This window comes from Thunnus thynnus, chromosome 15 (genome assembly GCF_963924715.1).
Source record: "Thunnus thynnus chromosome 15, fThuThy2.1, whole genome shotgun sequence".
Taxonomy (NCBI): Eukaryota; Metazoa; Chordata; class Actinopteri; order Scombriformes; family Scombridae; genus Thunnus; species Thunnus thynnus.
The window spans coordinates 6,423,211-6,562,090 of NC_089531.1; the positions used below are offsets into that span (position 1 = coordinate 6,423,211).

General features: G+C 35.9%; 13 protein-coding genes across 15 annotated transcripts in view; all 13 read left to right on the plus strand.

Moving 5' to 3' along the window:
• The window catches only part of LOC137198329 (major histocompatibility complex class I-related gene protein-like), a 197,444-nt gene extending 164,673 nt beyond the window's left edge, over positions 1-32,771 (plus strand). The window contains exons 1-6 of one of the 3 annotated variants that reach the window (XM_067612080.1): positions 297-462; positions 26,857-27,123; positions 28,947-29,225; positions 29,436-29,732; positions 30,316-30,414; positions 31,336-32,771. In XM_067612080.1, the coding sequence (XP_067468181.1) occupies positions 408-462; positions 26,857-27,123; positions 28,947-29,225; positions 29,436-29,732; positions 30,316-30,414; positions 31,336-31,385 (1,047 nt within the window). In that variant the 5' untranslated portion in view covers positions 297-407 and the 3' untranslated portion in view covers positions 31,386-32,771. Of the gene's footprint in view, positions 1-296; positions 463-26,067; positions 26,147-26,856; positions 27,124-28,946; positions 29,226-29,435; positions 29,733-30,315; positions 30,415-31,335 lie in introns of those variants that run through there. The other 2 variants (XM_067612083.1, XM_067612082.1) reach the window with 2 other exon arrangements.
• On the plus strand, positions 11,737-13,843 carry LOC137198513 (major histocompatibility complex class I-related gene protein-like). The gene is made up of 4 exons (XM_067612397.1): positions 11,737-11,743; positions 12,103-12,369; positions 13,091-13,369; positions 13,473-13,843. Exons 1-4 carry the CDS (start codon positions 11,737-11,739, stop codon positions 13,841-13,843), a joined length of 924 nt encoding a protein of 307 aa, XP_067468498.1.
• Positions 32,772-36,953: 4,182 nt separating the features above from the next.
• Positions 36,954-43,522, plus strand: LOC137198335 (major histocompatibility complex class I-related gene protein-like). The gene is made up of 5 exons (XM_067612094.1): positions 36,954-37,036; positions 38,520-38,786; positions 40,073-40,351; positions 40,943-41,245; positions 41,416-43,522. Exons 1-5 carry the CDS (start codon positions 36,988-36,990, stop codon positions 41,592-41,594), a joined length of 1,077 nt encoding a protein of 358 aa, XP_067468195.1. The 5' UTR covers positions 36,954-36,987; the 3' UTR covers positions 41,595-43,522.
• A 2,840-nt stretch (positions 43,523-46,362) lies between these two features.
• Positions 46,363-52,121, plus strand: LOC137198606 (major histocompatibility complex class I-related gene protein-like). The gene is made up of 6 exons (XM_067612455.1): positions 46,363-46,420; positions 46,815-46,925; positions 50,247-50,513; positions 51,386-51,664; positions 51,768-52,070; positions 52,117-52,121. The coding sequence occupies exons 1-6, from the start codon at positions 46,363-46,365 to the stop codon at positions 52,119-52,121; spliced, it is 1,023 nt and encodes a 340-aa protein (XP_067468556.1).
• Positions 52,122-56,812: 4,691 nt separating this feature from the next.
• On the plus strand, positions 56,813-59,553 carry LOC137198334 (major histocompatibility complex class I-related gene protein-like). Its single transcript, XM_067612093.1, has 3 exons — positions 56,813-56,888; positions 58,158-58,424; positions 59,261-59,553. Exons 1-3 carry the CDS (start codon positions 56,840-56,842, stop codon positions 59,551-59,553), a joined length of 609 nt encoding a protein of 202 aa, XP_067468194.1. The 5' UTR covers positions 56,813-56,839.
• Positions 59,554-66,259: 6,706 nt separating this feature from the next.
• LOC137198607 (major histocompatibility complex class I-related gene protein-like) lies at positions 66,260-70,122 on the plus strand. Its single transcript, XM_067612457.1, has 5 exons — positions 66,260-66,497; positions 67,816-68,094; positions 68,198-68,527; positions 69,634-69,705; positions 70,067-70,122. Exons 1-5 carry the CDS (start codon positions 66,260-66,262, stop codon positions 70,120-70,122), a joined length of 975 nt encoding a protein of 324 aa, XP_067468558.1.
• A 4,233-nt stretch (positions 70,123-74,355) lies between these two features.
• LOC137198340 (major histocompatibility complex class I-related gene protein-like) lies at positions 74,356-79,568 on the plus strand. Its single transcript, XM_067612096.1, has 4 exons — positions 74,356-74,508; positions 78,001-78,267; positions 78,858-79,136; positions 79,240-79,568. Exons 1-4 carry the CDS (start codon positions 74,373-74,375, stop codon positions 79,566-79,568), a joined length of 1,011 nt encoding a protein of 336 aa, XP_067468197.1. The 5' UTR covers positions 74,356-74,372.
• Positions 79,569-88,136: 8,568 nt separating this feature from the next.
• LOC137198341 (major histocompatibility complex class I-related gene protein-like) lies at positions 88,137-88,858 on the plus strand. Its single transcript, XM_067612097.1, has 2 exons — positions 88,137-88,411; positions 88,515-88,858. The coding sequence occupies exons 1-2, from the start codon at positions 88,153-88,155 to the stop codon at positions 88,856-88,858; spliced, it is 603 nt and encodes a 200-aa protein (XP_067468198.1). The 5' UTR covers positions 88,137-88,152.
• Positions 88,859-89,523: 665 nt separating this feature from the next.
• LOC137198609 (major histocompatibility complex class I-related gene protein-like) lies at positions 89,524-109,777 on the plus strand. Its single transcript, XM_067612459.1, has 8 exons — positions 89,524-89,530; positions 89,844-89,954; positions 95,098-95,364; positions 95,901-96,179; positions 108,062-108,364; positions 109,182-109,292; positions 109,599-109,616; positions 109,722-109,777. The coding sequence occupies exons 1-8, from the start codon at positions 89,524-89,526 to the stop codon at positions 109,775-109,777; spliced, it is 1,152 nt and encodes a 383-aa protein (XP_067468560.1).
• On the plus strand, positions 102,673-107,988 carry LOC137198514 (major histocompatibility complex class I-related gene protein-like). Its single transcript, XM_067612398.1, has 3 exons — positions 102,673-102,805; positions 106,797-107,063; positions 107,696-107,988. Exons 1-3 carry the CDS (start codon positions 102,751-102,753, stop codon positions 107,986-107,988), a joined length of 615 nt encoding a protein of 204 aa, XP_067468499.1. The 5' UTR covers positions 102,673-102,750.
• A 4,479-nt stretch (positions 109,778-114,256) lies between the features above and the next one.
• On the plus strand, positions 114,257-121,359 carry LOC137198610 (major histocompatibility complex class I-related gene protein-like). The gene is made up of 7 exons (XM_067612460.1): positions 114,257-114,389; positions 118,381-118,647; positions 119,264-119,542; positions 119,644-119,946; positions 120,764-120,874; positions 121,181-121,198; positions 121,304-121,359. Exons 1-7 carry the CDS (start codon positions 114,335-114,337, stop codon positions 121,357-121,359), a joined length of 1,089 nt encoding a protein of 362 aa, XP_067468561.1. The 5' UTR covers positions 114,257-114,334.
• Positions 121,360-130,732: 9,373 nt separating this feature from the next.
• Positions 130,733-132,927, plus strand: LOC137198611 (major histocompatibility complex class I-related gene protein-like). The gene is made up of 6 exons (XM_067612461.1): positions 130,733-130,739; positions 130,846-131,124; positions 131,212-131,514; positions 132,332-132,442; positions 132,749-132,766; positions 132,872-132,927. Exons 1-6 carry the CDS (start codon positions 130,733-130,735, stop codon positions 132,925-132,927), a joined length of 774 nt encoding a protein of 257 aa, XP_067468562.1.
• Positions 132,928-137,402: 4,475 nt separating this feature from the next.
• LOC137198612 (major histocompatibility complex class I-related gene protein-like) overlaps positions 137,403-138,880 on the plus strand; it is a 15,596-nt gene continuing 14,118 nt past the window's right edge. The window contains exon 1 of the mRNA XM_067612462.1: positions 137,403-137,541. Within this exon, the coding sequence (XP_067468563.1) occupies positions 137,487-137,541 (55 nt within the window). The 5' untranslated portion in view covers positions 137,403-137,486. The remainder of the gene's footprint in view (positions 137,542-138,880) is intronic.

A 138,880-nucleotide genomic window follows, 5' to 3' on the forward strand; every position in this document is an offset into this window, starting at 1 on the left:
GGCCCTCTCAGGTCGTACTAATCAAAGTAAAATAACTGATGTCCCAAATCAGGCTATTCAGAACAGTTATCCACTATAAATCCAGACAATTGTAAAAATCGCCCCACTGTGCTTATTAAATCACCGAATGCACACTATTGTGAATCAGTGAACTTGTAGATCATTTTGTTTTGTACTTTCAGCTGTCAAATATGTGTAATTATTACATTTGCTTCAAGGGTCAAATGTGTGTCTGTATAGATTAGTGATAGTCGGTGGGCTGGACACCTTCACGCATCAGGTGCAATATGATACTGGTCTACTTTGGTTCCACCTTCCCACACAACACACGAAGACGCACAACAAAATTAAAACGGCGACTGGTTTGTCTACTGCAGCGATCACTAGACTTCCCAAAAAGTCATGCCATGAAGACAATGGAGCTTGTTTTTCTGCTCATTTTCTTTCCTGTCACACTTTCAGGTGAGATTAACTTTAAAAACGCATTTTTTTTAACATTTAGTTGTCGAAAATTACTCGTTTGTTTTTTAGTGAGAGGCCTAACGTGATACAATTCACTTTCATTTTCAAATTTACGCAGTTTAGATCAAGCTTTACCCGTGTCATTTTTGATAAATCGTTCATTATAAAGGGTTTAATCAATGGCTTTAGCGATGGTAAATAAATTATTTACAAATCCTTTATAGACAGGCGCGTATCACTGCGGGGGTATAACAAGACGCATACCTGCCATGGGTCTCTTATTATTCAAGACTATTATTCAAGCAGTGTTCAAGTCTCAACATGCCAAATCAAAATGAATGCCATGTATTTAAACATTTTTTCTACTACTGTAGTTGTAACCACTGCTTCAGCTTACCATAAAATAATTACTGCGACCATATGAGTGTAACAACTGAGCAGAATTTATTTAGGGTCTCATAGCAGTTTACTACTTACATCCAGTTATTTGTATGAATTGCTGTACTGGAGCATAGCTATGCTTATGATACTTAAGATAATCACAGAGTATCTTTATCCTACTTCCTCACATACCTTATAGACATGAAATTAAAGGAAACTTACACTTCCATTAAAATGAAATGGATGGTTATAGATGCATAACAAATTGAACGCTGGTAACAAATCAGTATCAGTAAAGAGTCATTTCTGAGTCCATGGACTAGCACAACCTAAACTGTCTTCAATTTTCTTTAAAAAAGTGTCTCTTTTAGTAGGAATCCAAAGGGGACCTTTAATTGTCTTTAATTGGGAAATTAAATATCTAAAGTTGTCCAGGGGGTTTTGTATCAGCAGGTGCAAATTCCTCTCCAACAGCCACAGGGAAGAAGTGGTCCCTCTTCATCTGAAGTCTTCCTCAAAGCTAACAGGAGAAAATCACATAAGCAGGTGATTTGAGGCTAGTGAGTGCAGAGAGTGAGAAACTAGCTCTCACAGGCCACAGCTACAACTATCTGAACCCTTTTTAAGCTCAATAATAAATAGTAATATTACTGTGGTCTAGCTTTAATACACAATACAAACTATAGCTCATTCTAACTTATATTAAATGCAAAACACACATTACTCCCTAACATAAGGAGTCAAACTATGACGTCTAAAGCAACATATTCCTTTGACATTTAGCTTAAAACAGCATGAACTATGTGAGTTTACATTCTGGACACAGAGGTAACTTGTACATATTCTTGCCAAAGTCCGTCCATCATTGTGGCTAATTAGCGATTAGTTTAACTCACGATTAGCGTTTAGCATGCTAATAAACATTAATTTGGTCGATAAGATTTTACCATAAGGCAGGCAACACATTGCTATAAGACAGACAGATGTTACACATCTTAAACATGAATGCTCACCTTTGTCTATGACTATTTAAAAACGACAATAGAAGTGACTTTAAAAACCAAATTTGCCACCTGGCTTACATTTAGGATAGTTTATTTCATTTATGTTCAGTGATGTTAGCTGAGTTGAGACGTCACATAACAAGACAAAGTTACAAAAGAAAATTCTACATTACTAACTAGTTAAATAGCTGTTTCATACCTCTGATCTATTATTCTCTAATCTGTTATCACAGCCAGCGGTGAGTAACAGAAGCATCGTTGCTGAATGCACAAACGTAACTTTTCTATACTTCAACTGTTTACTCTTCCCTGGCCTGGTGGATTGGTCAAACGGCTGTGATTGGCTGGATGACTGTTCAATTAATCTAACTCATACTGTAACCTCAGATTACAAATAATATAATACAGTATAATGTCATATAATCTAGGCGTAATATGATATAATATGTTAAAACAACATAATATTCACAGAACAAGAATTAAATTGAAATCTCAAAGCACAGACCTCAAGTATTACTTTAATAAAGGAGTCTTAACATTTTGTATCTGGATTTGTTTTAAATACACAGTGAATGACACCAATGTTGTGGAAACTTGACTTTGTGGTAGCTGAGTTATTTAAAGAGACTCTGCGTTGGCCCACCAGTTAAAGTATGAGGACCAGAGATGAGAGCCGTTCAACGGTTTATTGTCTTGTTCACAGGATTTCCACTTAAATAGTTGACTTTCACAGACGATTTAAAGGCTAAAAGGCAAATGAAAACAATAATCAGTAAGCAAAAGTACTATAATAAATCAAACACAAATCAAAGCACTTGTTTGGTTATTGAACACAGAAACAGCAATAACTACAATACACTTCCTTAACTTACTCAAATTATGCATCAGGTGCACAGTCAACTGGAGAAGGTAGCTAATATCACACAGAGGTCAGCATGCTGCAGCAGACAAAGGGAGAGACTGAGCCAGGCTTCTTATCAGTTCAGGTGTGGCCCGTTAGGTTGAGAATAAATCCCGCCCACCTAGGACTGGGCAGGAAGGAGGATTTTCTACAAATGATTTAATGTTTCATAAGAAGACCTTTATGACATTAACTGTGATTTCAAGGCAATATTCTTATTACATTTACACCTTCTGAGGGCCAGTGCTGTACTGTAGATTACCTGTGAGACTGACTCAGGTGTTGCAAGACAGGAATACAACATCAATTTATAACATAATAATGTGAAAACTATAAGCCAAGGCATAAATCATGGGCTACATCATGTCTCAGTATTTCAAAACCAGATATTCCAAAACTGCCTGCAACAAAAATGTATTAACACTTTGATAACTGCATGTGTGGAGTCTATGTGACATAAGAGGAGATACTTGAGTATGACCTTCTGCTTCAGACGATGTTGGTCTTTCATTAAGTGTAATGATTCTCACTTAGACTATTAACTGCAGCTTAATGTACCAGCATCATGTAGTAAAGCACAATTTCACAAATATTTATCATATTGCAGTATCTCTTTTAAATATAACTGTACATTAACTGCAGAGCTTAACATACCTCAGATTTTGACATGTCTGTTCACTGCTGATTAATTATTGATTAAAGTCAATAACTGATATTGATTGGTATGGAGGCACATTGCATTAAGAGCAGAAAAAACTGGAGCGATATTTTCTTCAAATAATTTGTTCTCATAATAATGTAGCATCTCCTATAGTAGGATTAAATGTATAACTAATAGCTATATTATGTTGAAGATATTTATCTCATCATCGAGAGGAAGTATCTGGTTAATATGAATTCATCAGAAAACTATTTTGTAATTATGAGTTCTTTATCTTGTAATCATCACTGACCTAGGCCTGATTTAGTTTGCTTTTGTTCCCTCTTGCTTTGAGGTTTTTTATACTGATGTTATTGAACATTATTCACCAAAGTCACATTTCTGAAATTATTTTATTAGTTTTGTACAATGTTGTTTTGTTTTTTCCACCAGACTGACTAAACACAGATCAGATTTTTTTTAATGTAATTAATCAAATTAAATAATATAATAAAATAACAAAATTTCTACAGATTAAGATATTTTTCATTATTCAAGCAAAATAAGGCAAATTAGAGAAAACACTGATAAATAGTTGTAATTCATATGCTTTGCTCACCATATGTTGTTCCACTTTCAGGAATCTCATATCAGTGTACAGATATTTATATGAAGATTTAACATTTTGATTAGATTTACACTTGAATGTATATGTAGTCATTATTAACCTTATATAAAATGATGATCAGTAAGGCTAATAAAGCTGTCTTAGTCATCTTGGCAAATGTGCCAACAAAAATTGCCTATTAACATATCCAGCATTCATTTGTGTTTTGAGTTGTGTTTTTGGCTGCCTGGCCAATGGAAGGTCAATATTCACTCTCCTTTTAGCTTTTGTTTAGTCTCAATCATTCCAAGTATAATATCTGGCTCTTAGGTTGGTAGATGTTCTACTTTCATCACCAGCTCATCACTAACTTTGTGTGTTTGAGGTTTCATGCTGGACAAAATATTTAATGTAATTAAATGTTATTATCACAAGTATAGATAAATGCATGATTATAAAAAAATGAACTTAAAAACCCTTAAAACTTCTTTCTCTTACAGTGAAACACTCGCTGAAGTTTTTTTTCACAACATCCTCTGGAGTCAAAAACTTCCCAGATTTTGTGGCTGTTGGGTTGGTTGATGAAGTTCTAATGGGTTACTGTGACAGCATCAGTAAGATACCAGAAGCCAAACAGGACTGGGCAAAAAAACTGGGGGACGATGATCCACAACATTTGGAGTGGTGCACGCAGCAGTGTTTATTAAACCAATATGAATACAAAGCTGACATTGACATTTTGAAGCAGCAACTGAACCAAACTGAAGGTAAGTAAAAATACTGTAAAAATATAAAGTTGTGTTTTTGTTGAATAGCAAACAGATGTATTTTTATTATTAACAGACATATTTCAGACGTTGAAACACATACACAGTTTACTAAATGTGCATATATTCTTCACTCATATCTCTCCCTCTATTACCAGCCATGTAATGTGAAGGACTCTTTCAAAATGGGTCATCAATATTAATATTATATATAGTTTCCCTGGTAGCTATGTGCTGGATTCACTGAAAAATTGAGCGAAAGGGTTCTACATTTGAATCTTGGCCTTGCTGTGTGTGTGTGTGTGTGTGTGTGTGTGTGTATGCGTGCGTGCGTGTGTGTGTGTGTGTGTGTGTGTGTGTGTGTGTGTGTGTGTGTGTGTGTGTGTGTGTGCGTGTGTGTGTGTGTGTGTTGCCCTTCATGTCATGTTTGGTTTGATCTGGATGCTTAAAAACTGCATGTCAAGTACGTTTTGGTTGGAAAGTTTGACCCCTTGATGTCAGTTTGTGTATTTCTGTGTGTTGGTCTTGCAATGAAGAGGTGACCCTTCCACATGTTCCTCAACCTCTAAAATGCAGCCTCACATAGGCTCCAGCCACCTGTAACCCTCTGTGGGATCTCACTCCGCACTCTGACTCTCTCTCAGGTGTCCACATCTTCCAGAAGATGGATGGCTGTGAATGGGATGATGAGACTGGAGAGGTTAATGGTTTTGCTCAGTTTGGTTATGATGGAGAAGACTTCATAGCATTTGACCTGAAGACACTGGCATGGATCGCTCCAAAACCACAAGCTGTCATCACCAAACACAAGTGGGACAGAGATAGAGCCAACAATGAATGGTATAACTACTACCTCACCCAGCATTGCACTGAGTTAGTGAAGAAATATTTGGACTATGGGAAGGGCTCTCTGCTGAGAACAGGTAGAATCACATGACCTGATGTAGTTTCATGGACACAACAATATTTAAATGCGTCTTCTGTTTCTAACCTCCCTCCCACACCCCTCACCATTTATCTCTCCAGAGCTTCCCTCAGTGTTTCTCCTCCAGAAGACTCCCTCCTCTCCAGTCAGCTGCCACGCTACAGGTTTCTACCCTCACAGAGCCGAGATGTTCTGGAGGAAAGATGGAGAGGAGCTTCATGAGGACGTGGAACACGGAGAGATCCTCCCCAACCATGATGGATCCTTCCAGATGAGTGTTGACCTGAACCTTTCATCAGTCACACCTGAAGACTGGAGGAGGTACGAATGTGTGTTTCATCTCTCTGGTGCAAAGAACGACATCGTCACCAAACTGGACAAAGCAGTGATCAGGACTAACTGGGGTAAGACTGGAATACTGACTTTACTATATTTTTTTATTAAACGTAGGTTTAGGCTGAAGGTTAGTTAATTACAGGGTTAACAAACAAAACTACTGTTCTGCTCATTCAAATAAATATTGTTTCTTACTTGTTACATTATGCACATGACCTACTAAAAATTACTTTAGTGAATGCAACAAAAAACAGTTCAAATCTAGTGGTGTGCCAGCAAATGATTAGGAGCACAGGTCTGTCACAAATCTAACCAAATTAAACATAAAACATAATTTCAGAAAAAAGAAACACAACATGCAAAATGCTAGACCACATTTTTACTTTACTTGTATTTTATTTATTACACTGTCATGGGATTACTCACAAGACAATCTACTGTTTGTATGTGAAAATAAGATTTATTAAACAGTAAGAACAAACTAGAACTGTTGCTGATCTGAGGAAACATGTGACCATGCAGGAGAGAGCAAGAGCTTTCAGGGAGGACAGGGTGATCAACTCAAAGATGACAGGATGAAAAACATAAAGAACAAAGCTTTAGTATTACAATAACATAAACACAAAAGGTGTAATACAACAAAGACAGTGAACAAGTACAACATAGACACAGGATGGACACACAGAGGTCTGAAGCACTAAGGTGGTTTTCACCTGCAGATGGTCATTGTATGAATTATTGTGATGCCAAATTAAACCATCACATCAACATGTCCAGTAACATTAATTTCACCTAGAAAGAGACATCATCTGCTTTTGACAGTATAATTGAGCTGCTGTACTCACATTAACAACTCTGCACATCCTGGACAATAATAAGTTTCCTCAGCAGAAAACTCTCACAGGATTCCCAAACTGTCTGTGTGTCACGACGGGGAAAGTCCTGTGTTTTAAGGGGATGAAAATAAGAAACATGATCGTCAATAATGATGTATGATTATCATACATTATTATAGGTGAAAATATTAAAAATGCATTGGCATGCCCTTGATGCACTGTGAATGTTTTGTTCTGGTTCCAGTTTCTCCCTCAGAGTTCCCTGCTGGTCCTGTTATTGGAGGTGTTGTAGGACTGCTGCTGCTCCTGGCAGTCTGCATCACTGGAGTCTTCATCTGGAGGAGGAGAGATAATGGTGAGAGACAAACATACTTTTACTCATCATCAAGCCATTTTAACTACAAATAACAGTGTAACCTGGCTGATGTTCAGTAACGTGACCTCCAGCTAAAGAGTTACTCTCTTACCTTTCAAAATAAAACAAGGAATCAGTGGAATTAATACAATGTTTCTATAAAACATTTATTAGTGTTTTCTTTGTTTGCTTTCATAAATTCTGACATTTTACATTTTGAAATATTGTAATCTCTCATCTGTATTTCAGGATTCAGGCCTGCAAACTGTGAGTATTCTGTCAGTTTCTCTCTCTCTCTCTCTCTCTCTCTCTCTCTCTCTCTCTCTCTCTCTCTTTCTCTCTCTATGCAGTTTATAGTTTAAATTAAACACTTTGTTTTTCTTTTATAGCTTCAGACTCGTCATCTTCTGATCCATCTTCAGTCAAAGATGCAGCTCTTAACTGATCACAGTGAGTATTTCATCATGTCATCAACACTGTGCAGATACTGTATGAAGAATCTCTCTGTTGTTCCTCCTGAAACTAGCTACAGTATACTGATATAATACTCTCATAAATATACTGAAAGTCTGTCTTTGTTAAAAAACTGTTTGTCTGATTTGGCAGAATTTCTCAGTCAAGTGATCCAGTATAGTTACAGGAAACAGCTGACACTGAGGTTTTATTGTAATAATGATTGAATGTTTTACATTCTGGACCAAAATCAAACATATTGCATATAATATGAAATCAAATACTGTATAATATGACCACTAATAATTCCAGGTCCTTTTCTATTTGTTACTCTGTCTTTGCAGCTTTCCAGTAAAGATTTAGAGGAGAATAGTGAACTCAAATAAAGATGCTGTGGCTTCAATATTTTATTCTATTTTGCACCATAAATGTTCATTAACAAAACTTGTTTTAATGAATATTGAGATGTGACATGTTCATGTCAGTGAGTCATGTGATGTACTGTCTTTGATGATGATTGGAGACATGCAGCACTTTATTCTCTGCTTCTAACGCTGGAGTCAAACCTAAAACTTTAAATGCTCAACTACTCATGCTTTCACTAACAATTAGTTTGACAGTTTGCATTTTAGAATCACTGATGAAGATTCTGCACTAGGCCACGATTGAATAAAAACAGTTTTTGTTTCTCTCTTTGTTTCATTGTGATTACAGTTTGAACACTGCATCCCAACTTCTCCCACTTTAACCAAAGTATAAATATCTGTTAGTTATGTCTTAGTCTTCCAACACACATTGCTCCTCCACTCCAAGTAACAGCTGTAACTCTTTTTAAACATAAACTTGTAAATGTTTCCATTATTTTACACAACATAAATACATTTTTGAATATTTAGATACTCCTCCTTTCATTGAAACTCACGTATTAAAGCAATAACACTTCTTAGAGCTTATATTTGTATCTTATACATTTGTCATATTCACATGTCATGTATTTGTCATGCAGATAATAAATGTTGATGTCATTGTAACATTATTGTTAATGCTCACATTATTGGTGTTAGAGGATTAATGAGGGTTTTATCTGTGGTACTGACTGATGCACTTTATTTCATATCGCAACAATGGAAACATTGATTTGTCTACATGACAGTATACATCTTCTCTAAGGTCATGTAATCTGTTTTTGGCTAAATGTTTTCATCTACAAGATAATAATAATTGATCATGAATTGTTAATCAATCATCTATTTATTGGTGAATTTCATTTTGTCTAGAGTAGCTGCAACATTTTTTAGTGTGATTTTTGTTCTTATTTGTTCTAATAGTGTTTAAATTTACCTTCAATTAATAAATAAAATTCTCCTGAAAACCTGCTTAAGAGTCCTGTTACATCATACCTGTGTTTACCTCAAATGTTCAAAGTTTTGGGAAAAACTCTAGTGAAGATTGTCCCTGATACCTGGAAAGCAGAAGCTTACTTTAAAAAAAAATGTCAGCTGTCAAAATATGTGAAGATAAAAGAAAAAGTTTACACTACTGCAGACACATACACACACATACCGCAAATTTTCATTTGTTAATGAAGGAGTACACTGAACCTTGTGACTCAGAGGGTGTTTTTTCCTATTTTACCACTAGAGGGCAACAAAACTCTGAAATGTCTTAGCTGTGAGGTCACCACAGAGAAACAGCTGCTAGAGCATTTCCACCATCACCACTTCCTCCCCCACAGTCGGGTTATAAAACACTTTAAACTGCCTCATTGAATAAATTGTCTTATATGACTTTAAACAGCTGCTCATGTCACTACATGTTATTAAACTTCTTGTAAATAACAAAACAAAAAAACACATTTCCTGCATTTTCCTGTTGAATCTGATCAGCCAGTCAGATATTGAATTTACTCCTCCTGGTAACACATGATGCACAGCTATTTATAATTTCTATTGGTCATTTCATTTGACTGTTCACACTGTTAACAGTCTTTCTTCCATCACAGTGTTTTTTTAATGTCTGTATCAAATCAAGATGAAGGATTTCATGTTGTTGCTTCTCTTTTGCCATGTTGCATCTCCAGGTAACTGAATAATCTTTTTTGAATAGTTATGTAACTTCTATTTCAGCAGTTATATTTATATTTTAAAATATAATTGCACCCTATTCATAAACTGCACATTTACTGCAGAGATCAACATACTTCAGATTTAAACATGTCTATTCACTGCTAGTTCATTTTTTTGTGCTTTTAACAAGTGAAACTTGTGAGAGGTCTTCCCATTCTCTTGAATGAGAAAGTGTGTCCAAACTTCTGACTAGTACTGTATTCTCTACTTTTACTTCTCTCTCATATCTGTTACATAAACTATTGAGATGTCCAATGAAATACAGCTATTAATGAGATTAATTCAGGTCTGAAACGTGTTAAATTAATCTATGAATCTAACCAATAATGCCGTTCAGGTGTCACTGAAGCTGAATATATTTGGGGTTTTGCAGAAATAACAGTTTCTGTACAGTACTGATGTTCTGTATATTGTTAACATCTGGCTGTGTGTCGGATTATTTCCTTTGACTTTATTGAACAGTGTCATTCATTGAAATGAATTTAAATATAAAAAATAAAACTGTAACAAATGTTTACTCATGCTGTAAACTCAGATTATAGATTCTGTACTGCAGTATAATATAATCTAGGCCTATTATGATATAATATGTTATAATAATATAATTATTCACAGAAAAAGAATTAAGTTGAAACCTCAAAGCACATACCTCAAGTATTACTTTAATAAATGAGTTTTTACATTTTGTATCTGAATTTGTTTTAAATACACAGTGAATGACACCAATGAATTAATGTTTCATAAGAGGACCTTTGTGACTGTAACTGTGATTTCAAAGTAATATTCTCATTACATTTACACCTTCTAATGGCCAGTGCTGTACTGTAGATTACAAGAGTGTTGCAAGACAGGAATACAACATTAACTTATAACATAATAATGTGAAAACTATAAGCCAAGGCATAAATCATGGGCTAGTCCATGTTTCAGTATATTTTAAAACTACAGATATTCCAAATATGTCTAAAAAAATGTATTAACACTTTAATAACTGCATGTGTGGAGTCTATGTGACACAAGAGGAGATACTTGAGTATGACCTTCTGCTTCAGATGATGTTGGTCTTTCATTAAGTGTAATGATTCTCACTTAGACTATTAACTGCAGCTTAATGTATCAGCATCATGTAGTAAAGCACAATTTCACAAATTTTTATCATATTGCAATATCTCTTTTAAATATAACTGTACATTTACTGCAGAGCTTAACATACCTCAGATTTTGACATGTCTGGTCACTGCTGATTAATTATTGATTCAAGTCAATAAATTATATTGATTGGTATGGAGGCACATTGCATTAAGAGCAGAAAAAACTGGAGAGATATTTTCTTCAAATAATTTGTTCTCATAATAATGTAGCATCTCCTATAGTAGGATTAAATGTATAACTAATAGCTATATTATGTTGAAGATATTTACCTCATCATTGAGAAGAAGTATCTGGTTAATATGAATTCATCAGAAAACTATTTTGCAATTATGAGTTCTTTATCTTGTAATCATCACTGACCTAGGCCTGATTTAGTTGGCTTTTGTTTCCTCTTGCTTTGAGGTTTTTTATACTGATGTCATTAAACATTATTCACCAAAGTCACATTTCTGAAATTATTTCATCAGTTTTGTACAGTGTTGTTTTGTTTTTTTCCACCAGACTGACTAAACACAGATCAGATTTTTTTTTAAATGTAATTAATCAAATTAAATAATATAATAAAATAACAAACTTTCTACAGATTAAGATATTTTTCATTATTCAAGCAAAATAAGGCAAATTAGAGAAAACACTGATAAATAGTTGTAATTCATATGCTTTGCTCACCATATGTTGTTCCACTTTCAGGAATCTCATAGCAGTGTACAGATATTTATATCAAGATTTAACATTTTGATTAGATTTACACTTGAATGTATATGTAGTCATTACTAACCTTACATAAAATGATGATCAGTAAGGTTAATAAAGCTGTCTTAGTCATTATGACAAATGTGCCAACAAAACATGGCCTATTAACATATCCAGCATTCATTTATGTTTTGAGTTGTGTTTTTAACTGCCTGGCCAATGGAAGGTCAATATTCACTCTCCTTTTAGCTTTTGTTTAGTCTCAATCATTCCAAGTATAATATCTGGCTCTTAGGTTGGTAGATGTTCTACTTTCATCACCAGCTCATCACTAACTTTGTGTGTCTGAGGTTTCATGCTGGGCAAAATATTGAATGTAATTAAATGTTATTATCACAAGTATACATAAATGCATGATTATAAAAAATGAACTTAAAAACCCTTAAAACTTCTTTCTCTTACAGTGAAACACTCGCTGAAGTTTTTCTTCACAACATCCTCTGCAGTCAAAAACTTCCCAGATTTTGTGGTTGTTGCGTTGGTTGATGAAGTTCAATGGGGTTACTGTGACAGCATCAGTAAGACACCAGAAGCCAAACAGGACTGGGCACAAAAAATGTTTGAAGATGATCCACAACACTTGGAGTGGTACACTCAGGAGTGTTTATTATACCAACATAAATACAAAGCTCACATTGACATTTTGAACCAGCAACTGAACCAAACTGAAGGTAAGTAAAATACTGTCAAAATGTAAAGTTGTGTTGTTTTGCATTATAAACATACATGTTCACATGTTCACATGTCCAAACACATACACAGTTCACTAAATGTGCATATATTCTTCACTCATATCCCTCCGTCTATTACCAGCCATGTAATGTGAGGGACTCTTTCAAATTGGGTCGTCAATATTAATATTATATATAGTTTCCCTGGTAGCTATGTGCTGAATTCACTGAAAAACTGAGCAAAAGGGTTCTACATTTGAATCATGGTGTGTGTGTGTGTGCGTGTGTGTGTGTGTGTGTATGCGTGCGTGTGTGTGTGTGCGTGTGTATGCATGCGCGTGTGCGTGAGCTTGTTTGCGTGTGTGCGTGTATGTGTGTGTGTGCGTGTGTGTGTGTGTCTGTGTGCATGTGTGTGTGTGCGCGTGTGTGTGTGTGTGTGCGTGTGCGTGCGTGTGTGTGTGTGTGTGCCTGTGTGTGTGTGTGTTGCCCTTCTTGTCATGTTTGGTTTGATCTGGATGCTTAAAAACTGCAGGTCAAGTACGTTTTGGTTGGAAAGTTTGACCCCTTGATGTCAGTTTGTGTATTTCTGTGTGTTGGTCTTGCAATGAAGAGGTGACTCTTCCACATGTTCCTTGACATTTTCTAAAATGCAGCCTCACATAGGCTCCAGCCACCTGTAACCCTCTGTGGGATCTCACTCTGCACTCTGTCTCTCTCTCAGGTGTCCACATCTTCCAGAGGATGTTTGGCTGTGAATGGGATGATGAGACTGGAGAGGTTAATGGTTTTGCTCAGTTTGGTTATGATGGAGAAGACTTCATAGCATTTGACCTGAAGACACTGACATGGATCGCTCCAAAACCACAAGCTGTCATCACCAAACACAAGTGGGACAGAGATAGAGCTCACAATGAATGGCGTAACTACTTCTTCACCCAGCAGTGCCCTGAGTTTGTGAAGAGATATTTGGACCTTGGGAAGAGCTCTCTGCTGAGAATAGGTAGAATCATATGACCTGATGTAGTTTCATGGACACAACAATATTTAAATGCATCTTCTGTTTCTAACCTCTCTCCCACACCCCTCACCATTTATCTCTCCAGAGCTTCCCTCAGTGTTTCTCCTCCAGAAGACTCCCTCCTCTCCAGTCAGCTGCCACGCTACAGGTTTCCACCCTTACAGAGCCATGATGTTCTGGAGGAAAGATGGAGAGGAGCTTCATGAGGATGTGGAACATGGAGAGATCCTCCCCAACCATGATGGATCCTTCCAGATGAGTGTTGACCTGAACCTTTCATCAGTCACACCTGAAGACTGGAGGAGGTACGAATGTGTGTTTCATCTCTCTGGTGCAAAGAACGACATCGTCACCAAACTGGACAAAAAAGTGATCAGAACCAACTGGGGTAAGACTGGAATACTGACTTTACAATGTTTATTTAATGTATACATGTACTTTGCCATGAACATTTAGAAGATGTTAAACCTGAGCTCTGATTTTACAATTTGAATGAGTTTGAAACAATCTTGACTTTCTGGAGCTGAAGGTTAGTTAATTACAGGGTTAACAAACAAAACTGCTGTTCTGCTCATTCAAATAAATATTGTTTCTTACTTGTTACATTATGCACATGACCTACTAAAAATTACTTTAGTGAATGCAACAAAAAACAGTTCAAATCTAGTGGTGTGCCAGCAAATGATTAGGAGCACAGGTCTGTCACAAATCTAACCAAATTAAACATAAAACATAATTTCAGAAAAAAGAAACACAACATGCAAAATGCTAGACCACATTTTTACTTTACTTGTATTTTATTTATTGCACTGTCATGGGATTACTCACAAGACAATCTACTGTTTGTATGTGAAAATAAGATTTATTAAACAGTAAGAACAAAATGGAACTGTTGTTCTGGTTCCTGTTTCTCCCTCAGAGTTCCCTGCTGGTCCTGTTATTGGAGGTGTTGTAGGACTGCTGCTGCTCCTGGCAGTCTGCATCACTGGAGTCTTCATCTGGAGAAGGAGAGATAATGGTGAGAGACAACCGTACTTTTACTCATCATCAAGTCATTTTAACAACAAATAACAGTGTAACCTGGCTGATGTTCAGTGGCTTGAAAAGCAGAAATCAGTGAAATTAATACAATATTTCTATAAAACATTTATTAGTGTTTTCTTTGTTTGCTTTCAAAATTCTGACATTTTACATTTTGAAGTATTGTAATCTCTCATCTGTATTTCAGGATTCAGTCCTGCAAACTGTGAGTATTATGTCAGTTTATCTCTCTCTCTCTGTACAAATAAATGCAGTTAATCGTTTGAATTGAATTACTGACACCTTGTTTTTCTTTTATAGCTTCAGACTCATCATCCTTTGAAATTTCTGAGGTCAAAGATGCAGCTCTTAACTGATCACAGTGAGTATTTCATCATGTCATCAACACTGTGCAGATACTGTATGAAGAATCTCTCTGTTGCTCCTCCTGAAACTAGCTACAGTATACTGATATAATACTCTCATAAATATACTGAAAGTCTGTCTTTGTTAAAAAACTGTTTGTCTGATTTGACAGAATTTCTCAGTCAAGTGATCCAGTATAGTTACAGGAAACAGCTGACACTGAGGTTTTATTGTAATAATGATTGAATGTTTTACATTCTGGACCAAAATCAAACATATTGCATATAGTATGAAATCAAATACTGTATAATATGACCACTAATAATTCCAGGTCCTTTTCTATTTGTTACTCTGTCTTTGCAGCTTTCCAGTAAAGATTTAGAGGAGAATAGTGAACTCAAATAAAGATGCTGTGGCTTCAATATTTTATTCTATTTTGCACCATAAATGTTCATTAACAAAACTTGTTTTAATGAATATTGAGATGTGACATCACAGGACTCGTCAGAAAGTCACAGGATACATCAAACTAAAGTGTGAATTCATAGATCAGATTTATGAGTTTCAGGTCGTCAGTGGATGCAGTGAAGAATGATATCTGTGAAGATTATCTGAGAGCTGATAGAAGCATTAATGTTGATGTGAATCCTCCACTGCAGGAGTAACAACATCTGGAGAGAACTGATGCTGCTGTCCAGCTGTTTCCTCAAACCTTTGGTGGAGATGAATCACTGCAGCAGCTACCAGACACCAAAGAGCCACAACGTTACTCCAGTGGGACATCTTTTGTCTTCAGATATCAATTTCATGTCAGTTAGTCATGTGATGTACTGTCTTTGATGATGATTAGCATTAAGTCAACTTATAGGAGACATGATGGTACTCAGCACTTTAACCTCTGCTCTTAACATGAGTCAAATTTAAAACTTTAAATGTTCAACTACTCATGCTTTCACTAACAATTAGTTTGACAGTTGCATTTCAGAAACACTAATGGAGATTCTGCACTAGGCCATGATTGAAAACAACATTTTTAATGTTTTTGTTTTTCTGTTTGTTTCATTGTTATTGCTCCCATAGTTTGAACACTGCATACCAACTTCTCCCACTTTAACCAAAGTGTAAATATCTGTGAGTTATGTTTTACTCTTCCAACACACATTGCTCCTCCACTCCAAGTAACAGCTGTAACTCTTTTTAAACATAAATTTGTAAATGTTTCCACAATTTTACACAACATAAATACATTTTTGAATATTTAGATACTAGATATTTAGATGATATTTAGATACTACCTTTCATTGGAACTCACATATTTAAGCAATAACACTTCTTAGAGCTTATATTTGTATCTTATAAATTTGCCATATTCAAATGTCCTGTATTAGACATACGGATGATAAATGTTAATTTGATTGTAAGGTATTTGTTAATTCTCGGCTTATTGGTGTTAGAAGATTAATGAGGGTTTTACCTGTGGTACTGATGGATGTGTTTCATTTCATATCGCAAAAATGGAAGAACTGATTTGTCTACATGGCAGTATACATCTTCTCTAAGGTTATATGATCTGTTTTTGGCTAAATGTGTTCACTTCAGTCAAAGTTTGTCTCCACATCATCTACAGGTTGATAATTAATTATGAATTGTTGATAGATCATCTTTTCACTGGTGATTTGTAAAACATGTTTTTTTGGAGGTCACAGCTCTCATATGTGTCACATACAGTAGGTGCAGAAAGGATCTCCTGTCTGTACATAAGGTCAAATATTTTTTTATTTATCTTTGTTCATTTGGTGAACTTCATTTTGTCCAGAGGGGCAACTATATTTTTTACTGTCATTTTTGTTCTCATTTGTTCTAATAGTATTTCTATTTACCTTCAATTAATAAATAAAATTCTCCTGAAAACCTGCTTAAGAGGTCTCCCTGTTACGTCATACCTGCATATACCTCAAATATTCAGATGTGTAGGCTTAAAGGTTTTGTCCCAAGTTTTGAGAAACACTCAAGTGAGGCTCGTCCCTGACACCTGGAAAGCATGAATTTACTTTTTTTATCAGTTGTCAAAATATGTGAGGATAAAAGAAAAAGTTTACACTGCTATTACAAAAAAAACAAAAAAAAAAAACAAAGGCATGTACCACAAATTTTGATTTGTTCATGAAGGCTTACATTGAGTCTGAGGTTTAGAGTGTGTCTTTCCCTATATCACCACTAGAGCGCAACATAACTCTGAAATGTCTCAGCTGTGAGGTCACCACAGAGAAACAGCTGCCAGAGCATTTCCACACCTCCAACATTACAAAGGGTTTCCTGACCCAGTACAGTTAAAGTGAAAATTAAAATTAAACTGTTGGTCTAAATAACTTTTACACAGTATTACCGAAGATTTGAGCACTTGCAAATTATAATCAGACACATTTTTAAAAAATCTTTATTTTCAATACAACAACAGATCAACAGTAGGAGACAGTTATAAATTTATGGGCAGGCTAACAAATAGATTTATATTGTATTATTTCTCTAATATCAGTGTCATTCATGTAATTCAGAAACTTTTAATGCATTTTTTTGCATCTATCAGAGGAAACAAACATCTCAGACAGTCATGGACTTCACCACTTCCTTTCCAAGTCCCCACAGTCAGGTTAATGATATAAAGTGTAACTCACCACCTATTTGATGTCAAATGGAAATGGGAAATCATTCATATTACAGAATGTGAAACACACATCAAATGTGCAAATGGATTTACATAAAATATTACATAAATTTGAACCTTAAAGACATTCACCACAAAAATGTCAAAATTACCTAATGTGAGATGGAGAACATGTCTCGACCAGACAAACTACTCCAAACACAGACAAACTGAAGGCTTTTCAATGGAGAAATAGAGGTGTCAAAACTTACTGACAGAGACAGACAGACATATAATTATATTACTGCAGAAAACTACAACCCCATAATAGTAATACATAAAGCATAGCTCCAACTTAAAGATGCTGAAATTTAAAGTAGTATTTTGCGCAGGCAAAGTAAGTATAATTAAAGCTGCAAACAGCGTTGAATGGGCCCTCGCACCTCTGCGAAGGTCGGGCCGCGGCACAGTCGAAGGGCTTCTGTCACGGGCATGTAGATGTCTTCAGACCTGGGCTGTTTTCAGACAGTGCAAGAAGGAGATAAATATCACTTTCTTTGTCCACTATTTTGCCTGCTGCTGGGGCTGCTTTGCCTAAATTTCGTAGGGGGCGCTATTCAGCCGGTTTGCATCACTGATGGAATATTGTCATGTAGACGTGTTCAGGCCAGGACTCTTATCTAACGCCTCTGTCATGGCGAAACATTAAATCTCAACGGCGTGAGGATGAGAATTTTCTGCAGGGTGAGACATGTCTGTCTTGCTCACCCCTGTGTCATCAAAATTATGCAAGTTTTGCGCCCATTCACTTTAATTTCAACAAATAAATTGAAAACTTTGGATGAGTTTCTGTATAAAAGAAATTAACTTCCTAATTTTCAGCAAGTCTATTTTTAGAAAAGTAAGGACTTTTAACCCACATCACCTGGTCAAAGTTTGATTGAAATGTGTACTGTCAGGTGTGTAGAGACAATAAGTAACTGCAGCTGGACACAGAAAAATACTCATATATTTGAAGGGAGAGTGTGAGCGAACTGCTAGGTGCTCGGGCCTTAATAAAGGAAAAACTGCAGTACAGAGCTACAAAATTTAGTTATGATTTTATTTTTCTACTGCACTTTATCACTTCACAGTCACCCTCACTCCATTTTTTACCTTCCTCTCATAGGTCATCCCCACTACTGATTATACATGTAAGACCTACAATTATTGTAAAATAAAATAAATGATAATAACCCCAAAGTTCATACAAAGTTTGTATATAATGTACTGTAAGTATATAGACCTTGCTGCTACATTCAACTGTCACACCCATCCCCTGCCTTTCTTCCCTCCTTCTCCCTGTCAGATTGAGAGCAGGATTTCAGAGCAGTCTTCTAGTGGAAATATCTTCATAAATCCCGTGACTTTGGCCAAATCTCACATTAAAACTCACAGTTTAGTAGGAATTTTCATCGTGACTCTATTGATACAGGTTTGAAAGTGGTCTGACTTATAGTTTAGATGTCAGGCGCCTCAGTTTGGCACAAAGTCCATGCCCAGAGATTGCCTCCCCATCCGTTTACATTGTAAGGTGCACTGAGGCACTTCAATTTTCGGGGCTTATAATATCTAAACCATTCGAGTTATTACAAAGTTTTTAATAGCTTCTGTTCAGCACAGTGTGATAAGTCATGTATTAAAGTTTGAAGCTGATACCATTAACGCCCTAGGAGGAGATAGCGTTTAGTCAAGGTCCAAAATTGGCACAAAGTCATACTTTCATGGGTGTATTGTGGACTTCCTATTGGATCTAGGTCAGGGGTGTCAGGATATGATTTGTAGATCTTGTTGAGACAAATAATTGAGTTTCGGTTTGATCTCTCTACAACATTCCTACAGGGCGTGGCAGCCATTTTAGAAACATAGGTGGCGCTATAGAGTATATTTTGGCACTTATATTTACATTTTATCAAATTTTTCACCAGACCTGATGTGCGTGCCAAATTTGGTGAGTTTTTGAACATGTTTAGGGGGTCAAATTAAGGGTTTAAGTGGTGGAATAATAAAGAAGAAAGAAACAAACAAACACACGAAATACAATAGGGTCTTTGCCCCTTTGGGGCTCAGGCCCTAATTAAAGCTGCAAGCAGTGTTGGTTGGGACCTTGCACTCTGGCCCATCAGGATCAGATCATTTTGCTTTTTAAAAATGAGGGATATTTCTTACAAGTGTGGTGTGCTTTTATTTTGAAAGTTTGATTGAAATGTGTACTGTCAGGTGTAAAGAGACAATAAGGAATTGCAGCTGGACACAGAAAAATACTCATATATTTGAAGAGAGAGTGCGAACTAACCCACTCTTTTTTGAACATTTACTGTTTCCACATAGTTTTAGATACAAACGTCATTTGAATTTTACATGAATCACGAGACTTTGACCTACAAATCTTGAATTTAAATGTGTTTTCTATCTTTTACTGTTTTTGAGATATTAGTGTGAGTTGTAAAGTCTTTTTTTGCTCCTCCTGTGATTTTATAATGAGTGTGTTATGCAGAATGTTTCACAGCATTGAGGGAGTGACATCACCAGCAGCAGTTGGAGAGCAGGATTTTAGAGAAAATCTTTTAGTGAAATATCTTCATAAATCCCATGACTTTGGCCAAATCTTACACTTAAAAATCATATTTTTGTAGGAAATTTTGTTGCAAATCCATTGATACAGGTTTGAAAGTGATCAGACTTATAGTTTAGACATCAGAAGCCTTTGTTTGACACAAAGTCTGTGCCCATAGATTGCCTCCTCATCGCTTTACATTGTAAGGGTGATGTGGCACTGCAACTTTCAGGGTTTATAAAATCCAAACCGTTCGAGTTATTACAAAGTTTTTAATGATTTTTTTCAGCACAGTATCATAAGTCACCTATTAAAGTTTGAAGCCGATACCATTAATGCCCTGGGAGGAGATAGCGTTTGTTTGAGGGCCAAAATTTGGGCAAAGTCTTATTTTGAAAGGCTAATTGCGGACTTCCTGTTGGATTTAGGTAGGTCTTGATGAGATGAATAATTAAGTTTTGATTTGATCTCTCTACGACATTCCTATGGGCTGTGGCAGCCATTTTAGTTACATAGGTGGCGCTAGTGAGCACATTTTGGCACTTTAGGGGTTAATTTTTACATTTTATCAAATGTTTCACCAGACCTAATGTGCGTGCCAAATTTGGTGAGTTTTTGAGCATGTTTAAGGGGTCAAATTTAGGATTTAAGTAACGTAATAAGAAAGAAAGAAACAAACAAACAAACACACGAAAAACAATAGGGTCCTCACCCTTAGACGAAAACTACTGTTTTACAGTAGTCCTCTGCGTTTTGGGTCCCTAATTACTCATGGTCAGTAGTCTAGAGTAGTAGTTCCCAACCTTTTTGGCTTGTGACCCCAAAAAAGCAGTGTGTAGTTGCTGTGTTTTCAAAAAAGAATTATTTGTCAGCACAATGATTTCCCTCCTAAATGGTTTCATATAAATTCATTTAAATGAGACACAAAGAGGTACAACAACTCATGAAAAAAGCAAAGATTATAGAAAAGTTAAAAAAAAAAAAGGCGTGTCAGAACTTTGTTTTTTCTTCTTTCCTCTCCCATTAATCATCTCATGACCCCTCAGATTTATCTTGTGACCCTTTTGAGGCACCTGACCCCTAGGTTGGGAACCACTGGGCTAGAGGGTAGAGCCCTGAAAGTACAGCATTAATGGTAAGCACTAAGCACTATTATGTAATATTATTTCACATTATCTAACATTAACTGAATGTAGAAGATTCTGAACTTCATTCATTAAAACTCTGGAGGAAGGATGACACCTGAACACCCTTTCTAATTACGTATTTTAGTTACTCTGTAATGTAAACTTATGCTATTTCTGCTCATTTTGGCATATTAGCAACCCAGAGAGATCTGTAGATGACCTATCAAACAGAAATCTAACCTATGGGGAAGAAGGAGAGAGTAAATTAAAAACAGATGCATGTTTAGCAGGTTGCTTGTTACCAACGAAAGAGATGTAACTGAGATGAAAAAAAAATAAAAAGGCCATGAAGTACAGTGAACAAAAGCTTTTGTTTGTTTTTGTGGATTCACAACATGTAAAATATAACAACACAAATACACAAAACAATACTAATGCAGTAGGGATGTGCAGAGGGCCCAGTATTTGTATTTGTATTTGTATTTGTATTCGAATAAAATTGGAAAGAGGCTTAAAAATCCTGTTTGTGTTTTTATTTTGCTTTTAATTTCAGAAAATTAAAGTATTACAATAAGTGTTCATGAATAAACTACCTTACAAAGGCGGTCCCCACACCAGGTCTCGAATTGCAGTCTCCCAGATCATAGACAACTGTTCTGACTACTGAGCTAAAACTTTACTCACCGCCTAATTTCAGACAGACCTCTACCTATTTATACACCCATAACACAGAGACAGCATTTCATGTAAGAAGTAAAAAAGAACTTCAAAGGCGATTATTGCTTTGCACTTTTCATTTATTGCCTATTTTTTACAGCCTAAGTTCGTGGAAAGGAGACAGGGAACAGCAGGTTATGGAGAGTCCTTTTTGAGCACTTCGCGTGTGTCAGTAGCTCAGCTTTATCTCTGGGGAACAACCTCAACTACAGGAGTGATGTCCAAATTGGGAAATGTGCGCCATGTAGCAGGTGGATGTGACTCCCCTTGTTGAAACCTACTGACAGACGTAACAGCAGAGCAGAGGAGAAAGACTGACATAATGATGTGACCAACCTGCACACTGATATTTGATATGTTTTTTTTTTCTTCCCAAATAGAAATAATTTTTAAAATAGCCTATTTGTATGAAACAAATACTCATAAAAAAAAACACTATTTGTGCTTTGCAGAATAATGTATTTGTATTCGGGCACACCCTTATAATGCAGTAGATTGAGGCCTCTCAACAGAAATTTGTGTTCAGGTTGAAAATCTAAATGGATCTTAAGTCATTGTTTGTGCGTCTATGTCACATCCTGATCACTATATATTGACCCTGTCTACTGTATTGCATGTACTGTATTACACTAACAAATTTCCCTGCAAAATTAAAATTAAAATATTGTAATAATCTACCTGCAGCTGTAGTCGCAAGCATTTTACCATTTTTTTAGTGTCACTGCTGTAATTTACTTTAACAGTTAATTGCTGTAAAAAATATTACAGTATTCTGCAGCAGAATGTGAGGTTTACAGTTTGATACTGTAGCTAGACCTGCAGTAATATACTGTATTTTTACAGTGTTTCTAGTGTAATCTACATGAACAGTTTCTTACTGTAAATGTTACAGTAAACAACTGAAAAGTTTTCTTCTTATTCATATTAATAAAAACAACTATAAATTGCAGACATATACTGTAAATAACAATGTGTCTTTAGTCTTAATGGTCCAGTAATGAGATCAGCTCAGTTTTACATTTAAAAATGCCCAACCCTTGAAATTTAGCACAGAAGAGGATAAGGCAAGTGACAGCTTTATGGAACTGAACATTTATTCAGAAGCTTTAACATATGCCAAGTATATTCAAGTATGTTTGAAAAAATCATTTTTATGGTTCATGCCCCTCCAAAGGGGGTCAATGTAAATCTGTTAACTATAATATCCTGAGCTGCCAGCAAAACTTCTAAAGTCTAAACAGCAACTGCTTTGCAAACTACTGTTTAAAAAATATAAAAGCAGGATAGCAGGATAACACAGTTTGTAATGTGTTCAAATGTCCTGTGTTATAATTGGCAGAGGGTCGACATCCAGGCTTCCAGGCTCACTGAGTGTGAAAGAAAAAAGAATGAAATCAAGCACAGAGTGAGAGAAAGAGAAGTGAAACAATTGCATGGCAGAGAGAAATATTTTACACAAGATGGAAACCTAACTTCCCTTTATGAAGTGACATCAAGTTCTTCAGAAGAGTGATGACAAGGATTCACTGTGAGCTTGTTTGTCCTCTTAGGAATTACTTTCCCCGGCTGGCCTCTGTTCCCCTCTCAGGATTAATCACATTGAACAACATATAACAAATCACCTATTATGTCCCGGGTTTTAGTACACCTTGGCAACAAACAACAGTATATTTGCAGCAACCTAGCTACAGCTTAGAAACACACTTCAGTTGAGCTAAGATAACCGATACAACCATACTGTAACAAATGTTCCTGTAAAATTACAAAAAAGTACTGGCAGCTGTAGTTGCCAGCATTTTACTGTTTTTTTTACAGTGTCACTACCATAATTTACTCAAACAGTTAATTGCTTTTAAAAGTTATTACAGTATTCTGCAGTAGAATGTGAGGTTTACAGTTTGATACTTTAGCTAGATCTGCAGTAATATACTGTATTTTTACAGTGTTGCTAGTGTAATCTACATGAACAGTTTCTTACTGTAAATGTAAACAACTGAAAAGTTTTCTTCTTATTCATATTAATAAAAACAGCTATAAATTGCAGACATATACTGTAAATAACAATGTGTCTTCAGTCTTAATGGTCCGGTAATGAGATCAGCTCAGTTTTACATTTAAAAATGCCCAACCCTTGAAGTTTAGCACAGAAGAGGATGAGGCAAGTGACAGCTTTATGGAACTGAACATTTATTCAGAAGCTTTAACATATGCCAAGTATATTCAAGTATGTTTGAAAAAATCATTTTTATGGTTCATGCCCCTCCAAAGGGGGTCAATGTAAATCTGTTAACTATAATATCCTGAGCTGCCAGCAAAACTTAGTCATGAGTTTAAACAGCAACTGCTTTGCAAACTACTATTTAAAAAATATAAAGGCACAAATAAACAGATTGCAGGATAACACAGTTTGTAATGTGTTCAAATGTCCTGTGTTATAATTGGCAGAAGGTTGACATCCAGGCTCTCAGGCTCACTGAGTGAGAAAGAAAAAAGAATGAAATCAAGCACAGAGTGAGAGAAAGAGAAGTGAAACAATTGCATGGCAGAGAGAAATATTTTATACAAATAATTTTTACTACACCTAACTTCCCTTTATGAAGTGACATCAAGTTCTTCAGAAGAGTGATGACAAGGATTCACTGTGAGCTTGTTTGTCCTCTTAGGAATTATTTTCCCCGGCTGGCATCTGTTCCCCTCTCAGGGTTAATCACATTGAACAACATGTAACAAATCACCTATTATGTCCCTGGTTTTAGTACACCTTGGCAACAAACAACAGTATATTTGCAGCAACCTAGCTACAGCTTAGAAACACACTTCAGTTGAGCTAAGATAACCGATACAACCGTACTGTAACAAATTTTCCTGTAAAATTACAATAAAGTCCTGGCAGCTGTAGTTGCCAGCATTTTACTGTTTTTTTACAGTGTCACTACCATAATTTACTTAAACAGTTAATTGCTTTTAAAAGTTATTACAGTGTTCTGCAGTAGAATGTGAGGTTTACCGTTTGATACTTTAGCTAGATCTGCAGTAATATACTGAGACGTCAAGTGCTTCAGAAGAGTGGTGACGAGGATTCACTGTGAGCTTGTTTCTTAGGAATTACTTTCCCCAGCTTGGCAACAAACAACAGTATATTTGCAGCAACCTAACTACAGCTTAGAAACACACTTGGGTTGAGCCAAGACAACCAATATGACCACTGTCTTTTGGGGCTCAGCTGCAAATATATCTTTATCAACTTTGCTACATATGTGCTTTAGATAGTAGGCTATTATTAATTATGAAATGTAAGTGGGATAAACAAGGTGTAGGTATAGACCAGGCCAGACTAATGTTCATTCACTGGATTCACTGATGTGTAGTTCAAGAGAAAACAATCATCCTAAAATAATCTTTAAACTAGACTTGCAAGCAGCAGTGAAAATAATGTTTAAATACTAGTAATTCAAACTTCCAACTGAAAAGCACCACCTGAAACAGTCCCACAGATTGTAAAGATAATATTAAAAATATGAATTTTCTGGCAAACTGCAGCTGGACACATTATTAGCTCTTCAGGTGAGGAATTGCATCATGTCCGATGTCTCAGATTCTGTATGTTATGACACAGTGTGTTTTGGACTTTAGCAGCAGACAAGCACAGACAAAGAGCTTTATTGGAAGCAAGCAGGAAAAGGTAACAGAGATTCAAATTATAAAGTTCACACAGAAGCACAAAATGTTTAAATTCTCTTTTAGTTTGAATTCTTAAACCCTTGTTAACAAGTGAGGAGTCATTCACAAGATTTTGTATATAATTCCTTCTCAATGAGTCACTTTGAAACTGCCTCATTGTATAAATTGTGCTATACTGGATATTGTAGATACACTTGTGTGTCTTGCTTTACCTGCTGGTGCATTTTCTTTGAGCTTGTTCTTCACTTTCTTAATTGTATCACTGTAATTAATGTTTACTGATTTTAGGATCAATTTTATTCTCAACATTAAACAGCTGCTCATGTTACTACATGCTATTAAACTTCTGGTAAAACACATACACACACGCACACACACACATTTACTGCATTTTCTTGTTGAATCTGATCAGCCAGTCAGATATTGAATTGACTCCTCCTGGTAACACATGATGCACAGCTGTTTATAATTTCTATTGGTTACTCCATTTGACTGTACACACTCTTGATAGTCTTTCCTCCATCCTCAAGTGTTTTTCTAACATCTGTATCAAAGCAAGATGAAGGATTTCGTGTTGTTGCCTCTCTTTTGCCATGTTGTATCTCCAGGTAACGGAATAATCTTTTTTAAACAGTTGTGTAACTTCTATTTCAACATTCATATTTCTGTATCTATTTCTAATAACATTTACTGCGCAGCTTCACATACCTCAGATTTTAACATGTCTATTCACTGCCAGTTCTTATTGGTTTTTATTGTCCTGTGCAACAGTGCTGTAATCAATAAATATTGCAATACTGTAGCAACAAGAGCTACATAAATAAACAATTATTATTATTATTATTATTATTATTATTATTATTATTATTATTATTATTATTATAACTTCAAACAAACAGTCTACTGTCAGAAACTGCATTTACCGACAAATAATTGTAAATAAAAGAATTACAAGCTTTAACAATTACATTGCCAGTCACTTGGAGTAATCTGCAACGCCACATAAAGATCAAAATACTTCAGAACCATCCACAAAATCCTTCCCATACCTGCTCTACCTAATCCTGATTCTGTTTGTTTTTCTGTTGTGTTTGTATGTGTCTTTCAAACAGAACATTGCTGTGAAAGAGCATTTATGCTAACTCAACCTACTCTAATTATGTATCTATTAATGTATAAATAGAGGTTTAAAAAATAAATACAATAATCTTCATTATTCTTTGGACTGAACAGAAATTTTAAGTCTGTTGTGCTCATAGAATCATATATGAAAAATATTCATGAAAAATTGTTATTTAAAACTTTTTTTGTCCTACAGTGAAACACTCCGTGCCACATTTGCTGACTGAATCATCTGGACTCCAAACCTTCCCAGAGTTTGTGGCTGTTGCTGTGGTTGATGAAGTTCAGGCGGGTTGCTATGACAGCAACAGCAAGAGAGCAGAACCCAAACAGGACTGGGCAAAAAAATTAATCAAAGATCATCCTCAGCAGTTGGAGTTTTACACTCAGATCTGTGTGTCTCTCCATGTGAGTCTAAAAACTGACCTTATCAATTTGGTGCAGTACTTAAACCAAACTGGAGGTATATTTCTTTCTTCTTAATGTTTTTTGTGTGTTTAATTAATGTTTCTTTATTGTTTTGTGCAGCTTGTTGAACAACAGCTCACTTGAATACACTAGTAGAATACATGTTAAGCAACTCTATACATCATAATGACAATATAGATCATTTCTCTCACCCCATCTGCAAAACCATCCCCACCACCCCAACTGAAGGGCAAGAAATACTATATTATACTATTAATATTATATGCATTTGACACATACAACATAACATAATATACAGATATCTAGAGGGGTATCTACACACAAATCTATCTATAAATAAATGCACAGACATTCAAAGTTACTTTTTGCATGTGCACATACACATCAGAAAACTCATATACAAGCTCAAGTCCACAATATCTATTGAAGCATGTGTGCTTTCCTACTAGAAGGTCTTGGAATGAGGTAACAACACTGATGTTTGTCTAAAAGTATGAAGTATCAGAACATAAGTGTATCTACATAAACACACACACACACACAAACACTCAAAGAGACCTCTCTCAAACACCCTCTTCATCTATCAACAGTGTTTTATTTACACACTGTTCACTGTTTGACTAAGTACTGCCGGTTAAGGCAGATGGCTTCCCACCTAGCATTCAGTTCTGCTTGAGGTTTCTTCCCGTTAAAGGGGAGTTTTTCCTTGCCGCTGTCGCCAAGTGTTTGCTCATGGGGGAATTGTTGGGTCTTTGTAAATTAAAGAGTACTTGACCTGCTCTATGGGAAAAGTGCCCTGAGATGACTTTTGTTGTGATGTGGCGATATATAAATAAAATTGAATTGAATTGCTGTTCTGCACTATTGGAATGTTTCCATCATGGTAAATAACAGATATTATATAAGTGATAATGCACAATGACAAAACAAGAAGATAAAAGTGGAAGTAAAAAAATGCCATGACCAGTGTTTTCTGTATCAGGAAACCATGGAGTATATTATGGCTCTTATACCTTTACCACCAAGTTAGTTTATGTGTTTAAATTGTCGCACAAAAGATCTGTTGTCAGTTTAACTCAAAATTAGGTTTGTTTCTCTGACTAACAGAACATACTGCACAATTCATGTTTGTACAAAGCCCCAATATCCCTTGACTTATGTTAAATATCCTTTAAAAACCATGGCTGCCTATTATTAAACTAAGGTTAGCAATTATAATATCCATGAGTGGTAACACATGCTATTGAGTAGTGACTAATCCTGAATAAAACCTCCTTCAGTGGAAGCTGCTGGAGCAGCTTCAGGACAGTCTAGTCTGTAGTTTCTCATAGAAAGAGGATATTGTTGGACTGATCCACTGGCTGCAGGTTTTTGGTGGATGTAATGTTCAGTCCAGGATCAGGTTTAATCTGGTGTTAGTCAGGACTCCACCTCAGTGTGTGTGTGTGTGTGTGTGTGTGTGTGTGTGTGTGTGTGTGTGTGTGTGTGTGTGTGTGTGTGTGCGTGCGTGTGTTTTCCTGCAGCTGACATGGAGCCACACCACCTTCAACAGTGTAGATAAACTGTGTTGGTCTCAGTGGAGGCAGTGTGTCTCTGTGGTAAAGACAGGAAATGGACTCTGTTTCCCAGCAGTCTCTGCCTCTCTGTCTCTCTCTGAGTCGTCCACACTGTCCAGATGATGATTGGCTGTGAGTTGTTTCCATCCAGCCAATAACAGCTGAAGGTGTAGATCTTCTGTTTTGGTGTGTGTGGATCAGTGTGTATCTGTGGTGAAGATGTGATATCAACTGATGATAACTGACTGTGCTGAGATCTCACTGTGGTTTACTGCAGTCTGTGTCTCTGTCTCTCTCTCAGGTGTCCACATTTTACAGGTTATGGCTGGCTGTGAATGGGATGATGAGACTGAAGAGGTTATTGGTTTCGCTCAGATTGGTTATGATGGAGAAGACTTCTTATCATTTGACCTCAAGACACTGACATGGAACGCTTCAAAACCACAAGCTGTCATCATCAAGCACAAGTGGGATCATGAAAAAGTTGAATTAAACTTCATTAAGGACATCCTCACCAATATTTGCCCTAAGTGGCTGAAGATGAGTCTGGACTATGGGAAGAGCTCTCTGCTGAGAACAGGTAGAATCACATCTGATGTAGTTTCATGGACACAATTATATTTATATGCTCTTCTGTTGATAATGTGCAGTAACATTGTAATCCAAATGAACCAATATGTAGAGAATTATTGCATATAATGAACTATAATGTTTCTATCTGTGATGTTCAGTTTATGTCTTTCTCTCTACCATTCTTTGTCTGTCGTGCTCTCTCTCTCTCACTCTCCAGACCTTCCCTCAGTGTCTCTCCTCCAGAAGACTCCCTCCTCTCCAGTCAGCTGCTTCGCTACAGGTTTCTACCCTCACAGAGCCGATATGTTCTGGAGGAAAGATGGAGAGGAGCTTCATGAGGAATGTGGAGAGATCCTCCCCAACCATGATGGATCCTTCCAGATGAGTGTTGACCTGAACGTTTCATCAGTGTCACCTGATGACTGGAAGAAGTATGAATGTGTGTTTCAGCTCTCTGGTCTAAAGGACGACATCATCACCAAACTGGACAAAGCTGTGATCAGGACCAATTGGGGTGAGACTGGAATAAAATGTTACACATGTGAGAAAAAAAAGACAAATTTAGTTTACTTTAGTATTCCTTCAGTTCATGCTTGTTTTTGTCTCCTTTTTGGTGCTGGATTGGACAAATAGCCAAAACTGCCAGTTAGCGAGTCAGCTAGATACTTCTGATGATAAATTAATTGCAACGTTTTGTACTGTAGACTCCTGTCTCACGACTGCAATCTGCCTTTTTTTAGCTTCCTCATTTTGGAAACTCCCACTCTCTGTTCTCTCAAAAGTCAGTGCTGTCAATTTGTCAGTGGTTCAAATTTGTGTTTCAAGTTGAAGTTGAAGTCTGCAAACTTGATTTTAGTTTAGTTTTAGTTTTCTGTCCTTACTTCTGGTTCTAGGTTGTTGATAGTTTGTTTGTTAACTTGTTTGTAGTTGCCCTTATCCTAAAGCATAGTTTCTTTGTCTATTTAATTGTCAATTGTGTTTCTTTGTCTGTTTTATTAATATAATTATGACACATATAGTCTTAATAAATAGATGGATAGATGTACAACAGTTTTAACCTGCTTCTAGTCATTTTTTCTTTGTTTTTTGCTTAACAGAGATACTTACAGATTTGACCATCCCCATCATTGCAGTGGTTGCTCTTGCTGTCATCCTCATAGCTGCTGCTGGATTCATGTTTTACAAAAAGAAGAAAGGTGAGAGACCTAAACTGAAAGAGCTCTTATTAAATGTTTTGTGTGCTTAGATTGACTTTGAGTTGGTGCTTTTAACCAGATTATAAAGAAAAAACAATAGTTAATAGTCTAAAGCTATCAACAGAGAGACTAGTTTAATGATGATAGAGAAATGTAATAGGCAAAGGGTAGAAGAGCAAAACATAATAGTAGCAAGTAACAATTTAAAGGAAAATTCTGGTATTTTCCAATCCGGCTCTTATTTTCATAATTCTGTCAATGGGTCAAGCTAAATTTACATAAATGATTTAAAACACCTGTCTCTGAGTTTGATGGAAACTGGTGAGGATGCTGTATTTATGTCAAGGAAATGTTGCTTTATACTCAGTCTTTTAGCATGAGATCATGTATGAAGCCATCAATTGTAAATATAAAGACCCTCTATCTCCAAAACCAAGTCAGTCTGAGATGGACTTTTCAACAAACTCATAAAATGAATTGGCTCACCAGCTATAGCTGATAAAATGTGTTAGCAACTTATCATTCCAGCCTGCAAAGTCAATGATCACCAGTTAAAAATGTTTTTTTCAACTTCTGTCTGAAATCAATCTGCCGCTGTTATCATTATAAACTGCCTATGTGCCATGCTAAAATTAAAAGCTTGACAGACATAGCAACAGTATCTAATGATGTAATGTTGGCATCAACCTCTTTGCAGAAATAAAAGACAGATAACGTTATTCTGCTGCTTTTTAGTCTGAAGCTCATGGGGTTGGATGCTGCAGGTTGCAAATGTCACATTCGAGTTCATGAGCCAGGTCATTGATTCTGACAGATGCAAATGTTTCACTTGGTTCTGGATGAGACGTCAGATATTGGGCAAAAATAAAAGGCAGTTCAGTGCAGGATAAATGAACTAACAGTGTGTTTCTGACCTTTCAGCTCCTGACAACAGCACTGAGCTCTCTGAGCAACTGAATCCAGAAGCCTGAGTACAGTGAGAGACTTCATGTGGGATGAAGAAAAATGAAAGACTATTATTCACACTTCCAGTTAACAAAAGCTGCCCACTTGTGTACACAAAATACAAATTGTTTCCTAATTCAGTGTTAAACTTCTGTGTCATATTCTAGCTGGAAAAAAAATCTTTAACTGATGATGATGATAGTACATTGAAAGCATAGTAGATAAATTAAGTCTGGTTACCAATATATTCCAAAATGTGATATTTTAGATCTAAATCAATCAATCAATCAAATGTGTGTTTTTGTGATTGTGTTTTATGCCTCATTATATCACGGAGACTGAAGTTTTCACATAGTATCTATGTCTGCCTGAATATATACATTTATATTTTACTAGTGCCCGTTCAAAACGTGCCTGTTCGGAACGGGCCAATTTCTCAATACCTAGAGAGAGTTGTGCCCCTCCCCTAAACGCCTCTCATGCAGACTATTGGTAGACACTACAATTTACCAATGCTCCCTAAACATCTCACAAGCAGAATATCTGGACACTACAATTTTGAGTTGAGCTGAAGTTGATCGGATGAACTGTAAAGCCCGATCAAAACCTGCCTGAGACTTGAAGTGTGTGTTTAAATTAATTCTCTATGGTAGTTCTCATCACTACGGATGTAATCCCATCTCGAACCACAATGTGGGTTGCAATGGCAGAGTGGCGCTGTCCGTATTTCTACATGTTGAATCCATGTGCAGAAGAATGAGCAGAAGCAACGTTGTTTATGAGGTATTTTTACATATTTCTGAATGTACCTGAGACATCCAACACTAAGTCTTGAATGTACATGCCAAGTTTCATTCACAATTATGTTACACAGTTCAATGGTAGAGTTTAAGTTTTTTAAACGTTTATCAAGTCATTATCACTACAGATGTAATCCCACCTCCGACTACAGTGTGGGTTGCAATGGCAGAGTCATGCTGTCCATATTTACTATTACTTTACTATTTCGTTGAGTTCACAGGCAGTTGAAGAAGCAAATCTTTGTAAAAACAACATTATTTATTAGGTATTTTTTATATATTTCTGAACGTGCCTTAGACATCGAGCACTAAGTCTTGCACGGTGGAACTGTTCTCGAGATATGTGAAGGACAAACTCACAAACATACATACATACATACATACAGACTGATTCCTTGCTTTATATAGAGAGATATTTGTACTTTTATACGTTTATAATGTAAGCTTGTAATCCATATTTTGAAATGGGTTTAATCATTTTGATCATTTTATCTTTCCAAATTTTCTCAATACTGTCTGTTATTTTATTGTTTTTTTTATTGGCACAATGTCTCTGTTTGGTTTCTCAACATGCAAACATTGTTGATTACATAAATGATTGTCAAAATCTGATACACTGCTGTTTCACTCCTTTTGTGCTGTTTTTTTTTTTCTGCTTTTGCTTTTCAATAATAGAGGCCTTGCCTGGCAGATTCACATGTCAGAGTTCACCTTTGTTAAACTTTACCAGGCAGATGTGCTCAGTTGGTCAAATGAAACACTGTTGCACTGTGTTTGGAAATACAAAAGTTATTATATTATTATTCTAGTGTGTTTCATCACCGTTTTTAGTACCAGACTATCACTAACAAACAGTAGCATTGCTCTCACCTGCTGTCTACAGTCTACAGATATGTATTACCTGCATCAGAAACATGACATCACATACTTTTTCAGGGCTGAATGCAGGAAAATGAAACGGAAACCTGACTGACAGACACACTTTGCATGTTGTGAATTACTTCAAATGGGTTGGCAAAACAGTAAATGCTGTGATGAACTATTCCTATCTTCAGTTATAACAACACTTTAAATTATAAAAAAAGAGACCCAGTTGTTTCCTGACTCACTTTTCAATGTTAAGCTTTAAATAAATCTTAGCTAAAAGTTGATATCCTACTAAAAAGTAGCTTTTTCACTTTCAGAAACTGTTACATCAAGGGATGATTAAGCATTTACTTTGTGATAAAACTGTGACACTTCTATAAAATAATGAAGACATATGATTAAAGAAATGATGGTACTTTAAAAGCATAGTAGATAAATGAAGTTCAAATCTTTCGAAATAATCAATATTTTAAAACTCAACAGAATATTTTCAGTATTTTGTTATCTGGTCATTTCATTTGCTGAGGTGAAACTACAATTTCCACCACTCCAGTAAATTGGGGCTTTAAAAAATCCTTTCTGGTGTTCAAATCATTAAAAAGATACATTTGATGGCAATGTTCTAGTTACACTGCATAATTGGTAGGTTTAAAAATGGTTTAAAAGAGTGTAAAAGGTGTATATTTCTGTGTATTTTGCTGGAATCACAAACAACACTCAGCATATTAAAACTTCTGTGTTTGGTAGCCTAATATTTTTTATTTCATTTTAGAATCATTGTTATAAAGTAAAACCACTCAAAAATGTGTGGGACATCTTTCTGCAATGTAGCAGTAGCAGTAGCAGACAGAGGAAAAGTTTTAAAGGTAGATAGCAACAAGACGATTGGAAGTCTGACAAAGTCTGAGTGGGTAAAGTGGAAAATCAGTCAGATGATTGATGTGGAAGCATGAAAGTAAAAAAATAAATAAATGAAGCGAGCATGAATAAAGTGTAATAAAGCTTCAGGAGTCAAATTTGGGAAAAAGTCAAATGATGTTTTTTGACCCATTTTCTAATCTTTTAACTGTCTGTTAGAGCCCTCTGTAGGGGAAATAAAACAGCGCAGAGCCTGTTAAAGTTTAGCAGTAGAGTTATTGAAGCAGCAGGAACAAAATTAAAGTAATCACATGCAAGTTATAAGGAAATGAAGGCACAAAGGAAAAGCACCAGCACATATTTCCCAAACCAAACAAGGAAAACTATCATTAAGAGGGCTCCAAAACTACCTGCCTGTCTAAATATAGGTAGCATGATGACTCAGTGGTTAGCACTTCTCACAGGAGGAAGGTCCTGGGTTCAAACCCCCGCTGTCCCGGGTGGAGTTTGCATGTTCTCCGTGTTTGCATGGGTTTCCTCCCACCATCAAAGACATGTATGTCAGGGTTAATGCCCCTATGGCAAGCTGGTTTAATAGCTAGACTAGTTGACAAATAAAAACTATTTATGGCATTATTTTTGAAAGCATCCCCACTTTACTTTTAGTGCCTTAAACTTTTGCACAGTACCATACATATAGTACATAAAAAATAGCAGCAGTATAGCATAAGTGGACTAACAGTGTGTTTCTGACCTCACAGCTCCTGACAACAACTCTGAAGTCTCCATGAAACTGAACACAGAAGCCTGAATAAAATAAACACATCATCCTGCATATAGCGAGTTGCTACACATGAGACAACAAAACAGTAAATGCTGTGATGTGAACTATTTACACTTCTAGTTGCTGTAAAACTGCTGTGTCACATTATAGCTGAAAAGAAAATGTCGTAGCTGATGATGAGTGGAATTACTGAGAGAGAGAAAATATGCTGTATGAGTCATCGGAGTGTATAAATAAATACACTGTTTACTAGAAGGAAATATTGGAAATGTATTTTATTAAACTGGCACAAAAACAACACATATTAGTACTTTAAAAACACTGTAGATAAATGAAGCCTTCTGTTTAGAAAATGTTACTGACTCATGAATATTTTAATGCTTTTTGTTTGTAATCTTTTTGTATTTTAAGTGTGTGTGTACAGATAGTTTGACTTTTATTCGTCAAGTTATTATGATAAATTCCTCCCCCAAAACCAATAAGGAGGTGGATGGAATTGAATTTGTCATGCTTACAGCGTCAACATTATTGAAAAACTTAAAATTTAATGTATATTGTATAAAAGCAATTATAAAAAGTAAGAAATGTATTTTGTATAATTTGAGTGTGTGATTTACATGCATTTTTACATTTTTCTCTTTTATCCATGTTCTCTAAAATATTTGTATAAAAATTAGGTACTTTCTCTTTGGTGAGTTCCTATTAACAAGTAGATGTTGAATAGCAATGCTCAAAATGTTTTTTTTTATAATAAAGTCCTCATTATTTCAAACATATGTTTATCAACTTTTGTTACAGTGAGATGAATATTCTAGCAGATTAAATGAGCGTGGCTCCAATTTAAAGATGTTAAACTGTAAATACAGGGGAAAAAAATTGTTGTGTAGATTAAATAATTATAATTACTCATGTTCAACAGGTCAGTGCAGTCGCTCCCAACCTTTTTGGCTTGTGACCCTTACAAAAAATTATGTAGTTGAGGGCTCCCTTCTAGATGGCTTCATATAAATTCATTTAAATGAGGCACAAAGAGGCACATCTCATAAAAAAGCAGATTATAGGAAAATTCAAAAATTAAATACAAAGTTGTGTATCAAAGCTTTGTTTTTTCTTTTTTCCTCTCCCATTAATCATCCCACGACCCTTCAGATTTGTCTTGTGACCCTTTGGAGGGGTGTGACCCCTTGGTTGGGAACCATCAGGCTAGAGGGTAAAGCCCTGAAAGTACTACGATAATGGTAAGCACCATTATGTAATATTATTCCATATCAACATTCAACATTTTAAACTTTATTAAAACTGACTAGATCCCTGCTTGTGTTGTATCAGCTCCCAGATGTACATTGCTTTGGATAAAAATACTAAATGAAATTGTAAATTGTAAATTGTAAAACTTGAGGACAGAAGACATCTGGACACACTGTCTTACCTCTAATATTTATTAATCTGTAATGTGAACTTATATAAACACTTATATTTCTGTTAATTGTGGCATGTCAGCAATCCAGAGAGATTTGTAGGTGAACTATCACACAGAAATCTGCCATATGAGGATGAAGGAAAGTGTAAATGGGTTGCTTGTTACCATTAATAACATTTATGCAGTAGGATGAGGCCCTTCAACAGAAATGATTACCCTGGTTGAATATCTAAATGGATCTAGAGTGGTTGTTTGTGCATCTATGTCACATCATGATCAATTGACCATGTATCTACTGTATGCATGTGTTATAACCTGGCTCAAGTGGTCATAACAAAAACCATGTCAACATAAATAACTAAAGCGGCATAACTAAACCAATCCAGAACAGGTGCCTGAAGGGAGAAGTGAAAAGCTGCAAACAGCAGCAGCAACAAACAGTCAGAGGAGAGACAAGCTGCTATCTGTGGCCAGGCTTTATACCGGCACCAGGTGTCTCCATTTGTCTCCACCTGTGTAGCGCAGAGCAGACAGACAGATGAATATACACTCTTGTCTTACCTTGCTTTGCATACTGGTCTTTTAAATCGCATTTTTTGAGCCGAGTTGTTACAGTTTTTTATTTTGACACTTTAACTTTAAATAAATTTAGGATCAATTTCATTCTCGACTTTAACCAGTTGCTCATTTTACTACATGCTATCAAACTGGTAAACACACACACACAAATCCTACATTTTCCTGTTGAATCTGATCAGCCAATCAAATATTGAATTTACTCCGCCTGGTTACACATGATGCACAGCTATTTCTAATTTCTATTGGTCATTCCATATGCCTGTACGTATTAGTGACAGTCTTTCCACTTCACTGTTTTTTAATGTCGCTATCAAAGCAAGATGAAGGGGATCATGTTGTTGCCTCTCTTTTGCCATGTTGTATTTCCAGGTAATGGAATCATCTTATTTAAGCAGTTGTGTAACTTTTGTTTCAGCATTCATGTTTGGTAACACATTATAATACAGCCTGCGTTTAACTTTGTATAACTTTCCGTCATTTAATTCGGATCTTCTGGTGTAACTTCCTCGTATGAATCCGTGCATATAAAATACTTATCGGTTGTTACTGGTAGTTAAATATAGACAAGATGTCATAACAAGACAGTGAGGAACAAGGGAGTAACGATTGGGGATTTGGACTTTAATTTCCCATAACTTACGTTGCAATTTCCTCGTATGAATCACTATATACATATATGGATAAAGTTCATAAAAATCAAATGCTTTTGCCCTTTGCTGTGACAAATATTTTTTATGCATGTGAGTTTGGCAACCAAGCTTCACCCACACCCCAGGGATTTGTTATGTTTATGTCTTCGACTTCATTACATGAATTTGAGAAAAGCAAGTTTAGAAATGGGTCTATACTTTTGAAAATTAGCTCCAAGTACGCATGTTGGTCCAGCACTGTAGTATCTTATAACGGGCAAACTTACCTCTCTCAAGTGCACAGCTATGGAAGACTTGTCATGGATGAAAAACAGTAATATAATATTATATATGTGTATATCTTTAATTACACAATAATATGGTATGCATGGAGTTTTAAGGGAGTTATATATATGTGTGTGTGTATATATATATATGTATATATATGTGTGTGTGTGTGTGTGTGTATATATATATATATATATATATATATATATATATATATATATATATTAGGGGTACAAATACATTATTCAGCAAAGCACAAATAATGTTGTTTTTTTTTTTTTTACAAATATTTGTTTCATACAAATATTTGTTAGTTAGAGGTCTGTCTGCAATGAGGTGATGAGTAAAGTTTTAGCTCAGTAGTCAGCACAGTCGTCTATGATCTGGGAGACTCCAGTTCAAGACCCAGTGTGGGGACTTCCTTCATAAGGTAGTTTATTTATGAACACTTACTGTAACACTTTAATTTTCTAAAATTAAAAGCGTAATAAAAACAAAAACAAGATTTTTTCCACTTTCATTCAAATACAAATAGAAATACAAATAATTTTGCTGCCTCAACAAATACAGATGCAAATACTGGGCTTTCTGCACATCCCTAACATATATATATATATATATATATATATATATATATATATATATATATATATATATATATGTGTGTGTGTGTGTGTGTGTGTGTGTGTGTGTTATAATATATAATAATATAATATTCATAGAGCATTCACCTCAATTTTAAAATAGCCTACATCTAAATCTAAACATTTTGACACAGGATAAGCTAATGCTGATATATTGTAAGATGCACTGACTTCTCTACTTATAGTGACTGAACTGAAATAAAATAAAATAAGGGAATTTACAGCCAGTCATACAATGAAACCATATAGAAAGTAAATGGAGTTTAAAAACTTGAACTCTTTGTCCTACAGTGAAACACTCCTTGAAGTTTTACCTCACTGCATCATCTGGAGTCTCAAACTTTCCAGACTTTGAGGCTGTTGCAGTGTTTAATGAAGTTGAGGTGGCTTACTATGACAGCAACATCAAGACAACAGAACTTAAACAGGACTGGATGAGTAAATTAATCGGGGAAGATCCTCAACGCTGGGAAAGAAACAGACTCAACTGTATGGATTACCACCAAGTCTTCAAAGAAGAAACTGACACTTTCAAGCATCGCCTCAACCGAACTGGAGGTAGACCACAGCTAAAATGTTTTACCTGTTTTACTGTCAAACCAATCAGATGTTGTCAACCAAACAGATGTAGATATGTAGGTTTACTCTTCATCTACACACCTGACTGAAGAACACAGCAGGACTCAACACACATATTAATGAGACAGACTGGATGCTGCCAAACTGCAACAACAGAGGCAAAGAGAGTAACATCAGTGAAGGGTCAAAGCTCTTAATGTGTTTGTGAGTAATTTAGATGCAACTTTGCCCCTCAGACATGAGGGGTAAAGTTGCAATACTATACTTTGAATAATAATTTGTCTGCTATGGCTTTTCCACAAAAAAGTTGAATCAATTAGTTAAAGTGCCTATAATCAATATTTTTTTTAAAATAACATTGTATCAAATGTCTGTGTTTAATGGCAGAGCCGTGGCTGGTAGTGATGAACCTACAGAGAATTATCAGCGACCCTGAAACTCCCCTTGGCTTTATGGAACTTTATAGAGAGTTTCAGCTCATTGTTTAGCTGTCTGGCTAAAACTTTATTGTTTTGGTTCACTCTCAGCACTCTCATAGCATTGTTTTTGGTTTTCAGAGACAAAGCTCTAAAAAGCCACTGTACACCACCTGCTCAGTACCAAACAACAGACAGACACAGTTAGCTGTAGACTAGCTGGTAAACATAGTGGAGCATTTAGCAGCTAAAAAGCCAGATATTTCCCTGGTAGTTGGTAGAGAGCAAAAACAGAGCTAAAAGAGAGTGAATATTGGACTTACATTCACCAGGTGGACAGAAACACGACTCCAAATTAATGATAACGTAGCTCTGTAACTGCTGGATGTGGAAATAAGCAACAAACGCTAACAAATTCGACATATCAATTTTAAAGATGATGATATGTCAATAGTGTGTTCACTACTTAAAACAAGTGGCCAAAAAATCAGTTAATTCAGGTTCATGAATATGCAAATATTTGTCATTGATTACCTGCTGGACGTAAGACATATCCACTTGTGTAAGTTGCATATTGAACCATGTTTAGCTCCAAAGTAGTTGTGATGTCAGAAATCATGCTCGTAAGTACACAGCTTAAACTCAGATTTAATTATTCTGCACAGTGAAGCTCAAACATCCAACTGAAGGAACAAAAAGGACAACACATTTTTGACTGGAGGGGATATTGACATATAATAACTTGTAACAGACATGCAAATGTGTTTAATTGTTGTAAATCAATATTTGTTTCAACAACTAATAGTTGACTTGCTGGGCTTTCACTATGATTTACTGTCTCTCTCTCAGGTGTCCATGTTGTCCAGCAGATGGCTGGATGTGAATGGGATGATGAGACTGGAGAGATTAATGGTTATCAACAGTACGGTTATAATGGAGAACACTTCATATCTTTGGACCTGAAGACTCTGACATGGATTGCTCCAAAACCACAAGCAGTCACCACTAAACACGAGTGGGACAAAGATGAATCTAGAAATGAGTTCTGGAAAAGCTTCGTCACAGAGCGTTGCCCTGAGAAACTCAAGAAGTATCTGAACTTTTGGAAAAGCTCTCAGCAGAGAACAGGTAGATTCATATTCACTGTTGTTTCATGGACAATTTTCATGTCTCTTCTGTTTTTGTTGTGCAGTGAATATGAAGCAACATGGAATGTTTTATTCTCTCTTTATCTCACTTCTCTATACAATGTACACACATGCACACGCTCAGTGGCACATTACAAGGAACTGTTCTCCTTAGACTGAAAACATGATTGCTGTTATCAGTCATTGGAGCTGTTTCTAAACAAACTATAGTACCCAAACACTTCGTAAGGAAGGAACATGTCACCCAGTGCAGCGATGAGACTCACTGATGTGTTTTAATAGTTTTTGGACAACAACAGAGGTCCACAGCACAGAGGAATAAGATATGTCAGGCTTTGGATACAGACAATACTTGTTAGTAGGATCAGTTAATTTTTGGTTTGGCTCTGCACATGAGATTTGTTGACAATAACAAAAATATACAAAATTGCCAGCCTTATCCTTTAGACATCGGGACAATGATTATTTGTAATAACTTTTAATAATTATTATAATAACAATTATAATAATTTTTTGAAAGACTAAGTATTGTATTTCACTAAATATATGGTTCGACTCTCTCTCTCTCCAGACCTTCCCTCAGTGTCTCTCCTCCAGAAGACTCCCTCCTCTCCAGTCAGCTGCCACGCTACAGGTTTCTACCCTCACAGAGCCGAGATGTTCTGGAGGAAAGATGGAGAGGAGCTTCATGAGGACGTGGAACACGGAGAGATCCTCCCCAACCATGATGGATCATTTCAGATGAGTGTTGACCTGAACCTTTCATCAGTCACACCTGAAGACTGGAGGAGGTACGAATGTGTGTTTCGGCTCTCTGGTGTCAACGATGACATCATCACAAAACTGGACAAAGCAGTGATCAGGACCAACTGGGGTAAGACTGGAATCAGATGTTACTCAGAGACATGCACAGACATTTTCATGGACAGGAACTGATCTGCTCATCAGTCTTAATAAACGTAATAAACAGGTGGATGGATGTGCTTATGTTCTGACTTGCTTCACTGGTACAAGTCGTGACTTTTTGTCGTTTTTTTTATTCAGTAGAGAAGCCGCTTGACCTGACCATCCCCATCATCACTGCAGTGGCTGTTTTCATCATTGCTGCTTTTGGAGTCACAGTTTACATAAAGAAGAAAAGTGAGAGACTTAAACTGAAATATTTTACAGTATCATTTAATGTTTTAGGTGCTTTGACTTTAGACTTTGAGTTGATGTTTTGATGCAGATTACAAAAGATTCAGTTAATACACCGAAATGTGAAGCAGCCAAGAGTAAATACTGTTAGGCTCCAAACCACAGTCATGTAACCAAAATATGAGAGAAAAAAGGTAAAAGGGATTATTTATTATCAGAGGGGATTAGATTCAATTGGGGGAAAACAGTAACAAATAATATTGATTATTTGTCTTTTCTTTCTTTTTCAGCCAACTACCCTCCATGTCATGAGTAGAACATTTATTCTATTTTATCTGATCTAACAAAAGTTGATTGAAAAAAGCTTGATTTTATCCTCAGGACACTGCCAGGAGCAACTTAGAAACACAACAGTTAGCTGATCTGAATCTAGTACGTTTTCTTATATTTGGCAGAAACACTAGAAGCAATGACTTGATTGAAATGTCCAGTTTACCTCAGACAGATGGATAAAATGACAACTATCAAAGCGCATTTACAATTTGAAGAGTTTTTTCTTTGAAATGCTGGTGTTAAGCTTGGCAGCCTGGTCCTACTGCTAAATAATAATTAATAATTTATTTTGGCAGTGTCCAAACATAGTTTATAGTTCCAGGCATCAGAATTACTGCCCGTACACATCTTAACAGAGTATACGTACCTACAATACATAAAAGATAGTAGCAGTTCAGTATAGGATAAGTGGACTAACAGTGTGTTTCTGACCTCACAGCTCCTGACAACAGCTCTGAAGTCTCCATGAAACTGAAACCTGAAGCCTGAATGAAATAAACACACCATCCTGCATACAGTGATTTGCTACACAGACGACAAAACAGTAAATGCTTTGTGACTATTTACACCTCTAGTTAAACAAGAACCTTCTGTTTTTGTTTCTTAATTCTCTTGTAAAATTACTGTCATATTATAGCTGAATAGAAAACTCTGTGGCTGAAGATGAGTGAAGTTACTGAGAGAAGAAAAATGCTGAATGAGGCATAAATGCTTTCAGAAACTTTTCCATCAGAAGGACAAATAACCTGTTTACTCAAATGAAATATTTGAAACATATTTTATAAAATGATGTAGGTACAAAAACAAAATATATTATTTTTTTAAAAGCATTGTAGATTAATGAAGTCTTCTGTTTACAAAATTTAACTAAATCATGAATATTTTAATCTTTTTGTATTTTAAGTGTACATACTAATAGTTTGTCTTTTATTAATCAGGATTTTATGATAAATTCCTCCCCGAACCCATTAAAAAGAAGGTGGATATAATTTAATTTGTGATGCTCACAGTGTTGGCATTTTTGAAAAACTCAGTAGTTAATATTTAATATTGTTTAAACATGATTATAAAATGTAAGAAATGTATTTTGTATAAGTTGGGTATGTGGATAATTTTGTGTGTATGTGATTCAGAACTCAGAACACCCATATAATGTATTTGTAAATACATTTATCTTACATAAATATGGGTAATAACTGCATGAATTTAAAGATGAGGTCATTCTTTTCCATTGGGTTTCTATACACAAGTAGATGTTGAATAGAAATACTCGAAATCACTTCCTGTGTTGACTGTCACATTCATTCGTCATCATTACATTCCTCTTTTTTTTCCTCATTATTTCAAACATATGTTTGTCAACTGTTGTTAGAGTAAGATGAATATTCTCACAGAATACATGAACGTGGCTTCAACTTAAAGATGTTGAACTATAAAGAAAAGGAAAAAAGTCTGTTGTGCAGATGAAATAATAATAATTACTCATGGTCAATAGTCTACAGCAGTCCCAGTCTTTTTGGCTTGTGACTCTTTCAAAATTTCAAAAAGAAATGTATTAGTTGTCAGCACAGTGATTTCCCTTCTAGATGGTTTCATTCAAATTCATTTAAATGAGGCACAAAGAGGTACAACAACTCATAAAAAAACAAACATTATAGAAAGGATCAAAAAATCAATACAAAATTGTGCATCAGAACTTTGTTTTTTCGTCTTTCCTCTTCCATTAATTATCTCCCAACCCCTCAGATTTATCTTGTGACCCTTTGGAGACACCTGACCCCTAGGTTGAGAACCACTGGGCTAGAGGGTAGAGCCCTGAAAGTACATTATTAATGGTAAGCACTATTATGTAACATTATTCCACATTATCTAACATTAATTGAATGTAGAAGATTTTAAACTTCATTCATTAAAACTCTGGAGGAAGGATGACATCTGGACACACTTCTCATTTTAATTACTCTGTAATGTAAACTTATGCTATTTCTGTTCATTTTGGCATGTCAGCAATCCAGAGAGATCTGTACGTGACCTATCACACAGAAATCTAATTTATGAGGAAGAAAGTGAGAATAAATAAAAAATAGAAACACGTTTAGCAGGTTGCTTGTTGCCAAGGAAAGATGGGTGACTGAGATGACACAAATACAATGAACAAAATCTTTTGTTTGTTTTTGTGGGGTTACATCATAGCAAATGTAACAACATAAATACACAAAACAATACTAATGCAGTAGGGTGAGGCCTTTCAACAGAAACTAGTCTGGTTGCTTGTGCATCTGTATCACATCATGATCACTGTAACTCAACCATGTCTACTGTATTGCGTGTATTAGCTGTGTAGCTTTCACAGCATAAAAGGAGAAACTCACTGAGGTAGAAAAACCCAGACCTGATCATCTCCAGCCCCACAGATTATGACGATAATATAAAATATAACAATTACTTGACAATCTGCAGGTGGACACATTATTAGCTCTTCAGGGGAGGAATTGCATCATGTCTGAAGTGTCAGATTCGGTGTGTTTTGAACTTTAGCAGCAGACAAGCACAGACAAAGAACTTTAGCAGGCAGGAACAGGTATAACTTTTAGTTTGAATTCTTAAGCCCTTTTTCACATATAAGGAGTCATTCACAGGTTGTTTTTTTATCAGTAAAGCACTTTGACATCTACTCACAAGTTTTACAACTAAAATTGAACTAGACCTAATATTAAGGAGAAATTGACACTTACACATGCATATCTTTATTCCTAATATGTGCACAGGTCCACTACAAAGCAATGTGATTTGATTGGCAGGATTTCAGATGTGCATGTTGCTGGTTTTTCTGTCCAATCAGAAACACTTTTGGCCAGGGACACAATGTCACCGTCTGACCGATGTTTCTTTGACAGGTCCTCCATCTTGTGGTCCTGGTCTTGAGGAGGGATGCTTCAAATTATGTAATAAGTGGGACTCTTCAAGACCAGATAGAGACTGTCTGACAATTAAATTTCAGAAAATAGTGAAAAATGTCAATCATTATTCTTTGATGCCCAAGTTAACATATTCAGATTACTTGTTTTGTCTGATCAACAGTCAAAAACCCAAAGATGTTGAGTCCAATTATTTATCTGTCAATCGACTTATCAATTAATCATCTGATAATTTCAGCTTTAGAGCGCTACTATGTATAGGGGGGGTCAATAAGGGCCCAACAACAGGAGGAGGGATGACATCTGGACAGAGAGTTTAGCAGGTTGTTTGTTACTGTTGGAAGGTGAGAGACTGAAATGAAGACAAAAATAAAACAAAAACTTTGGGTTTTCTTGTAGGGTTACAACATGTAGGATGAGGCCCTTTAACAGAAATCACTGGTTGTTTGTGCATCTGTGTGAAAAATAATAAAAATTCTCAATCTGCAGCTGGACCATATTAGCTCCTCAGGTGAGGAATTGCATCATGTCTGAAGTGTCAGATTCGGTGTGTTTTGGACTTTAGCAGCAGACAAGCACAGACAAAGAGCTTTACTGAAAGCAGGCAGCAAAAGGTAACAGAGACTCAAATTAAAAAGTTTGCATAGACGGAGAAAACATTTTAATTCCCTTTTAATTTGAATTCTAACAAAGTTTTTGTATAAAATTCCTTCTCAATAAAGCACTTTGAAACTGCCTCATAGTATGAATTGTGCCATATACACTCTTGCCTTACCTTGCTTTGCCTACTGGTCTTTTAAGTATTTTCTTTGAGCATGTTTACTGATTTTAGATCAATTTTATTTCTGACTTTAAGCAGCTGCTCATTTTACTACATGCTATTAAACTTCTGATGAGAAAAAAACACTCACTCTCTCTCACACACACACACACACACACAAACACAGACACACACACGTTTCCTGCATTTTCCTGTTGAATCTGATCAGCCAGTCAGAAAAATGTAGTTTTTTACTTGTTACCTTATGCACATGACCTACTTAAATTACTTAAGTGGATGCCATAAAATGCATTTCAGTGGTCCAGACAAAGGCCTCTGTTTTGGTGTTAGGACACCGTTAGGAGCGTATCTGCACCAGCAAACTGACATTTACTTGAAGTTATATCCTCACCTGCACCAGTCTGGTATCTGGGTGAGTTGCCATGTGCCTCACAGGAGGAAGGGTGCAGTTGAAGATGTGCTGTTGCCAATCCAGCAGCACACTGCAATCTAGGTGCCAAGAATGACTGAGTTTTGCACAGTCCACTGTCCACCTGCTCAGGAAAAGGTCGACAGCACAGCGAACCTATGTTCTTTAATGTTACTGTAATTTTCTTTGGTGAGGGCTCACCCAAATACATCTCACTAAAATTACACAAACACCTTTATTCCTGCTTTGTATTTAAAACACAAATCTAAACAATTTAAATTTTAAAAAGAATTTCAGAAAAAAAGAATTACAACATGCAAAAACACATTTGTAATTTTATTTGTATTTTATTTATTGCACTGGTATGGACAAAGACAATTTATGTATGTGAAAAAAGTTTATTAAGCAAAAAGATGACGAGGGTGAAAAAGGTGAAGAACAAACACAGGATGGACACGCAGAGGTCAGAAGGTTTAATAAAATTCTTCCACAGCACTAAGGTGGTGTGCAACTAAAGATGGTAATTGTACATTATATGCAAAATAAAACATGGTGACCGTCGGATCAACATTTCCAGTGAATTTCGCTTAAAAAGAGACATCATCTGCTATTGACAGTATAACAGAGCTGCTGTACTCATATTAACAACTCTGCACATCCTGGACAATAATAAGTTTCCTCATCAGAAAACTGTCAAAGGAAAAAAGCGAGAAAGTCCTGTGTTTTAATGGTATGAAAGCAACAAATGTGATTGTCAATAATGATGTATGATTATTATACATCAGTTTAGGTAATAACAGGTGAAAATACCAAAAATGCATTGGCATGCACTTGATGCACTGTGAATGTTTTGTTCTGGTTCAAGTTTCTCCCTCAAAGTTCCCTGCTGGTCTTGATATTAGACGTGTTATAGGACTGCTGCTGCTCCTGGCAGTCTGCATCACTGGAGTCTTCATCTGGAGAAGGAGAGATAATGGTGAGAGACAACCATACTTTTACTCATCATCAAGTCATTTTAACAACAAATAACAGTGTAACCTGGCTGATGTTCAGTAACATGACCTCCAGCTAAAGAGTTACTCTCTTACCTTTCAAAATAAAAGAGGAAATCAGTGAAACTAATACAGTGTTTCTATAAAACATTTATTAGTGTTTTCTTTGTTTGCTTTCATAAATTCTGACATTTTACATTTTGAAGTATTGTAATCTCTCATCTGTATTTCAGGATTCAGTCCTGCAAGCTGTGAGTATTATGTCATTTTATTTCTCTGTCTCTCTGTACAAATAAATGCAGTTAAAAGTTTGAATTGAATTACTGACACCTTGTTTTTCTTTTATAGCTTCAGACCCATCATCCTTTGAAATTTCTGAGGTCAAAGATGCAGCTCTTAACTGATCACAGTGAGTATTTCATCATGTCATCAACACTGTGCAGATACTGTATGAAGAATCTCTCTGTTACACACACACATACCGCAAATTTTCATTTGTTAATGAAGGAGTACACTGAACCTTGTGACTCAGAGTGTGTATTTCCCTATTTTACCACTAGAGAGCAACATAACTCTGAAATGTCTCAGCTGTGAGGTCACCACAGAGAAACAGCTGCTAGAGCATTTCCACCATCACTACTTCCTCCCCCACTGTCGGGTTATAAAACACTTTAAACTGCCTCATTGAATAAATTGTCTTATATGACTTTAAACAGCTGCTCACGTCACTACATGCTATTAAAGTTCTTGTAAATAACAAAACAAAAAACACATTTCCTGCATTTTCCTGTTGAATCTGATCAGCCAGTCAGATATTGAATTTACTCCTCCTGGTAACACGTGATGCACAGCTATTTATAATTTCTATTGGTCATTTCATTTGACTGTACACACTGTTAACAGTCTTTCTTCCATCACAGTGTTTTTTAATGTCTGTATTGAAGCAGGATGAAGGATTTCATGTTGTTGCTTCTCTTTTGCCATGTTGCATCTCCAGGTAACTGAATAATCTTTTTAAACAGTTGTTTAACTTCTATTTCAGCATTTATGCACATCATATTCATAAACTGCACATTTACTGCAGAGATCAACATACCTCAGATTTAAACATGTCTATTCACTGCTAGTTCATTTTTAACACTGTTTTTATTCTGCTTTTAACAAGTGAAACTTGTGAGAGGTCTTCCCATTCTCTTGAATGAGAAAGTGTGTCCAAACTTCTGACTAGTGCTGTATTCTCTTCTTTTACTTCTCTCTCATATCTGTTACATAAACTATTGAGATGTCCAATGAAATGCAGCTATTAATGAGATTAATTCAGGTCTGAAACGTGTTAGATTAATCTATGAATCTAACCAATAATGCCGTTCAGGTGTCACTGAAGCTGAATATATTTGGGGTTTTGCAAAAATAACAGTTTCTGTACAGTACTGATGTTCTGTATGTTGTTAACATCTGGCTGTGTGTCGGATTATTTCCTTTGACTTTATTGAACAGTGTCATTCATTGAAATTAATTTAAATATAAAAAATAAAACTGTAACAAATGTTTACTCATGCTGTAACCTCAGATTATAGATTCTGTACTGCAGTATAATATAATCTAGGCCTAATATGATATAATATGTTATAATAATATAATTATTCACAGAACAAGAATTAAGTTGAAATCTCAAAGCACATACCTCAAGTATTACTTTAATAAAGGAGTCTTTACATTTTGTATCTGGATTTGTTTTAAATACACAGTGAATGACACCAATGAATTTAATGTTTCATAAGAAGACCTTTGTGACTGTAACTGTGATTTCAAGGCAATATTCTCATTACATTTACACCTTCTAATGGCCAGTGCTGTACTGTAGATTACAAGAGTGTTGCAAGACAGGAATACAACATTAACTTATAACATAATAATGTGAAAACTATAAGCCAAGGCGTAAATCATGGGCTAGTTCACGTTTCAGTGTATTTTAAAACTACAGATATTCCAAATCTGTCTAAAAAATGTATTAACACTTTAATAACTGCATGTGTGGAGTCTATGTGACACAAGAGGAGATACTTGAGTATGACCTTCTGCTTCAGACGATGTTGGTCTTTCATTAAGTGTAATGATTCTCACTTAGACTATTAACTGCAGCTTAATGTACCAGCATCATGTAGTAAAGCACAATTTCACAATTTTTTATCATATTGCAGTATCTCTTTTAAATATAACTGTACATTTACTGCAGAGCTTAACATACCTCAGATTTTGACATGGCTGTTCACTGCTGATTAATTATTGATTCAAGTCAATAAAATATATTGATTGGTATGGAGGCACATTGCATTAAGAGCAGAAAAAACTGGAGAGATATTTTCTTCAAATAATTTGTTCTCATACTAATGTAGCATCTCCTATAGTAGGATTAAATGTACAACTAATAGCTATATTATGTTTAAGATATTTACCTCATCATTGAGAGGAAGTATCTGGTTAATATGAATTCATCAGAAAACTATTTTGCAATTATGAGGTCTTTATCTTGTAATCATCACTGACCTAGGCCTGATTTATTTGGCTTTTGTTCCTTCTTGGTTTGAGGTTTTTGATACTGATGTTATTGAAAATTATTCACCAAAGTCACATTTCTGAAATTATTTTATTAGTTTTGTACAATGTTTTTTTTTTTTTTAATGTAATTAATCAAATTAAATAACATAATAAAATAACAAAATTTCTACAGATTAAGATATTTTTCATTATTCAAGCAAAATAAGGCAAATTAGAGAAAACACTGATAAATAGTTGTAATTCATATGCTTTGCTCACCATATGTTGTTCCACTTTCAGGAATCTCATAGCAGTGTACAGATATTTATATCAAGATTTAACATTTTGATTAGATTTACACTTGAGTGTATATGTAGTCATTACTAACGTTATATAAAATGATGATCAGTAAGTTTAATAAAGCTGTCTTAGTCATTATGGCAAATGTGCCAACAAAAATTGCCTATTAACATATCCAGCATTCATTTATGTTTTGAGTTGTGTTTTTGGCTGCCTGGCCAATGGAAGGTCAATATTCACTCTCCTTTTAGCTTTTGTTTAGTCTCAATCATTCCAAGTATAATATCTGGCTCTTAGGTTGGTAGATGTTCTACTTTCATCACCAGCTCATCACTAACTTTGTGTGTCTGAGGTTTCATGCTGGACAAAATATTTAATGTAATTAAATGTTATTATCACAAGTATAGATAAATGCATGATTATAAAAAAATGAACTTAAAAACCCTTAAAACTTCTTTCTCTTACAGTGAAACACTCGCTGAAGTTTTTCACCACAACGTCCTCTGGAGTCAAAAACTTCCCAGATTATGTGGTTGTTGCGTTGGTTGATGAAGTTCCAACAGCTTACTATGACAGCATCATTAAGAAATTAGAAGGCAAACAGGACTGGTCACAAAAAATGTTTGAAGATGATCCACAACACTTGGAGTTGTGCACTCAGAGGTGTTTATCAAACCAATATGACTATAAAGCTCACATTGACATTTTGAAGCAGCAACTGAACCAAACTGAAGGTAAGTAAAAATACTGTCAAAATGTAAAGTTGTGTTTTTTGTCAAATAGCAAACACATATAGTTCCACTATAAACACACATGTTTACATGTCCAAACACAAACACAGTTTACTAAATGTGCACATATTCTTCACTCATATCTCTCCCTCTATTACCAGCCATGTAAGGTGAAGGACTCTTTCAAAATGGGTCGTCAATATTAATATTATATATAGTTTCCCTGGTAGCTATGTGCTGAATTCACTGAAAAACTGAGCAAAAGGGTTCTACATTTGAATCTTGGCTTTATTTTGTGTGTGTGTGCGTGTGTGCGTGTGTTAGTGCATGTGTGTGTGTGTGTGTGCGTGTGTGTGCATGTGTGTATGCGTGCATGTGTGTACATGTGTGTGTGTGTGCGTGCATGCCGGTGTGTATGTGTGTGTGTGTGCATGTGTGTTTGTGTGTGTATGTGTGTGTGTCTGTGTGTGTGTGCGTGTGTGTGTGTGTGCGTGTGTGTGTGTGCGCGTGTGTGTGTACGTGTGTGTGTGTGTGTGTGTGTGTGTGTCTGTGTGTGTGTGTGCGTGTGCGTGTGTGTGTATGTGTGTGTGTGTGTGTGTGTGTGTGTGTCTGTGTGTGTGTGTGTCTGTGTGTGTGTGGCCCTTCTTGTCATGTTTGGTTTGATCTGGATGCTTAAAAACTGCAGGTCAAGTATGTTTTGGTTGGTAAGTTTGACCCCTTGATGTCAGTTCATGTATTTCTGTGTGTTGGTCTTGCAATGAAGAGGTGACTCTTCCACATGTTCCTTGAAATTTTCTAAAACTGCAGCCTCACATAGGCTCCAGCCACCTGTAACCCTCTGTGGGATCTCATTCTGCACTCTGTCTCTCTCTCAGGTGTCCACATCTTCCAGATGATGAGCAGCTGTGAATGGGATGATGAGACTGGAGAGGTTAATGGTTTTGGTCAGTTTGGTTATGATGGAGAAGACTTCATAGCATTTGACCTGAAGACACTGACATGGATCGCTCCAAAACCACAAGCTGTCATCACCAAACACAAGTGGGACAGAGATAGAGCTCTCAATGAAGGGTGGAACTACTTCTTCACCCAGCAGTGCCCTGAGTTAGTGAAGAGAAATTTGGACTATGGGAAGACCTCTCTGCTGAGAACAGGTAGAATCACATGACCTGATGTAGTTTCATGGACACAACAATATTTAAATGCATCTTCTGTTTCTAACCTCCCTTCCACACCCCTCACCATTTATCTCTTCAGAGCTTCCCTCAGTGTCTCTCCTCCAGAAGACTCCCTCCTCTCCAGTCAGCTGCCACGCTACAGGTTTCCACCCTCACAGAGCCATGATGTTCTGGAGGAAAGATGGAGAGGAGCTTTATGAGGACGTGGAACACGGAGAAATCCTCCCCAACCATGATGGATCCTTCCAGATGAGTGTTGACCTGAACCTTTCATCAGTCACACCTGAAGACTGGAGAAGGTACGAATGTGTGTTTCATCTCTCTGGTGCAAAGAACGACATCATCACCGAACTGGACAAAGCAGTGATCAGAACCAACTGGGGTAAGACTGGAATACTGACTTTACTATGTTTTCTTATTAAACGTAGGTTGAGGCTGTTTTTTATTATACATGTAATTTGCCATGAACATTTAGAAGATGTTAAACCTGAGCTCTGATTTTACAATTTGAATGAGTTTGAAACAATCTTGACTTTCTGGAGCAGAAGGTTAGTTAAGTCCAGGGTTAACAAACAAAACTGCTGTTCTGCTCATTCAAATAAATATTGTTTCTTACTTGTTACATTATGCACATGACCTACTTAAAATTACTTTAGTGAATGCAACAAAAAACAGTTCAAATCTAGTGATGTGCCAGCAAATGATTAGGAGCACAGGTCTGTCACAAATCTAACCAAATTAAACATAAAACATAATGTCAGAAAACAGAAACACAACATGCAAAATGCTAGACCACATTTTTACTTTACTTGTATTTTATTTATTGCACTGTCATGGGATTACTCACAAGACAATCTACTGTTTGTATGTGAAAATAAGATTTATTAAAACAAGTAAGAACAAACTAGAATTGTTGCTGATCTGAGGAAACATGTGACCATGCAGGAGAGAGCAAGAACTTTCAGGGAGGACAGGGTGATCAACTCAAAGATGACAGGATGAAAAACATAAAGAACAAAGCTTTAGTATTACAATAACAAAAACACAAAAGGTGTAATACAACAAAGACAGGGAACAGGTACAACATAGACACAGGATGGACACACAGAGGTCTGAAGCACTAAGGTGGTTTTCACCTGCAGATGGTCATTGTATGAATTATTGTGATGCCAAATTAAACCATCACATCAACATGTCCAGTAACATTAATTTCACCTAGAAAGAGACATCATCTGCTTTTGGCAGTATAATTGAGCTGCTGTACTCATATTTACAACTCTGCACATCCTGGACAATAATAAGTTTCCTCAGCAGAAAACTCTCACAGGATTCCCAAACTGTCTGTGTGTCACGACGGGGAAAGTCCTGTGTTTTAAGGGATGAAAATAAGAAACGTGATCTTCAATAATGATGTATGATTATCACACATTATTAAAGGTGAAAATACCAGAAGTGCATTTGCATGCCCTTGATGCACTGTGAATGTTTTGTTCTGGTTCCAGTTTCTCCCTCAGAGTTCCCTGCTGGTCCTGTTATTGGAGGTGTTGTAGGACTGCTGCTGCTCCTGGCAGTCTGCATCACTGGAGTCTTCATCTGGAGAAGGAGAGATAATGGTGAGAGACAAACATACTTTTACTCATCATCAAGTCATTTTAACAACAAATAACAGTGTAACCTGGCTGATGTTCAGTAGCTTGAAAAGCAGAAATGAGTGAAATTAATACAGTGTTTCTATAAAACATTTATTAGTGTTTTCTTTGTTTGCTTTCATAAATTCTGACATTTTACATTTTGAAGTATTGTAATCTCTCATCTGTATTTCAGGATTCAGTCCTGCAAACTGTGAGTATTGTGTGATTTTATTTCTCTCTCTCTGTACAAATAAATGCATTTAATAGTTTGAATTGAATTACTGACATCTTGTTTTTCTTTTATAGCTTCAGACCCATCATCCTTTGAAATTTCTGAGGTCAGAGATGCAGCTCTTAACTGATCACAGTGAGTATTTCATCATGTCATCAACACTGTGCAGATACTGTATGAAGAATCTCTCTGTTGCTCCACCTGAAACTAGCTACAGTATACTGATATAATACTCTCATAAATATACTGAAAGTCTGTGTTTGTTAAAAAACTGTTTGGCTGATTTGGCAGAATTTCTAAGTCAAGAGATCCAGTATAGTTACAGGAAACAGCTGACACTGAGGTTTTAATGTAATACTGAGTGATTTTTTTTTATTTTGGACTAAAATCAAACACATATTTACTGTATAATATGACCACTAATAATTCCAGGTCCTTTTCTATTTGTTACTCTGTCTTTGCAGCTTTCCAGTAACGATTTAGATGAGAATAGTGAACTCAAATAAAGATGCTGTGGCTTCAATATTTTATTCTATTTTGCACCATAAATGTTCATTAACAAAACTTTAATGAATATTGAGATGTGACATCACAGGACCCGTCAGAAAGTCACATGATACATCAAACTAAAGTGTGAATTCATAGATCAGATTTATGAGTTTCAGGTCATCAGTGGATGCAGTGAAGAATGATATCTGTGAAGATTATCTGAGAGCTGATAGAAGCATTAATGTCGATGTGAATCCTCCACTGCAGGAGTAACAACATCTGGAGAGAACTGATGCTGCTGTCCAGCTGTTTCCTCAAACCTTTGGTGGAGATGAATCACTGCAGCAGCTACCAGACACCAAAGAGCCACAACGTTACTCCAGTGGGGCATCTTTTGTCTTCAGATATTAATTTCATATCAGTTAGTCATGTGATGTACTGTCTTTGATGATGATGGGAGACATGCAGCACTTTAACCTCTGCTTCTAACGCTGGAGTCAAACCTAAAACTTTAAATGTTCAACTACTCATGCTTTCACTAACAATTAGTTTGACAGTTGTATTTTAGAAACACTAATGAAGATTCTGCACTAGGCCACGATTGAAAAAACACAGTTTTTGTTTCTCTCTTTGTTTCATTGTGATTACAGTTTGAACACTGCATCTCAACTTCTCTCACTTTAACTAAAGTATAAATATCTGTGAGTTATGTCTTATCAGTTAGTCATGTGATGTACTGTCTTTGATGATGATTAACATCAAATCCATTCATTGGAGACATGATGATACTCTGTTGTTGTTGTTGTTGTTGTTGTTGTTGCAGGAACTGAGCTGGAACCAAACATCCTAAAACTTTAAATGTTCAACTACTCATGCTTTCACTCACAATTAGTTTGACAGTTTGCATTTTAGAAACACTAATGAAGATTCTGCACTAGGCCACGATTGAAAAGACATTTTAATGTTTTTGTTTCTCTGTTCTATTGTGATTACTCACATAGTGTGAACACTGCATCCCGACTTCTCTCACTTTAACCAAAGTATAAATATCTGAGTTATGTTTTAGTCTTCCAACACACATTGCTCCTCCAGTCCAAGTAACAGCTGTAACTCTTTTTAAACATAAACTTGTAAATGTTTCCACAATTTTACAAAACATAAATACATTTCTGAATATTTAGATACTCCTCCTTTCATTGAAACTCACATATTAAAGCAATAACACTTCTTAGAGCTTATATTTGTATCTTATACATTTGCCATCTTCACATGTCCTGTATTTGTCATGCAGATGATAAATGTTAATGTCATTGTAACATTATTGTTAATGCTCAGATTATTGGTGTTAGAGGATTAATGAGGGTTTTATCTGTGGTACTGATAGATGTACTTTATTTACTAACCCTAACCCATATCGCAAAAATGGAAAAATTGATTTGTCTATATGACAGTATACGTCTTCTCTAAGGTCATGTGATCTGTTTTTGGCTAAATATTTTCACTTCAGTTAAAGTTTGTCTTTACATCATCTACAAGATAATGATTAATAATGAATTGTTAATCAATCATCCTTTCACTGGTGAATGTAAAACATGATTTTTTGGTGAACTTCATTTTGTCTACAGGAGCTGCAACATTTTCTAGTGTCATTTTTGTTCCTATTTGTTCTAATAGTATTTATATTTACCTTCAATTAATAAAATAAAATTCTCCTGAAAACCTGCTTAAGAGGTCTTCCTGTTACATCATACCTGTGTTTATCTCAAATGTTCAGATGTGTAGGCTTAAAGGTTTTGTCCCAAGTTTTGGGAAACACTCTAGTAAAGCTTGTCCCTGATACCTGGACAGTGTTACACGAGTGGCGTAGTCTCTTAAAGAGATGGCCCAGTGCGGGGGGGCATGAGGCATGTGGGTGGTTGAGCAAGTAAGCGAGCGGTTGTGACTGTGTTAGCGGCGACCGGAGCTGAGAGAGAGAGTTAAGTTAGCAGTTAGCTGTGACAGTAATAGTACAGTGTTTGTACAGTTGGAGCAGTTCTGACAGAGAATAAATGCTGCAACTCCTCAAGATTGAAGCTGAGTTCCTGTTTCTTGCTTGCTACCTGTTGATAAAGTGGAGGGAGTTAACCCCGAAGTTAGCGGTGACTTCGGTCCTGGAGTAGTAAACAAAGTCTCCCCTGTGTTCCCCGACCACGGTCTGGACGCTGAAGCAGGAAAGGTTAACAAAAGCATCAGCTTACTTTTTAAAATTTTATCAGTTGTCAAAATGTGTGAGGATAAAAGAAACAGCTTACACTATCACTACAAACATACACACCGACACACACACACATACCACAAATTTTCATTTGTTAATGAAGGAGTACACTGAACCTTGTGACTCTGAGTGTGTATTTCCCTATTTTACCACTAGAGAGCAACATAACTCTGAAATGTCTCAGCTGTGAGGTCACCACAGAGAAACAGCTGCTAGAGCATCTCCACCATCACCACTTCCTCCCCCACAGTCGGGTTATAAAACACTTTAAACTGCCTCATTGAATAAATTGTGTTATATGACTTTAAACAGCTGCTCATGTCACTACATGTTATTAAATTTCAGGTAAATAACAAAACAAATAAACATATTTCCTGCATTTTCCTGTTGAATCTGATCAGCCAGTCAGATATTGAATTTACTCCTCCTGGTAACACGTGATGCACAGCTATTTATAATTTCTATTGGTCATTTCATTTGACTGTTCACACTGTTAACAGTCTTTCTTCCATCACAGTGTTTTTTAATGTCTGTATTGAAGCAAGATGAAGGATTTCATGTTGTTGCTTCTCTTTTGTCATGTTGTATCTCCAGGTAACTGAATAATCTTTTTTGAATAGTTATGTCACTTCTATTTCAGCAGTTATATTTATATTTTAAAATATAATTGCACCCTATTCATATACTGCACATTTACTGCAGAGATCAACATACTTCAGATTTAAACATGTCTTTTCACTGCTAGTTCATTTTTTTGTGCTTTTAACAAGTGTAACTTGTGAGAGGTCTTCCCATTCTCTTGAATGAGAAAGTGTGTCCAAACTTCTGACTAGTACTGTATTCTCTACTTTTACGTGTCTCTCATATCTGTTACATAAACTATTGAGATGTCCAACAAAATACAGATATTAATGAGATTAATTCAGGTCTGAAACATCTTAAATTAATCTATGAATCTTACCAATAATGCCATTCAGGTGTCACTGACACTGAATATATTCAGGGTTTTGCAGAAATAACAGTTTCTGTACAGTACTGATGTTCTGTATGTTGTTAACATTTGGCTGTGTGTCGGATTATTTCCTTTGACTTTATTAAACACCTGCAGCATCACACAGCAGCTGAAACAATAAGTGCGTCTTTAAATTGAGAGAGTGATGTGAGCATTTACACACATGACACAGCTTCATAAACAAGCCAACAGGATAGATCAGGATCTTAATTAATGTTTTGTGTTCTGCTGCACATCCAACAGGTCAGCTGTTACACAGATTTCAGGTTCATATAATAGAATTGTTGGTAATAAAACAGCCCTCCATCAGAGCTGTCTGGACATTTTTATTTCAAGTAGCTAAAAGTCCATGATAAGCCTATCATTATGCAAAAAATGGAATTTCAGTGTTTTAATTGTCTTCTGGGACTGGAGTTGCTGAGGTGAACTTTTAAGCTGCTCAGATAAACCTGAGCCTCTTTCATTCTGGTCCATTTAGGGTCACTTCACCCCTTTTTTCTCCCATACCTCTAGGTTTATTTATCCAGGTTTGGAGATTTGAGGATTTGAGGTTTTTGATACTGATGTCATTGAACATTATTCACCAAAGTCACCATTCTGAAATTATTTAATTTAATTTAATTTTCCACATCGACTAAACACAGATCAGGTTGCTGGGCTCATATTATAGTAGCTTCCTACTTATGATTATGTATAAACGTTTTTAAAAATCTGAATAATCAAATTAAATAATATGATAAAATCACATAATTCCTAAAAAGTAAGATAAATGTTATTATCACATGTATAGATAAATGCATGATTAGTAAAACACTGAACTTAAAAACCCTTAAAACTTCTTTCTCTTACAGTGAAACACTCACTGAAGTTTTTCATCACAACGTCCTCTGCAGTCAAAAACTTCCCAGATTTTGTGGGTGTTGGGTTGGTTGATGAAGTTCCAATGGGTTACTATGACAGCATCAGTAAGACAGCAGAAGGCAAACAGGACTGGTCAAAAAAAATGTTTGAAGATGATCCACAGTACTTGGAGTGGTGCACGCAGCAGTGTTTATTAGACCAATATGAATACAAAGCTCACATTGACATTTTGAAGCAGCAACTGAACCAAACTGAAGGTAAGTAAAAATACTGTAAAAATGTAAAGTTGTGTTTTTTGTCAAATAGCTAACAGATATAGTTGCATTATAAACACACATGTTTACATGTCCAAACACATACACAGTTTACTAAATGTGCATATATTCTTCACTCATATCTCTCCCTCTATTACCAGCCATGTAATGTGAGGGACTCTTTCAAAATGGGTCGTCAATATTAATATTATATATAGTTTCCCTGGTAGCTATGTGCTGGATTCACTGAAAAACTGAGCAAAAGGGTTTTACATTTGAATCTTGGCCTCTGTGTGTGTGTGTGCGTGTGTGTGTGCGTGTGTGTGTGTGTGTATGCGTGCGTGTGTGTGCATGTGTGTGTATGCGTGTGTGTGTGTGTGTGTGTGTGTGTGTGTGTGTTAGTGCATGTGTGTGTATGCGTGCGTGTGTGTGCATGTGTGTGTGTATGCGTGTGTGTGTGTGTGTGCGCGCGCGCGCGCGTGTGTGTGTGTGTACGTGTGCGTGCGTGTGTGTGTGTGTGTGTGTGTGTGTGTGCGTGTGCGTGCGTGTGTGTGTGTGTGTGTGTGTGTGTGTGTGTGTGTCTGTGTGTGTATGTGTGTGTGTGTTGCCCTTCTTGTCATGTTTGGTTTGATCTGGATGCTTAAAAACTGCAGGTCAAGTACGTTTTGGTTGGAACGTTTGACCCCTTGATGTCAGTTTGTGTATTTCTGTGTGTTGGTCTTGCAATGAAGAGGTGACTCTTCCACATGTTCCTCAACCTCTAAACTGCAGCCTCACATAGGCTCCAGCCTCCTGTAACCCTCTGTGGGATCTCACTCTGCACTCTGTCTCTCTCTCAGGTGTCCACATCTTCCAGATGATGGATGGCTGTGAATGGGATGATGAGACTGGAGAGGTTAATGGGTTTGTTCAGTTTGGTTATGATGGAGAAGACTTCATAGCATTTGACCTGAAGACACTGACATGGATCGCTCCAAAACCACAAGCTGTCATCACCAAACACAAGTGGGACAGAGATAGAGCTCACAATGAAAAGTGGAACTACTTCTTCACCCAGCAGTGCCCTGAGTCTGTGAAGAGATATTTGGACCTTGGGAAGAGCTCTCTGCTGAGAACAGGTAGAATCACATGACCTGATGTAGTTTCACGGACACAACAATATTTAAATCCCTCTTCTGTTTCTAACCTCCCTCCCACACCCCTCACCATTTATCTCTCCAGAGCTTCCCTCAGTGTCTCTCCTCCAGAAGACTCCCTCCTCTCCAGTCAGCTGCCACGCTACAGGTTTCTACCCTCACAGAGCCATGATGTTCTGGAGGAAAGATGGAGAGGAGCTTCATGAGGACGTGGAACATGGAGAGATCCTCCCCAACCATGATGGATCCTTCCAGATGAGTGTTGATCTGAACCTTTCATCAGTCACACCTGAAGACTGGAGGAGGTACGAATGTGTGTTTCATCTCTCTGGTGCAAAGAACGACATCATCACCAAACTGGACAAAGCAGTGATCAGAACCAACTGGGGTAAGACTGGAATACTGACTTTACAATGTTTATTTAATGTATAAATGTAATTTGTCAATGAGTTTGAAACAATCTTGACTTTCTGGAGCTGAAGGTTAGTTAATTACAGGGTTAACAAACAAAACTGCTGTTCTCCTCATTCAAATAAATATTGTTTCTTACTTGTTACATTATGCACATGAACAAAAAACAGTTCAAATCTAGTGGTGTGCCAGCAAATGATTAGGAGCACAGGTCTGTCACAAATCTAACCAAATTAAACATAAAACATAATTTCAGAAAAAAAAACACAATATGCAAAATGCTAGACCACATTTTTACTTTACTTGTATTTTATTTATTGCACTGTCATGGGATTACTCACAAGACAATCTACTGTTTGTATGTGAAAATAAGATTTATTTTAAAAAGTAAGAACAAACTAGAACTGTTGCTGATCTGAGGAAACATGTGACCATGCAGGAGAGAGCAAGAGCTTTCAGGGAGGACAGGGTGATCAACTCAAAGATGACAGGATGAAAAACATAAAGAACAAAGCTTTAGTATTACAATAACAAAAACACAAAAGGTGTAATACAACAAAGACAGGGAACAGGTACAACATAGACACAGGATGGACACACAGAGGTCTGAAGCACTAAGGTGGTTTTCACCTGCAGATGGTCATTGTATGAATTATTGTGATGCCAAATTAAACCATCACATCAACATGTCCAGTAACATTAATTTCACCTAGAAAGAGACATCATCTGCTTTTGGCAGTATAATTGAGCTGCTGTACTCACATTAACAACTCTGCACATCCTGGACAATAATAAGTTTCCTCAGTAGAAAACTCTCACAGGATTCCCAAACTGTCTGTGTGTCACGACGGGAAAGTCCTGTGTTTTAATGGTATGAAAATAAGAAACATGATCATCAATAATGATGTATGATTATCATACATTATTAAAGGTGAAAATACCAAAAATGCATTGGCATGCCCTTGATGCACTGTGAATGTTTTGTTCTGGTTCCTGTTTCTCCCTCAGAGTTCCCTGCTGGTCCTGTTATTGGAGGTGTTGTAGGACTGTTGCTGCTCCTGGCAGTCTGCATCACTGGAGTCTTCATCTGGAGAAGGAGAGATAATGGTGAGAGACAAACATACTTTTACTCATCATCAAGTCATTTTAACAACAAATAACAGTGTAACCTGGCTGATGTTCAGTAGCTTGAAAAGCAGAAATCAGTGAAATTAATACAGTGTTTCTATAAAACATTTATTAGTGTTTTCTTTGTTTGCTTTCAAAATTCTGACATTTTAAATTTTGAAATGTTATAATCTCTCATCTGTATTTCAGGATTCAGGCCTGCAAACTGTGAGTATTCTGTCAGTTTATTTCTCTCTCTCTATGTACAAATACATGCAGTTAATCGTTTGAATTGAATTACTGTTTTGATATTTGTATTTGTTTTTACTTTATAGCTTCAGACTCATCATCCTCTGATCCATCTTCAGTCAGAGATGCAGCTCTTAACTGATCACAGTGAGTATTTCATCATGTCATCAACACTGTGCAGATACTGTATGAAGAATCTGTCTGTTGCTCCTCCTGAAACTAGCTACAGTATACTGATATAATACTCTCATAAATATACTGAAAGTCTGTCTTTGTTAAAAAACTGTTTGTCTGATTTGGCAGAATTTCTCTGTGATCCAGTATAGTTACAGGAAACAGCTGACACTGAGGTTTTAATGTAATACTGATTAAAATTTTATATTTTGGACTAAAATCAAACATATATTTACTGTATAATATGACCACTAATAATTCCAGGTCCCTTTTTATTTGTTACTCTGTCTTTGCAGCTTTCCAGTAAAGATTTAGAGGAGAATAGTGAACTCAAATAAAGATGCTGTGGCTTCAATATTTTATTCTATTTTGCACCATAAATGTTCATTAACAAAACTTGTTTTAATGAATATTGAGATGTGACATCACAGGACTCGTCAGAAAGTCACATGATACATCAAACTAAAGTGTGAATTCATAGATCGGATTTATGAGTTTCAGGTCATCAGTGGATGCAGTGAAGAATGATATCTGTGAAGATTATCTGAGAGCTGATAGAAGCATTAATGTTGATGTGAATCCTCCACTGCAGGAGTAACAACATCTGGAGAGAACTGATGCTGCTGTCCAGCTGTTTCCTCAAACCTTTGGTGGAGATGAATCACTGCAGCAGCTACCAGACACCAAAGAGCCACAACGTTACTCCAGTGGGGCATCTTTTGTCTTCAGATATCAAATTCATATCAGTTAGTCATGTCCAATGTGGGTTAACTTGCACCTGTTTTTGAGCTTTAACAACCATTAGTGAGTGTATCCTTATAGCTGTCCTCTTTTAAAATCAGTAATGTTATGTGTGTGTGTGTATGTGTGTGTGTGTGTGTGTGTGTGTGTGTGTGTGTGTGTGTGTGTGTGCAGTCACATTAAATGTTAGTCTATGCAATGCATATATATTCAAAGACTCAAACCTACAACTTTTAATGTTCAACTACTTATGTGTGATTTATGTCTTAGTCTTCCAACACACATAGCTCCTCCACTCCAAGTAACATTTGTAACTCTTTTTACACATAAACTTGTAAATGTTTCCACAATTTTACACAACATAAATACATTTTTGAATATTTAGACACTCCTCCTTTCATTGAAACTCACATATTAAAGCAATAACACTTCTTAGAGCTTATATTTGTATCTTATACATTTGTCATCTTCACATGTCCTGTATTTGTCATGCAGATGATAAATGTTAATGTCATTGTAACATTATTGTTAATGCTCAGATTATTGATGTTAAAGGATTAATGAGGGTCTTATCTGTGGTACTGACTGATGTACTTTATTTCATATTGCAAAAATGGCAAAATTGATTTGTCTACATGACAGTTTACGTCTTCTCTAAGGTCATGTGATCTGTTTTTGGCTAAATGTGTTCACTGCAGTTAAAGTTTGTCTTTACATCATCTACAAGTTAAAGATTAATTATGAATTGTTAATTGATCATCTATTTATTGGTGAATGTAAAAAACATGATATTTTGGTGAACTTCATTTTGTCTAGAGCAGCTGCAACATTTTCTAGTGTCATTTTTGTTCTTATTTGTTCTAATAGTATTTATAATTACCTTCAATTAATAAATAAAATTCTCCTGAAAACCTGCTTAAGAAGTCTTCCTGTTACATCATACCTGTGTTTATCTCAAATGTTCAGATGTGTAGGCTTAAAGGTTTTCTTCCAAGTTTTGGGAAACACTCTAGTGAAGCTTGTCCCTGATATCTGGAAAGCATGAGCTTACTATAAAAAAATATCAGTTGTCAAAATGTGTGAAGATAAAAGAAAAAGTTTACAATACTGCAAACACACACACACACACACACACACACACACATACCGCAAATTTTCATTTGTTAATGAAGGAGTACACTGAACCTTGTGACTCAGAGGGTGTTTTTTCCTCTTTTACCACTAGAGAGCAACATAACTCTGAAATGTCTCAGCTGTGAGGTCACCACAGAGAAACAGCTGCTAGAGCATTTCCACCATCAACACTTCCTCCCCCACAGTCGGGTTATAAAACACTTTAAACTGCCTCATTGAATAAATTGTGTTATATGACTTTAAACAGCTGCTCATGTCACTACATGCTATTAAAATTCTTGTAAATAACAAAACAAAAAAACACATTTCCTGCATTTTCCTGTTGAATCTGATCAGCCAGTCAGATATTGAATTTACTCCTCCTGGTAACACATGATGCACAGCTATTTATAATTTCTATTGGTCATTTCATTTGACTGTACACACTGTTAACAGTCTTTCTTCCATCACAGTGTTTTTTAATGTCTGTATCAAATCAAGATGAAGGATTTCATGTTGTTGCTTCTCTTTTGCCATGTTGCATCTCCAGGTAACTGAATAATCTTTCTTGAATAGTTATGTAACTTCTATTTCAGCAGTTATATTTATATTTTAAAATATAATTGCACCCTATTCATAAACTGCACATTTACTGCAGAGATCAACATACTTCAGATTTAAACATGTCTATTCACTGCTAGTTAATATTTTTGTGGTTTTAACAAGTGTAACTTGTGAGAGGTCTTCCCATTCTCTTGAATGAGAAAGTGTGTCCAAACTTCTGACTAGTACTGTATTCTCTACTTTTACTTCTCTCTCATATCTGTTACAAAAACTACTGAGATGTCCAATGAAATACAGCTATTAATGAGATTAATTCAGGTCTGAAACATGTTAAATTAATCTATGAATCTAACCAATAATGCCGTTCAGGTGTCACTGAAGCTGAATATATTTGGGGTTTTGCAGAAATAACAGTTTCTGTCCAGTACTGATGTTCTGTATGTTGTTAACATCTGGCTGTGTATCGGATTATTTCCTTTGACTTTATTGAACAGTGTCATTCATTGAAATGAATTTAAATATAAAAAATAAAACTGTAACAAATGTTTACTCAGATTATAGATTCTGTACTGCAGTATAATATAATCTAGGCGTAATATGATATAATATGTTATAATAGTATAATTATTCCCAGAACAAGAATTAAGTTGAAACCTCAAAGCACATACCTCAAGTTTTACTTTAATAAAGGAGTCTTTACATTTTTTATCTGGATTTGTTTTAAATACACAGTGAATGACATCAATGAATTTAATGTTTCATAAGAAGACCTTTGTGACTGTAACTGTGATTTCAAAGTAATATTCTCATTACATTTACACCTTCTAATGGCCAGTGCTGTACTGTAGATTACAAGAGTGTTGCAAGACAGGAATACAACATTAACTTATAACATAATAATGTGAAAACTATAAGCCAAGGCGTAAATCATGGGCTAGTCCACGTTTCATTGTATTTTAAAACTACAGATATTCCAAATCTGTCTAAAAAAAAATGTATTAACACTTTAATAACTGCATGTGTGGAGTCTATGTGACACAAGAGGAGATACTTGAGTATGACCTTCTGCTTCAGACGATGTTGGTCTTTCATTAAGTGTAATGATTCTCACTTAGACTATTAACTGCAGCTTAATGTACCAGCATCATGTAGTAAAGCACAATTTCACAAATATTTATCATATTGCAGTATCTCTTTTAAATATAACTGTACATTTACTGCAGAGCTTAACATACCTCAGATTTTGACATGTCTGTTCACTGCTGATTAATTATTGATTAAAGTCAATAAATGATATTGATTGGTATGGAGGCACATTGCATTAAGAGCAGAAAAAACTGGAGAGATATTTTCTTCAAATAATTTGTTGTCATAATAATGTAGCATCTCCTATAGTAGGATTAAATGTATAACTAATAGCTATATTATGTTGAAGATATTTACCTCATCATTGAGAGGAAGTATCTGGTTAATATGAATTCATCAGAAAACTATTTTGCAATTATGAGTTCTTTATCTTGTAATCATCACTGACCTAGGCCTGATTTAGTTGGCTTTTGTTCCCTCTTGGTTTGAGGTTATTAAACATTATTCACCAAAGTCACATTTCTGAAATTATTTTATCAGTTTTGTACAATGTTGTTTTGTTTTTTTCCACCAGACTGACTAAACACAGATCAGATTTTTTTTAAATGTAATTAATCAAATTAAATAATATAATAAAATGACAAAATTTGTACAGATTAAGATATTTTTCATTATTCAAGCAAAATAAGGCAAATTAGAGAAAACACTGATAAATAGTTGTAATTCATATGCTTTGCTCACCATATGTTGTTCCACTTTCAGGAATCTCATAGCAGTGTACAGATATTTATATCAAGATTTAACATTTTGATTAGATTTACACTTGAATGTATATGTAGTCATTACTAACCTTATATAAAATGATGATCAGTAAGGTTAATAAAGCTGTCTTAGTCATTATGGCAAATGTGCCAACAAAAAATTGCCTATTAACATATCCAGCATTCATTTATGTTTTGAGTTGTGTTTTTGGCTGTCTGGCCAATGGAAGGTCAATATTCACTCTCTTTTTATCTTTTGTTTAGTCTCAATCATTCCAAGTATAATATCTGGCTCTTAGGTTGGTAGATGTTCTACTTTCATCACCAGCTCATCACTAACTTTGTGTCTGAGGTTTCATGCTGGGCAAAATATTTAATGTAATTAAATGTCATTATCACAAGTATAGATAAATGCATGATTATAAAAAAATGAACTTAAAAACCCTTAAAACTTCTTTCTCTTACAGGGAAACATTCACTGAAGCTTTTCACCACAATGTCCTCTGGAGTCAAAAACTTCCCAGATTATGTGGGTGTTGCGTTGGTTGATGAAGTTCAATGGGGTTACTGTGACAGCATCATTAACACAGTGGAAGCCAAACAGGATTGGTCAAAAAAAATGTTTGAAGATGATCCACAACACTTGGAGTGGTGCACTCAGAGGTGTTTATTAAACCAATATTACTACAAACCTCACATTGACATTTTGAAGCAGCAACTGAACCAAACTGAAGGTAAGTAAAAATACTGTCAAAATGTAAAGTTGTGTTTTTTGTCAAATAGCAAACACATATAGTTCCACTATAAACACACATGTTCACATGTCCAAACACATACACAGTTTACTAAATGTGCATATATTCTTCACTCATATCTCTCCCTCTATTACCAGCCATGTAATGTGAGGGACTCTTTCAAAATGGGTCGTCAATATTAATATTATATATAGTTTCCCTGGTAGCTATGTGCTGAATTCACTGAAAAACTGAGCAAAAGGGTTCTACATTTGAATCATGGCCTCTGTGTGTGTGTGTGTGTGTGTGTATGCGTGCATGCGTGTGTGTGTGTGTGTGTGTGTGTGTGTGTGTGTGTGTGTATGTGCGCGTGTGTGTGCGTGTGTGTGTATGCGTGCATGCGTGTGTATGTATGTGTGTGTGCGTGTGTGTGTATGTGTGCGTGTGTGTATGCGTGCGTGTGTGTATGTGTGTGTGTGTGCGTGTGTGCACGCATGTGTGTATGTCTGTCTGTGCATGCGTGTGCGTGTGTGTATGTGCGTGCGTGCATGTGTGTGTGTGCGTGTGTGCATGCGTGCGTGTGTGTGTGTTAGTGCGTGTGTGTGTGCGCGTGTGTGTGTATGTGTGTGTGTGTGCGTACGTGTGTCTGTGTGTGTATGTATGTGTGTGTGTGTGCGCGTGTGTGTATGCGTGTGTCTGTGTGTGCGTGTGTGTATGTGTGTGCGTGTGTCTGTGTGTATGTGTATGTGTGCGTGTGTGTGTGTGTGTGTGTGTGTGTGTGTGTCTGTGTGTCTGTGTGTGTGTCTGTGTGTGTGTGTGTGTGTGTGCGTGCGTGTGTGTATGTGTGTGTGTGTGTGTGTGTGCGTGTGCGTGTGTGTGTGTCTGTGTGTGTGTCTGTGTGTGTGTCTGTGTGTGTGTGCGTGTGCATGTGTGTGTGTGTGTGTGTGTGCGCGTGTGTGTGTGTGTGTGTGCATGTGTGTGTGCGTATGTGTGTGTGTGTGCGTGTGTGTGTGTGTGTGTGTGTGTGTGTGCGTGCGTGTGTGTATGTGTGTGTGTGTGTGTGCGTGTGCGTGTGTGTGTGTGTGTGTGTGTGTTGCCCTTCTTGTCATGTTTGGTTTGATCTGGATGCTTAAAAACTGCAGGTCAAGTACGTTTTGGTTGGAAAGTTTGACCCCTTGTATTTCTGTGTGTTGGTCTTGCAATGAAGAGGTGACTCTTCCACATGTTGCTTGACATTTTCTAAACTGCAGCCTCACATAGGCTCCAGCCACCTGTAACCCTCTGTGGGATCTCACTCTGCTCTCTGTCTCTGTCTCAGGTGTCCACATCTTCCAGAGGATGAGCGGCTGTGAATGGGATGATGAGACTGGAGAGGTTAATGGGTTTATTCAGTTTGGTTATGATGGAGAAGACTTCATAGTATTTGACCTGAAGACACTGACATGGATCGCTCTAAGACCACAAGCTGTCATCACCAAACACAAGTGGGACAGAGATAGAGCTCTCAATGAAAGGTGGAACTACTTCCTCACCCAGCAGTGCCCTGAGTTTGTGAAGAGATATTTGGACCTTGGGAAGAGCTCTCTGCTGAGAACAGGTAGAATCACATGACCTGATGTAGTTTCATGGACACAACTATATTTAAATGCATCTTCTGTTTCTAACCTCCCTCCCACACCCCTCACCATTTATCTCTTCAGAGCTTCCCTCAGTGTCTCTCCTCCAGAAGACTCCCTCCTCTCCAGTCAGCTGCCACGCTACAGGTTTCTACCCTCACAGAGCCATGATGTTCTGGAGGAAAGATGGAGAGGAGCTTCATGAGGACGTGGAACACGGAGAGCTCCTCCCCAACCATGATGGATCCTTCCAGATGAGTGTTGACCTGAACCTTTCATCAGTCACACCTGAAGACTGGAGGAGGTACGAATGTGTGTTTTATCTCTCTGGTGCAAAGAACGACATCGTCACCAAACTGGACAAAAAAGTGATCAGAACCAACTGGGGTAAGACTGGAATACTGACTTTACTATGTTTATGTAATGTATACATGTAATTTGCCATGAACATTTAGAAGATGTTAAACCTGAGCTCTGATTTTACAATTTGAATGAGTTTGAAACAATCTTGACTTTCTGGAGCTGAAGGTTAGTTAATTACAGGGTTAACAAACAAAACTGCTGTTCTGCTCATTCAAATAAATATTGTTTCTTACTTGTTACATTATGCACATGACCTACTAAAAATTACTTTAGTGAATGCAACAAAAAACAGTTCAAATCTAGTGGTGTGCCAGCAAATGATTAGGAGCACAGGTCTGTCACAAATGTAACCAAATTAAACATGAAGAATAATTTCAGAAAAAAGAAACACAACATGCAAAATGCTAGACCACATTTTTACTGTACTTGTATTTTATTTATTGCACTGTCATGGGATTACTCACAAGACAATCTACTGTTTGTATGTGAAAATAAGATTTATTAAACAGTAAGAACAAACTAGAACTGTTGCTGATCTGAGGAAACATGTGACCATGCAGGAGAGAGCAAGAGCTTTCAGGGAGGACAGGGTGATCAACTCAAAGATGACAGGATGAAAAACATAAAGAACAAAGCTTTAGTATTACAATAACAAAAACACAAAAGGTGTAATACAACAAAGACAGGGAACAGGTACAACATAGACACAGGATGGACACACAGAGGTCTGAAGCTCTAAGGTGGTTTTCACCTGCAGATGATCATTGTATGAATTATTGTGATGCCAAATTAAACCATCACATCAACATGTCCAGTAACATTAATTTCACCTAAAAAGAGACATCATCTGCTTTTGGCAGTATAATTGAGCTGCTGTACTCATATTTACAACTCTGCACATCCTGGACAATAATAAGTTTCCTCAGTAGAAAACTCTCACAGGATTCCCAAACTGTCTGTGTGTCACGACGGGGAAAGTCCTGTGTTTTAAGGGGATGAAAATAAGAAACGTGATCGTCAATAATGATGTATGATTATCATACATTATTATAGGTGAAAATACCAGAAGTGCATTGGCATGCCCTTGATGCACTGTGAATGTTTTGTTCTGGTTCCAGTTTCTCCCTCAGAGTTCCCTGCTGGTCCTGTTATTGGAGGTGTTGTAGGACTGCTGCTGCTCCTGGCAGTCTGCATCACTGGAGTCTTCATCTGGAGAAGGAGAGATAATGGTGTGAGACAATCATATTTTTACTCATCATCAAGTCATTTTAACAACAAATAACAGTGTAACCTGGCTGATGTTCAGTAACGTGACCTCCTACTAAAGAGTTACTCTTTTATCTTTCAAAATAAAAGAGGAAATCAGTGGTATTAATACAGTGTTTCTATAAAACATTTATTAGTGTTTTATTTGTTTGCTTTCATAAATTCTGACATTTTACATTTTGAAGTATTGTAATCTCTCATCTGTATTTCAGGATTCAGGCCTGAAAACTCTGAGTATTATGTCAGTTTATCTCTCTCTCTCTCTCTATGTACAGATAAATGCAGTTTATAGTTTAAATTAAACGCTTTGCTTTTCTTTTATAGCTTCAGACTCGTCATCCTCTGATCCATCTTCAGTCAAAGATGCAGCTCTTAACTGATCACAGTGAGTATTTCATCATGTCATCAACACTGTGCAGATACTGTATGAAAAATACGTCTGTTGCTCCTCCTGAAACTAGTTACAGTATACTGATATAATACTCTCATAAATATACTGAAAGTCTGTCTTTGTTAAAAAACTGTTTGGCTGATTTGACAGAAATTCTCAGTCAAGTGATCCAGTATAGTTACAGGAAACAGCTGACACTGAGGTTTTAATGGGATACTGATTGAATGTTTTACATTCTGGACCAAAATCAAACATATTGCATATAATATTAAATCAAATACTGTATAATATGACCACTAATAATTCCAGATCCTTTTCTATTTGTTACTCTGTCTTTGCAGCTTTCCAGTAAAGATTTAGACGAGAATAGTGAACTCAAATAAAGATGCTGTGGCTTCAATATTTTATTCTATTTTGCACCATAAATGTTCATTAACAAAACTTGTTTTAATGAATATTGAGATGTGACGTCACAGGACCCGTCAGAAAGTCACATGATACATCAAACTAAAGTGTGAATTCATAGATCAGATTTTTATTTAGTTTCAGGTCATCAGTGGATGCAGTGAAGAATGATATCTGTGAAGATTATCTGAGAGCTGATAGAAGCATTAATGTCGATGTGAATCCTCCACTGCAGGAGTAACAACATCTGGAGAGAACTGATGCTGCTGTCCAGCTGTTTCCTCAAACCTTTGGTGGAGATGAATCACTGCAGCAGCTACCAGACACCAAAGAGCTACAACGTTACTCCAGTGGGGCATCTTTTGTCTTCAGATATCAATTTCATGTCAGTTAGTCATGTGATGTACTGTCTTTGATGATGATGGGAGACATGCAGCACTTTAACCTCTGCTTCTAACGCTGGAGTCAAACCTAAAACTTTAAATGTTCAACTACTCATGCTTTCACTAACAATTAGTTTGACAGTTGCATTTTAGAAACACTAATGAAGATTCTGCACGAGGCCACGATTGAATAAACATAGCTTTTGTTTCTCTCTTTGTTTCATTGTGATTACAGTTTGAACACTGCATCTCAACATCTCTCACTTTAACCAAAGTATAAATATCTGAGTTGTTTTAGTCTTCCAACACACATTGCTCCTCCACACCAAGTAACAGCTGTAACTCTTTTTAAACATCAATGTGTAAACGTTTCCACGATTTTACGCAATATAAATATATTTTTGATTATTTAGATACTCCTCCATATGTGATGAAAATCACATATAAAAGCAATAACACTTCTTGGAGCTTATATTTGTATCTTATACATTTATCATCTTCACGTCCTGTATTTGTCATGCGGATGATAAACGTTATTGTTATTGTAACATTATTGTTAATGCTCAGATTATTGATGTTAGAGGATTAATGAGGATTTTATCTGTGGTACTGATAGATGTACTTTATTTCATATTGCCAAACTGGCAAAATTGATTTGTCTATGTGACAGTATACATCTTCTCTAAGGTCATGTGATCTGTTTTTGGCTAAATGTTTTCACCTCAGATAAAGTTTGTCTCCACATCTACAAGTTAATAATCAATTATGAATTGTTAATTGATCATCTTTTCACTGGTGAATGTAAAACATGATTTTTTGGATGTCACAGCTCTTATATGTGTCACATACATTAGGTATAGAAATTATCTCCTGTCTGTACATAAGGTCAAATGAGAATTAGAAAAAATATTTTTTCACTTATCTTCTTTTTTTATTTGGTGAACTTCATTTTGTCTAGTGGGGCTGATACATTTTCTAGTGTCATTCTTGTTCAATTTATTTGATTAATAAATACAATTTTCCTGAAAACCTGCTTAAGAGGTCTTCCTGTTACATCATACCTGTGTAAACCTCAAATGTTCAGATGTGTAGGCTTGAAGGTTTTCTTCCAAGTTTTGGGAAACACTCTAGTGAAGCTTGTCCCTGATATCTAGAAAGCATGAGCTTACTTTTTAAAATGTTATCAGTTGTCAAAATGTGTGAGGATAAAAGAAAAAGTTTACACTACTACAGAGGAGTACACTGAACCTTGTGACTCAGAGTGTGTCTTTCCCTATATCACCACTAGAGAGCAACATAACTCTGAAATGTCTCAGCTGTGAGGTCACCACATAGAAACAGCTGCCAGAGCATTTACACACCTCCAACATAACAAAGGGTTTCCTGATATAAAGTTTTCAACAGTTAAAGCAAGATTCTTACAAACAGCCTGTTTCCATGAAAGATCAGACCAATACAGTTAAAGTGAAAATTAAACTGTAACTTTTCAACCTTGTTACTGAAGGTTTAAACACTTGTAAATTATCATCAAATAAATGCAAAACATGTCTTTAATCAAAACTTAGCAACAGATAAACAGCAAAGTACTTTTGGAAATGGTCACCTGCATAGACCTCTGTACTGTAAGTGATGGTCATGATGTTTAGATGTCAGAAAGGAGGTTGGTAGTAAAATTCTTAACAGATAAATTCATACTGTTTTATTTCCTTAATGTCAGTGTTGTGTTGATGACAGCAGAAACTGTCATTCAGAAACCTTTAACACAATTGTTGCATCTATAGGAGGAAACAAACATCTCAGACAGTCTTCTTCACCACATCACATTTTGAAGTCCCCACAGTCAGGTTAATGATATAAAGTGTATATAAACCCTTAAAATCAGCACCTATTTGATGTCAAATGGAGATGGGATGAGGATTCTTGTCATGTTTGGGTTGATCTGGATGCTTAAAAACTGCAGGTCAAGTACGTTTTGGTTGGAAAGTTTGACCTCTTTATGTCAGTTTGTGTATTTCTGTGTGTTGGTCTTGCAATGAAGAGGTGACTCTTCCACATGTTCCTTGACATTTTCTAAAATGCAGCCTCACATAGGCTCCAGCCACAAATTCATGTAGGGAAATATTACTTTTAGGGAAAAAAATTAATTAAGTAAATTGCAACACTAAAGACATTTACCACAAAAATATCAGTAGTCTCAACTAAACAACCTACACCAAACACAGACTCACTGAGGGCTAAAAATCAGAGAACTACTAACCCAAAACAGATACACAATAAATTAACATCATAAAAATTAGTCAAAAAGTCTTTTTTTGGTTGGTATTTGTGACCTTGAAAAAGTCGCTTTTTCAGTAGTGATATTTATCTTAGTGCGGTGCAACACAATTGTATAAACCCTCTGGAACAATATGATTACAGTTTGTTTAAAAGGTTTAAAAAGAGTGTCAGTTTTGAACATCTCCACTTGGAGGATTAACCTGCTATTGGGCCCTGAGGCAAAGGTTTGTTGTTGGGCCCCTGTTGTCCCCCACTATATATGGCATAACTCTACAGCTGAAATGATTAGATGATTATTGATTAGTTGATTGACATAACGTTAATTGGCAACAATTTTGATAATTGATTGAACATTTAAGTAATTTTTTAACTAAATAAATTATAATTCTCTTGTACCAGCGTCTGAAATGTGAATATTTGCAATTCCACAGTTTCCAGTGACAGTAAACTCAACATCTTTAGGTCTTTGACTGTTGATCAGACAAAACAATTCATCTGAATATGTAATATGATATGCATTTTTCAAAAAATTATTTTCTGACATTTTAGACACTGAACAATCGATCAATGTTACGATGTTACAGTTTCATTTGGCAGGCACTTTTATCCAAAGAGACGTACACATGAGAGTTAATAAATCACAAGCAAGGATCTATTCAGGAGAGATCAAAGCGAGTTAAGTGCCATGTAAGTTCAGGTCCAATTGCAGTTCAGCACTCACCGCTGTGTGAATCATGATTAACTAGGTTACTCTTGTTGTATGCAAAGGTCATACCAGGATAATTCACCAGGATAATTCAAACCGAGATATGTGCAGTAGCCTATAGTATATGCCTGTGTAGCGATACGCATGGGCCCTCTCGGGTCGTACTAATCGAAGTAAAATAACTGATGTTCTGACTCAGGCAATTCAGAATAGTTGTCCATTATAAATCCAGACAACTGTAAAAATCGCACCACTGAATCACCGAATGCACACTATTGTGAATCAGTGAACTTGTAGATCTTTTTTTTTGTACTTTCAGCTGTCAAATATGTATAATTATTACATTTGCTCCAAGGGTAAAATGTGTGTCTGTATAGATAAGTGATAGTCAGTGGGCTGGACATCTTCACGCATCAGGTGCAATATGATACTGGTGTATTTTGGTCCCACCTTCCCAAACAACACACTATGACGCACAACAAAATTAAAACGGCGACTAGTTTGTCCACTGCAGTGGTCACTCAACAGGACTCCCCAAAAAGTCATGCCATGAAGACAATGGAGCTTGTTTTTCTGCTCATCTTCTTTCCGGTCACACTTTCAGGTAAGATTAACTTTAAAATGTGTTGTTTTTTTTTTAACATTTAGTTGTCGAAAATTACTTGTTTGGTTTTAAGTGAGAGTGTAGAAGGCTTAGAGTGATACAGTTCACTTTCACTTTCAAATTGGGCACTTTTACGCCATTTACATCAAGCTTTACCTGTACCATTTTTGATAAGTCGTCCTTTGTAAAGGGTTTAATCAATGGCTTTAGCAATGGTAAATAAATTATTTACAAATCCTTTATAGACCGGCGCGTAATCACCGCGGGGGTATAACAAGACGCATACCCGCCATGGGTCTATTATTATTCAAGACTATTATTCAAGCAGTGTTCCAGTCTCAACATGCCAAATCAAAATGAATGCCATGTAATTAAACATTTTTTCTACTACTGTAGTTGTAACCACTGCTTCAGCTTACCATAAAATAATTACTGAGACCATATGAGTGTAACAACTGAGCAGAATTTATTTAGGGTCTCATAGCAGTTTACTACTTACATCCAGTTATTTGTATGAATTGCTGTACTGGAGCATAGCTATCCTTATTATACTGAAGATAATCACAGAGTATCTTTATCCTACTTCCTCACATACCTTATAGACATGAAATTAAAGGAAACTTACACTTCCATTAAAATGAAATGGATGGTTATAGATGCATAACAAATTGAACCCTGGTGGGGGGGAATTATGTTTTCTGTGAAAACAAAAAAAAAATCAACTTTCATGTACGGTATCGGTCCGGAGTTTGGACACACCGTCCCATTCTGACTAGTAGTGTAATTTGCTTCTTTTATTTCTCTATAGTATCTATTACATAAACTGTTGAGATGTATCAATGAGATTAATTCATGTCTGAAACGTGTTGGATTAATCTGTGAATTTTACCTGTAATGTCGTTCAGGTGTCACTGACACTGAATATATTTTGCTGAAATAACAGTTTCTGTACAGTTCTTGTGTTCTGTATGTTGTTAACATCTGGCTGTGTGTCAGATTATTTCTTTTGACTTTATCAAATAGTGTCATTATTGAAATGACCTAAATATAAAACATACAACTCTAACAGATTGTTTTAAATGTGTACTCATACTGTAACCTCAGATTACGAATAATATAATACATTAAAACAACATAATATTCACAGAACAAGAATTAAATTGAAATCTCAAAGCACAGACCTCAAGTATTACTTTAATAAAGGAGTCTTTACATTTTGTATCTGGATTTGTTTTAAGTACACAGCGAATGACACCAATGTTGTGGAAACTTGACTTTGTGGTAGCTGAGTTATTTAAAGAGCCTCTGCGTTGGCCCACCAGTTAAAATGAGGACCAGAGATGAGAGCCATTCAACGGTTTACTGTTTTGTTCACAGGATTTCCACTTAAATAGTTGAATTTCACAGACGATTTAAAGGCTAAAAGGAAAATGAAAACAATAATCAGTAAACAAAAGTACTATAATAAATCTCAATCAAATCAAAGCACTTGTTTGGTTATTGAACACAGAAACAGCAATAACTACAATACACTTTCTTAACTTACACAAATTATGCATCTGGTGCGCAGTCAACAGGAGAAGGTAGCTGATATTACACAGAGGTCAGCATGCTGCAGCAGACAAAGGGAGAGACTGAGCCAGGCTTCTCATCAGTTCAGGTGTGGCCCGTTAGGTTGAGACTAAGTCCCGCCCACCTAGGACTGGGCAGGAAGGAGGATTTTCTACAAATGATTTAATGTTTCATAAGAAGACCTTTGTGACATTAACTGTGATTTCAAGGCAATATTCTTATTACATTTACACCTTCTGAGGGCCAGTGCTGTACTGTAGATCACCTGTGAGACCGACTCAGGTGTCGCAAGGCAGGAATATAACATTAACTTATAATGTGAAAACTATAGGCTAGGTATAAATCATGGGCTATATCACATCTCGGTGTATTTTAAAACTACAGATATTTCAAAACTGTCTCAAACAAAAATGTATTAACACTTTAATAACTGTATGTGTGGAGTCTATGTGACACAAGAGGAGATACTTGAGTATGACCTTCTGCTTCAGACGATGTTGGTCTTTCATTAAGTGTAATGATTCTCACTTAGACTATTAACTGCAGCTTAATGTACCAGCATCATGTAGTAAAACACAATTTCACAGATATTTATCATATTGCAGTACCTGTTTTTAATTAGGCTTAGTTTTTGTTTACTGAATACTAATATTAAAAATACAACTTATTATTCATATAATCTTTAAACCAGTTGGTGTAACTTCTATTTCAGCCTTTATATTTCTCTTTTTAAATATAACTGTACATTTACTGCAGAACTTAACATACCTCAGATTTTGACATGTCTGTTCACTGCTGATTAATTATTGATTAAAGACAATAAATGATATTGATTAGTAAAGAGGCACATTGCATTAACAACAGAAAAGCAGTTCAAAGATATTTTCTTCAAATATGTTTTCATATGATGTGGCTTCTCCTATATTAGGACTAAATGTATAACCATTAGCTATAATAAGATATTTACCTAATTTTTTAGAGGAAATATCTCTATTTCTGAATTCAAAAGAAACTATTTTGTAATTATGAGGTCTTTATCTTGTAATCATCTGACCTAGGCCTGATTTAGTTGGCTTTTGTTCCCTCTTGCTTTGAGGTTTTTGATACTGATGTCATTAAACATTATTCACTAAAGTCACATTTCTGAAATTATTTCATCAGATTTTTACAGTGTTTTGTTTTTTCCACCAGACCAACTAAATGCAGATCAGGTTTCTGGGCTCATATCATAGCAGCTTCCTACTGTACTAATAACTCATATTAATTATTATAATTATATACAGATTTTTTAAAAATGTGATTAATCAAATTAGATAATATAATAAAATAACATAATTTTTAAAGATTAAGATATTTTGTCACTATTCACGCAAAATAAGGCACAGTAAGGAAGACAGTGATAAATAGTTGTAATTCATATGCTTTTCTCACCATATGTTGTTCCACTTTCAGGAATCTCATAGCAGTGTACAGATATTTATATCAAGATTTAACATTTTGATTAGATTTACACTTGAATGTATATGTAGTCATTACTAACCTTATATAAAATGATGATCAGTAAGTTTAATAAAGCTGTCTTAATCATTATGGCAAATGTGTCGACAAAAAATGACCTATTAACATATCCAGCATTCATTTGTGTTTTGAGTTGTGTTTTTGGCTGCCTGGCCAATGGAAGGTCAATATTCACTCTCCTTTTAGCTTTTGTTTAGTCTCAATCATTCCAAGTATAATATCTGGCTCTTAGGTTGGTAGATGTTCTACTTTCATCACCAGCTCATCACTAACTTTGTGTGTTTGAGGTTTCATGCTGGGCAAAATATTTAATGTAATTAAATGTTATTATCACAAGTATAGATAAATGCATGATTATAAAAAAATGAACTTAAAAACCCTTAAAACTTCTTTCTCTTACAGGGAAACACTCGCTGAAGTTTTTCTTCACAATGTCCTCTGGAGTCAAAAACTTCCCAGATTTTGAGGTTGTTGGGATGGTTGATGAAGTTCAATGGGTTTACTATGACAGCATCATTAACACAGTGGAAGGCAAACAGGACTGGTCACAAAAAATGTTTGAAGATGATCCACAACATTTGGAGTGGTACACTCAGAAGTGTTTATTACACCAAAATAAATACAAAGCACACGCTGACATTTTGAAGCAGCAACTGAACCAAACTGAAGGTAAGTAAAAATACTGTAAAAATGTAAAGTTGTGTTTTTTGTCAAATAGCAAACAGATATATTTTTATTATAAACATGTTTACATGTCCAAACACATACACAGTTTACTAAATGTGCATATATTCTTCACTCATATCTCTCCCTCTATTACCAGCCATGTAATGTGAGGGACTCTTTCAAAATGTGTCGTCAATATTAATATTATATATATCTTCCCTGGTAGCTATGTGCTTGATTCACTGAAAAACTGAGCAAAAGGGTTCTACATTTGAATCCCACCCTTTGTGTGTGTGTGTGTGTGTGAGTGTGTGTGTGTGTGTGTGTGTGTGTGTGTGTGTGTGTGTGTGTGTGTGTGTTGCCCTTGTCATGTTTGGTTTGATCTAGATGCTTAAAAACTGCAGGTCAAGTACATTTTGGTTGGAAAGTTTGACCCCTTGATGTCAGTTTGTGTATTTCTGTGTGTTGGTCTTGCAATGAAGAGGTGACTCTTCCACATGTTCCTTGACATTTTCTAAATTGCAGCCTCACATAGGCTCCAGCCACCTGTAACCCTCTGTGGGATCTCACTCTGCACTCTGTATCTCTCTCAGGTGTCCACATCTTCCAGATGATGGATGGCTGTGAATGGGATGATGAGACTGGAGAGGCTAATGGTTTTGCTCAGTATGGTTATGATGGAGAAGACTTCTTAGCATTTGACCTGAAGACACTGACATGGATCGCTCTAAAACCACAAGCTGTCATCACCAAACACAAGCGAGACAGAGATAGAGCTCTCAGTGAAAGGTGGAACTACTTCCTCACCCAGCAGTGCCCTGAGTTATTGAAGAAGTATTTGGACCTTGGGAAGAGCTCTCTGCTGAGAACAGGTAGAATCACATGACCTGATGTAGTTTCATGGATACAACAATATTTAAATGCATCTTCTGTTTCTAACCTCCCTCCCTCACCCCTCACCATTTATCTCTCCAGAGTTTCCCTCAGTGTTTCTCCTCCAGAAGACTCCCTCCTCTCCAGTCAGCTGCCACGCTACAGGTTTCTACCCTCACAGAGCCGAGATGTTCTGGAGGAAAGATGGAGAGGAGCTTCATGAGGACGTGGAACACGGAGAGATCCTCCCCAACCATGATGGATCCTTCCAGATGAGTGTTGACCTGAACCTTTCATCAGTCACACCTGAAGACTGGAGGAGGTACGACTGTGTGTTTCATCTCTCTGGTGCAAAGAACGACATCGTCACCAAACTGGACAAAGCAGTGATCAGAACCAACTGGGGTAAGACTGGAATACTGACTTTATAATGTTTTTTATTATACATGAAATTTGCCATGAACATTTAGAAGATGTTAAACCTGAGCTCTGATTTTACAATTTGAATGAGTTCAAAACAATCTTGACTTTCTGGAGCTGAATGTTAGTTAATTACAGGGTTAACAAACAAAACTGCTGTTCTGCTCATTCAAATAAATATTGTTTCTTACTTGTTACATTATGCACATGACCTACTAAAAATTACTTTAGTGAATGCAACAAAAAACAGTTCAAATCTAGTGGTGTGCCAGCAAAGGATTTGGAGCACAGGTCTGTCACAAATCTAACCAAATTAAACATAAAACATAATTTCAGAAAAAAGAAACACAACATGCAAAATGCTAGACCACATTTTTACTTTACTTGTATTTTATTTATTGCACTGTCATGGGATTACTCACAAGACAATCTATTGTTTGTATGTGAAAATAAGATGTATTAAAACACGTAAGAACAAACTAGAACTGTTGCTGATCTGAGGAAACGTGACCATGCAGGAGAGAGCAAGAGCTTTCAGGGAGGACAGGGTGATCAACTCAAAGATGACAGGATGAAAAACATAAAGAACAAAGCTTTAGTATTACAATAACAAAAACACAAAAGGTGTAATACAACAAAGACAGTGAACAGGTACAACATAGACACAGGATGGACACACAGAGGTCTGAAGCACTAAGGTGGTTTTCACCTGCAGATGATCATTGTATGAATTATTGTGATGCCAAATTAAACTATCAGATCAACATGTCCAGTAACATTAATTTCACCTAAAAAGAGACATCATCTGCTTTTGGCAGTATAATTGAGCTGCTGTACTCATATTAACAACTCTGCACATCCTGGACAATAATAAGTTTCCTCAGCAGAAAACTCTCACAGGATTCCCAAACTGTCTGTGTGTCATCACGGCAAAGTCCTGTGTTTTAAGGGGATGAAAATAAGAAATGTGATCATCAATAATGATGTATGATTATCATACATTATTATAGGTGAAAATACCAAAAGTGCATTGGCATTCCCTTGATGCACTGTGAATGTTTTGTTCTGGTTCCAGTTTCTCCCTCAGAGTTCCCTGCTGGTCCTGTTATTGGAGGTGTTGTAGGACTGCTGCTGCTCCTGGCAGTCTGCATCACTGGAGTCTTCATCTGGAGGAGGAGAGATAATGGTGAGAGACAAACATACTTTTACTCATCATCAAGCCATTTTAACAACAAATAACAGTGTAACCTGGCTGATGTTCAGTAGCTTGAAAAGAAGAAATCAGTGGAATTAATACAGTGTGTCTATAAAACATTTATTAGTGTTTTCTTTGTTTGCTTTCATAAATTCTGACATTTTAAATTTTGAGATGTTATAATCTCTCATCTGTATTTCAGGATTCAGGCCTGCAAACTGTGAGTATTGTGTCAGTTTATTTCTCTCTCTCTGTACAAATAAATGCAGTTAATCATTTGAATTGAATTTCTGACACTTTGTTTTTCTTTTATAGCTTCAGACTCGTCATCCTCTGATCCATCTTCAGTCAAAGATGCAGCTCTTAACTGATCACAGTGAGTATTTCATCATGTCATCAACACTGTGCAGATACTGTATGAAGAATCTCTCTGTTGCTCCTCCTGAAACTAGCTACAGTATACTGATATAATACTCTCATAAATATACTGAAAGTCTGTCTTTGTTAAAAAACTGTTTGGCTGATTTGACAGAATTTCTCAGTCAAGTGATCCAGTATAGTTACAGGAAACAGTTGACACTGAGGTTTTAATGTAATACTGATTGAACGTTTTACATTCTGGACCAAAATCAAACATATTGGATATAATATGAAATCAAATACTGTATAATATGACTACTAATAATTCCAGGTCCTTTTCTATTTGTTACTCTGTCTTTGCAGCTTTCCAGTAAAGATTTAGAGGAGAATAGTGAACTCAAGTTAAGATGCTGTGGCTTCAATATTTTATTCTATTTTGCACCATAAATGTTCATTAACAAAACTTGTTTTAATGAATATTGAAATGTGACATCACAGGACCCGTCAGAAAGTCACATGATACATCAAACTAAAGTGTGAATTCATAGATCAGATGCTGGAGTAACAACATCTGGAGAGAACTGATGCTGCTGTCCAGCTGTTTCCTCAAACCTTTGGTGGAGATGAATCACTGCAGCAGCTACCAGACACCAAAGAGCCACAACGTTACTCCAGTGGGGCATCTTTTGTCTTCAGATATCAAATTCATATCAGTTAGTCATGTGCAATGTGGGTTAACTTGCACCTGTTTTTGAGCTTTAACAAGCATTAGTGAGTGTATCCTTATAGTTGTCCTCTTTTAAAAACAGTAATGTTATGTGTGTATGTGTGTGTGTGTGTGTGTGTGTGTGTGTGTGTGTGTGTGTGTGTGTGTGTGTGTGTGTGTGCGTGTGCAGTCACATTAAATGTTAGTCTATGCAATGCATATATATTCAAAGACTCAAACCTAAAACTTTTAATGTTCAACTACTTATGTGTGACTTATGTTTTAGTCTTCCAACACACATTGCTCCTCCAGTCCAAGTTACAGCTGTAACTCTTTTTACACATAAACTTGTAAATGTTTCCACAATTTTACACAATATAAATACATTTTTTAATATTTAGACACGCCTCTTTTCATTGAAACTCACATATTAAAGCAATAACACTTCTTAGAGCTTATATTTCTATCTTATACATTTGCCATCTTCACGTCCTGTATTTGTCATGCAGATGACAAATGTTAATGTCATTATAACATTATTGTTAATGCTCAGATTATTGGTGTTAAAGGATTAATGAGGGTTTTATCTGTGGCACTGACTGATGCACTTTATTTCATATTGCAAAAATGGAAAAATTGATTTGTCTACATGACAGTATACGTCTTCTCTAAGGTCATGTGATCTGTTTTTGGCTAAATGTGTTCACTTCAGTTAAAGTTTGTCTTTACATCATCTACAAGTTAAAGATTAATTATGAATTGTTAATTGATCATCTTTTTATTGGTGAATGTAAAACATGATTTTTTGGTGAACTTCATGTTGTCTAGAGCAGCTGCAACATTTTCTAGTGTCATTTTTGTTCTTATTTGTTCTATTAGTATTTATATTTACCTTCAATTAATAAATAAAATTCTCCTGAAAACCTGCTTAAGAAGTCTTCCTGTTACATCATACCTGTGTTTACCTCAAATGTTCAGATGTGTAGGCTTAAAGGTTTTCTTCCAAGTTTTGGGAAACACTCTAGTGAAGCTTGTTCCTGATATCTGGAAAGCATGAGCTTACTATAAAAAAATATCAGTTGTCAAAATGTGTGAAGATAAAAGAAAAGAGTTTACAATACTGCAAACACACACACACACACACACACACACACACACACACACACACACACACACACACCGCAAATTTTCATTTGTTAATGAAGGAGTACACTGAACCTTGTGACTCAGAGGGTGTTTTTTCCTATTTTACCACTAGAGAGCAACATAACTCTGAAATGTCACCACAGAGAAACAGCTGCTAGAGCATTTCCACTATCACCACTTCCTCCCCCACAGTCGGGTTATAAAACACTTTAAACTGCCTTAATGAATAAATTGTGTTATATGACTTTAAACAGCTGCTCATGTCACTACATGCTATTAAAGTTCTTGTAAATAACAAAACAAAAAAACACATTTCCTGCATTTTCCTGTTGAATCTGATCAGCCAGTCAGATATTGAATTTACTCCTCCTGGTAACACATGATGCACAGCTATTTATAATTTCTATTGGTCATTTCATTTGACTGTTCACACTGTTAACAGTCTTTCTTCCATCACAGTGTTTTTTAATGTCTGTATCAAATCAAGATGAAGGATTTCATGTTGTTGCTTCTCTTTTGCCATGTTGCATCTCCAGGTAACTGAAAAATCTTTTTTGAATAGTTATGTAACTTCTATTTCAGCAGTTATATTTATATTTTAAAATATAATTGCACCCTATTCATAAACTGCACATTTACTGCAGAGATCAACATACTTCAGATTTAAACATGTCTATTCACTGCTAGTTCATATTTTTGTGGTTTTAACAAGTGAAACTTGTGAGAGGTCTTCCCATTCTCTTGAATGAGAAACTGTATCCAAACTTCTGACTAGTACTGTATTCTCTACTTTTACTTCTCTCTCATATCTGTTACATAAACTATTGAGATGTCCAATGAAATACAGCTATTAATGAGATTAATTCAGGTCTGAAACATCTTAAATTAATCTATGAATCTAACCAATAATGCCGTTCAGGTGTCACTGAAGCTGAATATATTTGGGGTTTTGCAGAAATAACAGTTTCTGTACAGTACTGATGTTCTGTATGTTGTTAACATCTGGCTGTGTGTCGGATTATTTCCTTTGACTTTATTGAACAGTGTCATTCATTGAAATGAATTTACATATAAAAAATAAAACTGTAACAAATGTTTACTCATGCTGTAAACTCAGATTATAGATTCTGTACTGCAGTATAATATAATCTAGGCCTAATATGATATAATATGTTATAATAATATAATTATTCACAGAACAAGAATTAAGTTGAAAATAAGAACATTTTTGTTCTTATTTGTTCTAATAGTATTTATATTTACCTTAAATTAATAAATAAAATTCTCCTGAAAACCTGCTTAAGAAGTCTTCCTGTTACATCATACCTGTGTTTACCTCAAATGTTCAGATGTGTAGGCTTAAAGGTTTTGTACCAAGTTTTGGGAAACACTCTAGTGAAGCTTGTTCCTGATATCTGGAAAGCATGAGCTTACTATAAAAAAATATCAGTTGTCAAAATGTGTGAAGATAAAAGAAAAAGTTTACAATACTGCAAACACACACACACACACACACACACCGCAAATTTTCATTTGTTAATGAAGGAGTACACTGAACCTTGTGACTCTGAGTGTGTCTTTCCCTATTTTACCACTAGAGAGCAACATAACTCTGAAATGTCTCAGCTGTGAGGTCACCACAGAGAAACAGCTGCCAGAGCATTTCCACCATCACCACTTCCTCCCCCACAGTCGGGTTATAAAACACTTTAAACTGCCTTATTGAACAAATTGTGTTATATGACTTTAAACAGCTGCTCATGTCACTACATGTTATTAAAATTCTTGTAAATAACAAAACAAAAAAACACATTTCCTGCATTTTCCTGTTGAATCTGATCAGCCAGTCAGATATTGAATTTACTCCTCCTGGTAACACATGATGCACAGCTATTTATAATTTCTATTGGTCATTTCATTTGACTGTACACACTGTTAACAGTCTTTCTTCCATCACAGTGTTTTTTAATGTCTGTATTGAAGCAAGATGAAGGATTTCATGTTGTTGCTTCTCTTTTGCCATGTTGTATCTCCAGGTAACTGAATAATCTTTTTTGAATAGTTATGTAACTTCTATTTCAGCAGTTATATTTATATTTTAAAATATAATTGCTCCCTATTCATAAACTGCACATTTACTGCAGAGATCAACATACTTCAGATTTAAACATGTCTATTCACTGCTAGTTCATTTTTTTGTGCTTTTAACAAGTGAAACTTGTGAGAGGTCTTCCCATTCTCTTGAATGAGAAAGTGTGTCCAAACTTCTGACTAGTACTGTATTCTCTACTTTTACTTCTCTCTCATATCTGTTACATAAACTATTGAGATGTCCAATGAAATGCAGCTATTAATGAGATTAATTCAGATCTGAAACATGAAAGATTAATCTATGAATCTAACCAATAATGCCGTTCAGGTGTCACTGAAGCTGAATATATTTGGGGTTTTGCAGAAATAACAGTTTCTGTACAGTACTGATGTTCTGTATGTTGTTAACATCTGGCTGTGTGTCGGATTATTTCCTTTGACTTTATTGAACAGTGTCATTCATTGAAATTAATTTAAATATAAAAAATAAAACTGTAACAAATGTTTACTCATGCTGTAAACTCAGATTATAGATTCTGTACTGCAGTATAATATAATCTAGGCCTAATATGATATAATATGTTATAATAATATAATTATTCACAGAACAAGAATTAAGTTGAAACCTCAAAGCACATACCTCAAGTATTACTTTAATAAAGGAGTTTTTACATTTTGTATCTGGATTTGTTTTAAATACACAGTGAATGACACCAATGAATTAATGTTTCATAAGAAGACCTTTGTGACTGTAACTGTGATTTCAAAGTAATATTCTCATTTCATTTACACCTTCTAATGGCCAGTGCTGTACTGTAGATTACAAGAGTGTTGCAAGACAGGAATACAACATTAACTTATAACATAATAATGTGAAAACTATAAGCCAAGGCGTAAATCATGGGCTAGTCCACCTTTCAGTGTATTTTAAAACTACAGATATTCCAAATCTGTCTAAAAAAATGTATTAACACCTTAATAACTGCATGTGTGGAGTCTATGTGACACAAGAGGAGATACTTGAGTATGACCTTCTGCTTCAGACGATGTTTGTCTTTCATTAAGTGTAATGATTCTCACTTAGACTATTAACTGCAGCTTAATGTACCAGCATCATGTAGTAAAGCACAATTTCACAAATATTTATCATATTGCAGTATCTCTTTTAAATATAACTGTACATTTACTGCAGAGCTTAACATACCTCAGATTTTGACATGTCTGTTCACTGCTGATTAATTATTGATTAAAGTAAATAAATTATATTGATTGGTATGGAGGCACATTGCATTAAGAGCAGAAAAAACTGGAGAGATATTTTCTTCAAATAATTTGTTCTCATACTAATGTAGCATCTCCTATAGTAGGATTAAATGTATAACTAATAGCTATATTATGTTTAAGATATTTACCTCATCATTGAGAGGAAGTATCTGGTTAATATGAATTCATCAGAAAACTATTTTGCAATTATGAGTTCTTTATCTTGTAATCATCACTGACCTAGGCCTGATTTAGTTGGCTTTTGTTCCCTCTTGGTTTGAGGTTTTTGATACTGATGTTATTGAACATTATTCACCAAAGTCACATTTCTGAAATTATTTTATTAGTTTTGTACAATGTTTTTTTTTTAAATGTAATTAATCAAATTAAATAACATAATAAAATAACAAAATTTCTACAGATTAATATATTTTTCATTATTCAAGCAAAATAAGGCAAATTAGAGAAAACACTGATAAATAGTTGTAATTCATATGCTTTGCTCACCACATGTTGTTCCACTGTCAGGAATCTCATATCAGTGTACAGATATTTATATGAAGATTTAACATTTTGATTAGATTTACACTTGAATGTATATGTAGTCATTACTAACCTTATATAAAATGATGATCAGTAAGGTTAATAAAGCTGTCTTAGTCATTATGGCAAATGTGCCAACAAAACATGGCCTATTAACATATCCAGCATTCATTTGTGTTTTGAGTTGTGTTTTTGGCTGCCTGGCCAATGGAAGGTCAATATTCACTCTCTTTTTAGCTTTTGTTTAGTCTCAATCATTCCAAGTATAATATCTGGCTCTTAGGTTGGTAGATGTTCTACTTTCATCACCAGCTCATCACTAACTTTGTGTGTCTGAGGTTTCATGCTGGACAAAATATTGAATGTAATTAAATGTTATTATCACAAGTATAGATAAATGCATGATTATTTTAAAAAATGAACTTAAAAACCCTTAAAACTTCTTTCTCTTACAGTGAAACACTCGCTGAAGTTTTTCTTCACAACGTCCTCTGGAGTCAAAAACTTCCCAGATTTTGTGGTTGTTGGGTTGGTTGATGAAGTTCCAACAGGTTACTGTGACAGCATCAGTAAGACACCAGAAGGCAAACAGGACTGGTCACAAAAAATGTTTGAAGATGATCCACAACACATGCAGTGGTGCACTCAGGAGTGTTTATTAGACCAACATGAATACAAAGCTCACATTGACATTTTGAAGCAGCAACTGAACCAAACTGAAGGTAAGTAAAAATACTGTAAAAATGTAAAATTGTGTTTTTTGTCAAATAGCAAACAGATATAGTTGCATTATAAACACACATGTTTACATGTCCAAACACATACACAGTTTACTAAATGTGCATATATTCTTCACTCATATCTCTCCCTCTTTTACCAGCCATGTAATGTGAGGGACTCTTTCAAAATGGGTGGTCAATATTAATATTATATATAGCTTCCCTGGTAGCTATGTGCTGGATTCACTGAAAAACTGAGCAAAAGGGTTCTACATTTGAATCTTGGCCTTGCTGTGTGTGTGCGTGTGTGTGTGTGCGTGTGTGTTGCCCTTCTTGTCATGTTTGGTTTGATCTAGATGCTTAAAAACTGCAGGTCAAGTACGTTTTGGTTGGAAAGTTTGACCCCTTGATGTCAGTTTGTGTGTTGGTCTTGCAATGAAGAGGTGACTCTTCCACATGTTCCTTGACATTTTCTAAACTGCAGGCTCACATAGGCTCCAGCCACCTGTAACCCTCTGTGGGATCTCACTCTGCACTCTGTCTCTCTCTCAGGTGTCCACATCTTCCAGAGGATGAACGGCTGTGAATGGGATGATGAGACTGGAGAGGTTAATGGTTTTGGTCAGTTTGGTTATGATGGAGAAGACTTCTTAGCATTTGACCTGAAGACACTGACATGGATCGCTCCAAAACCACAAGCTGTCATCACCAAACACAAGTGGGACAGAGATAGAGCTCACAATGAATGGTGGAACTACTACCTCACCCAGCAGTGCCCTGAGTTTGTGAAGAAATATTTGGACCTTGGGAAGAGCTCTCTGCTGAGAACAGGTAGAATCACATGACCTGATGTAGTTTCATGGACACAACAATATTTAAATCCCTCTTCTGTTTCTAACCTCCCTCCCACACCCCTCACCATTTATCTCTTCAGAGCTTCCCTCAGTGTCTCTCCTCCAGAAGACTCCCTCCTCTCCAGTCAGCTGCCACGCTACAGGTTTCTACCCTCACAGAGCCATGATGTTCTGGAGGAAAGATGGAGAGGAGCTTCATGAGGACGTGGAACATGGAGAGATCCTCCCCAACCATGATGGATCCTTCCAGATGAGTGCTGACCTGAACCTTTCATCAGTCACACCTGAAGACTGGAGGAGGTACGAATGTGTGTTTCATCTCTCTGGTGCAAAGAACGACATCGTCACCAAACTGGACAAAGCAGTGATCAGAACCAACTGGGGTAAGACTGGAATACTGACTTTACAATGTTTTTTTTATTAAACATGGGTTTAGGTTAGTTAAAGGTTAGTTAATTACAGGGTTAACAAACAAAACTACTGTTCTGCTCATTCAAATAAATATTGTTTCTTACTTGTTACATTATGCACATGACCTACTAAAAATTACTTTAGTGAATGCAACAAAAAACAGTTCAAATCTAGTGGTGTGCCAGCAAATGATTAGGAGCACAGGTCTGTCACAAATCTAACCAAATTAAACATAAAACATAATTTCAGAAAAAAGAAACACAACATGCAACATGCTAGACCACATTTTTACTTTACTTGTAGTTTATTTATTGCACTGTCATGGGATTACTCACAAGACAATCTACTGTTTGTATGTGAAAATAAGATTTATTAAACAGTAAGAACAAAATGGAACTGTTGCTGATCTGAGGAAACATGTGACCATGCAGGAGAGAGCAAGAGCTTTCAGGGAGGACAGGGTGATCAACTCAAAGATGACAGTATGAAAAACATAAAGAACAAAGCTTTAGTATTACAATAACAAAAACACAAAACGTGTAATACAACAAAGACAGGGAACAGGTACAACATAGACACAGGATGGACACACAGAGGTCTGAAGCTCTAAGGTGGTTTTCACCTGCAGATGGTCATTGTATGAATTATTGTGATGCCAAATTAAACCATCAGATCAACATGTCCAGTAACATTAATTTCACCTAGAAAGAGACATCATCTGCTTTTGGCAGTATAATTGAGCTGCTGTACTCATATTAACAACTCTGCACATCCTGGACAATAATAAGTTTCCTCAGCAGAAAACTCTCACAGGATTCCCAAACTGTCTGTGTGTCACGACGGGAAAGTCCTGTATTTTAATGGGATGAAAATAAGAAACGTGATCATCAATAATGATGTATGATTATCATACATTATTATAGGTAATAATAGGTGAAAATACCAGAAGTGCATTGGCATGCCCTTGATGCACTGTGAATGTTTTGTTCTGGTTCCAGTTTCTCTCTCAGAGTTCCCTGCTGGTCCTGTTATTGGAGGTGTTGTAGGACTGCTGCTGCTCCTGGCAGTCTGCATCACTGGAGTCTTCATCTGGAGAAGGAGAGATAATGGTGAGAGACAAACATACTTTAACTCATCATCAAGCCATTTTAGCTACAAATAACAGTGTAACCTGGCTGATGTTCAGTAGCTTGAAAAGCAGAAATCAGTGAAATTAATACAATGTTTCTATAAAACATTTATTAGTGTTTTCTTTGTTTGCTTTCATAAATTCTGACATTTTACATTTTGAAATATTGTAATCTCTCATCTGTATTTCAGGATTCAGGCCTGCAAACTGTCTGTCAGTTTATCTCTCTCTCTATGTACAGATAAATGCAGTTTATAGCTTAAATTAAACACTTTGTTTTTCTTTTATAGCTTCAGACCCATCATCCTTTGAAATTTCTGAGGTCAGAGATGCAGCTCTTAACTGATCACAGTGAATATTTCATCATGTCATCAACACTGTGCAGATACTGTATGAAGAATCTCTCTGTTGCTTCTCCTGAAACTAGCTACAGTATACTGATATAATACTCTCATAAATATACTGAAAGTCTGTCTTTATTAAAAAACAGTTTGTCTGATTTGACAGAAATTTTCAGTCAAGTGATCCAGTATAGTTACAGGAAAAAGCTGACACTGAGGTTTTAATGGGATACTGATTGAATGTTTTACATTCTGGACCAAAATAAAACATATTGCATACAATATTAAATCAAATACTGTATAATATGACCACTAATAATTCCAGGTCCTTTTCTATTTGTTACTCTGTCTTTGCAGCTTTCCAGTAAAGATTTAGAGGAGAATAGTGAACTCAAATAAAGATGCTGTGGCTTCAATATTTTATTCTCTTTTGCACCATAAATGTTCATTAACAAAACTTGTTTTAATGAATATTGAGATGTAACATCACAGGATCCGTCAGAAAGTCACATGATACATCAAACTAAAGTGTGAATTCATAGATCAGATTTATGAGTTTCAGGTCGTCAGTGGATGCAGTGAAGAATGATATCTGTGAAGATTATCTGAGAGCTGATAGAAGCATTAATGTTGATGTGAATCCTCCACTGCAGGAGTAACAACATCTGGAGAGGACTGATGCTGCTGTCCAGCTGTTTCCTCAAACCTTTGGTGGAGATGAATCACTGCAGCAGCTACCAGACACCAAAGAGCCACAACGTTACTCCAGTGGGGCATCTTTTGTCTTCAGATATCAAATTTATGTCAGTTGGTCATGTGCAATGTGAGTTAACTTGCACCTGTTTTTGAGCTTTAACAACCATTAGTGAGTGTATCCTTATAGCTGTCCTCTTTTAAAATCAGTAATGTTATGTGTGTGTGTGTGTGTGTGTGTGTGTGTGTGTGTGTGTGTGTGTGTGTGTGTGTGTGTGTGTGTGTGTGTGTGTGTGTGCAGTCACATTAAATGTTAGTCTATGCAATGCATATATATTCAAAGACTCAAACCTAAAACTTTTAATGTTCAACTACTTATGTTTTAGTCTTCCAACACACATTGCCCCTCCAGTCCAAGTAACAGCTGTAACTCTTTTTACACATAAACTTGTAAATGTTTCCACAATTTTACACAACATAAATACATTTTTGAATATTTAGATACTCCTCCTTTCATTGAAACTCACATATTAAAGCAATAACACTTCTTAGAGCTTATATTTGTATCTTATACATTTGTCATCTTCACATGTCCTGTATTTGTCATGCAGATGATAAATGTTAATGTCATTGTAACATTATTGTTAATGCTCAGATTACTGGTGTTAGAGGATTAACGAGGGTTTTATCTGTGGTACTGACTGATGCACTTTATTTCATATTGCAAAAATGGAAAAATTGATTTGTCTACATGACAGTTTACGTCTTCTCTAAGGTCATGTGATCTGTTTTTGGCTAAATGTGTTCACTTCAGTTAAAGTTTGTCTTTACATCATCTACAAGATAATAATAATTGATTATGAATTGTTAATCAATCATCTATTTATTGGTGAACTGCATTTTGTCTAGAGGAGCTGCAACATTTTCTAGTGTCATTCTTGTTCTTATTTGTTCTAATAATATTTATATTTACCTTCAATTAAAATAAAATTCTCCTGAAAACCTGCTTAAGAAGTCTTCCTGTTACATCATACCTGTGTTTACCTCAAATGTTCAGATGTGTAGGCTTAAAGGTTTTGTACCAAGTTTTGGGAAACACTCTAGTGAAGATTGTCCCTGATACCTGGAAAGCAGAAGCTTACTTTAAAAAAAAATATCAGTTGTCAAAATGTGTGAAGATAAAAGAAAAGTTTACACTACTGCAAACACACACACACACACACACACACACACACGTACCGCAAATTTTCATTTGTTAATGAAGGAGTACACTGAACCTTGTGACTCTGAGTGTGTATTTCCCTATTTTACCACTAGAGAGCAACATAACTCTGAAATGTCTCAGCTGTGACGTCACCACAGAGAAACAGCTGCCAGAGCATTTCCACCATCACCACTTCCTCCCCCACAGTCGGGTTATAAAACACTTTAAACTGCCTTATTGAATAAATTGTCTTATATGACTTTAAACAGCTGCTCATGTCACTACATGCTATTAAACTTCTTGTAAATAACAAAACAAAAAAACACATTTCCTGCATTTTCCTGTTGAATCTGATCAGCCAGTCAGATATTGAATTTACTCCTCCTGGTAACACGTGATGCACTGCTATTTATAATTTCTATTGGTCATTTCATTTGACTGTACACACTGTTAACAGTCTTTCTTTCATCACAGTGTTTTTTAATGTCTGTATCAAAACAAGATGAAGGATTTCATGTTGTTGCTTCTCTTTTGCCATGTTGCATCTCCAGGTAACTGAATAATCTTTTTAAACAGTTGTTTAACTTCTATTTCAGCATTTATGCACATCATATTCATAAACTGCACATTTACTGCAGAGATCAACATACTTCAGATTTAAACATGTCTATTCACTGCTAGTTCATTTTTTTGTGGTTTTAACAAGTGTAACTTGTGAGAGGTCTTCCCATTCTCTTGAATGAGAAAGTGTGTCAAAACTTCTGACTAGTACTGTATTCTCTACTTTTACTTCTCTCTCATATCTGTTACATAAACTATTGAGATGTCCAATGAAATACAGCTATTAATGAGATTAATTCAGGTCTGAAACGTGTCAAATTAATCTATGAATCTAACCAATAATGCCGTTCAGGTGTCACTGAAGCTGAATATATTTGGGGTTTTGCAGAAATAACAGTTTCTGTACAGTACTGATGTTCTGTATGTTGTTAACATCTGGCTGTGTGTCGGATTATTTCCTTTGACTTTATTGAACAGTGTCATTCATTGAAATTAATTTAAATATAAAAAATAAAACTGTAACAAATGTTTACTCATGCTGTAAACTCAGATTACAGATTCTGTACTGCAGTATAATATAATCTAGGCCTAATATGATATAATATGTTATAATAATATAATTATTCACAGAACAAGAATTAAGTTGAAACCTCAAAGCACATACCTCAAGTATTACTTTAATAAAGGAGTCTTTACATTCTGTATCTGGATTTGTTTTAAATACACAGTGAATGACACCAATGAATTTAATGTTTCATAAGAAGACCTTTGTGACTGTAACTGTGATTTCAAAGTAATATTCTCATTACATTTACACCTTCTAATGGCCAGTGCTGTACTGTAGATTACAAGAGTGTTGCAAGACAGGAATACAACATTAACTTATAACATAATAATGTGAAAACTATAAGCCAAGGCATAAATCTTGGGCTAGTCCACATTTCAGTGTATTTTAAGACTACAGATATTCCAAATCTGTCTAAAAAAACGTATTAACACCTTAATAACTGCATGTGTGGAGTCTATGTGACACAAGAGGAGATACTTGAGTATGACCTTCTGCTTCAGACGATGTTGGTCTTTCATTAAGTGTAATGATTCTCACTTAGACTATTAACTGCAGCTTAATGTACCAGCATCATGTAGTAAAGCACAATTTCACCAATTTTTATCATATTGCAGTACCTCTTTTAAATATAACTGTACATTTACTGCAGAGCTTAACATACCTCAGATTTTGACATGTCTGTTCACTGCTGATTAATTATTGATTCAAGTCAATAAATTATATTGATTGGTATGGAGGCACATTGCATTAAGAGCAGAAAAAACTGGAGAGATATTTTCTTCAAATAATTTGTTCTCATAATAATGTAGCATCTCCTATAGTAGGATTAAATGTACAACTAATAGCTATATTATGTTGAAGATATTTACCTCATCATTGAGAGGAAGTATCTGGTTAATATGAATTCATCAGAAACTATTTTGCAATTATGAGTTCTTTATCTTGTAATCATCACTGACCTAGGCCTGATTTAGTTGGCTTTTGTTCCCTCTTGGTTTGAGGTTTTTGATACTGATGTCATTGAACATTATTCACCAAAGTCACATTTCTGAAATTATTTTTGTCAGTTTTGTACAATGTTGTTTTGTTTTTTTCCACCAGACTGACGAAACACAGATCAGATTTTTTTTTAAATGTAATTAATCAAATTAAATAATATAATAAAATGACAAAATTTCTACAGATTAAGATATTTTTCATTATTCAAGCAAAATAAGGCAAATTAGAGAAAACACTGATAAATAGTTGTAATTCATATGCTTTGCTCACCATATGTTGTTCCACTTTCAGGAATCTCATAGCAGTGTACAGATATTTATATCAAGATTTAACATTTTGATTAGATTTACACTTGAATGTATATGTAGTCATTACTAACCTTATATAAAATGACGATCAGTAAGGTTAATAAAGCTGTCTTAGTCATTATGGCAAATGTACCAACAAAAATTGCCTATTAACATATCCAGCATTCATTTATGTTTTGAGTTGTGTTTTTGGCTGTCTGGCCAATGGAAGGTCAATATTCACTCTCCTTTTAGCTTTTGTTTAGTCTCAATCATTCCAAGTATAATATCTGGCTCTTAGGTTGGTAGATGTTCTACTTTCATCACCAGCTCATCACTAACTTTGTGTGTCTGAGGTTTCATGCTGGGCAAAATATTTAATGTGATGAAATGTTATTATCACAAGTATAGATAAATGCATGATTATAAAAAATGAACTTAAAAACCCTTAAAACTTCTTTCTCTTACAGTGAAACACTCGCTGAAGTTTTTCATCACAATGTCCTCTGGAGTCAAAAACTTCCCAGATTATGTGGTTGTTGCGTTGGTTGATGAAGTTCCAACAGGTTACTGTGACAGCATCAGTAAGAAAGTAGAAGGCAAACAGGACTGGTCACAAAAAATGTTTGAAGATGATCCACAACACTTGGAGTGGTACACTCAGGAGTGTTTATTAGACCAATATAAATACAGAGCTCACATTGACATTTTGAAGCAGCAACTGAACCAAACTGAAGGTAAGTAAAAATACTGTAAAAATGTAAAGTTGTGTTTTTTGTCAAATAGCAAACAGATATAGTTGCATTATAAACACACATGTTTACATGTTTACATGTCCAAACACATACACAGTTTGCTAAATGTGCGTATATTCTTCACTCATATCTCTCCCTCTATTACCAGCCATGTAATGTGAAGGACTCTTTCAAAATGGGTCATCAATATTAATATTATATATAGTTTCCCTGGTAGCTATGTGCTGGATTCACTGAAAAACTGAGCGAAAGGGTTCTACATTTGAATCATGGCCTCTGTGTGTGTGTGCGTGCGTGTGTGCGTGTGTGTGTGCGTGTGTGTGTGTGTGTGTGCATGTGTATGCGTGCGTGTGTTGTGTGCGTGTGTGTGTGTGTGTGTGTATGCGTGCGTGTGTGTGTGTGTGCGTGTGTGTGTGTATGCGTGCGTGCGTGTGTGTGTTTGCGTGTGTGTATGTGTGCGTGTGTGTGTGTGCCTGTGTGTCTGTGGGATCTCACTCTGCACTCTGTCTCTCTCTCAGGTGTCCACATCTTCCAGAAGATGGACGGCTGTGAATGGGATGATGAGACTGGAGAGGTTAATGGTTTTGCTCAGTATGGTTATGATGGAGAAGACTTCATAGCATTTGACCTGAAGACACTGACATGGATCGCTCCAAAACCACAAGCTGTCATCACCAAACACAAGTGGGACAGAGATAGAGCTCTCAATGAAAGGTGGAACTACTTCCTCACCCAGCACTTCCCTGAGTTTGTGAAGAGATATTTGGACCTTGGGAAGAGCTCTCTGCTGAGAACAGGTAGAATCACATGACCTGATGTAGTTTCATGGACACAACAATATTTAAATGCATCTTCTGTTTCTAACCTCCCTCCCACACCCCTCACCATTTATCTCTCCAGACCTTCCCTCAGTGTCTCTCCTCCAGAAGACTCCCTCCTCTCCAGTCAGCTGCCACGCTACAGGTTTCTACCCTCACAGAGCCATGATGTTCTGGAGGAAAGATGGAGAGGAGCTTCATGAGGACGTGGAACACGAAGAGATCCTCCCCAACCATGATGGATCCTTCCAGATGAGTGTTGACCTGAACCTTTCATCAGTCACACCTGAAGACTGGAGGAGGTACGAATGTGTGTTTCATCTCTCTGGTGCAAAGAACGACATCGTCACCAAACTGGACAAAGTAGTGATCAGAACCAACTGGGGTAAGACTGGAATACTGACTTTACTATGTTTATTTAATGTATACATGTAATTTGCCATGAACATGTAGAAGATGTTAAACCTGAGCTCTGATTTTACAATTTGAATGAGTTTGAAACAATCTTGACTTTCTGGAGCTGAAGGTTAGTTAATTACAGGGTTAACAAACAAAACTGCTGTTCTGCTCATTCAAATAAATATTGTTTCTTACTTCTTACATTATGCACATGACCTACTAAAAATTACTTTAGTGAATGCAACAAAAAACAGTTCAAATCTAGTGGTGTGCCAGCAAATGATTAGGAGCACAGGTCTGTCACAAATCTAACCAAATTAAACATAAAACATAAAATCAGAAAAAAGAAACACAACATGCAAAATGCTAGACCACATTTTTTACTTTACTTGTATTTTATTTATTGCACTGTCATGGGATTACTCACAAGACAATCTACTGTTTGTATGTGAAAATTAGATTTATTAAACAGTAAGAATAAAATAGAACTGTTGCTGATCTGAGGAAACATGTGACCATGCAGGAGAGAGCAAGAGCTTTCAGGGAGGACAGGGTGATCAATTCAAAGATGACAGGATGAAAAACATAAAGAACAAAGCTTTAGTATTACAATAACAAAAACACAAAAGGTGTAATACAACAAAGACAGGGAACAGGTACAACATAGACACAGGATGGACACACAGAGGTCTGAAGTACTAAGGTGGTTTTCACCTGCAGATGGTCATTGTATGAATTATTGTGATGCCAAATTAAACCATCACATCAACATGTCCAGTAACATTAATTTCACCTAGAAAGTGACATCATCTGCTTTTGGCAGTATAATTGAGCTGCTGTACTCATATTAACAACTCTGCACATCCTGGACAATAATAAGTTTCCTCAGTAGAAAACTCTCACAGGATTCCCAAACTGTCTGTGTGTCACGACGGGAAAGTCCTGTGTTTTAAGGGGATGAAAATAAGAAACGTGATCGTCAATAATGATGTATGATTATCATACATTATTATAGGTGAAAATACCAAAAATGCATTGGCATGCCCTTGATGCACTGTGAATGTTTTGTTCTGGTTCCAGTTTCTCCCTCAGAGTTCCCTGCTGGTCCTGTTATTGGAGGTGTTGTAGGACTGCTGCTGCTCCTGGCAGTCTGCATCACTGGAGTCTTCATCTGGAGAAGGAAAAATAATGGTGAGAGACAAACATACTTTTACTCATCATCAAGTCATTTTAACAACAAATAACAGTGTAACCTGGCTGATGTTCAGTAACGTGACCTCCAGCTAAAGAGTTACTCTCTTATCTTTCAAAATAAAAGAAGAAATCAGTGGAATTAATACAATGTTTCTATAAAACATTTATTAGTGTTTTCTTTGTTTGCTTTCATAAATTCTGACATTTTACATTTTGAAATATTGTAATCTCTCATCTGTATTTCAGGATTCAGGCCTGCAAACTGTGAGTATTGTGTCAGTTTATCTCTCTCTCTATGTACAGATAAATGCAGTGTATAGCTTAAATTAAACACCTTGTTTTTCTTTTATAACTTCAGACCCATCATCCTTTGAAATTTCTGAGGTCAAAGATGCAGCTCTTAACTGATCACAGTGAGTATTTCATCATGTCATCAACACTGTGCAGATACTGTATGAAGAATCTCTCTGTTGCTCCTCCTGAAACTAGCTACAGTATACTGATATAATACTCTCATAAATATACTGAAAGTCTGTCTTTGTTAAACAACTGTTTGTCTGATTTGGCAGAAATTCTCAGTCAAGAGATCCAGTATAGTTACAGGAAACAGCTGACACTGAGGTTTTAATGTAATACTGATTAAAATTTTTATATTTTGGACTAAAATCAAACATATATTTACTGTATAATATGACCACTAATAATTCCAGGTCCTTTTCTATTTGTTACTCTGTCTTTGCAGCTTTCCAGTAAAGATTTAGACGAGAATAGTGAACTCAAATAAAGATGCTTTTATTGTATTTTGCACCATAAATGTTCATTAACAAAACTTGTTTTAATGAATATTGAGATGTGACATCACAGGACCCGTCAGAAAGTCACATGATACATCAAACTAAAGTGTGAATTCATAGATCAGATTTATGAGTTTCAGGTCGTCAGTGGATGCAGTGAAGAATGATATCTGTGAAGATTATCTGAGAGCTGATAGAAGCATTAATGTTGATGTGAATCCTCCACTGCAGGAGTAACAACATCTGGAGAGAACTGATGCTGCTGTCCAGCTGTTTCCTCAAACCTTTGGTGGAGATGAATCACTGCAGCAGCTACCAGACACCAAAGAGCCACAACGTTACTCCAGTGGGGCATCTTTTGTCTTCAGATATCAAATTCATGTCAGTTAGTCATGTGATGTACTGTCTTTGATGATGATGGGAGACATGCAGCACTTTAACCTCTGCTTCTAACGCTGGAGTCAAACCTAAAACTTGAAATGTTCAACTACTCATGCTTTCACTAACAATTAGTTTGACAGTTTGCATTTTAGAAACACTAATGAAGATTCTGCACGAGGCCACGATTGCAAAAACACAGCTTTTGTTTCTCTCTTTGTTTCATTGTGATTACAGATTGAACACTGCATCTCAACTTCTCCCACTTTAACCAAAGTATAAATATCTGAGTTATGTTTTAGTCTTCCAACACACATTGCTCCTCCACAGCAAGTAACAGCTGTAACTCTTTTTAAACATAAACTTGTAAATGTTTCCACAATTTTACACAATATAAATACATTTTTGAATATTTAGATACTCCTCCTTTCATTGAAACTCACATATTAAAGCAATAACACTTCTTAGAGCTTATATTTGTATCTTATACATTTGTCATCTTCACATGTCCTGTATTTGTCATGTAGATAATAAATGTTAATGTCATTGTAACATTATTGTTAATGCTCATATTATTGGGGTTAGAGGATTAATGAGGGTTTTATCTGTGGTACTGATAGATATACTTTATTTCATATTGTCAAACTGGAAAAATTGATTTGTCTACGTGACAGTATACATCTTCTCTAAGGTCATGTGATCTGTTTTTGGCTAAATGTTTTTACCTCAGATAAAGTTTGTCTCCACATCTACAAGTTAATAATCAATTATGAATTGTTAATCAATCATCTTTTCACTGGTGAATGTAAAACATGATTTTTTGGATGTCACAGCTCTTATATGTGTCACATACATTAGGTATAGAAATTATCTCCTGTCTGTACATGAGGTCAAATGAGAATTAGAAAAAATATTTTTTCACTTATCTTCTTTTTTTATTTGGTGAACTTCATTTTGTCTAGTGAAGCTGCTACATTTTCTAGCATCACTCTTGTTCAATTTATTTGATTAATAAATACAATTTTCCTGAAAACCTGCTTAAGAGGTCTTCCTGTTACATCATACCTGTGTCAACCTCAAATGTTCAGATGTGTAGGCTTAAAGGTTTTCTTCCAAGTTTTGGGAAACACTCTAGTGAAGCTTGTCCCTGACATCTAGAAAGCATGAGCTTACTTTTTAAAATGTTATCAGTTGTCAAAATGTGTGAGGATAAAAGAAAAAGTTTACACTACTACAGAGGAGTACACTGAACCTTGTGACTCAGAGTGTGTCTTTCCCTATATCACCACTAGAGAGCAACATAACTCTGAAATGTCTCAGCTGTGAGGTCACCACAGAGAAACAGCTGCCAGAGCATTTACACACCTCCAACCAACGAAAGATCAGACCAATACAGTCAAAGTGAAAATGAAATTTAAACTTTAACTTTTCAACCGTGTTACTGGAGGTTTAAACACATGCAAATCATTATCAATTAAATGCAAAACATGTCTTTAATTAAAACTTAGCAACAGATAAACAGCAAATTACTTTTGGAAATGGTCACCTGCATAGACCTCTGTACTGTAAGTGATGGTCATGATGTTTAGATGTCAGAAAGGAGGTTGGTAGTAAAATTCTTAACAGATAAATTTACACTGTTTTATTTCCTTAATGTCAGTGTTGTGTTGATGACAGCAGAAACTGTCATTCAGAAACCTTTAACACAATTGTTGCATCTATAAGAGGAAACAAACATCTCACTCAGTCTTCTTCACCACTTCCTTTTGAAGTCCCCACAGTCAGGTTAATGATATAAAGTGTATATAAACCCTTAAAATCAGCACCTATTTGATGTCAAATGGAGATGGGAAATCATTTATATTACAGAATGTGGAAAACACGTAAAATGTGCAAATAGATTCAGGTAAAATTGTACCTAAATAAACTGGAAAGCTAAAGACATTCACCACAAAAATATCAAAATTACCTAATGTGAGACAGACAACATGTCTCGACCAATTGTTTTTTTGTTTTTGATTTATATTGTCTTATATCCCTAATGTCAGTGCTGTGCTGTTGACAGTAGAAACTGTCATTAAAAAACGTTTAATGATTAATGAAGTTGTTGCATCTATCAAAGTAAACAAATATTAGTCTTGGACTTTAGCACTTCCTCCTCCACAGTCGGGTTAATGATTATATCTTTTGTGTTAGTGATACTGTAGCACTTTGAATTTCACTCTGAATGAAAAGTGCAGTACAAATTAAATGTATTATTTAATATTATTTATTATATAAAATGTGTATCCAAACTATTAAAATCAGCACCTATTTGGTGCATTCATATTACAGAATGTGATACACATAAAATTTGCAAATTCATGTAGGGAAATATTACTTTTAGGGAAAAAAATTAATTAAGTAAATTGCAACACTAAAGACATTTACCACAAAAATATCAGTAGTCTCAACTAAACAACCTACACCAAACACAGACTCACTGAGGGCTAAAAATCAGAGAACTACTGACCCAAAACAGATACACAATAAATTAACATCATAAAAATGAGTCAAAAAGTCTTTTTTTGGTTGGTATTTGTGACCTTGAAAAAGTCGCTTTTTCGGTAGTGATATTTATCTTAGTGCGGTGCAACACAATTGTATCAACCCTCTGGAACAATATGATTACAGTTTGTCTAATAGGTTTAAAAAGAGTGTCAGTTTTGAACATCTCCACTTGGATGAGTGACCTGCTATTGGGCCCTGAGGCAAAGGTTTGTTGTTGGGCCCCTGTTGTCCCCCACTATATATGGCATAACTCTACAGCTGAAATGATTAGATGATTATTGATTAGTTGATTGACATAACGTTAATTGGCAACAATTTTGATAATTGATTGAACATTTAAGTAATTTTTTAACTAAATAAATTATAATTCTCTTGTACCAGCGTCTGAAATGTGAATATTTGCAATTCCACAGTTTCCAGTGACAGTAAACTCAACATCTTTAGGTCTTTGACTGTTGATCAGACAAAACAATTAATCTGAATATGTAATATGATATGCATTTTTTAAAAAACTATTTTCTGACATTTTAGACACTGAACAATCGATCAATGTTACGATGTTACAGTTTCATTTGGCAGGCACTTTTATCCAAAGAGACGTACACATGAGAGTTAATAAATCACAAGTAAGGATCTATTCAGGAGAGATCAAAGCGAGTTAAGTGCCATGTAAGTTCAGGTCCAATTGCAGTTCAGCACTCACCGCTGTGTGAATCATGATTAACTAGGTTACTCTTGTTGTATGCAAAGGTCATACCAGGATAATTCACCAGGATAATTCAAACCGAGATATGTGCAATAGCCTATAGTACATGCCTGTGTAGCGATACGCATGGGCCCTCTCGGGTCGTACTAATCGAAGTAAAATAACTGATGTTCTGACTCAGGCAATTCAGAATAGTTGTCCATTATAAATCCAGACAACTGTAAAAATCGCCCCACTGAATCACCGAATGCACACTATTGTGAATCAGTGAACTTGTACATCTTTTTTTGTACTTTCAGCTGTCAAATATGTATAATTATTACATTTGCTCCAAGGGTAAAATGTGTGTCTGTATAGATAAGTGATAGTCAGTGGGCTGGACACCTTCACGCATCAGGTGCAATATGATACTGGTGTACTTTGGTCCCACCTTCCCACACAACACACGAAGACGCACAACAAAATTAAAACGGCGACTAGTTTGTCTACCGCAGCGGTCACTCAACAGGACTCCCCAAAAAGTCATGCCATGAAGACGATGGAGCTTGTTTTTCTGCTCATCTTCTTTCCGGTCACACTTTCAGGTAAGATTAACTTTAAAATGTGTTGGTTTTTTTTTAACATTTAGTCGTCGAAAATTACTTGTTTCGTTTTAAGTGAGAGTGTAGAAGGCCTAGAGCGATACAGTTCACTTTCACTTTCAAATTGGGCACTTTTACGCCATTTACATCAAGCTTTACCTGTACCATTTTTGATAAGTCGTCCTTTGTAAAGGGTTTAATCAATGGCTTTAGCAATGGTAAATAAATTATTTACAAATCCTTTATAGACAGGCGCGTAATCACCGCGGGGGTATAACAGGACGCATACCTGTCATGGGTCCATTACATGCAGTAAAGTTAGATTTTACAGCGAGCCGAGTGGTTTCCAATGTTTCAAGCTTTTATAACACAGAGATTGGTCCATAACAAAAATTGCAGAGAGCGCAAACACCAAAATTTAGTAAATAGAGGTGTGCACACAGTTCTGTTGAACACAAATCAACTTTCATTTACAGTATCAGTCCAAAATTTGGACACACCTTCCCATTCTAACTGGTAGTGTAATTTGCTTCTTTTTATTTCTCTCTAGTATCTATTACATAAACTGTTGAGATGTCAGTTGAAATGCAGCTACTAAAGAAATGAATTCAGGTCTGCAACATGTTAGATTAATTTATGAATTTTATCAATAATGTCGTTCAGGTGTCACTGACACTGAATATATCCAGGATTTTGCTGAAATAACAGTTTCTGTACAGTACTGGTGTTCTGTCAACACGTTCTCACTGCCAACTCGTCACATATCGAAGCTGGATCCCGTGGCGTCACTTTTTAATGCACTGGGTACCGCTTAGCATAATTTGTCAATGAGCAGTAACACGGCAGTCACCGTTAAAAAATAATTATATTTTATGGTGTGACAACATGGTGGTTAAGGTCTGGTTAAGTTTAGGCACAAAAACCACTTGGTTAGGGTTAGGGAAAGATCATGATTTGGGTTAAAATAAAAAATAAAATAAAAATGGCAAGGTGGTCTCGAACCATGTTTCTGCTGCTTTCCAACTTTCTGCCAACAAAGTTTCAAGCCATCCACCAAACCCTCCTACTCCTAAGAAGAACGTCAGCTTATATAGATGTCATGTGAAGTACGTCACTATCAAAGTGTTGATATGATAAGTATTGTTGAAATGTTAATATGCACCGTAGTACAGGTGTTGAAATGTAGATATTCAACGTATTTGTGGTTTGCAAAAACCAATGTTTTATTCTGGCGACCAGGCTGAAATTTGTCACCTAATATAGACGTCATCGGTCTCATGGCGTCTATTTCAGATGTTGTGGGAGTTCAACAGAAGTCTTTCGGACTACCCTGTACGTTGAAAAATGATGCTAAAGGGATACCCAGTGCGTTAAAAAGTGACGGCACGGGGTCCTGACCAAGCGTCGATATGTGACGAGTTGGGAGTGAGAACAGGCTGTTTCTGTATGTTGTTAACATCTGGTTGTGTGTCGGATTATTTCTTTTGACTTTATCAAATAGTGTCATTATTGAAATGAACCTAAATATAAAACATAAAACTCTAACAAATTGTTTTTAATGTGTACTCATACTGTAAACTCAGATTATGAATAATATAATTCAGTATAATGTAATATAATCTAGGCCTAATATGATATGTCTTAATAGCCAAATATAATATTCACAGAACAAGAAATAAGTTGAAATCTCAAAGCACATACCTCAAGTTTATAAAGGAGTCTTTACATTTTGTATCTGGATGTGTTTTAAATACACAGTGAATGACATCAATGCTGTGGAAACTTGACTTTGTGGTAGCTGAGTTATTTAAAGAGCCTCTGAACTGGCCCACCAGTTAAAGTATGAGGACCAGAGATGAGAGCCGTTCAACGGTTTATTGTCTTGTTCACAGGATTTCCACTTAAATAGTTGACTTTCACAGATGATTTAAAGGCTAAAAGGCAAATGAAAACAATAATCACTAAACAAAGCTACTCTAATAAATCTTAATCAAATCAAAGCACTTGTTAAGTTATTGAACAAAGAAACAGCAATAACTACAATACACTTCCTTAACTTACTCAAATTATGCATCTGGTGCACAGTCAACTGGAGAAGGTAGCTGATATCACACAGAGGTCAGCATGCTGCAGCAGACAAAAGGAGAGACTGAGCCAGGCTTCTTATCAGTTCAGGTGCGGCCCATTAGGTTGAGACTAAGTCCCGCCCACCTAGGACTGGGCAGGAAGGAGGATTTTCTACAAATGATTTAATGTTTCATATGAAGACCTTTGTGAGTTGTAACTGTGATTTCAAGGCAATGTTCTTATTACATTTACACCTTCTGAGGGCCAGTGCTGTACTGTAGATTACCCGTGAGACCGACTCAGGTGTTGCAAGACAGGAATACAACATTAACTTATAACATAGTAATGTGAAAACTATAAGCCAAGGCAGAAATCATGGGCTACATCATGTCTCAGTATTTCAAAACCAGATATTCCAAAACTGCCTGCAACAAAAATGTATTAACACTTTAATAACTGCATGTGTGGAGTCTATGTGACACAAGAGGAGATACTTGAGTATGACCTTCTGCTTCAGATGATGTTGGTCTTTCATTTAGTGTAATGATTCTCACTTAGACTATTAACTGCAGCTTAATGTACCAGCATCATGTAGTAAAGCACAATTTCACAAATATTTATCATATTGCAGTAACTGTTTTTAATTAGGCTGTGTTTTTTGTTTACTGAATATTAATATTAAAAATACAATTTATTATTCATTTAATCTTTAAAACAGTTGTTGTAACTTCTATTTCAGCCTTTATATTTCTCTTTTTAAATATAACTGTACATTTACTGCAGAGCTTAACATACCTCAGATTTTGACATGTCTGTTCACTGCTGATTAATTATTTATTAAAGAGAAGAAATGATATTGATTCGTATGGAGGCACATTGAAATAACAGTGGAAAAAAATATTCAGAGATATTTTCTTAAAATATTTTCATATAATGTAGCATCTCCTATAGTAGGATTAAATGTATAACTATTAGCTATATTATGTGGAAGATATTTACCTCATCATTGAGAGGAAATATCTGGTTAATATGAATTCATCAGAAACTATTTTGTAATTATGAGGTCTTTATCTTGTAATCATCACTGACCTAGGCCTGATTCAGTTGGCTTTTGTTTCCTCTTGGTTTGAGGTTTTTGATACTGATGTCATTGAACATTATTCACCAAAGTAACAATTCTGAAATTATTTCATCAGATTTGTACAATGTTGTTTTGTTTTTTTTTCCACCAGACCGACTAAACACAGATCAGGTTTCTGGGCTCATATCATAGCAGCTTCCTACTGTACTAATAACTCATATTAATTGTTATGATTATATACAGATTTTTTTAAAATGTTGATTAATCAAAGTAAATAATATAATAAAATAACATAGTTTCTAAAGATTAAGATATTTTGTCACTGTTCAATCAAAATAAGGCAGATGTGATAAATAATTGTAATTCATGCTTTTCTCACCCTATGTTGTTCCACTTTCAGATGTTTATATCAAGATTTAACATTTTGATTAGATTTACACTTGAATGTATATGTAGTCATTACTAACCTTATATAAAATGATGATCAGTAATTTTAATAAAGCTGTCTTAGTCATTATGGCAAATGTGTCATCAAAAAATTGCCTATTAACATATCCAGCATTCATTTGTGTTTTGAGTTGTGTTTTTGGCTGCCTGGCCAATGGAAGGTCAATATTCACTCTCCTTTTAGCTTTTGTTTAGTCTCAATCATTCCAAGTATAATATCTGGCTCTTAGGTTGGTAGATGTTCTACTTTCATCACTAGCTCATCACTAACTTTGTGTGTTTGAGGTTTCATGCTGGACAAAATATTTAATGTAGTTAAATGTTATTATCATAAATATGTATAAATGCATGTTTATGAAAAGTCGATTTCAAAACCTTTTAAACTTCTTTCTCTTACAGTGAAACATTCACTGAAGTTTTTCTTCACAATATCCTCTGGAGTCAAAAACTTCCCAGATTTTGTGGTTGTTGGGTTGGTCGATGAAGTTCCAATGGGTTACTGTGACAGCATCAGTAACACACCAGAAGCCAAACAGGACTGGTCACAAAAAATGATAGAAGATGATCCACAGCACTTGGAGTGGTACACTCAGGAGTGTTTATTAAACCAGTTCAACCACAGAGTTCAAATTGACATTTTGAAGCAGCAACTGAACCAAACTGAAGGTAAGTAAAAATACTGTAAAAATGTAAAGTTGTGTTTTTTGTCAAATAGCAAACAGATATAGTTGCATTATAAACACACATGTTTACATGTTCAAATACATACAGAGTTTACTAAATGTGCATATATTCTTCACTCATATCTCTCCCTCTATTACCAGCCATGTAATGTGAAGGACTCTTTCAAAATGGGTCGTCAATATTAATATTATATATAGCTTCCCTGGTAGCTATGTGCTGAATTCACTGAAAAACTGAGCAAAAGGGTTCTACATTTGAATCTTGGACTTGATGTGTGTGTGTGTGTGTGTGTGTGTGTGTGTGTGTGTGTGTGTGTGTGTGTGTGTGTGTGTGTGTGTGTGTGTGTGTGTGTGTGTGTGTGTGTGTGTGTGTGTGTGTGAGGCTCTTTTTGTCATGTTTGGTTTGATCTGGATTTTTAAAAATTGCAAGTCAGGTAAGTTGATAAGTGGAAAGTTTGACCCCTTGATGTCAGTTTGTGTATTTCTGTGTGTTGGCCTTGCAATGAGAGGTGACCCTTCCACATGTTCCTCGACCTCTAAAATGCAGCCTCACATAGGCTCCAGCCACCTGTAACCCTCTGTGGGATCTCACTTTGCACTCTGTCTCTCTCTCAGGTGTCCACATCTTCCAGAGGATGAACGGCTGTGAATGGGATGATGAGACTGGAGAGGTTAATGGGTTTATTCAGTTTGGTTATGATGGAGAAGACTTCATAGCATTTGACCTGAAGACACTGACATGGATCGCTCCAAAACCACAAGCTGTCATCACCAAACACAAGCGAGACAGAGATAGAGCTCTCAATGAAAGGTGGAAAAACTTCCTCACCCAGCAGTGCCCTGAGTTAGTGAAGAGATATATGGACCTTGGGAAGAGCTCTCTACTGAGAACAGGTAGAATCATCTGACCTGATATAGTTCCATTGTTGCCTTTTCTGTTTCTAATCTCCCTCCCTCACTCCTACCCACTTGTCTCTCCAGACCTTCCATCAGTGTCTCTCCTCCAGAAGACTCCCTCCTCTCCAGTCAGCTGCCACGCTACAGGTTTCTACCCTCACAGAGCCATGACGTTCTGGAGGAAAGATGGAGAGGAGCTTCATGAGGACGTGGAACATGGAGAGATCCTCCCCAACCACGATGGATCCTTCCAGATGAGTGTTGACCTGAACCTTTCATCAGTCACACCTGAAGACTGGAGGAGGTATGAATGTGTGTTTCATCTCTCTGGTGTGAAGGACGACATCGTCACCAAACTGGATAAAACAGTGATCAGAACCAACTGTGGTAAGACTGGAATACTGACTTTGCAATGGTTATTCCCTAAAAACATCTGTTGCCCAATAAAATATATACATGTCATTTGCTGTAAATGTGGTGGTAACTCTGGCTTCTGATTATACAATTTGAATGAGTTTAAAACAAGTTTATCAGTCCTGAGCATTCTGAAGCTGTGGGTTAGTCCAGGGTTAACAAACAAAACTGCTGTTCTGCTCACTGAAATAAATGTTTCTTACTTGTTACATTATGCACATGACCTACTTAAATTACAAGTGGATGCAATAAAATGCAGTTCTGTGGTCGAGACAAAGGGCTCTCTTTTGCCACCAGCGTACTGGCATTTACCTGAAATTATACCCTCACCTGCACCAGTCTGGTATCTGGGTGAGTTGCCATGTGCCTCACAGGAGGAAGGGTGCAGTTGAAGATGTGCTGTTGCCAATCCAGCAGTACACTGCAATCTAGGTGCCAAGAATAAGTGAGTTTTGCGCAGTCCACTGTCCACCTGCTCAGGAAAAGGTTGACATCACAGCGAACCTATGATCTTTAATATTACTGTCATTTTCTTTGGTGATGGCTCACTCAAATAAATCTCACTAAAATAACACGAACACCCTTATTCCTGCTTTGTATTTAAAACAAACCAATCTAATCAATTTAAACTTTCAAAACAATTTCAGAAAAAATAAATACAACATGCAAAACCAGGGTGTTCATCCCTCCAGTAGAGTTCCAGAGACTTGTAGAATCAAAGCTAGGTGAAAATACCAAAAATGCATTGGCATGCCCTTGATGCACTGTGAATGTTTTGTTCTGGTTCCAGTTTCTCCCTCAGAGTTCCCTGCTGGTCCTGTTATTGGAGGTGTTGTAGGACTGCTGCTGCTCCTGGCAGTCTGCATCACTGGAGTCTTCATCTGGAGAAGAAGAGATAATGGTGAAGGACAACAATACTTTTACTGATCATGAAACCATTTTAACTCCATTGTTTTAACATATTTCAGCAACATTTCAGGAAAATATTTATTCTGAATGAATAAAACAAATAACAGTGTAACCTGGCTGATGTTCAGTAACGTGACCTCCAACTGAAGAGTTACTCTCTTACCTTTTGCAATAAAAGCAGAAATCAGTGAAATTAATAGTGTTTCTATAAAACGTGTATTAATGTTTTCTTTGTTTGCTTTCATAAATTGTGACATTTTAAATTTTGAAGTATTGTAAACTCTCATCTGTATTTCAGGATTCAGGCCTGCAAAGTGTGAGTATTATGTCAGTTTATCTCTCTCTCTCTCTCTCTCTATGTACAGATAAATGCAGTTAATAGTTTGAATTGAATTACTGACACCTTGTTTTTCTTTTATAGCTTCAGACTCGTTATCCTCTGATCCATCTTCAGTCAAAGATGCAGTCCTTAACTGATCACAGTGAGTATTTCATCATGTCATCAACACTGTGCAGATACTGTATGAAGAATCTCTCTGTTGCTCCTCCTGAAACTAGCTACAGTATACTGATATAATACTCTCATAAATATACTGAAAGTCTGTCTTTGTTAAAAAAACTGTTTTTTCTGATTTGACAGAATTTCTAAGTCAAGAGATCCAGTATAGTTACAGGAAACAGTTGACACTGAGGTTTTAATGTAATACTGATTAAAATTATTTTGGACTAAAATCAAACATATATTTACTGTACAATATGACCACTAATAATTCCAGGTCCTTTTCTATTTGTTACTCTGTCTTTGCAGCTTTCCAGTAAAGATTTAGACGAGAATAGTGAACTCAAATAAAGATGCTGTGGCTTCAATATTTTATTCTATTTTGCACCATAAATGTTCATTAACAAAACTTGTTTTAATGAATATTTAGGTGTGACATCACAGGACCCGTCAGAAAGTCACATGATACATCAAACTAAAGTGTGAATTCATAGATCAGATTTATGAGTTTCAGGTCGTCAGTGGATGCAGTGAAGAATGATATCTGTGAAGATTATCTGAGAGCTGATAGAAGCATTAATGTTGATGTGAATCCTCCACTGCAGGAGTAACAACATCCGGAGAGAACTGATGCTGCTGTCCAGCTGTTTCCTCAAACCTTTGGTGGAGATGAATCACTGCAGCAGCTACCAGACACCAAAGAGCCACAACGTTACTCCAGTGGGGCATCTTTTGTCTTCAGATATCAAATTCATGTCAGTTAGTCATGTGATGTACTGTCTTTGATGATGATGGGAGACATGCAGCACTTTAACCTCTGCTTCTAACGCTGGAGTCAAACCTAAAACTTGAAATGTTCAACTACTCATGCTTTCACTAACAATTAGTTTGACAGTTTGCATTTTAGAAACACTAATGAAGATTCTGCACGAGGCCACGATTGCAAAAACACAGCTTTTGTTTCTCTCTTTGTTTCATTGTGATTACAGATTGAACACTGCATCTCAACTTCTCCCACTTTAACCAAAGTATAAATATCTGAGTTATGTTTTAGTCTTCCAACACACATTGCTCCTCCACAGCAAGTAACAGCTGTAACTCTTTTTAAACATAAACTTGTAAATGTTTCCACAATTTTACACAATATAAATACATTTTTGAATATTTAGATACTCCTCCTTTCATTGAAACTCACATATTAAAGCAATAACACTTCTTAGAGCTTATATTTGTATCTTATACATTTGTCATCTTCACATGTCCTGTATTTGTCATGTAGATAATAAATGTTAATGTCATTGTAACATTATTGTTAATGCTCATATTATTGGGGTTAGAGGATTAATGAGGGTTTTATCTGTGGTACTGATAGATATACTTTATTTCATATTGTCAAACTGGAAAAATTGATTTGTCTACGTGACAGTATACATCTTCTCTAAGGTCATGTGATCTGTTTTTGGCTAAATGTTTTTACCTCAGATAAAGTTTGTCTCCACATCTACAAGTTAATAATCAATTATGAATTGTTAATCAATCATCTTTTCACTGGTGAATGTAAAACATGATTTTTTGGATGTCACAGCTCTTATATGTGTCACATACATTAGGTATAGAAATTATCTCCTGTCTGTACATGAGGTCAAATGAGAATTAGAAAAAATATTTTTTCACTTATCTTCTTTTTTTATTTGGTGAACTTCATTTTGTCTAGTGAAGCTGCTACATTTTCTAGCATCACTCTTGTTCAATTTATTTGATTAATAAATACAATTTTCCTGAAAACCTGCTTAAGAGGTCTTCCTGTTACATCATACCTGTGTCAACCTCAAATGTTCAGATGTGTAGGCTTAAAGGTTTTCTTCCAAGTTTTGGGAAACACTCTAGTGAAGCTTGTCCCTGACATCTAGAAAGCATGAGCTTACTTTTTAAAATGTTATCAGTTGTCAAAATGTGTGAGGATAAAAGAAAAAGTTTACACTACTACAGAGGAGTACACTGAACCTTGTGACTCAGAGTGTGTCTTTCCCTATATCACCACTAGAGAGCAACATAACTCTGAAATGTCTCAGCTGTGAGGTCACCACAGAGAAACAGCTGCCAGAGCATTTACACACCTCCAACCAACGAAAGATCAGACCAATACAGTCAAAGTGAAAATGAAATTTAAACTTTAACTTTTCAACCGTGTTACTGGAGGTTTAAACACATGCAAATCATTATCAATTAAATGCAAAACATGTCTTTAATTAAAACTTAGCAACAGATAAACAGCAAATTACTTTTGGAAATGGTCACCTGCATAGACCTCTGTACTGTAAGTGATGGTCATGATGTTTAGATGTCAGAAAGGAGGTTGGTAGTAAAATTCTTAACAGATAAATTTACACTGTTTTATTTCCTTAATGTCAGTGTTGTGTTGATGACAGCAGAAACTGTCATTCAGAAACCTTTAACACAATTGTTGCATCTATAAGAGGAAACAAACATCTCACTCAGTCTTCTTCACCACTTCCTTTTGAAGTCCCCACAGTCAGGTTAATGATATAAAGTGTATATAAACCCTTAAAATCAGCACCTATTTGATGTCAAATGGAGATGGGAAATCATTTATATTACAGAATGTGGAAAACACGTAAAATGTGCAAATAGATTCAGGTAAAATTGTACCTAAATAAACTGGAAAGCTAAAGACATTCACCACAAAAATATCAAAATTACCTAATGTGAGACAGACAACATGTCTCGACCAATTGTTTTTTTGTTTTTGATTTATATTGTCTTATATCCCTAATGTCAGTGCTGTGCTGTTGACAGTAGAAACTGTCATTAAAAAACGTTTAATGATTAATGAAGTTGTTGCATCTATCAAAGTAAACAAATATTAGTCTTGGACTTTAGCACTTCCTCCTCCACAGTCGGGTTAATGATTATATCTTTTGTGTTAGTGATACTGTAGCACTTTGAATTTCACTCTGAATGAAAAGTGCAGTACAAATTAAATGTATTATTTAATATTATTTATTATATAAAATGTGTATCCAAACTATTAAAATCAGCACCTATTTGGTGCATTCATATTACAGAATGTGATACACATAAAATTTGCAAATTCATGTAGGGAAATATTACTTTTAGGGAAAAAAATTAATTAAGTAAATTGCAACACTAAAGACATTTACCACAAAAATATCAGTAGTCTCAACTAAACAACCTACACCAAACACAGACTCACTGAGGGCTAAAAATCAGAGAACTACTGACCCAAAACAGATACACAATAAATTAACATCATAAAAATGAGTCAAAAAGTCTTTTTTTGGTTGGTATTTGTGACCTTGAAAAAGTCGCTTTTTCGGTAGTGATATTTATCTTAGTGCGGTGCAACACAATTGTATCAACCCTCTGGAACAATATGATTACAGTTTGTCTAATAGGTTTAAAAAGAGTGTCAGTTTTGAACATCTCCACTTGGATGAGTGACCTGCTATTGGGCCCTGAGGCAAAGGTTTGTTGTTGGGCCCCTGTTGTCCCCCACTATATATGGCATAACTCTACAACTGAAATGATTAGATGATTATTGATTAGTTGATTGACATAACGTTAATTGGCAACAATTTTGATAATTGATTGAACATTTAAGTAATTTTTTAACTAAATAAATTATAATTCTCTTGTACCAGCGTCTGAAATGTGAATATTTGCAATTCCACAGTTTCCAGTGACAGTAAACTCAACATCTTTAGGTCTTTGACTGATGGTCAGACAAAACAATTAATCTGAATATGTAATATGATCTGCATTTTTTAAAAAACTATTTTCTGACATTTTAGACACTGAACAATCGATCAATGTTACGATGTTACAGTTTCATTTGGCAGGCACTTATCCAAAGAGACGTACACATGAGAGTTAATAAATCACAAGTAAGGATCTATTCAGGAGAGATCAAAGCGAGTTAAGTGCCATGTAAGTTCAGGTCCAATTGCAGTTCAGCACTCACCGCTGTGTGAATCATGATTAACTAGGTTACTCTTGTTGTATGCAAAGGTCATACCAGGATAATTCACCAGGATAATTCAAACCGAGATATGTGCAATAGCCTATAGTACATGCCTGTGTAGCGATACGCATGGGCCCTCTCGGGTCGTACTAATCGAAGTAAAATAACTGATGTTCTGACTCAGGCAATTCAGAATAGTTGTCCATTATAAATCCAGACAACTGTAAAAATCGCCCCACTGAATCACCGAATGCACACTATTGTGAATCAGTGAACTTGTACATCTTTTTTTGTACTTTCAGCTGTCAAATATGTATAATTATTACATTTGCTCCAAGGGTAAAATGTGTGTCTGTATAGATAAGTGATAGTCAGTGGGCTGGACACCTTCACGCATCAGGTGCAATATGATACTGGTGTACTTTGGTCCCACCTTCCCACACAACACACGAAGACGCACAACAAAATTAAAACGGCGACTAGTTTGTCTACCGCAGCGGTCACTCAACAGGACTCCCCAAAAAGTCATGCCATGAAGACGATGGAGCTTGTTTTTCTGCTCATCTTCTTTCCGGTCACACTTTCAGGTAAGATTAACTTTAAAATGTGTTGGTTTTTTTTTAACATTTAGTCGTCGAAAATTACTTGTTTCGTTTTAAGTGAGAGTGTAGAAGGCCTAGAGCGATACAGTTCACTTTCACTTTCAAATTGGGCACTTTTACGCCATTTACATCAAGCTTTACCTGTACCATTTTTGATAAGTCGTCCTTTGTAAAGGGTTTAATCAATGGCTTTAGCAATGGTAAATAAATTATTTACAAATCCTTTATAGACAGGCGCGTAATCACCGCGGGGGTATAACAGGACGCATACCTGTCATGGGTCCATTACATGCAGTAAAGTTAGATTTTACAGCGAGCCGAGTGGTTTCCAATGTTTCAAGCTTTTATAACACAGAGATTGGTCCATAACAAAAATTGCAGAGAGCGCAAACACCAAAATTTAGTAAATAGAGGTGTGCACACAGTTCTGTTGAACACAAATCAACTTTCATTTACAGTATCAGTCCAAAATTTGGACACACCTTCCCATTCTAACTGGTAGTGTAATTTGCTTCTTTTTATTTCTCTCTAGTATCTATTACATAAACTGTTGAGATGTCAGTTGAAATGCAGCTACTAAAGAAATGAATTCAGGTCTGCAACATGTTAGATTAATTTATGAATTTTATCAATAATGTCGTTCAGGTGTCACTGACACTGAATATATCCAGGATTTTGCTGAAATAACAGTTTCTGTACAGTACTGGTGTTCTGTCAACACGTTCTCACTGCCAACTCGTCACATATCGAAGCTGGATCCCGTGGCGTCACTTTTTAATGCACTGGGTACCGCTTAGCATAATTTGTCAATGAGCAGTAACACGGCAGTCACCGTTAAAAAATAATTATATTTTATGGTGTGACAACATGGTGGTTAAGGTCTGGTTAAGTTTAGGCACAAAAACCACTTGGTTAGGGTTAGGGAAAGATCATGATTTGGGTTAAAATAAAAAATAAAATAAAAATGGCAAGGTGGTCTCGAACCATGTTTCTGCTGCTTTCCAACTTTCTGCCAACAAAGTTTCAAGCCATCCACCAAACCCTCCTACTCCTAAGAAGAACGTCAGCTTATATAGATGTCATGTGAAGTACGTCACTATCAAAGTGTTGATATGATAAGTATTGTTGAAATGTTAATATGCACCGTAGTACAGGTGTTGAAATGTAGATATTCAACGTATTTGTGGTTTGCAAAAACCAATGTTTTATTCTGGCGACCAGGCTGAAATTTGTCACCTAATATAGACGTCATCGGTCTCATGGCGTCTATTTCAGATGTTGTGGGAGTTCAACAGAAGTCTTTCGGACTACCCTGTACGTTGAAAAATGATGCTAAAGGGATACCCAGTGCGTTAAAAAGTGACGGCACGGGGTCCTGACCAAGCGTCGATATGTGACGAGTTGGGAGTGAGAACAGGCTGTTTCTGTATGTTGTTAACATCTGGTTGTGTGTCGGATTATTTCTTTTGACTTTATCAAATAGTGTCATTATTGAAATGAACCTAAATATAAAACATAAAACTCTAACAAATTGTTTTTAATGTGTACTCATACTGTAAACTCAGATTATGAATAATATAATTCAGTATAATGTAATATAATCTAGGCCTAATATGATATGTCTTAATAGCCAAATATAATATTCACAGAACAAGAAATAAGTTGAAATCTCAAAGCACATACCTCAAGTTTATAAAGGAGTCTTTACATTTTGTATCTGGATGTGTTTTAAATACACAGTGAATGACATCAATGCTGTGGAAACTTGACTTTGTGGTAGCTGAGTTATTTAAAGAGCCTCTGAACTGGCCCACCAGTTAAAGTATGAGGACCAGAGATGAGAGCCGTTCAACGGTTTATTGTCTTGTTCACAGGATTTCCACTTAAATAGTTGACTTTCACAGATGATTTAAAGGCTAAAAGGCAAATGAAAACAATAATCACTAAACAAAGCTACTCTAATAAATCTTAATCAAATCAAAGCACTTGTTAAGTTATTGAACAAAGAAACAGCAATAACTACAATACACTTCCTTAACTTACTCAAATTATGCATCTGGTGCACAGTCAACTGGAGAAGGTAGCTGATATCACACAGAGGTCAGCATGCTGCAGCAGACAAAAGGAGAGACTGAGCCAGGCTTCTTATCAGTTCAGGTGCGGCCCATTAGGTTGAGACTAAGTCCCGCCCACCTAGGACTGGGCAGGAAGGAGGATTTTCTACAAATGATTTAATGTTTCATATGAAGACCTTTGTGAGTTGTAACTGTGATTTCAAGGCAATGTTCTTATTACATTTACACCTTCTGAGGGCCAGTGCTGTACTGTAGATTACCCGTGAGACCGACTCAGGTGTTGCAAGACAGGAATACAACATTAACTTATAACATAGTAATGTGAAAACTATAAGCCAAGGCAGAAATCATGGGCTACATCATGTCTCAGTATTTCAAAACCAGATATTCCAAAACTGCCTGCAACAAAAATGTATTAACACTTTAATAACTGCATGTGTGGAGTCTATGTGACACAAGAGGAGATACTTGAGTATGACCTTCTGCTTCAGATGATGTTGGTCTTTCATTTAGTGTAATGATTCTCACTTAGACTATTAACTGCAGCTTAATGTACCAGCATCATGTAGTAAAGCACAATTTCACAAATATTTATCATATTGCAGTAACTGTTTTTAATTAGGCTGTGTTTTTTGTTTACTGAATATTAATATTAAAAATACAATTTATTATTCATTTAATCTTTAAAACAGTTGTTGTAACTTCTATTTCAGCCTTTATATTTCTCTTTTTAAATATAACTGTACATTTACTGCAGAGCTTAACATACCTCAGATTTTGACATGTCTGTTCACTGCTGATTAATTATTTATTAAAGAGAAGAAATGATATTGATTCGTATGGAGGCACATTGAAATAACAGTGGAAAAAAATATTCAGAGATATTTTCTTAAAATATTTTCATATAATGTAGCATCTCCTATAGTAGGATTAAATGTATAACTATTAGCTATATTATGTGGAAGATATTTACCTCATCATTGAGAGGAAATATCTGGTTAATATGAATTCATCAGAAACTATTTTGTAATTATGAGGTCTTTATCTTGTAATCATCACTGACCTAGGCCTGATTCAGTTGGCTTTTGTTTCCTCTTGGTTTGAGGTTTTTGATACTGATGTCATTGAACATTATTCACCAAAGTAACAATTCTGAAATTATTTCATCAGATTTGTACAATGTTGTTTTGTTTTTTTTTCCACCAGACCGACTAAACACAGATCAGGTTTCTGGGCTCATATCATAGCAGCTTCCTACTGTACTAATAACTCATATTAATTGTTATGATTATATACAGATTTTTTTAAAATGTTGATTAATCAAAGTAAATAATATAATAAAATAACATAGTTTCTAAAGATTAAGATATTTTGTCACTGTTCAATCAAAATAAGGCAGATGTGATAAATAATTGTAATTCATGCTTTTCTCACCCTATGTTGTTCCACTTTCAGATGTTTATATCAAGATTTAACATTTTGATTAGATTTACACTTGAATGTATATGTAGTCATTACTAACCTTATATAAAATGATGATCAGTAATTTTAATAAAGCTGTCTTAGTCATTATGGCAAATGTGTCATCAAAAAATTGCCTATTAACATATCCAGCATTCATTTGTGTTTTGAGTTGTGTTTTTGGCTGCCTGGCCAATGGAAGGTCAATATTCACTCTCCTTTTAGCTTTTGTTTAGTCTCAATCATTCCAAGTATAATATCTGGCTCTTAGGTTGGTAGATGTTCTACTTTCATCACTAGCTCATCACTAACTTTGTGTGTTTGAGGTTTCATGCTGGACAAAATATTTAATGTAGTTAAATGTTATTATCATAAATATGTATAAATGCATGTTTATGAAAAGTCGATTTCAAAACCTTTTAAACTTCTTTCTCTTACAGTGAAACATTCACTGAAGTTTTTCTTCACAATATCCTCTGGAGTCAAAAACTTCCCAGATTTTGTGGTTGTTGGGTTGGTTGATGAAGTTCCAATGGGTTACTGTGACAGCATCAGTAACACACCAGAAGCCAAACAGGACTGGTCACAAAAAATGATAGAAGATGATCCACAGCACTTGGAGTGGTACACTCAGGAGTGTTTATTAAACCAGTTCAACCACAGAGTTCAAATTGACATTTTGAAGCAGCAACTGAACCAAACTGAAGGTAAGTAAAAATACTGTAAAAATGTAAAGTTGTGTTTTTTGTCAAATAGCAAACAGATATAGTTGCATTATAAACACACATGTTTACATGTTCAAATACATACAGAGTTTACTAAATGTGCATATATTCTTCACTCATATCTCTCCCTCTATTACCAGCCATGTAATGTGAAGGACTCTTTCAAAATGGGTCGTCAATATTAATATTATATATAGCTTCCCTGGTAGCTATGTGCTGAATTCACTGAAAAACTGAGCAAAAGGGTTCTACATTTGAATCTTGGACTTGATGTGTGTGTGTGTGTGTGTGTGTGTGTGTGTGTGTGTGTGTGTGTGTGTGTGTGTGTGTGTGTGTGTGTGTGTGTGTGTGTGTGTGTGTGTGAGGCTCTTTTTGTCATGTTTGGTTTGATCTGGATTTTTAAAAATTGCAAGTCAGGTAAGTTGATAAGTGGAAAGTTTGACCCCTTGATGTCAGTTTGTGTATTTCTGTGTGTTGGCCTTGCAATGAGAGGTGACCCTTCCACATGTTCCTCGACCTCTAAAATGCAGCCTCACATAGGCTCCAGCCACCTGTAACCCTCTGTGGGATCTCACTTTGCACTCTGTCTCTCTCTCAGGTGTCCACATCTTCCAGAGGATGAACGGCTGTGAATGGGATGATGAGACTGGAGAGGTTAATGGGTTTATTCAGTTTGGTTATGATGGAGAAGACTTCATAGCATTTGACCTGAAGACACTGACATGGATCGCTCCAAAACCACAAGCTGTCATCACCAAACACAAGCGAGACAGAGATAGAGCTCTCAATGAAAGGTGGAAAAACTTCCTCACCCAGCAGTGCCCTGAGTTAGTGAAGAGATATATGGACCTTGGGAAGAGCTCTCTACTGAGAACAGGCTACTGAGAACAGGTAGAATCATCTGACCTGATATAGTTCCATTGTTGCCTTTTCTGTTTCTAATCTCCCTCCCTCACTCCTACCCACTTGTCTCTCCAGACCTTCCATCAGTGTCTCTCCTCCAGAAGACTCCCTCCTCTCCAGTCAGCTGCCACGCTACAGGTTTCTACCCTCACAGAGCCATGACGTTCTGGAGGAAAGATGGAGAGGAGCTTCATGAGGACGTGGAACATGGAGAGATCCTCCCCAACCACGATGGATCCTTCCAGATGAGTGTTGACCTGAACCTTTCATCAGTCACACCTGAAGACTGGAGGAGGTATGAATGTGTGTTTCATCTCTCTGGTGTGAAGGACGACATCGTCACCAAACTGGATAAAACAGTGATCAGAACCAACTGTGGTAAGACTGGAATACTGACTTTGCAATGGTTATTCCCTAAAAACATCTGTTGCCCAATAAAATATATACATGTCATTTGCTGTAAATGTGGTGGTAACTCTGGCTTCTGATTATACAATTTGAATGAGTTTAAAACAAGTTTATCAGTCCTGAGCATTCTGAAGCTGTGGGTTAGTCCAGGGTTAACAAACAAAACTGCTGTTCTGCTCACTGAAATAAATGTTTCTTACTTGTTACATTATGCACATGACCTACTTAAATTACAAGTGGATGCAATAAAATGCAGTTCTGTGGTCGAGACAAAGGGCTCTCTTTTGCCACCAGCGTACTGGCATTTACCTGAAATTATACCCTCACCTGCACCAGTCTGGTATCTGGGTGAGTTGCCATGTGCCTCACAGGAGGAAGGGTGCAGTTGAAGATGTGCTGTTGCCAATCCAGCAGTACACTGCAATCTAGGTGCCAAGAATAAGTGAGTTTTGCGCAGTCCACTGTCCACCTGCTCAGGAAAAGGTTGACATCACAGCGAACCTATGATCTTTAATATTACTGTCATTTTCTTTGGTGATGGCTCACTCAAATAAATCTCACTAAAATAACACGAACACCCTTATTCCTGCTTTGTATTTAAAACAAACCAATCTAATCAATTTAAACTTTCAAAACAATTTCAGAAAAAATAAATACAACATGCAAAACCAGGGTGTTCATCCCTCCAGTAGAGTTCCAGAGACTTGTAGAATCAAAGCTAGGTGAAAATACCAAAAATGCATTGGCATGCCCTTGATGCACTGTGAATGTTTTGTTCTGGTTCCAGTTTCTCCCTCAGAGTTCCCTGCTGGTCCTGTTATTGGAGGTGTTGTAGGACTGCTGCTGCTCCTGGCAGTCTGCATCACTGGAGTCTTCATCTGGAGAAGAAGAGATAATGGTGAAGGACAACAATACTTTTACTGATCATGAAACCATTTTAACTCCATTGTTTTAACATATTTCAGCAACATTTCAGGAAAATATTTATTCTGAATGAATAAAACAAATAACAGTGTAACCTGGCTGATGTTCAGTAACGTGACCTCCAACTGAAGAGTTACTCTCTTACCTTTTGCAATAAAAGCAGAAATCAGTGAAATTAATAGTGTTTCTATAAAACGTGTATTAATGTTTTCTTTGTTTGCTTTCATAAATTGTGACATTTTAAATTTTGAAGTATTGTAAACTCTCATCTGTATTTCAGGATTCAGGCCTGCAAAGTGTGAGTATTATGTCAGTTTATCTCTCTCTCTCTCTCTCTCTATGTACAGATAAATGCAGTTAATAGTTTGAATTGAATTACTGACACCTTGTTTTTCTTTTATAGCTTCAGACTCGTTATCCTCTGATCCATCTTCAGTCAAAGATGCAGTCCTTAACTGATCACAGTGAGTATTTCATCATGTCATCAACACTGTGCAGATACTGTATGAAGAATCTCTCTGTTGCTCCTCCTGAAACTAGCTACAGTATACTGATATAATACTCTCATAAATATACTGAAAGTCTGTCTTTGTTAAAAAAACTGTTTTTTCTGATTTGACAGAATTTCTAAGTCAAGAGATCCAGTATAGTTACAGGAAACAGTTGACACTGAGGTTTTAATGTAATACTGATTAAAATTATTTTGGACTAAAATCAAACATATATTTACTGTACAATATGACCACTAATAATTCCAGGTCCTTTTCTATTTGTTACTCTGTCTTTGCAGCTTTCCAGTAAAGATTTAGACGAGAATAGTGAACTCAAATAAAGATGCTGTGGCTTCAATATTTTATTCTATTTTGCACCATAAATGTTCATTAACAAAACTTGTTTTAATGAATATTTAGGTGTGACATCACAGGACCCGTCAGAAAGTCACATGATACATCAAACTAAAGTGTGAATTCATAGATCAGATTTATGAGTTTCAGGTCGTCAGTGGATGCAGTGAAGAATGATATCTGTGAAGATTATCTGAGAGCTGATAGAAGCATTAATGTTGATGTGAATCCTCCACTGCAGGAGTAACAACATCCGGAGAGAACTGATGCTGCTGTCCAGCTGTTTCCTCAAACCTTTGGTGGAGATGAATCACTGCAGCAGCTACCAGACACCAAAGAGCCACAACGTTACTCCAGTGGGGCATCTTTTGTCTTCAGATATCAAATTCATGTCAGTTAGTCATGTGATGTACTGTCTTTGATGATGATGGGAGACATGCAGCACTTTAACCTCTGCTTCTAACGCTGGAGTCAAACCTAAAACTTGAAATGTTCAACTACTCATGCTTTCACTAACAATTAGTTTGACAGTTTGCATTTTAGAAACACTAATGAAGATTCTGCACGAGGCCACGATTGCAAAAACACAGCTTTTGTTTCTCTCTTTGTTTCATTGTGATTACAGATTGAACACTGCATCTCAACTTCTCCCACTTTAACCAAAGTATAAATATCTGAGTTATGTTTTAGTCTTCCAACACACATTGCTCCTCCACAGCAAGTAACAGCTGTAACTCTTTTTAAACATAAACTTGTAAATGTTTCCACAATTTTACACAATATAAATACATTTTTGAATATTTAGATACTCCTCCTTTCATTGAAACTCACATATTAAAGCAATAACACTTCTTAGAGCTTATATTTGTATCTTATACATTTGTCATCTTCACATGTCCTGTATTTGTCATGTAGATAATAAATGTTAATGTCATTGTAACATTATTGTTAATGCTCATATTATTGGGGTTAGAGGATTAATGAGGGTTTTATCTGTGGTACTGATAGATATACTTTATTTCATATTGTCAAACTGGAAAAATTGATTTGTCTACGTGACAGTATACATCTTCTCTAAGGTCATGTGATCTGTTTTTGGCTAAATGTTTTTACCTCAGATAAAGTTTGTCTCCACATCTACAAGTTAATAATCAATTATGAATTGTTAATCAATCATCTTTTCACTGGTGAATGTAAAACATGATTTTTTGGATGTCACAGCTCTTATATGTGTCACATACATTAGGTATAGAAATTATCTCCTGTCTGTACATGAGGTCAAATGAGAATTAGAAAAAATATTTTTTCACTTATCTTCTTTTTTTATTTGGTGAACTTCATTTTGTCTAGTGAAGCTGCTACATTTTCTAGCATCACTCTTGTTCAATTTATTTGATTAATAAATACAATTTTCCTGAAAACCTGCTTAAGAGGTCTTCCTGTTACATCATACCTGTGTCAACCTCAAATGTTCAGATGTGTAGGCTTAAAGGTTTTCTTCCAAGTTTTGGGAAACACTCTAGTGAAGCTTGTCCCTGACATCTAGAAAGCATGAGCTTACTTTTTAAAATGTTATCAGTTGTCAAAATGTGTGAGGATAAAAGAAAAAGTTTACACTACTACAGAGGAGTACACTGAACCTTGTGACTCAGAGTGTGTCTTTCCCTATATCACCACTAGAGAGCAACATAACTCTGAAATGTCTCAGCTGTGAGGTCACCACAGAGAAACAGCTGCCAGAGCATTTACACACCTCCAACCAACGAAAGATCAGACCAATACAGTCAAAGTGAAAATGAAATTTAAACTTTAACTTTTCAACCGTGTTACTGGAGGTTTAAACACATGCAAATCATTATCAATTAAATGCAAAACATGTCTTTAATTAAAACTTAGCAACAGATAAACAGCAAATTACTTTTGGAAATGGTCACCTGCATAGACCTCTGTACTGTAAGTGATGGTCATGATGTTTAGATGTCAGAAAGGAGGTTGGTAGTAAAATTCTTAACAGATAAATTTACACTGTTTTATTTCCTTAATGTCAGTGTTGTGTTGATGACAGCAGAAACTGTCATTCAGAAACCTTTAACACAATTGTTGCATCTATAAGAGGAAACAAACATCTCACTCAGTCTTCTTCACCACTTCCTTTTGAAGTCCCCACAGTCAGGTTAATGATATAAAGTGTATATAAACCCTTAAAATCAGCACCTATTTGATGTCAAATGGAGATGGGAAATCATTTATATTACAGAATGTGGAAAACACGTAAAATGTGCAAATAGATTCAGGTAAAATTGTACCTAAATAAACTGGAAAGCTAAAGACATTCACCACAAAAATATCAAAATTACCTAATGTGAGACAGACAACATGTCTCGACCAATTGTTTTTTTGTTTTTGATTTATATTGTCTTATATCCCTAATGTCAGTGCTGTGCTGTTGACAGTAGAAACTGTCATTAAAAAACGTTTAATGATTAATGAAGTTGTTGCATCTATCAAAGTAAACAAATATTAGTCTTGGACTTTAGCACTTCCTCCTCCACAGTCGGGTTAATGATTATATCTTTTGTGTTAGTGATACTGTAGCACTTTGAATTTCACTCTGAATGAAAAGTGCAGTACAAATTAAATGTATTATTTAATATTATTTATTATATAAAATGTGTATCCAAACTATTAAAATCAGCACCTATTTGGTGCATTCATATTACAGAATGTGATACACATAAAATTTGCAAATTCATGTAGGGAAATATTACTTTTAGGGAAAAAAATTAATTAAGTAAATTGCAACACTAAAGACATTTACCACAAAAATATCAGTAGTCTCAACTAAACAACCTACACCAAACACAGACTCACTGAGGGCTAAAAATCAGAGAACTACTGACCCAAAACAGATACACAATAAATTAACATCATAAAAATGAGTCAAAAAGTCTTTTTTTGGTTGGTATTTGTGACCTTGAAAAAGTCGCTTTTTCGGTAGTGATATTTATCTTAGTGCGGTGCAACACAATTGTATCAACCCTCTGGAACAATATGATTACAGTTTGTCTAATAGGTTTAAAAAGAGTGTCAGTTTTGAACATCTCCACTTGGATGAGTGACCTGCTATTGGGCCCTGAGGCAAAGGTTTGTTGTTGGGCCCCTGTTGTCCCCCACTATATATGGCATAACTCTACAACTGAAATGATTAGATGATTATTGATTAGTTGATTGACATAACGTTAATTGGCAACAATTTTGATAATTGATTGAACATTTAAGTAATTTTTTAACTAAATAAATTATAATTCTCTTGTACCAGCGTCTGAAATGTGAATATTTGCAATTCCACAGTTTCCAGTGACAGTAAACTCAACATCTTTAGGTCTTTGACTGATGGTCAGACAAAACAATTAATCTGAATATGTAATATGATCTGCATTTTTTAAAAAACTATTTTCTGACATTTTAGACACTGAACAATCGATCAATGTTACGATGTTACAGTTTCATTTGGCAGGCACTTATCCAAAGAGACGTACACATGAGAGTTAATAAATCACAAGTAAGGATCTATTCAGGAGAGATCAAAGCGAGTTAAGTGCCATGTAAGTTCAGGTCCAATTGCAGTTCAGCACTCACCGCTGTGTGAATCATGATTAACTAGGTTACTCTTGTTGTATGCAAAGGTCATACCAGGATAATTCACCAGGATAATTCAAACCGAGATATGTGCAATAGCCTATAGTACATGCCTGTGTAGCGATACGCATGGGCCCTCTCGGGTCGTACTAATCGAAGTAAAATAACTGATGTTCTGACTCAGGCAATTCAGAATAGTTGTCCATTATAAATCCAGACAACTGTAAAAATCGCCCCACTGAATCACCGAATGCACACTATTGTGAATCAGTGAACTTGTACATCTTTTTTTGTACTTTCAGCTGTCAAATATGTATAATTATTACATTTGCTCCAAGGGTAAAATGTGTGTCTGTATAGATAAGTGATAGTCAGTGGGCTGGACACCTTCACGCATCAGGTGCAATATGATACTGGTGTACTTTGGTCCCACCTTCCCACACAACACACGAAGACGCACAACAAAATTAAAACGGCGACTAGTTTGTCTACCGCAGCGGTCACTCAACAGGACTCCCCAAAAAGTCATGCCATGAAGACGATGGAGCTTGTTTTTCTGCTCATCTTCTTTCCGGTCACACTTTCAGGTAAGATTAACTTTAAAATGTGTTGGTTTTTTTTTAACATTTAGTCGTCGAAAATTACTTGTTTCGTTTTAAGTGAGAGTGTAGAAGGCCTAGAGCGATACAGTTCACTTTCACTTTCAAATTGGGCACTTTTACGCCATTTACATCAAGCTTTACCTGTACCATTTTTGATAAGTCGTCCTTTGTAAAGGGTTTAATCAATGGCTTTAGCAATGGTAAATAAATTATTTACAAATCCTTTATAGACAGGCGCGTAATCACCGCGGGGGTATAACAGGACGCATACCTGTCATGGGTCCATTACATGCAGTAAAGTTAGATTTTACAGCGAGCCGAGTGGTTTCCAATGTTTCAAGCTTTTATAACACAGAGATTGGTCCATAACAAAAATTGCAGAGAGCGCAAACACCAAAATTTAGTAAATAGAGGTGTGCACACAGTTCTGTTGAACACAAATCAACTTTCATTTACAGTATCAGTCCAAAATTTGGACACACCTTCCCATTCTAACTGGTAGTGTAATTTGCTTCTTTTTATTTCTCTCTAGTATCTATTACATAAACTGTTGAGATGTCAGTTGAAATGCAGCTACTAAAGAAATGAATTCAGGTCTGCAACATGTTAGATTAATTTATGAATTTTATCAATAATGTCGTTCAGGTGTCACTGACACTGAATATATCCAGGATTTTGCTGAAATAACAGTTTCTGTACAGTACTGGTGTTCTGTCAACACGTTCTCACTGCCAACTCGTCACATATCGAAGCTGGATCCCGTGGCGTCACTTTTTAATGCACTGGGTACCGCTTAGCATAATTTGTCAATGAGCAGTAACACGGCAGTCACCGTTAAAAAATAATTATATTTTATGGTGTGACAACATGGTGGTTAAGGTCTGGTTAAGTTTAGGCACAAAAACCACTTGGTTAGGGTTAGGGAAAGATCATGATTTGGGTTAAAATAAAAAATAAAATAAAAATGGCAAGGTGGTCTCGAACCATGTTTCTGCTGCTTTCCAACTTTCTGCCAACAAAGTTTCAAGCCATCCACCAAACCCTCCTACTCCTAAGAAGAACGTCAGCTTATATAGATGTCATGTGAAGTACGTCACTATCAAAGTGTTGATATGATAAGTATTGTTGAAATGTTAATATGCACCGTAGTACAGGTGTTGAAATGTAGATATTCAACGTATTTGTGGTTTGCAAAAACCAATGTTTTATTCTGGCGACCAGGCTGAAATTTGTCACCTAATATAGACGTCATCGGTCTCATGGCGTCTATTTCAGATGTTGTGGGAGTTCAACAGAAGTCTTTCGGACTACCCTGTACGTTGAAAAATGATGCTAAAGGGATACCCAGTGCGTTAAAAAGTGACGGCACGGGGTCCTGACCAAGCGTCGATATGTGACGAGTTGGGAGTGAGAACAGGCTGTTTCTGTATGTTGTTAACATCTGGTTGTGTGTCGGATTATTTCTTTTGACTTTATCAAATAGTGTCATTATTGAAATGAACCTAAATATAAAACATAAAACTCTAACAAATTGTTTTTAATGTGTACTCATACTGTAAACTCAGATTATGAATAATATAATTCAGTATAATGTAATATAATCTAGGCCTAATATGATATGTCTTAATAGCCAAATATAATATTCACAGAACAAGAAATAAGTTGAAATCTCAAAGCACATACCTCAAGTTTATAAAGGAGTCTTTACATTTTGTATCTGGATGTGTTTTAAATACACAGTGAATGACATCAATGCTGTGGAAACTTGACTTTGTGGTAGCTGAGTTATTTAAAGAGCCTCTGAACTGGCCCACCAGTTAAAGTATGAGGACCAGAGATGAGAGCCGTTCAACGGTTTATTGTCTTGTTCACAGGATTTCCACTTAAATAGTTGACTTTCACAGATGATTTAAAGGCTAAAAGGCAAATGAAAACAATAATCACTAAACAAAGCTACTCTAATAAATCTTAATCAAATCAAAGCACTTGTTAAGTTATTGAACAAAGAAACAGCAATAACTACAATACACTTCCTTAACTTACTCAAATTATGCATCTGGTGCACAGTCAACTGGAGAAGGTAGCTGATATCACACAGAGGTCAGCATGCTGCAGCAGACAAAAGGAGAGACTGAGCCAGGCTTCTTATCAGTTCAGGTGCGGCCCATTAGGTTGAGACTAAGTCCCGCCCACCTAGGACTGGGCAGGAAGGAGGATTTTCTACAAATGATTTAATGTTTCATATGAAGACCTTTGTGAGTTGTAACTGTGATTTCAAGGCAATGTTCTTATTACATTTACACCTTCTGAGGGCCAGTGCTGTACTGTAGATTACCCGTGAGACCGACTCAGGTGTTGCAAGACAGGAATACAACATTAACTTATAACATAGTAATGTGAAAACTATAAGCCAAGGCAGAAATCATGGGCTACATCATGTCTCAGTATTTCAAAACCAGATATTCCAAAACTGCCTGCAACAAAAATGTATTAACACTTTAATAACTGCATGTGTGGAGTCTATGTGACACAAGAGGAGATACTTGAGTATGACCTTCTGCTTCAGATGATGTTGGTCTTTCATTTAGTGTAATGATTCTCACTTAGACTATTAACTGCAGCTTAATGTACCAGCATCATGTAGTAAAGCACAATTTCACAAATATTTATCATATTGCAGTAACTGTTTTTAATTAGGCTGTGTTTTTTGTTTACTGAATATTAATATTAAAAATACAATTTATTATTCATTTAATCTTTAAAACAGTTGTTGTAACTTCTATTTCAGCCTTTATATTTCTCTTTTTAAATATAACTGTACATTTACTGCAGAGCTTAACATACCTCAGATTTTGACATGTCTGTTCACTGCTGATTAATTATTTATTAAAGAGAAGAAATGATATTGATTCGTATGGAGGCACATTGAAATAACAGTGGAAAAAAATATTCAGAGATATTTTCTTAAAATATTTTCATATAATGTAGCATCTCCTATAGTAGGATTAAATGTATAACTATTAGCTATATTATGTGGAAGATATTTACCTCATCATTGAGAGGAAATATCTGGTTAATATGAATTCATCAGAAACTATTTTGTAATTATGAGGTCTTTATCTTGTAATCATCACTGACCTAGGCCTGATTCAGTTGGCTTTTGTTTCCTCTTGGTTTGAGGTTTTTGATACTGATGTCATTGAACATTATTCACCAAAGTAACAATTCTGAAATTATTTCATCAGATTTGTACAATGTTGTTTTGTTTTTTTTTCCACCAGACCGACTAAACACAGATCAGGTTTCTGGGCTCATATCATAGCAGCTTCCTACTGTACTAATAACTCATATTAATTGTTATGATTATATACAGATTTTTTTAAAATGTTGATTAATCAAAGTAAATAATATAATAAAATAACATAGTTTCTAAAGATTAAGATATTTTGTCACTGTTCAATCAAAATAAGGCAGATGTGATAAATAATTGTAATTCATGCTTTTCTCACCCTATGTTGTTCCACTTTCAGATGTTTATATCAAGATTTAACATTTTGATTAGATTTACACTTGAATGTATATGTAGTCATTACTAACCTTATATAAAATGATGATCAGTAATTTTAATAAAGCTGTCTTAGTCATTATGGCAAATGTGTCATCAAAAAATTGCCTATTAACATATCCAGCATTCATTTGTGTTTTGAGTTGTGTTTTTGGCTGCCTGGCCAATGGAAGGTCAATATTCACTCTCCTTTTAGCTTTTGTTTAGTCTCAATCATTCCAAGTATAATATCTGGCTCTTAGGTTGGTAGATGTTCTACTTTCATCACTAGCTCATCACTAACTTTGTGTGTTTGAGGTTTCATGCTGGACAAAATATTTAATGTAGTTAAATGTTATTATCATAAATATGTATAAATGCATGTTTATGAAAAGTCGATTTCAAAACCTTTTAAACTTCTTTCTCTTACAGTGAAACATTCACTGAAGTTTTTCTTCACAATATCCTCTGGAGTCAAAAACTTCCCAGATTTTGTGGTTGTTGGGTTGGTTGATGAAGTTCCAATGGGTTACTGTGACAGCATCAGTAACACACCAGAAGCCAAACAGGACTGGTCACAAAAAATGATAGAAGATGATCCACAGCACTTGGAGTGGTACACTCAGGAGTGTTTATTAAACCAGTTCAACCACAGAGTTCAAATTGACATTTTGAAGCAGCAACTGAACCAAACTGAAGGTAAGTAAAAATACTGTAAAAATGTAAAGTTGTGTTTTTTGTCAAATAGCAAACAGATATAGTTGCATTATAAACACACATGTTTACATGTTCAAATACATACAGAGTTTACTAAATGTGCATATATTCTTCACTCATATCTCTCCCTCTATTACCAGCCATGTAATGTGAAGGACTCTTTCAAAATGGGTCGTCAATATTAATATTATATATAGCTTCCCTGGTAGCTATGTGCTGAATTCACTGAAAAACTGAGCAAAAGGGTTCTACATTTGAATCTTGGACTTGATGTGTGTGTGTGTGTGTGTGTGTGTGTGTGTGTGTGTGTGTGTGTGTGTGTGTGTGTGTGTGTGTGTGTGTGTGTGTGTGTGTGTGTGTGTGAGGCTCTTTTTGTCATGTTTGGTTTGATCTGGATTTTTAAAAATTGCAAGTCAGGTAAGTTGATAAGTGGAAAGTTTGACCCCTTGATGTCAGTTTGTGTATTTCTGTGTGTTGGCCTTGCAATGAGAGGTGACCCTTCCACATGTTCCTCGACCTCTAAAATGCAGCCTCACATAGGCTCCAGCCACCTGTAACCCTCTGTGGGATCTCACTTTGCACTCTGTCTCTCTCTCAGGTGTCCACATCTTCCAGAGGATGAACGGCTGTGAATGGGATGATGAGACTGGAGAGGTTAATGGGTTTATTCAGTTTGGTTATGATGGAGAAGACTTCATAGCATTTGACCTGAAGACACTGACATGGATCGCTCCAAAACCACAAGCTGTCATCACCAAACACAAGCGAGACAGAGATAGAGCTCTCAATGAAAGGTGGAAAAACTTCCTCACCCAGCAGTGCCCTGAGTTAGTGAAGAGATATATGGACCTTGGGAAGAGCTCTCTACTGAGAACAGGTAGAATCATCTGACCTGATATAGTTCCATTGTTGCCTTTTCTGTTTCTAATCTCCCTCCCTCACTCCTACCCACTTGTCTCTCCAGACCTTCCATCAGTGTCTCTCCTCCAGAAGACTCCCTCCTCTCCAGTCAGCTGCCACGCTACAGGTTTCTACCCTCACAGAGCCATGACGTTCTGGAGGAAAGATGGAGAGGAGCTTCATGAGGACGTGGAACATGGAGAGATCCTCCCCAACCACGATGGATCCTTCCAGATGAGTGTTGACCTGAACCTTTCATCAGTCACACCTGAAGACTGGAGGAGGTATGAATGTGTGTTTCATCTCTCTGGTGTGAAGGACGACATCGTCACCAAACTGGATAAAACAGTGATCAGAACCAACTGTGGTAAGACTGGAATACTGACTTTGCAATGGTTATTCCCTAAAAACATCTGTTGCCCAATAAAATATATACATGTCATTTGCTGTAAATGTGGTGGTAACTCTGGCTTCTGATTATACAATTTGAATGAGTTTAAAACAAGTTTATCAGTCCTGAGCATTCTGAAGCTGTGGGTTAGTCCAGGGTTAACAAACAAAACTGCTGTTCTGCTCACTGAAATAAATGTTTCTTACTTGTTACATTATGCACATGACCTACTTAAATTACAAGTGGATGCAATAAAATGCAGTTCTGTGGTCGAGACAAAGGGCTCTCTTTTGCCACCAGCGTACTGGCATTTACCTGAAATTATACCCTCACCTGCACCAGTCTGGTATCTGGGTGAGTTGCCATGTGCCTCACAGGAGGAAGGGTGCAGTTGAAGATGTGCTGTTGCCAATCCAGCAGTACACTGCAATCTAGGTGCCAAGAATAAGTGAGTTTTGCGCAGTCCACTGTCCACCTGCTCAGGAAAAGGTTGACATCACAGCGAACCTATGATCTTTAATATTACTGTCATTTTCTTTGGTGATGGCTCACTCAAATAAATCTCACTAAAATAACACGAACACCCTTATTCCTGCTTTGTATTTAAAACAAACCAATCTAATCAATTTAAACTTTCAAAACAATTTCAGAAAAAATAAATACAACATGCAAAACCAGGGTGTTCATCCCTCCAGTAGAGTTCCAGAGACTTGTAGAATCAAAGCTAGGTGAAAATACCAAAAATGCATTGGCATGCCCTTGATGCACTGTGAATGTTTTGTTCTGGTTCCAGTTTCTCCCTCAGAGTTCCCTGCTGGTCCTGTTATTGGAGGTGTTGTAGGACTGCTGCTGCTCCTGGCAGTCTGCATCACTGGAGTCTTCATCTGGAGAAGAAGAGATAATGGTGAAGGACAACAATACTTTTACTGATCATGAAACCATTTTAACTCCATTGTTTTAACATATTTCAGCAACATTTCAGGAAAATATTTATTCTGAATGAATAAAACAAATAACAGTGTAACCTGGCTGATGTTCAGTAACGTGACCTCCAACTGAAGAGTTACTCTCTTACCTTTTGCAATAAAAGCAGAAATCAGTGAAATTAATAGTGTTTCTATAAAACGTGTATTAATGTTTTCTTTGTTTGCTTTCATAAATTGTGACATTTTAAATTTTGAAGTATTGTAAACTCTCATCTGTATTTCAGGATTCAGGCCTGCAAAGTGTGAGTATTATGTCAGTTTATCTCTCTCTCTCTCTCTCTCTATGTACAGATAAATGCAGTTAATAGTTTGAATTGAATTACTGACACCTTGTTTTTCTTTTATAGCTTCAGACTCGTTATCCTCTGATCCATCTTCAGTCAAAGATGCAGTCCTTAACTGATCACAGTGAGTATTTCATCATGTCATCAACACTGTGCAGATACTGTATGAAGAATCTCTCTGTTGCTCCTCCTGAAACTAGCTACAGTATACTGATATAATACTCTCATAAATATACTGAAAGTCTGTCTTTGTTAAAAAAACTGTTTTTTCTGATTTGACAGAATTTCTAAGTCAAGAGATCCAGTATAGTTACAGGAAACAGTTGACACTGAGGTTTTAATGTAATACTGATTAAAATTATTTTGGACTAAAATCAAACATATATTTACTGTACAATATGACCACTAATAATTCCAGGTCCTTTTCTATTTGTTACTCTGTCTTTGCAGCTTTCCAGTAAAGATTTAGACGAGAATAGTGAACTCAAATAAAGATGCTGTGGCTTCAATATTTTATTCTATTTTGCACCATAAATGTTCATTAACAAAACTTGTTTTAATGAATATTTAGGTGTGACATCACAGGACCCGTCAGAAAGTCACATGATACATCAAACTAAAGTGTGAATTCATAGATCAGATTTATGAGTTTCAGGTCGTCAGTGGATGCAGTGAAGAATGATATCTGTGAAGATTATCTGAGAGCTGATAGAAGCATTAATGTTGATGTGAATCCTCCACTGCAGGAGTAACAACATCCGGAGAGAACTGATGCTGCTGTCCAGCTGTTTCCTCAAACCTTTGGTGGAGATGAATCACTGCAGCAGCTACCAGACACCAAAGAGCCACAACGTTACTCCAGTGGGGCATCTTTTGTCTTCAGATATCAAATTCATGTCAGTTAGTCATGTGATGTACTGTCTTTGATGATGATGGGAGACATGCAGCACTTTAACCTCTGCTTCTAACGCTGGAGTCAAACCTAAAACTTGAAATGTTCAACTACTCATGCTTTCACTAACAATTAGTTTGACAGTTTGCATTTTAGAAACACTAATGAAGATTCTGCACGAGGCCACGATTGCAAAAACACAGCTTTTGTTTCTCTCTTTGTTTCATTGTGATTACAGATTGAACACTGCATCTCAACTTCTCCCACTTTAACCAAAGTATAAATATCTGAGTTATGTTTTAGTCTTCCAACACACATTGCTCCTCCACAGCAAGTAACAGCTGTAACTCTTTTTAAACATAAACTTGTAAATGTTTCCACAATTTTACACAATATAAATACATTTTTGAATATTTAGATACTCCTCCTTTCATTGAAACTCACATATTAAAGCAATAACACTTCTTAGAGCTTATATTTGTATCTTATACATTTGTCATCTTCACATGTCCTGTATTTGTCATGTAGATAATAAATGTTAATGTCATTGTAACATTATTGTTAATGCTCATATTATTGGGGTTAGAGGATTAATGAGGGTTTTATCTGTGGTACTGATAGATATACTTTATTTCATATTGTCAAACTGGAAAAATTGATTTGTCTACGTGACAGTATACATCTTCTCTAAGGTCATGTGATCTGTTTTTGGCTAAATGTTTTTACCTCAGATAAAGTTTGTCTCCACATCTACAAGTTAATAATCAATTATGAATTGTTAATCAATCATCTTTTCACTGGTGAATGTAAAACATGATTTTTTGGATGTCACAGCTCTTATATGTGTCACATACATTAGGTATAGAAATTATCTCCTGTCTGTACATGAGGTCAAATGAGAATTAGAAAAAATATTTTTTCACTTATCTTCTTTTTTTATTTGGTGAACTTCATTTTGTCTAGTGAAGCTGCTACATTTTCTAGCATCACTCTTGTTCAATTTATTTGATTAATAAATACAATTTTCCTGAAAACCTGCTTAAGAGGTCTTCCTGTTACATCATACCTGTGTCAACCTCAAATGTTCAGATGTGTAGGCTTAAAGGTTTTCTTCCAAGTTTTGGGAAACACTCTAGTGAAGCTTGTCCCTGACATCTAGAAAGCATGAGCTTACTTTTTAAAATGTTATCAGTTGTCAAAATGTGTGAGGATAAAAGAAAAAGTTTACACTACTACAGAGGAGTACACTGAACCTTGTGACTCAGAGTGTGTCTTTCCCTATATCACCACTAGAGAGCAACATAACTCTGAAATGTCTCAGCTGTGAGGTCACCACAGAGAAACAGCTGCCAGAGCATTTACACACCTCCAACCAACGAAAGATCAGACCAATACAGTCAAAGTGAAAATGAAATTTAAACTTTAACTTTTCAACCGTGTTACTGGAGGTTTAAACACATGCAAATCATTATCAATTAAATGCAAAACATGTCTTTAATTAAAACTTAGCAACAGATAAACAGCAAATTACTTTTGGAAATGGTCACCTGCATAGACCTCTGTACTGTAAGTGATGGTCATGATGTTTAGATGTCAGAAAGGAGGTTGGTAGTAAAATTCTTAACAGATAAATTTACACTGTTTTATTTCCTTAATGTCAGTGTTGTGTTGATGACAGCAGAAACTGTCATTCAGAAACCTTTAACACAATTGTTGCATCTATAAGAGGAAACAAACATCTCACTCAGTCTTCTTCACCACTTCCTTTTGAAGTCCCCACAGTCAGGTTAATGATATAAAGTGTATATAAACCCTTAAAATCAGCACCTATTTGATGTCAAATGGAGATGGGAAATCATTTATATTACAGAATGTGGAAAACACGTAAAATGTGCAAATAGATTCAGGTAAAATTGTACCTAAATAAACTGGAAAGCTAAAGACATTCACCACAAAAATATCAAAATTACCTAATGTGAGACAGACAACATGTCTCGACCAATTGTTTTTTTGTTTTTGATTTATATTGTCTTATATCCCTAATGTCAGTGCTGTGCTGTTGACAGTAGAAACTGTCATTAAAAAACGTTTAATGATTAATGAAGTTGTTGCATCTATCAAAGTAAACAAATATTAGTCTTGGACTTTAGCACTTCCTCCTCCACAGTCGGGTTAATGATTATATCTTTTGTGTTAGTGATACTGTAGCACTTTGAATTTCACTCTGAATGAAAAGTGCAGTACAAATTAAATGTATTATTTAATATTATTTATTATATAAAATGTGTATCCAAACTATTAAAATCAGCACCTATTTGGTGCATTCATATTACAGAATGTGATACACATAAAATTTGCAAATTCATGTAGGGAAATATTACTTTTAGGGAAAAAAATTAATTAAGTAAATTGCAACACTAAAGACATTTACCACAAAAATATCAGTAGTCTCAACTAAACAACCTACACCAAACACAGACTCACTGAGGGCTAAAAATCAGAGAACTACTGACCCAAAACAGATACACAATAAATTAACATCATAAAAATGAGTCAAAAAGTCTTTTTTTGGTTGGTATTTGTGACCTTGAAAAAGTCGCTTTTTCGGTAGTGATATTTATCTTAGTGCGGTGCAACACAATTGTATCAACCCTCTGGAACAATATGATTACAGTTTGTCTAATAGGTTTAAAAAGAGTGTCAGTTTTGAACATCTCCACTTGGATGAGTGACCTGCTATTGGGCCCTGAGGCAAAGGTTTGTTGTTGGGCCCCTGTTGTCCCCCACTATATATGGCATAACTCTACAGCTGAAATGATTAGATGATTATTGATTAGTTGATTGACATAACGTTAATTGGCAACAATTTTGATAATTGATTGAACATTTAAGTAATTTTTTAACTAAATAAATTATAATTCTCTTGTACCAGCGTCTGAAATGTGAATATTTGCAATTCCACAGTTTCCAGTGACAGTAAACTCAACATCTTTAGGTCTTTGACTGATGGTCAGACAAAACAATTAATCTGAATATGTAATATGATCTGCATTTTTTAAAAAACTATTTTCTGACATTTTAGACACTGAACAATCGATCAATGTTACGATGTTACAGTTTCATTTGGCAGGCACTTTTATCCAAAGAGACGTACACATGAGAGTTAATAAATCACAAGTAAGGATCTATTCAGGAGAGATCAAAGCGAGTTAAGTGCCATGTAAGTTCAGGTCCAATTGCAGTTCAGCACTCACCGCTGTGTGAATCATGATTAACTAGGTTACTCTTGTTGTATGCAAAGGTCATACCAGGATAATTCACCAGGATAATTCAAACCGAGATATGTGCAATAGCCTATAGTACATGCCTGTGTAGCGATACGCATGGGCCCTCTCGGGTCGTACTAATCGAAGTAAAATAACTGATGTTCTGACTCAGGCAATTCAGAATAGTTGTCCATTATAAATCCAGACAACTGTAAAAATCGCCCCACTGAATCACCGAATGCACACTATTGTGAATCAGTGAACTTGTACATCTTTTTTTGTACTTTCAGCTGTCAAATATGTATAATTATTACATTTGCTCCAAGGGTAAAATGTGTGTCTGTATAGATAAGTGATAGTCAGTGGGCTGGACACCTTCACGCATCAGGTGCAATATGATACTGGTGTACTTTGGTCCCACCTTCCCACACAACACACGAAGACGCACAACAAAATTAAAACGGCGACTAGTTTGTCTACCGCAGCGGTCACTCAACAGGACTCCCCAAAAAGTCATGCCATGAAGACGATGGAGCTTGTTTTTCTGCTCATCTTCTTTCCGGTCACACTTTCAGGTAAGATTAACTTTAAAATGTGTTGGTTTTTTTTTAACATTTAGTCGTCGAAAATTACTTGTTTCGTTTTAAGTGAGAGTGTAGAAGGCCTAGAGCGATACAGTTCACTTTCACTTTCAAATTGGGCACTTTTACGCCATTTACATCAAGCTTTACCTGTACCATTTTTGATAAGTCGTCCTTTGTAAAGGGTTTAATCAATGGCTTTAGCAATGGTAAATAAATTATTTACAAATCCTTTATAGACCAGCGCGTAATCACCGCGGGGGTATAACAAGACGCATACCCGCCATGGGTCTATTACATGCAGTAAAGTTAGATTTTACAGCGAGCCCAGTGGTTTCCAATGTTTCATGCTTTTATAACACAGAGATTGGTCCATAACAAAAATTGCAGAGAGCGCAAACACCAAAATTTAGTAAATAGAGGTGTGCACACAGTTCTGTTGAACACAAATCAACTTTCATTTACAGTATCAGTCCAAAATTTGGACACACCTTCCCATTCTGACTGGTAGTGTAATTTGCTTCTTTTTATTTCTCTCTAGTATCTATTACATAAACTGTTGAGATGTCAGTTGAAATGCAGCTACTAAAGAAATGAATTCAGGTCTGCAACATGTTAGATTAATTTATGAATTTTATCAATAATGTCGTTCAGGTGTCACTGACACTGAATATATCCAGGATTTTGCTGAAATAACAGTTTCTGTACAGTACTGGTGTTCTGTCAACACGTTCTCACTGCCAACTCGTCACATATCGAAGCTGGATCCCGTGGCGTCACTTTTTAATGCACTGGGTACCGCTTAGCATAATTTGTCAATGAGCAGTAACACGGCAGTCACCGTTAAAAAATAATTATATTTTATGGTGTGACAACATGGTGGTTAAGGTCTGGTTAAGTTTAGGCACAAAAACCACTTGGTTAGGGTTAGGGAAAGATCATGATTTGGGTTAAAATAAAAAATAAAATAAAAATGGCAAGGTGGTCTCGAACCATGTTTCTGCTGCTTTCCAACTTTCTGCCAACAAAGTTTCAAGCCATCCACCAAACCCTCCTACTCCTAAGAAGAAAGTCAGATTATATAGATGTCATGTGAAGTACGTCACTTCAAAAATGTTGATATGATAAGTATTGTTGAAATGTTAATATGCTCCGTAGTACAGGTGTTGAAATGTAGATATTCAACGTATTTGTGGTTTGCAAAAACCAATGTTTTATTCTGGCGACCAGGCTGAATTTTGTCATCTAATATAGACATCATCGGTCTCATGGCGTCTATTTCAGATGTTGTGGGAGTTCAACAGAAGTCTATCGGACTACCCTGTACGTTGAT

What these genes read in the sequence shown, in the direction of transcription:
- LOC137198513 (XM_067612397.1), top strand. An exon ending in GCAACTGAACCAAACTGAAG is followed by an intron (nt 12,370 to 13,090) that starts GTAAGTAAAATA and finishes TCTCTCTCTCAG; the next exon opens with GTGTCCACATCTTCCAGAGG. An exon ending in GAGCTCTCTGCTGAGAATAG is followed by an intron (nt 13,370 to 13,472) that starts GTAGAATCATAT and finishes TTATCTCTCCAG; the next exon opens with AGCTTCCCTCAGTGTTTCTC.
- LOC137198611 (XM_067612461.1), top strand. An exon ending in GAGCTCTCTACTGAGAACAG is followed by an intron (nt 131,125 to 131,211) that starts GTAGAATCATCT and finishes TTGTCTCTCCAG; the next exon opens with ACCTTCCATCAGTGTCTCTC. An exon ending in AGTGATCAGAACCAACTGTG is followed by an intron (nt 131,515 to 132,331) that starts GTAAGACTGGAA and finishes TTCTGGTTCCAG; the next exon opens with TTTCTCCCTCAGAGTTCCCT.
- LOC137198607 (XM_067612457.1), top strand. Translation starts at nt 66,260, where the DNA reads ATGTCCTCTGGAGTCAAAAACTTCCCAGATTATGTGGGTGTTGCGTTG. An exon ending in TGGAATACTGACTTTACTAT is followed by an intron (nt 68,528 to 69,633) that starts GTTTATGTAATG and finishes CTGTTATTGGAG; the next exon opens with GTGTTGTAGGACTGCTGCTG. An exon ending in CTGGAGAAGGAGAGATAATG is followed by an intron (nt 69,706 to 70,066) that starts GTGTGAGACAAT and finishes TTTCTTTTATAG; the next exon opens with CTTCAGACTCGTCATCCTCT.
- LOC137198610 (XM_067612460.1), top strand. Translation starts at nt 114,335, where the DNA reads ATGAAGACGATGGAGCTTGTTTTTCTGCTCATCTTCTTTCCGGTCACA. An exon ending in CTTTCCGGTCACACTTTCAG is followed by an intron (nt 114,390 to 118,380) that starts GTAAGATTAACT and finishes TTTCTCTTACAG; the next exon opens with TGAAACATTCACTGAAGTTT. An exon ending in GCAACTGAACCAAACTGAAG is followed by an intron (nt 118,648 to 119,263) that starts GTAAGTAAAAAT and finishes TCTCTCTCTCAG; the next exon opens with GTGTCCACATCTTCCAGAGG.
- LOC137198606 (XM_067612455.1), top strand. Translation starts at nt 46,363, where the DNA reads ATGACGAGGGTGAAAAAGGTGAAGAACAAACACAGGATGGACACGCAG. An exon ending in GGACACGCAGAGGTCAGAAG is followed by an intron (nt 46,421 to 46,814) that starts GTTTAATAAAAT and finishes TTCTGGTTCAAG; the next exon opens with TTTCTCCCTCAAAGTTCCCT. An exon ending in GACCTCTCTGCTGAGAACAG is followed by an intron (nt 51,665 to 51,767) that starts GTAGAATCACAT and finishes TTATCTCTTCAG; the next exon opens with AGCTTCCCTCAGTGTCTCTC.
- LOC137198609 (XM_067612459.1), top strand. An exon ending in GCAACTGAACCAAACTGAAG is followed by an intron (nt 95,365 to 95,900) that starts GTAAGTAAAAAT and finishes TCTCTCTCTCAG; the next exon opens with GTGTCCACATCTTCCAGAAG. An exon ending in AGTGATCAGAACCAACTGTG is followed by an intron (nt 108,365 to 109,181) that starts GTAAGACTGGAA and finishes TTCTGGTTCCAG; the next exon opens with TTTCTCCCTCAGAGTTCCCT.
- LOC137198341 (XM_067612097.1), top strand. Translation starts at nt 88,153, where the DNA reads ATGAACGGCTGTGAATGGGATGATGAGACTGGAGAGGTTAATGGTTTT. An exon ending in GAGCTCTCTGCTGAGAACAG is followed by an intron (nt 88,412 to 88,514) that starts GTAGAATCACAT and finishes TTATCTCTTCAG; the next exon opens with AGCTTCCCTCAGTGTCTCTC.
- LOC137198335 (XM_067612094.1), top strand. Translation starts at nt 36,988, where the DNA reads ATGAAGGGGATCATGTTGTTGCCTCTCTTTTGCCATGTTGTATTTCCA. An exon ending in TCGCCTCAACCGAACTGGAG is followed by an intron (nt 38,787 to 40,072) that starts GTAGACCACAGC and finishes TCTCTCTCTCAG; the next exon opens with GTGTCCATGTTGTCCAGCAG. An exon ending in AAGCTCTCAGCAGAGAACAG is followed by an intron (nt 40,352 to 40,942) that starts GTAGATTCATAT and finishes CTCTCTCTCCAG; the next exon opens with ACCTTCCCTCAGTGTCTCTC.
- LOC137198334 (XM_067612093.1), top strand. Translation starts at nt 56,840, where the DNA reads ATGAAGGATTTCATGTTGTTGCTTCTCTTTTGTCATGTTGTATCTCCA. An exon ending in TTGTCATGTTGTATCTCCAG is followed by an intron (nt 56,889 to 58,157) that starts GTAACTGAATAA and finishes TTTCTCTTACAG; the next exon opens with TGAAACACTCACTGAAGTTT. An exon ending in GCAACTGAACCAAACTGAAG is followed by an intron (nt 58,425 to 59,260) that starts GTAAGTAAAAAT and finishes TCTCTCTCTCAG; the next exon opens with GTGTCCACATCTTCCAGATG.
- LOC137198340 (XM_067612096.1), top strand. Translation starts at nt 74,373, where the DNA reads ATGACGCACAACAAAATTAAAACGGCGACTAGTTTGTCCACTGCAGTG. An exon ending in CTTTCCGGTCACACTTTCAG is followed by an intron (nt 74,509 to 78,000) that starts GTAAGATTAACT and finishes TTTCTCTTACAG; the next exon opens with GGAAACACTCGCTGAAGTTT. An exon ending in GCAACTGAACCAAACTGAAG is followed by an intron (nt 78,268 to 78,857) that starts GTAAGTAAAAAT and finishes TATCTCTCTCAG; the next exon opens with GTGTCCACATCTTCCAGATG.
- LOC137198514 (XM_067612398.1), top strand. Translation starts at nt 102,751, where the DNA reads ATGAAGACGATGGAGCTTGTTTTTCTGCTCATCTTCTTTCCGGTCACA. An exon ending in CTTTCCGGTCACACTTTCAG is followed by an intron (nt 102,806 to 106,796) that starts GTAAGATTAACT and finishes TTTCTCTTACAG; the next exon opens with TGAAACATTCACTGAAGTTT. An exon ending in GCAACTGAACCAAACTGAAG is followed by an intron (nt 107,064 to 107,695) that starts GTAAGTAAAAAT and finishes TCTCTCTCTCAG; the next exon opens with GTGTCCACATCTTCCAGAGG.